This window comes from Ichthyophthirius multifiliis (assembly GCF_000220395.1).
Source record: "Ichthyophthirius multifiliis unplaced genomic scaffold scaff_1120509251429, whole genome shotgun sequence".
In the NCBI taxonomy this organism is placed as follows: domain Eukaryota; phylum Ciliophora; class Oligohymenophorea; order Hymenostomatida; genus Ichthyophthirius; species Ichthyophthirius multifiliis.
The window spans coordinates 1-121,512 of NW_004085882.1; the positions used below are offsets into that span (position 1 = coordinate 1).

Consider the following 121,512-nt stretch of genomic DNA (forward strand, 5'->3'; position numbering starts at 1 on the left):
TCTAATTATAAATATAGAAGTATTTTAATATAATAATTTTCTTAAAAAAATTAATTAAATATTATTAATAACAATATATTGCATATTTTATTTAATATTAAAATATAACTCTTAAATTTTATTTTATTATATATATATATATATATATATATATATATTCTTATATTTTAAATATTATATACATTTGATATTTTTTTATCATAATAGTGTTTTTATTTATATTTTTATATTTTTTATTATTAATAAATATTTATATCTTGATAAAAAACTATTGTTGAATAAAATATATAACAATTTTTAATTTTTTTTTATTTATATATATAATTTCTAAATATATTTTTTCTTAAATATAAATTTTATAATTTTATATTAAACTATAATTTTATTTTTTAAAATATTTAATTTTTTTTTAAAAAAAATCAATAATAATTATTATTTTTATTTATAAATTTAAATAAATAATATTTTTTTTATTTTATTTAATAAATTATAAAATAAATATTTAATTTAAATAATTATTATATTTACTTATTGAAATTATTTTTGAAATTTTAAAACTTTTAATTTTCTAATTTTTTTATTTTATTATCATTAATACCTTTTTTATATAATATTATTTTAAAAAATTTATATCAAATACTTATTATCTTTATTGTTTAATAAAATATAATTTTATTTATTTTATATTGCTAATTTTTCTTTTAGATTTTATAATTTCATTACTTTTTTTTAGAGTAATTTTTCTTTTTCAATTAAAATATCATTTAGTTACTAAATTCTATGTTTATTATTATAAGCTATTTTTTTATTTTCTTGTTTTTCTATATTTAATTTATTTTTAAATTCTTAAATTATATTAAAAATATTCTATCTTTCTTATCTTAATGATAATGCGAATTATTTCTCTATCTTTTATTTTTTTTAATCACATTCAAATGCAATTTTTTCTACATTTTTATAATTTTTTTATTTTAAAGATTATATTTTATGTTCTAAGATAATTATTGAAATCAGTCTTTCTTCAACTAATTATAATTAATTTTTTTTCTACTTAATTCTTATTTTAATACATCCATATCTTATTCTCTTTATTTTAACTAATATATTATATTATTAAATTCTTTTTTAATATTCTTTTTTTATTTTTATATTAAATAAGTCATATACATATATTTTTTGTTACTTCCATTTCTTATTATGCATTCTTAGTTAGTAATTTTGCTTAATTTTCACTATTTTTTAATTTTTCAGAATACAATTACAGTTAAAATCTATATTATTAATTTTCCTTTTTTATTAATTTAATATGAAAAAAATTAAAAAAATAATATAAAATTACTCTATTTATTTATCGAAAATCTGCTTCGTATTTTTACAAAATAAATAAAGAATCTTTTTCTTAATTATCTATTTGAAAATAACTTTTTAAGTCAAATATATATTCTTATTATTAAGTATTCTATTTAATTAAGCAGTTTATAATTATTTCAATTTAATTTAATAATTCTTTCGCTTCTTTTTAATTATCTTAATTAACATCCCATTAATTTTCCAAAAACTATTAAATTTCTTGAGATCCCTATTATTATTATTATTTTATTTATAATTATTTAAATTTAGCTTTTACAATGGATTTTAATGACATAGAAACTTTATTATAAAGCTTTTTTACGAATTGATTAATGTCGTCTAATTAAGAATAATCTTAAATATTTATATTTTTTTATTTTGCTATATTTTAGATATCTTATAAATGTTTTGGTTTTAAAGGAGACTCGCAATTATTTAATGTTTTAGATGAAATTCTACTAGTCTTAAAAATAGATTTTGATGTGTTGTCAGTACATGTGCTTTAATCAGTATTCAAATATGTGTTTACCTTTTGTTTTTATGCAATTTATTAATTTTTGTCTTTTATTAAAAATATGAGACTTTATTTTTTTAGTTTCATGTATTTTTATTTAAATATAAATAATTTTATTTTAAATAAAAAAGAAGAATATATTAATAAAAAACTAATAATTTTTTTTTTATAAATATAAAAATGTAATAATAATTTTATAATTTTTAATATTTTATATAATAACGCATATTAATTAACAAGTATATTTTTATTTTAAAAAAAAAAAACTACAAACGATTTAATACATTTTAATTTGAAATATTTTTATTAATATATTTATAGAAAAGCTACATATATTTAATTGCTTATATATAAAATAGTATATTTTAATTTATATATGCAAAATAAATAATTTCTTATATAAATATAATATAAAAATATATGCAATAGAAATTTAATATAAATTAATTAAAATATTTGCTACAATAAAATTAAATAAAAATTTTTAATTTAATAATTTACATTATTAAAAAATCAATATAGACAATTAAAAAAGTGTTACAAATATTTTTTGATAATCTATATATTTATTTAAATATTAAAATTAAAACTAAAACTAAATACAAACATAATTTAAAAAAAAAATAACAAATGGATTAAAATAAAAACGTTCAATAATGGATACAAATGGAAAAAAATGCCGATTCTATTGATATTAAATCATAAGAATATCAATTAGAAATATCCGAAAAATAAACACAAATTACAAGTCTTACCGGTTCAGAAGAATAATAGCCATTTCGTTTTTCTTTCAGAGAATTATTATCATATTTAGGCCCAGGTTTATTAGTATCAGTGGCCTATTTAGACCCCGGTAATTTATCTGGAAATATAGATGCTGGAGTATCAAGTAGATATAGTTTAATTTGGGTACTATTATTAGCTACAATATTAGGATATTTATTCTAAATAAGATCTATGATGATTGGATTGGCTACAAAAAAAGACATGGCAAAATTATGTCGGATATATTATCCTCCAAAAATATCGAAATTTTTATGGGCAATGTTTGAAATTGCAATTATAGGTGCTGATATATAAGAAGTATTAGGAAGTGCATTTGCTTTGAATATTTTGTTCGGAATCAAAGTTTGGGTGGGGGTCTTATTAACTATTTTTGCAGCTTTTTTAATACTATTATTTGCTAAAAAATTAGAAATTTTATTCGGAATTATGATCTCGATTATGGCCATAAGCTTTTTTGTGGAATTCATGGTTGTAAAACCGAATTATTTAGAGCTTTTATAAGGTATATTTATCCCTTCAATCCCTTATGAAAGCTCTTTTGATCCTCTGGTGGGCTTAATAGGGGCTGTTTTAATGCCACATAATTTATTTTTACATTCCTCTTTGGTTATGGATAAGAAAATAGAAAAAAAGAAATTAAAAAGTCTATTTTCTATTTAAAGGCAGAAGCAGGTCTTACACTTGCTTTAACTTTCTTTATTTCGATTACTGTTATTGGAACTTTTGCTTTTTGGTAAGGATCGGAAGATGGCAGTGGAATGGACTTGACTAATGCAGGGGATTTTATATATTAGAAGTTTGGAAGTTTCGCAAAATATATTTGGGGAGTTGGTTTGTTGGCTTCGGGTTCTTCCTCAACTTTAACTGGGACTATTGCTGGATAGTATATAATGAGTGGGTTTATTAAAATTAAAGTTAGTAAATTTAAAAGAGCGTTCTTTACAAGGGCGGTGGCTATTATTCCGAGTGTAATTATTGTGTTTGTGAACTTTTAGGATAATTTTAATAATTATTTGAATATTCTTTAGGCTATTTAGTTGCCGTTTGCCCTTATTCCACTTATTAGATTTTCGGCAAATAAATAAATTATGAATGAGTATGTTATTTCTAAAAATGAATTATTTTTTTTAAGCTCTTCTTCTATTTTAATTGTTATTGTTAATTTTTATTAGTCATTTAAAGATAACTTTTATATGAACTCCTTTTGGAATTATGCGATTTTTGCATTAATGCTTATCTATTTTTCGTTTATGTCTATTGTTTTATTAGTTAAAATTGAAAAAGATGAGGAATAAAATAGCATTATATAATGAAATATGTTTATTATTATTTTTTATTTTTAAAAAAATATTATATGTATAGTAAAAAATAATTCTTTTTATGTCATTGTTTTATAACAAGAAAAATATATATAGAATAGATTTTATTAAATATGAATTATATATTTTATATATATATATATATATATATATATATATATATATATATAAAAAAAAACATTTTTTGACTTTTTTTATATATAAGAAAATATAATAACAAATTATTTTTATGAATTTTAATTTAATTAAATATTTTTAACATTATTTATTTTAAAAAAAAAATTAATATAAAATTATTTATGCAAATAATATAAATAAGAATAAATAATATTTAATTATTAAAAATATGATTATATTTTACAATTTTATTGTTTTTTTTTTTAAAAATCAATTATTTTATATTAAATTAATTTTATTTTACAGATTTTTATGAAATTAATTTAAATCATTATTTTGGAAATCTTAATATTCTATAAAAACTACTTTATAGCCTTCCGTTTGTAAATAGAATAAATTATTTTAGTAATATCCTTATAAAACATTATAAACTCCATCAACAGTCAAATTATTATCTTTTACTTATATAACCACTTATAGTTCAGGGATTATAAAATCTGCATAATATGGGTAAAATAAAACAACATTTTTTTATAAATATTAATATTTTTATAATAAATAATCTTGTGTTGATTTTTTTAATTAAGATTCGTTTATAAAATTATAAAATATATCAGAATTAATTATTTTTCTTAATAAATTTTATTCATTATAAGCATATCTTTAGTTAAGTTGATTTGAATTTTCGATTTCTTATGAAATCTAGTCTTCTAAATAAAATTTTCTATCTTTAATCTTTTATTAGAAAAGCAATATATTATCATATGATTTATCTTTATTATTGATTTTTATATATGCTTATTTATATATTAAAAAAAATACCTATTTCAAGCTTTTAATTTGGTAGTTATTTTATTTTATCTTCAATTTTTTTAATATAGTAGGATGGGTTTTTAATTGATTAATCATCTGTATTAAAGAATTAATGAATATCATTTTAAATTTAATATAAATAAATTTATATTTCATTTGAGAATATTTTTAATATATAATCTATAGTTAATATGCTTTCTAAAATATTCGGAAACATAGAAAATATATAAAAAAATTAATGAAAGCTTTAATTTTCTAGGTAAATTTTTGTATTTATTGTAAATCTAATTTTTTATTTAAAAACTATATTTTACTTAAAAAAAAATAAAAATTACTCATTCTTCTATTAATCCTTAGTATATAAAATATTAAAACTAATAGTTTCTAGTAAAGAGCCTATTTATTAAATAAAATTAAGTTATTTTTTGAATTAGACATATTCATAATTAATAAAATTTTTGAATTCAAAAGATTCTAATTATTATTTCAATTTTAGATAGTATTTTTATTATTCTTAACTTGTAATAATTTATTACTATTTATTATTGTTTTAATTTTTAATATTTTTTAAATTTTCTTAATTATTTTAAATTTATTCCGATTTCAATTTTGTAATAATTTTGCTTACTCTTTTTTAATTAATTTTATCGAATCTTTTATTTTAATTGTCGAAAATTTATAATTTTTCTTTATTTTTATAATTTTCAATTTTAAAATTATTCTTCTGATTTTCTTAAGTTTATATTTGAATTTCATTAAGAAAGTAATCAAATTAAAAATAAATATTTTATTATTTTATAAAAAAAGAAAGCAATTATTATTATTTAAAATTATCTATTTTATTAACTCCTTATTATCTGCTATTTCTTAAAAGTTTATTTTATATAAAGACTTAAACACATCAATTAATAAATGAGCATCTTGATTTTCTTTATTATTAATAAAATATTATTTTAATAATTAATTTAATATGTTTATTAAATTATTTATAATGTAATTCAAAAACAATTTATTTGTGTAGTTAAATCTAGATAATTAAGAAAACATTTTTAATATTAAAAATAAATCCTCCTCTTTATAACTTGTTATTCCGTTAATTATTTAATCAAACAAATCAATTGTATATTTTTTTTCTCTTTTGGTAAATATGAATGATATTGCTGTTAGTTATTTTAACATTAAAATAGTCTATTTTTTTAAAAAAATATTAATATGAATATTAATTGATATTTATTTTTTACAAATTTTTATTATTCTTATTTATTATTTGTTTAAATATTATTTCTTTATATTATTTTTTAGATACTATATTTTTATTTTTTAATAATTTATTTAAAATTTATAATAATTGATACATTTAGGCTGTAATTCTTTTATATTTTTCTGGATAAAATTCCTCAATAAATAAAAATGTAGTAGTGTTTATCAAATCAGATTCTATATTTTGTTTTTTAATTTAGGAATCTATATTTTCGTATTAATTAATAAACTGTATTTATTTAATTAATAAATTATATAAAATAAGTATTGATATTATACCTCTTAAGATATCATATTTAAATATTTTTTTGAAAGATTTTTTTATGTTAGTCCTGAATCATATAACTAATTAATTTTTCTTATTACAGCAATATATCTATTTAATTAAAAAATAGATAGCTTTTAATAAAATTGTTAAATTTATTAATCTTCTTAATTATCATAATATTCAAAAAATTATTCTAATAACTTTTCTGAAACTAAACTATTGCTAATTCCAATCAAAATAATTTAAGCTTGTTAATAATGGGTTAATTCTTAAAAGTTTTAGCATAATTAATTAAAAAGAAATAAAAAAATAAGTTATTAATTTACTTTATTATTTATCAAAAAACTAATTAATTTAATTGCTTGTTAATTTTGTATGTTAAAGTTATTTTATAATAATAATACTTTTAAATTATTAAAATATTCCTTTTAATGAAAATTCATTTTACCTTATGGAATTATATTTACTAATTCATCATCGGATAGACCTTAGAATTTTCTTTATAGTGCAAGTTTAAAAACGAGATCTTAATTTTCAGTTTTTAATGAACGTGAAATGTCTATTTTTTATTGGTATTATTATTCCATTAGAATCTGCCATTTAAATTTGGGTTGTTTTGAGGCTTGTTATGTTTCACAAAAACTATATTTTATTAATTTAGTTAGCATTTTTTTTTATTTTATTTTTTAGGTTTATTTTGTTAAAATTTACATTATATTTAATTTTATATTTAATTTATTTTATTAGCATAAAATAAATATATTTAATTTTATATTAAATACTTAGTAAATTAGATTAGTTCTTAAATTTTTATAATGTATTGACGAAAAAAGTATTTTTTTATTTTTAAATTTAATTTTACTTTCTAATATGGGTTTAAATGTAATATATTCATTTTTAATTTTTTTAATATATATATTTTCATAACTATAAAAAATTATATATTTGTTCTTTTTTGATTTTTTTTAAAGAATATTTAATTATAAAGTTATTTATTTATATATTAGTAAAATAGTCTATAACATTTTAATAAAAAGTTATAAATAAATTATATTTTAAAAAAATGGGAGCAGGATGTACATCAAAACAAGTATATTTTTTAAATAAAAAAGAAAAAGAAATTTATTTATTACATAAAATAAATTTAAAAAGAAAAAACCTAATAAAGATGAACATATAAATTAACCTTAATAGGTATAACAAATTCGAATAAATTAAAACTAATCAAATTAACCAATCAATGCACAATAACAAAATATATAAACTAATATAAACTAATAAATTAACCATCAATAAAATGTAAATTAATAAATTCATTAAGGTTAATAAATTCTTAATCATTAAGGTTAATAAATTATAAATCGTTAAGGTTAATAAATTCTAAATAATTAAGGTTAATAAGTTATAAATAATTAAGGTTAATATAATCCTAATCAATAAATACTATAATAATAAAATATTTAATAAAACATACCATTGAATATTTAAGTAAAAACAAATAAATATTTTATTATATATTTAAATATAATATATTAATTTTTAGCAACAAGGGTCTTTAATAGTTATGTAAAACGATATAATGATATTTAAAAAAAGTTTATAATTTATAATAAATTAATAATAAAATGATTAAATATAAATTAATTTTACTACATTAATTCCTGTAGAAATAACCTTTTATTATGAAGTAGTTTAAAATAAAACTTTTTTTACAGAAATACACTAATCATTTACTAATTTTTCAAAAAAATAAACATTTACCTTTTAAGAAAAATAAATAAATTAAACTTTAATTTCAGAACTTCCTTTTTAAATTTCTAGTTATCCTGTCGAAAAACATATTCTAGCTAACAATTAATGGCCTATAATTATACATTATGTATACTTTTTTTAAAAATAAAATAAAATATATATATATATATTTAATATTTAATAGCAAGCATTAAATGGTTTCGATAATAAATAGATTTTTTGTTATTTAACTATTGAAAAAGAAAGCAATGGCTTTAAACCGAAATTAGTTAAATAAAAAATTCAAGTATTTTTTTTCTTTTTTATAAAAAAATTATTAGAATTTTAATTAATTCATTATTTATTAAATTTAGTTTTTAAATGAAACTTATGAAATTTAAGAAATATATGGAATCGAAAATACTGATTTAGCTCCCAATTAATTTGGTGAAAAGCTAGCATAGTATGTTTTTTTTTTAAAAAAAAAAAGTAATTAACAAATATAAATAAAGTGTTGAAGATTATCAAAAAGAATGCGTTATTTGTTTTACTGATCTAATAGATACAATTATAATGCCTTGTAGGCATATGTGTATATGTATATAATGTGCTAAAGATTTTTAAAAATAAAAAAAGAATAAATTATGTCCTATTTGTAGAAAAGGTTATAATACATTTTATTTATTTAATATTTATTAAATTACCTTTTTTAGAAATTTTGTCATTTTTAAGAATTAAAAAACTAGAAAAATAATAAAAAGAAGTTCAAGAACTAGAAAAACAATAAAAGGAAGTTTAAGAACTAGAAGAATAATAAAAAGAAATTTAAAATGAATAATTAATAGAACTAGATTGATAATTAAATAATATGATTAATAATAATAATTATAGTTATAAAGTTTATAAAAATAAAATATATATATATATAAATATATATGATAAAATACATTTTTTAAATATTTTTTTTTTTTTTTTTTTTTTGAAATAAAAAAAAATATAATTAAATCAATTAGTTTTCAATAATATTTTTTTTAGTTTATATTTTTTTAGAAATTTTATATTTAAGATTACAAATTAGAAATAGTACTTCCAGCATCTTTACTGAATTTATTTAATTAAAGTTATGTTTAATTAAGTCTTTAATTAATATTTTAGGTAGTAGAGAAATTATTATTTTTAAAATCATTACTATCATCTTCAACTTTCAACCCTTTTTTATGATATTTTGGAATCGTTTTTTTACCTGATTATATATCTTTAATTAAATTATCTATATTTTCCATTGATGTATCATCAAAGCCCGATTTATTCTTTTTTTTGCAATATTAAAAAAAAAAGAAGGCTATTAAAACTACTGCAATTACTGGCATTTTAAAGTTTTCTGTAAAACTCCAAGAAGGACTTTAAGAATAAACTTAAAAAACTGAAATTTCTGTATGATTTTAATCTTTTTTTTAAAAAAATATATAAATAAATAATTATTTAAATTTATAAATGTTTTTTTTTTTTTTAACACAATTTACTTTATTCATAATATGCTAATAAACCTAAATTATTACTATGCTTATATACTTAATATTAAAATACTCCTGAAGTGTCTCTATAATCTTTTTAATATTAATTATTTCCTAATCCAGGTAAATAGAAACCTAAATCTAACATAATATCAAGGTTTCTAGATTTAAAATTCGTAACATTTAGTACTTTAGAAATTGGAGTTTCAATATTTTAAACGAAAATGTAATTATGTAAAAACAAAATAGATGTTTTTGATGTATCGATATTTTAACTTTCATTAATATCACCAGAATTAAGTTTTAAGAAGACTTATTTTATTTAAATTTTTGTTTTGTTTTTTTTTTTAAAAAAATACCAGAACATTAACTTTTTTAAGATTTAATTTCATATATTGCTATTTCCATATTTTTTTAAAGTACAAATATATTTTAACTATGCTATCCATCAACTGTGACATATTATATTTCTTCGAAAGTCTTAAATATATTTTAATATTATTATTTTTTATATTTTTATACAGGCTCGCATAATGGGTAAGCTGTTTATAAACTAATTTAATTGAAAAATCCGATTTATTTTTTAGCTTTATTTTTATATAAAATCGAATTTATATTTATTATATTATACATGCATATACAGGAAAAGGATAATGCTTTTAAATATAAATAATAGGGTCTTTACTAAGAGCACTTTTTCCTACAAAAGTTCCATTTTTAAAGTAAACACTTTTTTTTTTTATAGAAAATAATATATAAATATATGTATATATAATTATAAATAAATACTGAATATGTCCTAAATAATCTCCAATTAATACATATTGATTAGTTTTTTAAATATATATTTCAAAAGCTGTATATGTATTTTTAATATTACTATCTTATTATAAGTTAATGATAGAAAATTATAATTAGAATGAGAAATTGTATAAATATTAAACATGCTTTTAATCATTATTTTTTTATTATTTATGATCTTCTTCTTTTTTATAATTTATTGTGGTATTGAATTCTGTAGAATTAAATTATTAATTGTTTTATATTTAAACTTTTGTAGTTTTTATTTCATGAAATTTTATTTAAAAATCATATCCCAGTGTTGCTATTATAAGTTCATCATTTTATTAAAGTAATGAATATTTATAAATCTTTTATTTTAAATAAAAATAAATACTTTATTTTATTATTTATACTTAATGGCCTGTTTATATTTCGTCTAGTTTCTTTCCTGTATTATCGTATAATATTAATAAATTATCTTCTGTAAAACATAACATTCCATAAAGTTAAGAAAAATCATTTGTTGAACTATATGATACATATCCTCTGCTTGATTTTAATTGCATAAATTCTATTTTTAATATCTTATTGTTTTCCTTTTTTTTATTAGTTTTGGTTTAATTTAGATTTTTAGTTTAGGTTTTTTACTTTAATTGTGAATTTATGAGTTATACTATCTTTAAATATTATATAATTATCAATATATTCTTATGGCAAATCTTGTGCTAATGAATATTTTTATAATATCTATTTTTTTATATTAATATTAATATGATATTTTTATATTTAAAATACTTTTTCGTCATAATTGTTTTTCAAATTATTAAAAAATCCTATTTTATCTAACCTTTTTATTTATAAATATTTTAATTCCTTTTCTTTTTAAAATAAATCTTGGTCAAGAAGCCTTAATTATTCAGCTAAATCATTATTTTAATTAATAATTTAATTCATAATAAATTAAAACATTAATAAAAAATAACAAAATTCAATCATTTATTTGTTTAATAATAGATTTTTTAAAATATTTTGGTTTTAAAAATATTGAATATAAAAAAAATATTTTTTTTAAAAAATTAAAGATATTTTAAAAAATATAAAAAAATTTCAAAATCTATATGAATTAAAATAAACCAGAACAGAATAAATAATATATATATACAAATATATATATATATATATATATATATATAAATATAATTCAATTAGTAACACGCGACATGTTACTTAGTCCTGCACCATAACAAGAAAATATCATATGTTGTATATTATATAAGCTTAAGTCAAACTCTTCTTTATTTTCTTAATTAGAATTACTCTAATTATCTTAAATATCCATATTATCTTCATTTTAATTTTCACCATTTTATTCTTTTTCATTTTCTTCTTCTTCTTCTTCTTCTAATTCTTTGTTTTAAGTATCTTCCGGTAATATTTTAAAAGTTACTCCAAAAAATTCTCTAATAATCCTTAGATTTTCAACTGTAAAAGGTGTAATTCTTCCTAATCTAATACTGCTAATTTTCTTTTCACTTAAACTCATTAAAGTTAGGAACATAGACTAAGAATTACTATCTACAAAGCCACAATATAGTATTTCGTCAAGAAGACTTAAAGCGGCTTCTTTTCCAATTTTTTCGGCTAGATTTTATTCTGGGCTTCCATTTTCAATTGAGCATTAATCAATACTTATTAGTTGCCCGTTATTATATTCTGCTACTAAAGAAACTGAGTATCCTGGAGATGTTTTTTATTTTTCTTGATTATTTCCTTTTTAGAAATCGGAATAAATCCAAACATCAGGAAGGTAATCATTTAGTATTTCTCGAGAAGAACTTATTATACGATTTAATATTGAGGGATTTATTTAAGCACCTGCACATATGCCTCTTATTCTTTTTATTTTTCCGCGTTCTTTTAGGTTTATGGCCTTTAAATGCCTCACTATGGGGCATTTGAATAATATTTCACCTTATCCTTCTGGTTTGTAACCTCTTTTTAATACTTTTACAAGTAACTCACCTTCTATGCCGAATTTCTTTATTTAAGGTAATATTGAGTTTGAAAACATGTCAACTGATATGTCTTGAGTGTCGTTAGTTATTCCTTTTAATTTTGCATTTAATCTGTTTTTGCCGAAAAGGGCTAATATTAATAAAGGGTATAAAAAGTATGATATATTTCGCTCGTTTCCACAGTCATATTCGAATTGATTTGAATCATTATTTGTTATTATTCCAGGGTAATATTTTATTGTAGAACCGTTTTTGCTTATTAAAAATTTGGCTCCAGTTGATATAAGTTCTACTAGTCGTAAAAATTTTAATTCAGAAGAGGATAGACCACCTTCGAATGCTTTATAATTTTCAATTACTACTGGACGCTCAGATAATGTTGAACATATTATTATTTAACGAATATTTGTTGGATTGTTTAATTTTAACATTCTTTGTTTTTATACTTTTTAATTATTAATTTAATTTTAGTTTTTATAAATAATTTAAATATTTTTATATATATATATGTGTGTTTTTTTTTATTATTAAATTTTTTAGTTTTAATATACTTTTATTTGATTTAGTAAAAAAATTTACCATTATTTTTATAAATTACTATGTTTAATATGTTAGTGTAATTGACAAACATTTTATTTTTAGTTTATATTTTTATTTTCTATTTTAAGAAAAAAAAAAAAAAACATATAAAATAAAAAACTTTAGTAAAAATAAAATATAATACTTTAAATTTTTATTTTTTTTTTAAAAAAAAAATAATTTATATTTTTATGAACATTAATAACTTTTTATTTAATGTTGTTAAAAATGTATAAACACATAATAGAATTTTAGAAGAAAACTAAATGTGGAACTAAAAAGTTAAAAAAGAAAGTAATTTATTATATAGTTTTAATTGTTTAGTTCAATAACTGTTTTTTTTTTTTAGGTTTGTAAAATAATAAAATAGTTGATTAGAAAAAGTTTTTTAAATATTTTGAAAGATCTATAAAATAAAATTATATTAAATTATTTATTTATTTATTATTTTAAGCGATTATTTGAGCAAAATAAAAAAATATAATAATTTAGATGAGTGCAATAGTAATAGTTATAATAATAATAAAGATATAAAGCATAAAGAAAAAAAATTGAATGATAAAAAAATAAAAAAAAATAAAAAAAAAGACAATCATAAATAAAAGAAGGATAAAAAAAAAAGAAAGAGAAATGATTATATTATATATTTTATTATATTTAAAAAAATAAATAAAATTAATGTTTTTAATAGAATTCAAACTTTTAATATAAGATTTTTATTTAATTTTTTTATTCAAATTATTATAAATAATCAATCTGTAAAGTTAAAAAGTTAAATAAATTATATTAATTAGAATATTATATAAAAATTTTTTAAGAAAATAAAATAAAATATATATTTTTAATAATATATAAAATATAACTTTTATTATATTTATAAATCAAAAATAATTTTTAATATTAAATTTTATAAATATTTTTTCACTATTTTTTTTTATTTTAAAAATATATAATTAATTCTTTATTTTTTTTCTCAATAAAAAAAAAAATACAAATAAAAATTTAAATATTATTTATATATTAAAAAAATATTCTTACTATTAGTGAAATTGCTAAATAAAATATTTTATTTAATTTTTATGTAAATAAATTTAATTTTTTTTTTTTTTTTAATTATCGAATAAATTTTTATTAAAAAAAAAATATTTCTATTTTATTAAAAAAGTTAAAAGAAATGAATGATTAATAAGATTTTTATAAGTTATATAATGAATAATAATAGAAATATGAAAAATTATAAAAAGAGTTTTAAAGTTATAAAAGTAAATCTATTTATTTTATATAAAATATATTTTATAAAATTAATAAAGTAACAAGTGAAGAAGTGTAAAATGAATTGGAAAAAGAAATAAATTATTTGGATGAATCAAATGCTAAATTATTAGAACAAATAGAAGACTATTAATAAAAAATAAAAAACAATAAAGTAATATTATATATACTAAATATAAAAATAATTATATTTTTTAATTTATATTTTAAAAATATAATTTTTTTATTTTATTTTTTAAATAATTTTAGTTATAAAATGATGACTATATAAATAAATTAGAAAAAGAATTAGAAAGATATAAAAAAGATATAAATGAAAGTTAAGAAAAATGTATATATTTATAAAAAAAAACTATTGAACTTGAAAATGAAAATGATATTTTAACACAATAAAATAGGTTTTTTATTTTATTATTTTTTTAAAAAATAAAATAAAAATATATTTACTATAAAAATAAAATATATTAAATTTAAATAAACAACAAATAAATCACCATATATATTAAAATTAATAGAAATTTTGAATCTATTGTTAATGATTTAGAAGTAAAAATCGATTTATATTTAGAAGAATTAGCAATGGTATAAACTGAATTAGAAGTAAATAAAAATAATTCTTAAGAACACATTGAAAGATTAAAATAAAAATTATCAGGTTATTTATATATATATATATTTTAAGAAATCAATTATTTAAATATAAATTCATTTTTTAGAAGCTGAACAAGATTTGTTTGCTTTTTAAATTAAACATTAAAAAAAAAGCGAAAGTTAAGATTATAATGATAATTTAAATATAATTTCTTTAAATAAAACTTATTCTAATTAAGGAAAAAGAGTTTCAATTTAATAAAGACTTAAAAATTGCAATAATAATATATAATAATTAAGATTAAATAATTAAGGATTTAAAAAATCAATTTGTTTAGTAAAAGATATTATTGCTGATTTAGATAATAAAATGAATGAGATTAATGATTTTAGATAATAAAAAATAATATTTTATTAATAAAATAATAATGGAAATATACCTAATAATAATAAATTAACTAACTGTAATAAAGAAGAATTAAATCCAATTTTTTAGAAGATATGAAAATTTTTAATATAATAAATACTTTTATATAATTAATTTAAAAATATTGTTTTAATTTTAATAATGAACATTAGAAATAAAATAATGTTGATATAAAATATTAAATATATTAATATACAAATATATATATATATATATATTTAATATATATATTTATATAAATTTATATGTATTTTAATATTTTTTTATATATATATCTAAATATTTTTTTTTATTTTTATATTTATATATTTGTTTCTTTTATTTTTTTCTTTTTTTTTTTTTTAATTTTAAATTAATATTTTAAAAATATATTTATAAAATACTAATAGTTTTAATAATAAAAAACAATATTTATTATATTTTTTAAAGTTATATTTAAATTTCAGTGAGCAAGTTAAATAATAAAATTAAATAAAGAAATAATTTATTTTCCTTAAGCTTATTTTTAAAGTTAATAATATTCTTTAAAAATAAGATAAACTTAATCTGTATATTTATCTTTTAGAATTTCGTAAATTTCATTTGTTCTAAATTCCTAATCTTTATCATTATAAGTACAAAAAATCATATCTCTTTAACTCAGCGAAGCACAAATCCATTAAATCATAAATTTTAATTCTTTATCTCCTTTAAAATATCCACATCCCCAATTTCCAGTAACGATACTTTTTTTTTAGTTTGCAAAATTGTTTTATTCTTCGATTTTGATTCCTTCGAATCCAGCTAAAGCTTTAATTATTTCTCTATTTCTAAAAAATTCATTATATTATAGATTAATTTATTCTTGTTAAAAATGTATGGCATCAATTGCTACTAAAACAGTATCAATAATGTTTTTTTCTCCTTAAATTACATTATATTTTTCAGTAAAATCCCCATTAAATTGGAATGATTTTCCATATCCTTTATATTAAGAAAATTATTCAGCTCCATAAATTATAGCAGCTTCATTATCTTCTAGTTTTTCGAAAAAAATCATTGAAACAATGCATTCTGGGAATGTAATAAATCTTATTTCTTCTTATATTAGTCCTGATGATAAAACTCCTCCTCCTAAAAAGGGATTGGCGAAATCTACGTGTATATGTTCTTTAAAATGTTCAATTGGTAATTGGGATTATATGTGGACTTTTTTCATTGGTTTTTTTTTGAGAAAATCTTAGATTTTTTCTTAAGGAAGATTTAGCTGTTTTCTTTCAAAATAAAGGAAAAGATTCGGATTTATTTTATTTTGTTAAAATTTAGAAAAATAATGGAAAATACATTTAAGTTTTTCCTTTTTTAAATTATTTATATCCTCGTTTGTGGTCTTCATGTATAATTTACTGAATGTAAATTCCGGATGAAAGTTTTCGTCAAATATCTATTTATGTAGAGTGCAAAAAAACATATTTGAAAGGATATTTAGAACTTAGTTTTTTGATATTTATATTTTACTTTGGGTATATTTTAATAATAGATTAATTGAAACTGTCCCTAATGTAGTTTCGATTTCTAGAGCTTTTTTGGCTATAAAAGGAAAAAGTTGAGTTTCTAAATAATACTGATTTTCTTTAGGTTGACTATGGAAATATTCCTGTAAAATCTGTGTATTGAAATTCTTCTTTTATTTTAAGTAATGGAGAGATAAAAATTCGACTATTACTTATATTAAACTGTTGATTGAAATTCGACCTTCTTTTAACAAAATAGTTAATCTTGATTGGACTGTGTTCCATATGTAGGGAATTTAGCATGAAAAAATATAAAAATATTGCTTGGGTTTTGTATCTATTGATGTGCCTATTATGAACGCATTTTCTTCTTCCTAATCATCTTAGTCTTCGTGTTTTTGCTTTTCTTAATAGGTTTATTCAATATCATTTTCTAATTTTCGCTGTTTTATGTAATTTTCGTATTTGTTTTGTTCGAATTATAATTAGGACTTTTTAGTACTGTTACTAAGAAACTAAGTTATTTATTATTACATTTTTTTTTATTTTTATTTTTTTGATATTTTAATTATTTATTATTATTTTTTTTTAAGTTTTTTTATTTTTTTATGCTTGCGCTTGCAAAAAGATTTGCAGATAATAATAATTTTTAAATTTTTAAGAAAGTTTTTTTTATTGATAATTTATTCTAATTTTTAATAAGTGAGAAAATAGCATTATTTTAAAATAAAAATTAACAAAATATATATTTGAAAATTTTAATTTATAGAATATATAATTTATTTTAAAAATAACTATCTTAAATAAATAAACGATTAGTACAATAAAAAGCAAATATTTAAAATATAAACAATATTAAGGAATGCATATGAATGAAAATATATAATATTTATTATTTTAAGAACAAAAACAATCCAAAAAAAAAATAAAAAATTATTGAATTATCAAAATATTAAAAATAAAATTAAAAAAAAATAACAATAATAAATAATACAAAAAAATCATATACAAAAAAATCGAAAAAAAAAAATCAAAATCAAAAAAAAAAATCAAAAAAAAAAATGATAGAAAAAATCTAAATGTTTGGAGACACTCCACTTTGCCGTTTTGGTCATACAATGACCTACATGAACCAGAAAACAATAATTTTATTTGGAGGAGCAACAGGGGATACAGGAAAATATAATATAACAGGTGATGTTTATTAATGCGATATAATACTCAAATAATGGAAACGTATAAATCCTTAGGGAGTTCCTCCATAAAATCGAGCCGCGCACGCAGCTGCGGCAATAGATAATAATAATAAAATGGTGATATTTGGGGGTGCAATTGGCGGTTTATTGTTTTTTTTTTAATTATATATGTAAAAAAAAAAACTAAAAAAGGTGGAGGAATGGCAGATGATAATTTATATTTATTAGATTTATCTTAAGGGTAGGATAAAGAATAATGGATAACAATTCCTGTATATGGAAGTACTCCTGGTAGAAGATACGGACATACAATGATTTTTGTAAAACCTTTTATTGTAGTATATGGGGGAAATACCGGAACAGAATCTGTAAGTGATGCTTGGGTTTTAAATATTGAAAAAGCGCCCTATAGTTGGCAAAAATTAGATTGTTAAGGGGATAGTCCTGTTGTACGAGTTTATCATTCAGCTGCTTTATGTAGTTCAGGAGCAGCGAATGGCATGATGGTAGTTTTTGGGGGAAGAACATAAGATTAATCTGCTTTGAATGATAGTTGGGGTTTAAGAAAACATAGGGATGGGAGATGGGATTGGGTAAAAGCTCCTTATAAGATAAATTCTGAATTACCTATACATAGATATTAAGTTATTTTTTTTTTTTGATTATTATTCTTTTTTGTTAATTTTTTTAGCATAGTACTATTTTTAAGGAGCTTTGATGCTAGTTGTAGGGGGAAGAAGTAATTTAATTAATGATAATATACCTTTGGAAATATATGATACGGAAACTAGTGATTGGTATAAGTTTTCGTCTATTTAAAGGTTTAGACATTGCATTTGGATTATATAAAATAACTTATTTATTCATGGAGGATTTGAGTCATAATAACCGAATGTTCCCACAGACAGTATTCTTAAATTTGATTTGTAGAAATTAGTGTTAAATTATCCTAATTTATATAAATAAATATTAAGATTTTGTGATAAGGATGAAATTAATAGTATGGAGTAATAGTATAATATCTAAAGGTAATAATAACAAATTTAAACAAAAATTCCTTTTGATGATAAAGATGGGAGTATTCAAATGTAATAGGTTAAAAATAATAACTAGAATCTTTATAATTAAAAGGTTATTAGATTAGCTTAAGAAGCAGTCGTGGGAGTTGCTTATGATCCTAATAGTGAGACGGATAATTTAACAAAGAAAGTTTCTATTTAAAAATTATAAAAATAAGGAATTAAATTAAGTATTTTTAATTATATATATATATATATATATATATATATATATTTATTTATCATTTAAATTAAACATTTAGATGCTAATTCAAGATACGGAACTGATATTTAGGGAATTGCAAGTAAAAAATTATATTACGAATCAATTTATTAAATATTTTTGGATAATTTACTTTTACCAAATTAATATGAGAATTCTACTCAAAAAGATTATCTTTCTTATATAAAAAAAGAGAATATAATAAAACTATGCGATGAAGTATAAAAAATATTCGAAAAAGAACCTATGGTATTACGTTTGAGATGTCCAATTAAAATTTTTGGCAACTTAAATGGATAATACGAAGATTTAATGAGATTTTTTAATCATTTCGGATCACCTTGTGATAATTAATAGAATGATGAAGATATTGATTTTAATGATTATTTATTTTTGGGAAATTATTTGGGAAGAGGTACGATGTAAATAGAGACAATTTTATTATTATTTGCTTTAAAATTAAAATATTTTGATTAAATATTTATGTTAAGGGGAAATATGGAAGATAAGAAAATTAATAAAGCAACTGGATTTGCAGATGAATGTGCATTGAAATTTTAAGAAGATTAGAATGATCCATATTCGGTATTTTAAAGAATTAATAAAGTGTTCGAATATATGCCTATAGCATGTGTTTTAGAAGATTCGATTTTCTGTGTACATAGTGGAATAGGTAGTACATTGAGAATTATTGATGAAATAGAAGGGATACCACGTCCTTTTGAAATTATTTAGGACCCAAAGACTTATTAGCATAAAATTGCTTTGGAATTATTATGGAGTGACCCTAATTTAGATGAGAATGTGGTAGAAAATATTCCGAATAATGAACATGATATTTTTAATACAAAAAATGTTATAAGATTTGGATAAGGGAGAATTCGAAAATTCATGTAGGATAATGGAGTCTGTATGATTATTAGAAGCAATGAACCAGTTATGAAAGGGATTTAAAAAAGTAATAATAATGTAATTACGCTTTTTTCAAATACTAATTATGCGGGTAAATTTTAAAATAATGCGGCTATATTGTAAATTGGAAAACAAAGAAAAATTTAACCTAAATTAATTTAGTGTAATATTAATTTTAATAGTAGCTAAGCGTGGTTTGATCTGGAGTTAATGCTTGAGTAAAAAAATTAAATGAAATATAATTTGGTTGATTAGGAAGAAGTTATTATTAGAAAAAAACAGGCTACTCCACCTAGAGATATTAATTAGTGAAAAATTTTTGTATTATTATTTGTTTTTTTTGTTTTTAATATTTTGGGTTTTTTCTTTTTATTGTTAATAAATATTTTTTTTTTTATTTTTTTAATACGTTTTTAATGTTTTTTTTTTATTTTATATTTTTTTATTGTATTTATCAATAACTATTATATGTTATTTAAAATTAAAATTTTGATACTTTTATATTGATCCACATGTTTTTATATTTTGAAAGTAACTTATAAATTAATATTATTTGAAACAAAAAAAAAAATGTTTTTTTATTTCTTAAATAAAATACAAAAATACAATAAAAATTATATCTTAGATAAATTAAATATTTTAATAAAAAATAATTTAGGAGGAAAAAATAAAATAAAATAAGTAAATAAAAAAATCAAATTAAATGGATTCTAAATAATTACCTCAAGTTCCAATTAACTTAAAGTAATTCAATTCTAAAAAGGCTAAATGGAACTATTACTAAGACTAATAAAATGAAGAAAACGAGAACAATAACAAAAAGGAAGACTTAGAATATGAAGACCCTCAAAACAATAGAACATGCCATAGGATAAGTACTAAGACAAGAATGTTCGAAAAAATCGAATAAATAGCTTAAGAAATATTTACGAAATAACAATCTGAACCAAAGGCAAGAATTACAATTGTAACTTTAGGAAAGGCTGTATTGAATGCTATCATAATAAAGAATATAATAATGAATAAGATCGAGAACTTGAACTGTATAATTGCTTTTAAAAACGAAGTAATTACATAAAAATATTTACCTAAAATTGAAGGATTGAAAGAGGTTACAGAATAAAAGAATGTAGGTAAAATGTATGTAACTTTTACTTTCGAAAACAGTGAAGATGTGAAGAATAAGCCAGGCTTCCATGCTAGTATTTAAAGTGAAGGAAAATACAGCAACTATTAAGCATTTAAAGAATAATAGGAAAAAATGAAAAAAGAAAGAACTTCTAAGAAAAGATAATGGTAAGATAATAAATAAGAAAGATAATCTAAAGGAAGAAATTATGGAGGTAATTCAAGTTAATAACAATAATAAGATAATAGAGGTTAATAATAAGTTTAAAAAGATAGATAGAGTAAAGGAAGAAACTTCTAAAATAATGACAGAAATGATAATAATAGAAATAATAATGAAAGATATAATAATAATGATAGAGGTGGTCACATATAAAGAAGTCAATATGATATACGTGGAAGATATTATAAAAAAAGAAATGACAATGAAAGAACTTATAATCCTAACAGTAATAGAGATAGAGATGATTACAATAGAGGATATCATCAAAGGGATGATTACAGGAATGATAATTAATATCATAGAGATGATTAATAACATCATAGAGGTGATTAATAATAATATCATAGAGGAGATTAATAATAATATCATAGAGGGGATTAATAACATCACAGAGGTGAATAATAGTAACATAGAAATGATAATTATCATAGAGATGATTAATAGCATCATAGAGAAAGTAGAGATTAATAAAAATATTAATAATAAGGTTAGGGAAGAGGAAATAATTAATAATATAATAATAACAACTAAAATAATTAGAATTACAATACTAAAGGTAATGAGGAAAGAAGAGAATATAAAGGTGGTTAACATAAGTCTAGAGGTGCTTAAAGAAGAAATTGATATTTTTTTTATAAAAATGATAATTTTTTATTAAATATTAAAAATAAAATTATTTTTAAAATACGAAAAATCAATATATTATTAGATATTTTTATTTTTTATTTTTTATTTTTTTAATGATTTGTAAATCTGATTTTTCAATATTAAAATATTAAAAATTTTAATTTAGGTTATTAATAATTTTAAATATTTATTCCTTGAAATTAATTAATTAATGATAATTATTTAAATAATAAAGAAATATTAATATATAAAATAAATATAAATATATATAATAATAAATAAATTTAAACATTTATATAAACTATATATGTATAATAATTTTTATATATAAAAGAAGAAAAATTATTATAAAATAAATAAAATTATACATTATTATAATTATTAATAATGAAATATAAAATAAATATATACTTACAAGATTATTTAAACATTTTAACAAAATAAAAAATCAACAAAAATAAAATAAAGAAAAGAAATAATAATTAATTAATAAAAATAAAAACCAAAAAAATAAGTAAAAAAATGCATGGTCATATAAAAAATAACGGATAAAATAGTTAAATAGTATACAGTTATCCATTATAATAAAAGCTGATATAACCATAATAGCCTAAAACAATAGTATAATTTTCGCGCACATTAAGTTATAATGATATAAAATTAATATAATAAGTATCAAATTCATCAAGAGATAAAGTGTAATTATTAGGTAATTGCGCAGGAGGAAGTTATGCAGAAGAAGGAATAATAAGTTCTTAAATTAATAAACAAATAACACATTTAGAACCAATAATGATAGGGGATATAAATATAAATAATTCATTGAGAGATCAAAGACCATATAATAATAGCAGCAAAAGTCCTTATAATAATGGTATGTAAAGCAATTCTTCTCCAAGTAATTCTTCAACTGATTCTTCTGTGATATTTTCTTATATAAGTTAGGGATAAAGAAATAGATTGTAGGAATATTTTGAAAATACTCGATAGGATATAACCAGAATATAATAATAAGAAAATAAAAATAATTTAATTATTGTAGCAGTTTAGAATGGGTAATTAGAAATAATTTATTAATTAGTAGAATTCGCATCCAATTATTTTAAAAAACAGGAAAAATTAACAGAAAATTAAATAGAAAATAATATTAAAAATTGGATAAATTAATAAAATAATTGTGGTTATTCTGCTATTAGTTATGCTTGCTATATTGGTAATATACAAATTTTGAAATATTTGCATTAATTAGGAGCTGATTTGACAACTGTGAATAATGAAGGACAGTCATGCTTGCATATAACGGCTTAGAGTGATAAGATTTAATCTTTAGTTTTTTTAATTAAAAATAATGTCCAATTAAACGTAAAAGATTATAAATTATCCACAGCTCTTCATTGGGCTAGTTATTTGGGATTCGACTAAACTGTTCATTATTTACTTGCATGGAAAGCTGATGTTAATGTAGTCGATTCGGAAGGGATGACACCATTAATTTTGAGTGCTATAAATGGAAATATGAGAAGTGTGAGATTATTATTATTTGCTGGAGCAGATAAAAATATGAAAGACTTTAAAGGAAAAACAGCACTAGATTATGTATTAGAAGAGGAAAATTATAATGAGGAAATTGCAGAAATTTTAAAGAGAAATAATGGGGTTTTTGAATGTTTTAATATAAGACCAGTTTTTAAACCTACAGGGAAAAATGTTAAATAAGTAGTATATTTTTTAGTGATGTATTTTTACTCATAAATAGCTTTTTTAATTTTTAATTATGATTTGGTTTTGAGTGAAAAAAAAGATTATTTTTTTGGAATTTTAGGAATTTTGTTTGTTTTTACCTTTTCTTCATTTGTTATTTGCTGGAATATTAATCCGGGATATATTCAGAAACCTAGTGAGAAGGATAAAATTAATTAGTTATATGTACTTGTGTAGAAATATGAGCCCTATGATGTCTGTCCAATTTGTTGTATCAAAAAAATTACGAGAAGTAGACATTGCGAAGTGTGTAAATAATGCGTTTCCGTTTATGATCATCATTGTCCATGGATAAATAATTGCGTAGGGTGTGGAAATCATGGTTTTTTTTTAGTTTTTATTATTTTTATTTGGTTAAGTATTATTTTTGTTTTGACTTTAAATGGATTATTTATTTGGAAAGAAAATGTGAGCAATTTTTTAATTGTTTTTTTTGAATATAATGGCATAAAGAGCCTGTTTTTTATTTTAAAGTCAATTTTTATGGGTATTTCAATGTTTTTTTGCTTGTTTTTTGGATTTCCTTTGACTTGTTTATTTAAAATTTAAATTGAAAATTTTTGTTAAAATTAAACGACGTTTGAAAAATTTAGTTCTTATGCAAGGCATGATTAAAATAATAGTTAAAATATGCAAAATCGAGAAGTTTAACTTGGAAGTATTGCTACTTAGCCGTTGGTTGAAGATTAAAATAATTTATAGGATTAATAAAAAAGTAATTATTTAAAAAATTGCTTGAATATGTGCTATTATAATAAAAATAATCCTAATTTAATATGCCCCATATCTAGGACAAATACACTTGTTTGAAGTTTTTTTTTTCTAAATAAATTATTTCAAATATTAAAAACTAAATATTAATTTTAAGATAAAATAATTATTGATTTAATTTTTTTTTAAAAAAATTTATATATAAAAATAAAGTTTATTAAAAGTTTCATATCATAATATAGCAAAATTTTCTTAAGTTTAAAAAATAAATTTTATAAAAAAAATTTAAAAATATTATATATTTAAATTAAATTTAATATTAAAAAATGAATTTAAAATAAAGAAAAAAAATTATTCAAAAAAATATATAAAATAAATATATATATATATATAATATATATATATAATTTATATATATATATTATATTTATATATTTAATTTATTATTATCTATCATTTTTATAATAATTTAAACTTTAATTTTGTTATTTTGCTTATTTATATTTTTATTATTTTTAATTTATAAATATCTTTTTCCTAAAATTTTTGTCAAAATTACTTTAATTTGATTACATTTAAATTAAAAGTATTAATAAAATAGTAAATTATGATTTTAATTATTATTTATGTTTTCTGTTATATTATACAATTTTTTATACTCAATTATAAGAATAAAATCTATAAAATATTATTATTTTTAATAATACATATTATTTCATCATGAATATTTTAAAGCTTAAAGTTAAATTTATGTTAATTAATTCATATTTTAATTTTAAAAAATAATTTTCTATATATAAGCAATGATTATATAAATATCATGAGATGAAATTTATATTATTATTTTATTTAAACACTCATATTTTTTTTGTCTATCCTGATTTTTTATTGATTACAGGCTTATAAGATCATTAAGTTTTATTTCTAAATGCATTTAAATAATGTTATTTTATGAATTTTCGGTTTTTTTTAAATTCTTTATATAACTTTCTTATTTATCATTATATTAAATAATAATTCATAATTTCTAATAATTAGCCTAAAATTTTGGTTTTAGCGACATAAAAAGTTAAATATTTATTTGTAATATCATCTAAGGGAAGTAATATATTTTCTTTATTTTAATAGATTTTATTCTTTATCTAATTTATTTTTTGCAATGTTTTTAATAAATATTCTTATTTTTTAATTTAATGAATATAATTAATATTACTTTTAATTGTATTATAGGTTTTTTAATTCTAGAGTAAATATATGTTAATAATGTCATAAATAAAGTAAGACATTTTATAGACATAATTATAATAACAGTAATTATTGTAAATAATTAAAGTTTTATATATTTAATTATTTTTTTTAAAAAAAATTAAATAAATAATTTTAGTGTTTTCAGTAAAAGATAAAGCCTTTAAATATTATAAAAATAAGTTGATAGTATTCAAAATAATATAATTGATTATATATTCTATTAAATAGCTAATGTTACATAAATTTAAAAATAAGAGCTAGATCATAATATCTTATATATAAATATATCAACATCTAATATATATAATTATTATAATATTAAATTTAGTTTTTCAATAAATATATAAAACTAAAATTAAAAAAAACAAAAAAATGGTTAAAAAAAATAAATAAACGGACAAAAAAAATAACTAAAAATTTGAAAAAAAATAACAAGTATAAGAATAAGAATTAGAATAAGTATAAATACAATAAGAAGAATAATAATTTTAAGAATAAAATTAAAATTCAGTCTTTGTTTCAGGATTACCATATTCAGCAACTGAAGATGTATTAAGGGAATATTTTAAAGCTTGTGGAAATATATAGTTATTATAAAAATAAGATATAATTTAATAAAAAAATATATTAAAATATATATAGAAATATAAAATTACCAAAATACTAAGATACTGGTAGAAACATAGGTTATTGCCATATTTAATTTGAAACGAATGAAGAAGCATAAAATGTTTAAAAAAAAAATATTTTTTTTAAAAAAATTTATATATAAATAGGCTTTAAAATTAAACAAGTAAACTATGGAAGGAAGATATTTAGATATTGCTTTATCTAAAGGCGAAAAAACACATATTAATGCAAGTAAATATATAATAAATTACCTTTTTTTATATATTTTAATAATAATAAAGACGATGGTAAACCTCCTAGTGATTGTAAAACAATTTTTGTTAAAAATTTACCTTTTGATTGTAAAGAAGATGAAGTAGGTAGTTTTTTTGAGAAATGTGGAAAAATTATAAATGTCAGATTCATATATAATCCATTTGTTAAACATTTCAAAGGGTTTTTTTATTTTAAATTATATTTTTTTTCTAAAAATTAAATTATAATACTGTTTTTTATAAAGATTTGCTTATATTGATTTTAAAATGTCGAGTTCAGTAAACGCAGCATTAAAATTGAATCAAGTTAATTTTAAAGGAAGAAAATTGATAATTGTATATAATTAATTATTGTTATTTTTTGTTTTAAAAAAAAAGGATTATGAAACCGGATAAATGAAAAAAGGATTTAGATTTCAAAAAGTAAATGATGGAAATACCAAATTTAATAAATAGTATAAAAATGTTTTATTTATTTTAATAAAAATATATTATTTTAATAGATACGAAGATCTTTAGAGGTCATTAGAATATAAAAAAAATAGATAAAATAAACATTTAAGATTAAAAAACTTTTCTACTTAAAATAATCCGAGAAATAATAATAATAATAATAAAAAGAATCTTAAATTATTTTCTTGATAATTATAATATACATAAATAATTTTTTTATTATTAAAAATAATTTTGGTTTTTTATTTTATTTTTAATTTTAATTTGTTTATTAAAAATTTTTAATAAGCTCTTTTTGCTAAAAAATTATTTTATATTAAGTAAAATATAATATATTAATTTATAAAAAAAAAAAATCATTAGTAAAAATTGTACAATTAAAAGAAATATTTTATTTAATTAATTTTTTAAAAAATGCTTATTATTTATTTATAAATTAATATTTTATTTTTGTTAGTGAATTTCTAAAATTTTTCTGCTATTTATAAATAAAAATAATATAATTGGATATTTACTTTAAAAAAACTATTTATTTATAAAGACAAATATAATTATTTAAATTTTTTTATTTATTTTTTTTTAAAAAAAAAGAAAATAGTTTTTATTCTATTTTTCTTTTTTCTTTTTTCTTCTTTTTATTTTATAATATATAAAATATTCGAGAAGTATTAAAAAATTAAGTATTTAATTTAATTAAAATTACAAAAAATAATAAACAAATTTGAAATCAAAAAAAAAAAAAAAATCAAATCATAAATAATTATAAAAAAATCAATTTTCTTAAATTAAAAAAAGATTCATTAAAAAAAAAAAAAAAAAAAGAGCTAAAAAAAAAAAATGTCAAAGTAATTTTAAATAAATAATATTAAATTAACTTATATTTATTTAATAATTTTTTATTTTTTTTTTAAAAAAATTCTAATAATATCCATTCCAATTCCTGCATTATTTAAAAATAACCAATTTTTTTTTTTTAAACAAAAAAAAATAGAACAGCACCTTTTGTATGGGCCCAAAGAAGAGATAGAGTTCTTTTAACAATTCATTTACGTGACGTAACAAATGAAAAAATTGAGCTTACACCTGATCATTTAACATTTGAAGGAACTTCTGATAAAAATACTTATACTGGTTAAGTTAATTTCTATAAAGAAATTGATGTCGAAGTAATTTTATTTTATTAGAAAAAATATAATAAATTATTAATTAAAAAAGGCTTCTAAAAAAACTATCCTTGGGTATGGAATTAGATTTGTTTTATTCAAAAAAGAAAAAGAAGAATCATATTGGCCTCGTTTAACTAAAGAAGGAGGAAAACACAATAATATCTAAAGTGATTGGGAAAAATATATTGATTCAGATGAAGAAAATGAAAAAGGTGATAAAGGATTAGACTAAAACTGGAACCCTGATATGATGTAAAACTTTGGTGGAAATTACGGAGGTCAAGGAGGTGAAGGTGCTGATGATTCTGATGATGAAGGTTTACATTATATATATAATTTTTATATATATATTTATTAATATTATAGAACCTTAAGTTAATGATTTAGATGGAGAAGAAGAATTATAAGGAGGAGATAAAAAAGAAGAAAAATAAGATGAAGAAGTTAAATAAGAAAATTGATGAGAAAATAAAATAATAATTGAAAGAAAAAGATATAATAAATAAATATAATTAATAGTTAAAATAGTTTATTTTATTTTCTATTCTTATCTTTTCTTTATTTTCTTTTTTTTATATTTTTTCGTATATAAATTAGTTTTTTTTCTAGGTTATTTTTATTTTATTTTAAAAAAAGATTTATATTATATATAATTTAAAAATACATATATGATATAAAAATTTAAAATAAAAATATTTTTTTTTTAAAAAAAAAATATTATTTGTTTATATAATATTAAGAAAATAAAAGATATTATTATTTTATTTATAATTTTTCTTTTTTTAAAAATATTAAGAATGTATTTTTTTTTTAATTTCCCTTAAGTATACATTTACAATTTAAAATATATATATAAAAATACTTTTTGATTTTTTTTTTTTAAATATTAAATTTTTATTAAAAATACAACCAAAATTTAAAAATAATTAAAAAAATAAAAAAAACAAAAAAAAATAAAAACAAAAAAATATAAATTATAATAATTAATAATAAAAAATGGATATTACTGCATAAAAAGTGGCTGAAGTAAAAGATATTACAAGAAATGAAAGAATTGGAGCTCATTCACATATTAGAGGTTTAGGTTTAGATGATTCATTAGACCCAAGGTTAAACAAATAAAATAAAATAAGAAATATATATATATATAATTTTAAAAAAATAAATATATAGAAACATTGGATAAGGTATGGTTGGATAGGTAAAACATTATAAATAAATAATATAACATATAAATAAATAATTATATATAAAAAATAAATAGAAAGAAGCTAGAAAAGCTGCTGGTATAATACTTACTATGATAAAAGAAGGTAAAATAGCCGGAAGAGGAATATTAATAGGAGGATAACCAGGTACAGGTAAAACCGCGATAGCAATGGGTATGGCTAAATCATTAGGTGATGACGTTCCTTTTACCATGTTAGCTGGTTCTGAGATATTTTCTTTAGAAATGTCGAAATCTGAATCTCTTACATAAGCTTTCAGAAGATCCATAGGCGTAAGAATAAAGGAAGAAGCAGAAATCGTTGAAGGAGAAGTTGTAGAAATAGAAATCGAAAAATCAGTAAATAGTGGAGTAAAAACAGGAAAAATAACCCTAAAAACAACCGAAATGGAAACTGTATATGACTTAGGTAATAAAATGATTGAAGCAATATAAAAAGAGAAGATTATAGCAGGAGATGTAATAACAATAGACAAAGCATCTGGAAGAATATCGAAAACAGGACGTTCTTTTGCAAGAGCAAGCGAATTTGATGCAATGGGTCCTTAAACAAGATTCGTATAATGTCCAGAAGGAGAAATTGAGAAAAGAAAAGAAGTAGTACATACAGTAACCTTACATGAAATAGATGTCATAAATTCAAGATCTTAGGGTTTCTTAGCTTTATTTTCAGGAGACACAGGTGAAATAAAATAAGAAGTTAGAGATTAAATGGATTAAAAAGTAGCTGAATGGAGAGAAGAAGGAAAAGCTGAAATTGTACCAGGAGTACTATTTATAGATGAAGTTCATATGTTAGATATGGAATGCTTTTCATTTTTGAATAGAGCTTTAGAAAGCGAAACTGCACCTATTATTATTCTAGCTACTAATAGAGGTATTACTAATATTAGAGGAACTAATTATAAAGGACCTCATGGAATGCCATTGGATCTTTTAGACAGATTGTTGATTATAAATACTGTTCCTTACACTGAAAAAGAAATTAGGTAAATTATCGAAATAAGATGTGAAGAAGAAGATGTTGAAATGACTGAAGAGGCTAAAGAAGCTTTGACTACAATAGGTATTATTTATATATATTTATTTATATATTTATATATTAGGCAATGAAACTACTCTTAGATATTCTATTTAATTGATTACTACTTCTTCTTTGGTTGCTGCTAAAAGAAAATCTTAAGAAGTTGATATTGTTGATATTAGAAAAGTAATATATACAATTATTATTATTATTTTCTAAAATAAAAATATATTTTATTTTATTTATTTATATATATTTTTTTTTTAAGGTTTATTCTATGTTTATGGATTTGAAAAGATCAACTGAATATTTAATGGAACATTAAAGAGATTATTTATATTCCGAAGAAACTAATGTAACTAAATAAGTAGAAAAAATGCATATAGAATGAAAATATAATTATATAATTAATACATTTAATATTTATAAAACTTATATTGTTATTATTATTTTTTTTTTTTTTTTTTTCTTTAAATAATTAAATAAAAAGAAATCAATTTAATCAAAATAAAATTTTTGAATAAAATAAATAAATACATATTTTATAATAAATAATTCATATTTTTATTATTATAAAATATATAATTTATATATTTTTAATAGTTCAATTTTACTAAAAAATTAGCAATATTAATAATTTAATATATTATAATTTGAATTAAATAAATAAATAAATATTTTTTTTCTTTTTTAATAAATAAATATAATTTAATATAAAAAAATATAACTAATAATTAATTAATTTATAAATAATAATAAAAATATTGATATTTTTTTCAAAATAAAAAATATGTTTGTTCCTCCAAAATTCGATACTATATTTTAAACAAACTCCAAATTAAATGATTTAGGTTATGTTTCTGAATTACAATCGAATTTAATATATAAAGAAAATTCATAATTTGAAAATTATAGTGATAAAAAAATAAACATATTTTAAACACAAAGTAAATCTCCTATATAATCAAATTTATAAAAATTCGAATTCAATGGTTGTCCAAACAAATAAAATACAAATGATAGTAATTATTATTTATTAAAATAATAAATGAGTTAAATTAAATAATTATAAACTGAAAACCTATAAAGAAAATAAGAAAATGAATAATTAAAAATTTAAAATAATGAGTTTGAAAATACAAATATAAATTACAAAAACTAAATTGATATTTTAGAAAAGAAAATTATTTTATATGAAAAGGAGACAAATACAAAAGTTTCGGCTTTAAAAGATAAAATGTAATCTTATGAATAATTTAATAAGGAATTATTTAATAAATTGGCTTTTTATGAACAAGCAATTCTTAGATATGAAGAAGAAATAACAAATATAAATTTTTAATTTTAATAATAGAAATAATCACTAAATTAAGAAAAAGAATTTTATATAGAAAAATTAAATAGTTTAAATGAAGAAATGAATTAGATTGAAGAAAAATATAAAAATAAATTGGAAGAAAAAAATAATAAATTAAAATAATATAAATAAGAACTATCCACTAAAAGGCATTTAATTGAAAGTTTTGAAACGGAACTAATTTAAATTTAAAATGAAAATAAATAATTAAAAGATGATTTGTATTTATAATAATAATAAATTAATAATTTAAACGAAGATTTGGAATTTAATAATTAAAAAATAAATGTAAAAATTATTTTTTTCATATATTAAAATAAATAATATATTTATATATATATATATATATATATAGGAATTAGAAAATTAAATAAATTTAAGTAATAAATTAAATGAGGAATTAAAAGATAAAAATTAAACATTAAAAGAACAAGAAGAATCAAATAAAAGTCAAATCGAATAATTGCTTTTTTAATAAGAATAATATATATAATAATAACATTAAAATGAAAACTAAAATAATGAAATAAAAGTAAATCATAATTAAGAATTAATAAAAATATAAAAGTTAATTTCTAATTTGATAATATATATAGATAATAAAGGAAAATAAGAAAGCATTTAAAATTTTAAACATAATTTTTTAAATTTAGATGAATTATAAAGTAGGGTTATTAAACTTTTAAATAAACACCATTCGCTTAAAAAATAGAAAAAAAACTTATTTAAGAAAAGGAGGATTTGTAAGATAGAATTGAAGCTTTTACATAAACTTTTAATTAAGTTTTGGAAGAAAGATAAAACGATTTTTCTCTTATAGAATAATTGTAATAATAACAATAAAATACAACATTATAATAAAATAATATTCAAAATAATTAAGTTTAAGATAATTTTAACTCGTTTTAACACTATAGGAATCAAATTTAAATATAAGAAATTATTAATATTAAAGATAATTAGTTTAAGTAAATGATTTAGTCTATTAATGAATAAAATTAGTAAAATATGGGAAATTTAGTGTATTTTTTGTATATTTTTATTAAAGGTTTTTAAGATTAAATAACAAGAATTAAGTATATGAAAAATATAAATTTATAATTATAAAATTTAGTTAAATATAGAAAATTTTAAATAAAAAATAAGTTTAAAATTTATGCTTTATAAATAGTATTTATCATAAAACTAAAATATTTATAAAAACCTAAACCATAATTAGAATTATTCAATATAAACTGGTCATAAGTAAATTAAAATAATATTTTTATAGAAAAATTGTAAAAAATAAATGATTTATAAAGTGATTTTGGATTATTTAATAAAATAAAAATGGTTACTAATACGAATTTTAATGTTTCGAGTTTTAATAATTAACTATTTTCGTAAATTTTGAATTTGGTTTAGGAAGAATATAGTGACTTTTTGAAAATTAATTAAATTTAAATTTTTAAAATTAATAATTAAAATGATTCGTTTTATGAATAGGAGATTTAATAATAGTTGAATGAATTATAATAAGAAAAAATGTTAATTGAAAAGGAAAATATTGAATTAAAATAAATTATAGTTAATTTAAATGAACTTATGGATAAATAATAAATTGATAATGAACATTTATTATTTAATATTGATTAACTTAATTACAATTTAGAGATTCAAAAAAATAATTAATTAAAAAATGCTTATTAAAATGATTATTTACAAGAAAAAGGTTAAATGTTAACTATTAATGATTTAAAAACTTAGTAAATTAATCCTTAATAATAGAATTTCGATGGAGATTAAAATAATAAAAATAATTATTAAATGAAATATAATAATGAAAATGTAGATTTTAAGTTTTGATAAAAATAAATTACATTTTATTTTATTTATATTAATTATACATATATATTAAATATATGAAAAATAAATATATATTTTTATACAAAAAAAGTTTAGAATTTTTTAAAAATAAATACAATATTTATTAAATATAAATTTAAATATTATAAAACAGTATTTAATTTATTTTTGTTTATTTATGTAATAAATTATAATAACATTTAGTAAAAAAAAAAAAATATTAAAAATAATGTCATATCTTTAAATTCTTTAAATTTGATATATATATAATATTGAAATTTATAAAAAAATATTATTAAAAAAAAAAAAATACTTATTTTTTTTGTAAATTTAAAATTTATTAAACTAAATCAAATGGAATTAATTGATTTCTCTTACGTTATTATTATCGTAATTTTAGTATGGCAAGTATATGAATTTTTTTATCCAACAAAACCTAAACCAAACGCATAACCAGAAATATATTAAAGATTAGAAGAAAGTAAATAAGATAATTATATCATTAATTATTTATTTATTTTTTTTTAAAAAAAAGAAATAAAAATTAAATTAAATATAATTTTTTGTTTTTTAAAAAAAAATCTATAGTTAAAAGATAAAGAAGAGAAAGAAATTCAAGAGGAGAATTTAATGATAAAGATTTGACTAAATATGATGGATTTTCAAATCCAGAATATTATATTGGAGTTAAAGGGACTGTATTTGATGTTAGCAATTCAAGTTAATATTCTTTTTTTTATTTTTATATAAAAAAAATAAATTATTTTTAAAATCAAAAAAAAATAGAGGATTTTGTAAAAGGTGGATAATATGAAATTTTAGCTGGATAAGAATGTTCTGTGAATTTTGCGAAAATGATTGTTGATCCTTAATATTTTTTTTAATATGGAAAAGTTAAATTAACTGAAGAAGAAGAAGAATAATTAGAAGCTGCTTATTAAACATTTTGTGCAAATTATAAAATTATTGGAAGTTTGTAAAGTATAAAAAAACAAAATTGATATTTTTTTTTTTAGAAAATTAAACAATTTTTTATTTTGATATTATTTTTCCATTCTAATTTTTTTATTTTTTTATTATTTTTTTATATTAAAAAATAAAATTATAAATTAAAATAATATATTAGAAAAATTAATTTTTTTAACCTTGATACTATAAAAATAAAATAAATTATAAAATATTACTTAAATAATAATTAATTTTGTGTATTTTTGCTTTTTTAAAAATTAATATATTATATTATAAATAATTAAAATAATAATTTTTTTCATATAAAAAAAAATAAAAAATAATAATTAAAGGACTTTTATAAAATTTATATGATAAATTATTTATATATGAGTAATCTTGATTTATCTTCAATTAATAATGATGATAATAATTTATCGGAAATAATATATAAAATAATATAAGATTTAATTACTTTCCATGGATCAAATAATATCGCATTTTCTAAACTAGATATAAATAAAAATAATTGCATATAATTTAACGATTTCTAATAAGAAATGACTGAATTAGGCTATAATGATTTCGAGTAAGTTCAAAGCATTTTTAATTAATTAGATATAGACAAAGATGGGGTGATAAATGATTTAGATTGGCAATAATCAATAAATAATTTTTAAAAATAAATAAATTAAAATTGCTCAATATCAGATATTACAGATATTAACGAAATAATATTTTAAGAATCACCTAAAAAAAATACGAATAATAAACATGTTTTAAATGATATTTAATAAAATTATTAAAACCTAAATAATTTCAAATAAGATAATTAAAAATAATTTAAGGAGTAGAAAAAAAACATGATTAATAATTTTTAAAGCTATTTAGCATTAATTGGATTTGGTTAATAAGAACAGCAATAAAATCAAATTATTTAAGAAGAACAAAATCAGTTTCTAAATAGAAGGTAATTAAATTCTCCTGATAAAACTAAGGTTTTATTAAACATAAAAGCTACTTTTCCTTAATAACAATATGAAAGGAAATAAAAATTCATTAATTAATTTAGTAAGAGAGGAGGTTTAGATGAAATTATAAATAAGATAAATATTTAAAAAAATAATCTTCATAAAAAAGCTTAAAATTCATAACCTATATTTTATAAATAAACTAATATTGAAAATAATATAAATGAATATAAGGCTGATCTTTTTAGTGTTAAAATGAAGATAAATGAAAATAAATAATAAATTGTTTAATAAAACTAATATAATTATTAAAAATATTTCGGGCCTTATAATATTTAAAATAATTATTGTTCAATATTAAAAAATGATAAAAATATAAAAGATATTGTGAATAGAAATGAAGATAAAATATGAAAATAATAAATTAACTTAAAATTTAATTTATAAATCAATTAAATAGTATAATTTTTAATAAAATTAACGATTTAATATAATATTTTTATTTTATTTTTAAAAAAAAAACATTTTAAAATTTTTATTTATATATAATTGTTTTTTTTAGTTCATTTATTAACAAAAATAAGATTTTGTAAAAAATATTATAAATACAAATTATATATATAAAGATATCTGTTAATTTAATGTCAAAAAAAAAATATATTGAAATAAATTATAAGAAGATATAAAAATTTATTTAAAAATAAAAAATAATTATATAATTAAGTTAAAAAAATATATATGTGTATAAAAAAAAATATAAAAAAAAAGTTAAAATATAAAAAAATAATTATGATATAATAAATAAAAAAAAATTAATGAAAAATATAAAATAGTTGCAATGTTAAATAACTTAAAAAAAAAAGTAATTTATAATACAAAAAAAATATAAATTTATGAAAAATTATATATTTATAAAATTTATATAAATATTTATATATATATATTATAAATTTATTTAATAACATATTTATTATAAAAAAAATATATTTATTATATATATTTTTAAATACAAAATTATATTTAAATATTAATATCTTAAAATTAAAGATGTAATTAATTTTATTCTTTATATTTATTTATAGTTTTTATATTAAATAAAATATTAAATTCATTTTATAAAATATTCTTTTGAATCTAAGTTATTTAAAAAAAAAAAAATATAAAATTTTAAAATTAATTAAAAAATTAATAAATTTAATAATTTAAATATAAAAATATAATAAAAAGAATAATAATAATATTATTATTAAAATAAAAATATAAATAATATTAATAATATAAAAATAATAATAATAATATTAATAATAATAATATTAATAATAATAATATTAATAAATTTAATAATTTCGATTTTAATTATTTTAATACCTTTATAATAACTTTTTTAATAATATTAATAATAAATAAATGTATATTTATTTTATTTAATTTAATTTATTTAAATTATATTTTTATTATAAATATAGTACCTTATAATTCAATTTATATTAAACTTTTATATTTTATATACTATTTTAAGAATTTATTTTTTTAATTAATTATTTAAACATTTATCAATAAGTATTGATTAGATTAAATTTAATATATTACTTGATTTTATTCAATATATAGTTTTTTAAATTATATAATTAAATTTATTTTAGTTTAAATATAATTATATTAATAAACTAATATTTTTTTTGTTAAATTTCAATAAACTTTTTAAATTAAAAAAAAAATTATTTATATCTGTATTCAAATTTTAAATTTATTCTATTTATTTGATATAAATTAAATAATTGTAAATATTTAATATAATTATTATGAGTTATTATTTTAAATTATAAATTACTAAATATTTAATAAACTATTTATAAAATCCTTATTTTAATATTTTAATATAATTTTTTAAATAAATTTATTAAATTATTTTATTCGATTTACCAACTTATTTTTCCTTTTGAAGTGCTAATTAAAAAAGCTGTTAAAAAAACATAATAAATATTTTAATTAATTTTTTTTATTTAATCTTTTTTTTTTTATATATATACTTATATAAAAATTAATATTTTTTTTGTTTCTCATGCTTAATCTTTTATTTCTTTATTTTCTATCAATTAAATATTATCTATAGTAGACAAAAAATATTTCCAATTTATTTTGCATTATTTTAATTGATCTAACCAATTTATTACTTTTTCTAAAGAATCTATTTAAACTTATAAATTTTTTAATAATATTGCAGTGAATTTTAAATTTGATATTAAGCCTAAAAATTAATATAATATTTTTATTTTATAAAAAAATAAAATAACCTTTTCCATCTTAGCTATCTTCTAAATGCTATTTAATATCAAATTTTTCTTAAATTATAGCATTTTTTATTTCTTTTAATTCTTCTTCTGGAAACTAAATTTATTTTTCTGTTCTTAATAATTCTAATTATTATTAATTATATGGTTTTCCAAAATAATGTCTTTTGTTTCCAAAATTTTTAACTTTTGGTTATTCTATAGTAAATCCAACAACTAATATAATTAGTTTTTTTTTTTTTTTTAAAGTAATATATATATAATTATAAATCAATTACATGAAGGATTATACGGATTTTTATTTTCTGAACAAGATTTATTAACATTTTTTTCTTCTAAATTTTTATTACAAAAAGAGCAAACTAATTAAAATTTTTATAATTTTTCAGTTTAAACTTCAGCTAATCTGATAAAAAACAAAAAAACAAAATAAAACAATGAATTTTTTTTTTTTTAATTATAAAAAATAGAAAATTATTACTTGGCCCATTCTTAAATTTCGTTATTCATTTATTCTTCAAATTCCTAAACACTTTTAAAACTTTCTTTTTCATTTCCTTCTTAAATAAGTTTCCATATAATTTCATCTTTTAAATTAATCAAAGCATCATTAGCGTCAATTTATTTAAGTTAAGCTTTTATTTCTTAAAATTCTTTAGGTAAATCATAAGGATAAACATTAATTTAAGTCTATATAGGTTTTTAAATATATTGATTGCAATCTTCCCATATTTTCCTAGCTTGTCTTAAAAATGGGATATAATTAACTGGTTCTTTAGTTAAATCATAAAAAGATTAACCTAATTCATTTATTTTATTAAGAAATCTTTATAATTATTCAATATCATATAAAAGTAAAGATAATTTAGTCCCTTCGGCATTATTTAAACGCTCTAAAATTCCACCAAATTCAACTCTTGAGTCTCTTTCTATTATAGATGTTATATATTAAATTTCTTCCATTCTATATTCAACTCTATGAAGTTAGGCTTTTAATAATTTGCTTTTTTCTACTAAATTGTTTTCGATTGCGTAACTTATTTTTGAGGCTCTTCTATTAAATGCGTCTTATAAAGTACTTATTCTATGTAACTATTATATATATATTTTATTATTTATTTTTTATTTTATAACTTGAGTATTATGTGGACCTTATATTGTACATTAATCACAAATTAATTCTTCGTAAGTTTCACAATAATATTTTAAAGGTAAATTATGTCTTAAACATAATCTTAATCTTTTTTTTATTTTATTTTTTAAATTTAAAATATATTTGATCATTTTGTTTATTAAACTCTATTTTTTGCATTTATTGTGGAGGAATATTTTCAATTTGTTTTTTTTCTGAAACTGAGGCTTATTTATTTTAATATTTAAACTTTTTTGTTTTTTATATTTTTGTTGTTTACATGTTTTTGATATTTCGTCGTCTTATGGCTTTTTTTTTAATTCTTTTTCTTTTATAGGCTTTTTATCTTTTATTTTTTCTGTTGATTTATCTATGGATTTATCTGATTTTTTATTAGGTTTTTCTTTTTTATCAGCCATTTTAATAATATATTTTTTTTTTTTAATATTTTTTTTTTTTTAAAAAAAAAATCAAATAAATTAAAATTATTTTTATTTATTTTGTTTTTTTTATAAATGTTTAAAAAAATATATTTATAAAATAACAAGATTTAATTGTTATTTTAAATTTAATTTAAAAAAAAATATATAAATATTCAATAAAAGAATATTTTAAATGTTTTTATATAACAAAAACTTATATAAATTTGTTAAAATGTTAAATAAATTCATTAAAAATAATATAAAATTCTGAAATTAAGATTAAAATAAATGTAAAAATAAAAATAAAATATAAAATAATAAAGTATATATTATTTTTTAAAAATTTAATTAATTATATATTATAATTAAAAATTAATAAAAAATAACTTTTTCTAAAATAATAAATAAAAAAAAAACAATAAAAAGAAATAAATGGGCTGTTGTGCATCATAAGAATAGAGAACTTAAGAAATTCCATATATGGTAATATCTAGAAACGCGAATAATTTATATATTTTAATATATTTATATTATTTAAATAAAGGATATACATTATATTTATTTTTTAAATATTGATACAATTTATATTATCTTTTATTTTTTTACAAAAAAAAAGGATGCAAATTTAGAAGAATAAGTTATCATTTATAAATAAATTATGAAATAAAAAAATAAAATATATTCAGAAAGTAAAAAAATCTTAATATTAAAGCAAGCATTAGAATGATCCCTCAAACTAAAGCGGAACAGCTAATAATACATAAGAAGAATCTGCATTTTAATTATAGAAAAGTCTTAAAATAGTAATATTTTTTTAATATTATTATTTTAATTTATTTTTTTATATATTTAAAAAAAAAAAGACTGACAATGAAAAAGTAATTAAAAATTGACTAAATATATGATTTTCATATATTTAAATTAGCAAAATGAGAATGAAGAGGGAAGTTTTGTCGAGATCGAGGACGAATACGATAATTTAGTTATAGATATAATATAATAAATGATTTAGTAAAATTTAACTATAATTTATTATTTACTTTTTTAATTTAAAGATAAAATTAACAAAGTATGTAATAATGAGTTTAGATTGTAAATTAAAAAAATTTATATTTATTATATTAAATATAAATTTAAATAAAATAAATTATGTATTTAGATTCAAATAAAAAAAAAAAAAACCTGTTTTTTTTTTTAATATATAAATAAAAAAAAAAATATTTTATATATAAAAAATATAAAATTATATAATATATAAATAAAAATATTTTATTTAGAAAAAAAATATAAATAAAAGTAAATTTTATCACAATATTTTTTTCTGTTTTTTTTTTTTTTTTTAATTAAATTTCTTTTAATATACATAAAATATTTTTTTTTTTTTATGTATTAATTTATACTAGAAATAAATTTTACTAAAATTAATTTGAGTGAGAACAATTCTAATTAATATTAAGCTTGCTTCTATCCTTATAATTAATTTGTTGAATATTTTCATATTTATTTAAGATTTTTAATTTATATAATATTCATATCTTAATTTAATTTACTATCATTTTAAATTTAAGATTAGTATGTGAATTTTATATAGCTATAATTAGTATTTTTTATAAATTTTTTTCTTTTTTTTCTAAAATAATTAATTTCTTGTTTTGAAACTTTATCATTATTATTTTATAGAAGTTATTGTTTATTTTCTATTGAAAAAATTTTTGGGTTATATTTATTTTCATTTTTCTCTGAATTCGGGGAATTAAGTTTTTAATCATTGCACAATTGTATTTAATTTTACGGAACGTTTTATATTTTAATTTTATTCTATCTAAATACAAACAATAAGACCCTTAAAAAAACCATATAAATAAATTTCAATAATTTATATACATAACAAATTATATCTTATAAAAGAGTTAGTATATGTAAAAATAAAATAGTCGAAAATATTGTTATTAAAATGTATCCAATATTTATTCTTTCGGTTTCTTCCTATTCTTTTGGGTCATATAATAATATAAAAATCATCACATGGATAATAATTAAAAGAATTTCAGTTATTGCATTTCTGTAATTATCTAATCTTGTAATATTTGGTTTTATGATACAATAAAAAAGAAACATAATAACATTTAATAAACATATGATACTTAAGAAAATATATGGGTATTCTTATAAATAAATAAGTAAAAATATAAATATTAATTTTCTTGTATAAAGGATTGTATTACATTATTTCGTCAATATAATTTAGTAATATAAAACTTTAGAAATATATTATTTTGCCTATTGGTTATTATTATTAATACCAAAACTACTTAAATTATCATTTTATTTTATAGAACGAGAAACATGCGATTAATCTTATCCAATCATGGCTTATTAATTTTATATTTAGCTATAATACTCTAAGTCGTTAAAAAGCATTATACCACCCACTAATGAGCCAAATTGTCTTTAAAATACAATATCGTCTTTAATATTTCTACGTTTATGTATTATTATTCCAAAAATAACAGGAATAATAAGCGATGCTATAGTGCAATATGCCCACATGCTATAATTTACGAAAGCTGTATCATCTTCAAAATCAAACATATAAAATTAATGAAAAGCTGAAAATGCTATATACATATAAACACAACATATAAGATCTATAAAGCCACAATATTCCCATGTATTTTCAATTTTTTAAATAAAATATTTCTATATAGGCTTTATATTTACAAAAGACATTATTTTATAAAAACAATAAACTGTTAAAACTAATGTAATTATAGTAAAACCTTAACCGGCGTTTTTGAAAAAATAATAATCGCTTTATTAATCCATAAAAACTTCCGAAGATGTCTATACATAGTTTTCGTTTACGAGGAATAAATACATATTAGGAATAAAAGCATATTAGAAATTCTTAAAAAGATTATAAAAGGCCAATACGTTAAATGGGAATCTTACTTTTACATATAAAAGGAAATAAATAAATGCAGTTATATCTATAGTTGAAAATATCACGTATATATTTCTAAATAAAGATACTATTATCATTGATCCTACTAGTGTTTGGGATATAGATTGGCCCATTTCATTTACTTATTAGGAAGTTTTTTTTTATTCTTCGGTTAATATTACGAAAGTTTTCAAGTTTTCTATCATTTTGTTATTTTCTATATTATTTACTAGTATAAATTAACTGCTTTTTATAAATACTATAAGTTATTATTGCTTTATATTTTCTTATACTTCGATATTTATTTTAAATTGATAATAATTTACTTTTTTAATGTCCCACTATTTAATAGTTGCTCCAGGGATATTTAAATTAAATAAATTTAGTAAGCTATCTTCTTTTTCATCTATAATTATTTTTTCATCAAATTAAAGATATACAGAGTACCCTTTATCCGAAACATTGTGCGAAACGGAAAAGTTATTCTTTCTTTTTTAAGAAACTTCACATTTTCCATTTACGTTTAAAAAAAAGCCATTTTTACATTAAATGCATTCAGTATAATTTTTTTTATTTTAGCACAAAATACAATTATCAAATAAACATTCAATTTTAAAAACACTACAATCAGTAGAGTTTGGGCCTTTACATTCTATGCACTAATGATTACATAATTTACATTCAGTTTAAAAAAACAGATCATCACCATAAAAACCTTGTGGACATTAACATTTCCCATTTTTGAAAAAATATCCTTTTTAAAATGGACATTATATGCAAGGCATATTTTTGATACATTTTTGGCATATTAAGTCTCCTGTTTCGTTATAATTTTAATTACAAACACAAGATCCGGTTTAAATTATTCTATTTTAGGAAACAAAGCATTTCGTGCAGTCTTATTCTGATTTACCAGTACATTCTTCACATAAAGGGTTACATTATATGCATTCGCTATTTAAAATAGAGAAAAAAAAACCAGATTTACATACACATTTATTTTGGCTATTTAGACTGCTGTCCGTGGGACATTTAGTACATTAGTTTAGGTTTGGGCCGGTACATTTTTCACAAGTAGGGTGACATTTTTCACATATTTGGTCTTTGTTGTTATCGAAGAATCTATTTTGGCATAAACATTTGCCTTTTATGGTTTATAATTTGACCCTATAGGTTAATAATGTGGACGGGCATTAAGTACAAGAATCCTCAGTGTTCGCGTTTATGCAATTATTGCATGAGAAATGACATTTTAAGCATATAGTATTTGTAGGAGTTTCAAAAAAACCATCCGGACATACACATTAGTTGCTGCTATTGATTATACGGAGTGTATTAGTAACACAAGAAGTACATTTTTAATTACTGTCTATACACTCTAGACATAAAGGTGAACATTTTTCACATTTAAGACTTATTTAATCCAAATAAAAAGACTAAAGACATATACATTAATTATTTTAAATATTGTTCCTTAATCAATGAAGCATTCGGTGCATTTTGTGGCTGTTTGAATACATTTTGACATGAAAAATGGCATTTATCGCATTAATTGTTATTTTAGGAATTTTGGAAAAAATTATCTTTACAAATGCATTAATTTAATTGAAGGTTACGGTTTTTATCTATATCACAGGCTAGGCAATTGTTTTAGTCTGCACCATTACATTAAAGACACGAAAAATGACATTATAAGCAAATAAAATCGGTTTAAAATGTTTTAATCATAAAAGTATTGAGACGTACATATACATTGCTAATTTTATAATTCCCGATTTTAATATAAATGACATTCAGTACATATATCCGCTGTACCTTTACATAAAGATATATAAATTTATAATCATACATAAATTTATATACATTTTAATTTATTTATATTTATTATTATTTTTTATTTTTTTTAATACCTTAACATTATTTACATGTAGAATTACAAGGGAAGACATTAATTATTAATTTCATAAATCCTGGTTTACATATACAATAGAAATTATTTATATTTTTAATTCTATTTAATTATTCATCACAAAATGTACATTTATCTATAGAATCACACATTAAACAAGAATAATGACATTTTTCGCAAATAAAGTCTGTTTAGATAACATTATTATAAAAAAACCCTTTTTTACACAAGCAACTATTATTTTTTAACACCCTGTTTTGTTCCAAAAAGCAGTCTGTGCATAAATCCTATTATAAATTGCATGTTTTACAAACATGAGAACATTCCTAACATTTATCATTAATTTCAAAAAAATGAGACTTACAAATGCAATCATTAGAATTTAACGATTTTATTCTATTCTAGACACTATCGCATAATAAACACTGATTTTTGGCTAAACCAGAACACGAAAGGCATGTAGAATGGCATTTTTCGCAAATTTGATTGACTTCAAAGTAACCTTGGGTACAATTACATTCATTTTTTGTATTATCAAAAGTCCTTTTATTTAAAGGGTCACATTAAGTGCATTTATTTGGTTAACTTTCGGTACATTATAGGCATGAATAGTGACATTTCTTACATATTAAGTCTGAATAAATTATGGTATTATAATAATAACTCGTCAAGCAATCACACTTCTATGTTTTTTAATTATATATACGATTCTATTCTGGATAACAAGTTAAACAATTAGAATTTTATAAAACACACTCTTAACACGTACTATCGCATTTTTCACATATTTAACTATTATTTTCGAAAAAACCTTTTAAGCATAAACATTGTTTTGTCTAACTATTAAAAATACGATTTTTGGAAATATCACAACTTAAGCAATTATTCTATTGAGTCCCATCACAAGTTTAACATGATGCATGACAAAGGATACATTCTTACCCGACTTCCACAAAGCCAAGTTTACATAAGCACTTTCCTTTGTCTATTTGCCTATTTTTACTATTATCGCACCCAGTGCAGTTATTATAAGTAGTTTCATTGCACGAAAAGCATGAATAATGGCATTTAATGCAGATTAGATCTGTCATAGTATTCTTATCATAATAATATTAAGGCTTACATACGCAAGTATTACTGATTATATCTAATTCCCTATTCTATTCGTCTTTACATAAAGTACAAAAGCCAGCCAAATTTTTACATTCTTTACAAATACTATCACAAGGGTAACATGTATCATTAAATATATATAGACCATGTACACAAGAAGTACATAAATTCACTTTTCCAGCACATTCTAGGCAAGGTAATTTACAAGGAATACAAACAGAACTTTCTTCAATATAACCGCTCATACAATTGCATTAATTAAATTCATTTAATATTCTTTTTAAACTGGACTCACATTTAGTACAATTATTAGCTAAATTACCAGTGCATTAAATACATGAATAATGACATTTTTAACAAATAAAATCATTCATAGTAACAGGATTATAATAATAATAATTATCACAATAGCATGTATTATTTACAGAATCGAAAATCCTATTTGTATTTGATAAGCATAAATTGCATTTTGTGGAAGATTAACAGGTTTAGCAACCGTTTGTACATTAATAACATATATTATCTAGCAAATAATAACCAGAATTACATATGCATTTACCATCAAAAAGTATTTTATTAAGTATTGGATCACATTAAGTACAATTAGTCTCATGAATATCAGAACATTTTTAACAGGATTAATGACATTTTATACAGTTTTAATTAAAAAGAAAAAAACCAAGGAAACATTCGCATAAGTTAGTAGAAGTATTTTTAACAAAATTTTTATCAATATCACATGTTATACAGTTGGTTTCAAGATCACCATCACATGATGAACAGGTAAAATAACAAGTATAAAAATACAATTTAAATCTATAATATATAAATATATAAATATATAAATATATAAATATATAAATATATAAATATATGATAATATATATAATTTATATTTTTATTTATATAGTTATTTTTTATTAATTTATTTATTATTTTTTTTATATTTTACTCATTAAATGCCCATGATTCATCATCTGCTGAATTATTTAAGTTTGTACTTATATATATTTTTAGTGTTGGTGTATTTATTCTTTTAGTAATATGTATATTATATTCACCGTCCCAACTTAATGATGATCCACATTAACTTCCTAACATAGAAAATTTCTTTACATGATATTATGCCTTCACTCTTTCATCATTTATATTTATATAAAAATAATCTCCTCCATTTGATGTATCATCATCTTCCCATTTTGAATTACTATCCCAGCTATTTTTTTAAATATTTTTATATGCATAGTTTTAATTTATAATAATTAAATAAAATAAACAAATTGCTCTTTATAATTTATTTTTATTTATTTATATATCATCATTTTAATTACTCATCAATACATAAAAAGAATAAATATAATTCTATTTAATAATATGGTTTTGGAAAATTTACAACTCTTTATGCCCAATCAACTTATCCCCATATATTATATCCTCCAAAAAAATTTTTATTTAAACAATAATATCTTCCAGTTTTACTTTTTTGCCATAAATCAATATCAGTTTAAAAATTATTACCATCTTATTAAAGTTCATACAGAAAGAGTGTTTTATCTGTAATAATAATGTAAGGAAAATATAATAACAAAAATAAAAATAGCATATTAATCTAAATTTTTGCTTTAGCTTTTTTTTATTATTAAAGTAAATTTATCGTCGTTTAAAAATGAATTATTTATACTTATAATTACAAAATTAATTTTTATAAATTTTAAAAAATATTATTTGACATAATTTGGTATTAAAAAAATTTAAATATTAATATATATATTTTTATATTTAAATTAACAAATAGTTTTTAAAAAATTGAAATGTATATAATTTAAATATTAAAAATAAATTATGTATATATTTTAATATCAAAAAAAAAACTTTAGATATATATATTTATAATAAATATATGAACAATTTATTTACAAATTATTTAATTTAGAAAAATATAAAAATAAATGTAATTTTATAAAATATATTTTGTATTATTAACGTCTCTTAAAAAAAAACAATAAATTAAAATAAAAATACATATATTAATTATGTAAATTAAAAAATAAAAATAAAAATACAATTATTATGTAAATTAAATTAAATTAAATTAAATTAAATTAAATTATTATATATACAATATTAAAGTAATGTATTATTTTTAAATTTTTACTTAGATAAAAGGCTAATTATTATATTATAAAACCTATATCTTTAAATATTTTATCATAAGAAAAATTTGATTCTAATATATATTTAACACTTGATTTTATATATATGAAAGGTGAATATGATTTATATTATTAAATTTCAAATAAAAATATTCTTAATAAATAATTAATTGATAAGATTTTAATTATTGAAAACTTACTCAATAAATGTAAATTTTTAAAAGAATAAAAATTATTTTAATTATATAAATAAATATAATAAAGTAATTTAATTATTAAAATAAAATAAAAGTTTCCAATAATCATTTAATTGCAAATTTTATATAATTATCCGTTATTTAATTTTAAATTCATAATTAAAAAGAAACTATGATTTTATATAATTAATTTTTCTTGATTAGAAAGTCAATTTTTATTGGATATATAAATAAAAATCCTTAAATTGCTGAAATTTATTAATATATAAGGCATTATAAACAAAAATTATTTTAAATAAAAAAAAATTTACAAATATTAAAAATCATTTCTTTAATTCTCAGTGTTGTCAAGAAAATTTTTTAAGAAGTCATAAATTATTATACAAAGAACTTTTTTTAAGGAAAAAAATTGTATATTTTATTTCATGTGAAAGTATTTATAATTTGTTTCAAAAATAAATATAATACATATTAATATATAGGTTAAAATAATATTTAATTGTATAAGATGTTTATAGAAAATAAACTTAAATAAATTAGATGAAGTAATAGAATATCATAAAAAAGCTTATTAACTTAGAATATAATTACAAAAATAAACTGACTTAGAAATAATAAGTTCATTAATGTATTTCATTTGTATATACTATATATCAAAATACAAGCAATCAATAGAGATATATGAATATGAATTAAAATTAAATACAAGCTAATCAAAAAAAAAACAAAAAATACATATATTATATAATAAAAAAAACCAATATATAGTGCTTAAAACTTAAAAATAGCTAGAATAATATATAATATTAAAAAATTAAGTGTAATCGAAATAGCCTTAAAAACACACTAATAATTATTATAAATAAAACAACAATTATCGCTTTAGACCATCTTCATTTTTAGATAATATTGCTTTTTATAATATACTATTAAGGAAATTGTTGATAAGTACTTATTTTATACCATAAAGCATTAAGAATACGAATAATCAAACTAAAAGGAAAATAATTAAGATAGGCAAATTGCAGTTACTGTACATAATTTAGCCTGTACAGTAGCCTTAAAACTGTAAAAATAAGTTCTTTATATAAGGAGAAATATAAGTATTTTTTCGAAAGATATTATTAACTCCCTTGATAACATTGCCTTGAATTTATATTATAATGGATGTTTCAAACAGATAATCCACTAATTTAACTAATATAAGCAGTAATTTGGAGAGAAATATCAGGAAAACATCCTCTTATTAAATAATATTGCATCATATTTATCTAACATTTTGGAAAAGTGAAACAGAATTTGGAAATATTTATTGAGATTTTAAATATTTGTAATAAAATAATGTCTGTTAGATAAAAATAGACTTAGTTAAGATTTCGAAAATTTGGGTTCAACTTATTTTTATTTGCTAGAATATGAAAAGGTGTTCGTCCGAGTTTTTTGATTAGAAAATTTTTATTATAAATAATGAAATTAAATTTTATCAAAATTTAATTGAATTAAAAAAACAAAAACAGATTTTATAAATTTAAAATATTAGAGAATTAAAATAACTTAAATTTTAAAAATAATAAAATTTAAATAAAGAGAGAGTATTTGCTTGTTTATTTAGAGAAATTTAATGAAATATAGTAAAATTAGGTTTTAAATTGTGGACATTTTTTTAATTAATTATTTGGAGAAATATGTGTTAAAATAAGGAATTTAATTAAGAATTTTTCGCTTTAACTTAATAATATTATACCTTTTTTTGTGTGTGTGTGTGTGTTTTTTTCTAAACAAGTTTCTTTTTATTATAAATTTAATTTTATAGATTTTTAACTATTAGCTTATATAAACTAATTGAAAAAAATTATATATTATTATTATAATTTATTATTTTTACTTATAATAAATAATAAATTTAACAATCATACAATAAAATATATTTTAATATAAAAATTTTAATTTTATTTTTTATAAATAAAAATAAGTTTTTATAGAATTATAAAAAATATAGTTATATATATATATACATAAATATAAATGTAAATAACCTTAAAAATTGTAACAAAATTAATGACAATGATTAATTGCATCCTTCTAATAATAGTTTCAGTTTAATAGTTTACAATTTTATAACATGATGATATACAAGATATATTTATAATAATTTATTATTTGTAATTAATTAAAAAAAATATAATTTCATAAATAAATAAGTAAAAAAAAAATAATATTATTGATTAGAACTTTTGGGGCGATTTTATTATGTGCAGAATTTGATGTTGTTTATTTATTTGATAATTTCAAGTTATTAGAAAATTATTTTGGAAGAGGCTTATATACAATATTGTTAAATTATAAAATAAAAAATATATTAAATATTTTTATTAATTAAAATTAAAATAAATAGCATAGGAACATTATGCATAACAAACTCAAATACGTAAAATTTAATATCTAAATATAAAAAATATAAATCAAAATCAAATTTTATATTCTATTAAAAAAAGAAAGATTTAGATCGGTAGTTGGAGGAATATTTATTTGTTCAGGGATATGCTATATAGGTTTGTATTTTAATGTTGGTTAGTAAATAATGTATTTAAAATTGAATAAAAAAAATATATATTATTTTTAATATAATAAAAAATAAAAAATAGATATAACTTACAAAAAAAGTATAATAAGAACAATAAGAGCAATAAGAAAATTAAGAAAAAAAAGGGATGAGAGACAGTATTAAATTGAAAACATGCAATAATAATAATAAATTTATTTAGAAAAATAATAATAATATTATTAAAAATAATAAATATAAATATAAAAACAACAACAAAAACAACAGCAACAATAATAATAATAATAATAATAATAATAATAATAATAATAATAATAATAATAATAATAATAATAATAATAATAATAATAATTATAATAATAATAATAATATTTATAATAGCAATAATTTTAATAAAATTAATAAAAGTTACTATAATATCATGGTAAATTTATAAATTTATATTTTTTTTTTCATTCATTTTATTATTTATTTAAAACTAAAGATAATTTATAGAATTGATAAAACTGAATAGTATCAAATATATATAAAATATTATTTTATTATTTTATTAATTTATATTTAAATTTTTTTGATTAATTTTTATTCTTTTATAAAAATAAAATTATAATTAAATAATTTTTTATATTATTTTAATAATAATATTTATATTATTATATATTATATATAATATGTTTTTTTATTTAAATTTAAATATATTTAATAAATTATTTTTTATCTCTAAACTTATTTTTCTTTAATAAATTATAGACCTCTATATTAGTTTTAATAATAAAAGTTTCTTATTAAACAAATATTAATGTTATTAATATTAAAATTGATTAGATAATAAAATTATTTTTATAAATTTTTGTATATTTATAATTTCTTTTATATTTTATTTAAAATAAAACATAAATTTATCTTAAATTAATATATGTTTAAAAATTTTTTTTTTCCTTAAACCTAATAAAGAAAAAAAAATACAAAAATTTTTAATATTTTTGGAAAATCAAAAAATAATTTTTTTGTTAACCTTTTATATATAAATAATCAAAATATTTTATTAATAGATTTATTTTGAGATGTTTATACTTTAAATCACTATATTTTGTTAATAATAAGTATTTATGTTTCATATTAATTATTTTAATATCTTTTCATTATAAAAAAATATATTTAAAAAAGATATATAAATAAAAATAAATTAAAATTAGCAAATTTTTAATAGATATATAAAAATATTTTATTTAGTTAATTTAATATTTTTTTAGTAAAAATAAAAAAAATAGGTTAAATTATTACTATTTTAATTTTATTTATCTAATTTTTATTTTATATAAATATATAAAATTAAAAAATAATAATAAAAAAAAAATTATTATATATAAATAAAAAATGTAATTATTGATACTAATATTTATTATTAAATATTATTTAAACTTTTTATTTCTTTAATATAAATTAAATATATGAGAATTAAAAATAAATAAATAATTTATTAATAAAATAAAAATAAAAATTTTTTTTTAATGTATAATATTTAAAAATTAATTTTATTATATATTATATATTAAAAGATATATAATTATAATAATGATATCAATTTTATTATTAATAAAATAAAAAAGATTTTAAATATATTTTTATTTAAAAAATATAATGGAATAAAAAAATATTATATATATGAATAAAAAAAATATAAAAGAAAATAATATATATAATAATATATTTAAAAAATAAAATATGTATATATACTACATTTAAATAAAATATATATAAAATAATATATATATATATATAGATATAAATATATATATATATATATTAAAATTATAATTATAAAAAATTTATTAAAAAAATGAAATATTATATTTTTTATTTTTGATTTAATATAAAAACAAAATAATCATAATCATTTTTTTATATATTAATGATGATAATAATAATAATAATAAAAATAATAATAATAATAATAATAATAATAATAATAATATTAATTTTTTTTTTTATTTATAAAAATACAATAAATTACTTTGTATATAGTTTTTTATAATAATTTATTTTTTTCTTACATATATTTTTTTTATATAAATTTTATTATCTATAATTTTAGAATATTAATTTTTTATATCCTTTTATTTTCTTCTATTCGTTCATTTAGTCTAATATTATATTATATATAATATAACATTTAAGTATTTGTTTTTCATATTGTTTAAAGCAAATTATCATATTTAAATTTATTTAATTATAGTCTTGTATAAACAAAATAATTATTCTTTTATTAATTTTAATTTATTAATTAATTTAGAAATTATTTACAAAATAATTACCTCAAATATTATCAATATAATTTACTTTTAATATATTTAAATATTTTAAATAAATTATTTTTATTATTTTTTGTAAATATAAATTAATTTTTTTGTTATTATATAAATTCAAATAAATGTATTTTTAATAATATTATAAATTGTTAAACTATATTTTATTATACTTATATTGTTTAATGAATTTTTTTAAAAAATATAAATTAAGAAATAATTATTTAACTTTTTAAATAATATTTACATTATTATTAAAGCTTTTTTAATTTATTTCGAAATAAATAGTAATTATTTTAGTTAATTTGATTAAATTTTCAATTAAAAAATTATAATTTGTATAAATGACAAGTAATTATTATATATATATTTATTTATCTTTTTAGAAATAATATTTTGAATTAAAAAAAAAAAAAAATTTTTTTTTTTAATAAACTTTATTTTAAATTTTTTGAAATAATAAAAAATTAATAAAACATAAAATAAATTTTATTTTATTTTTTAATTTTATTTATAAAATAAACTAAAAAAAAAAAAAAAAATCATCATAATAAAATCTCCGACTCAACAAATAATAATTATAAAGATAACTAAATAAAAGTTCCCCAACTACAAGCTTAATAATCATTTATGTAGCTTACAAAGTTTTTATTATTCGAAGATTTAGCGCATTCTAATAAAATTTTTAATCTAGTATTTTTCATATTTTATATTCTTGTAGAGCATAATTCATTTTATTCCATTTTAAAGTCTTTTGTAGTCCAATCTGCCTTATCTTAAGCATTTGTACAAGTATATATTCCTATTATGTCGGCTTAAGTAAATTTAGACACATAATTTTCTGTTACTTACTAATTACATTTTATTTAATATTCTAAATTTATATCTGGATTATAAGGAATACCGTAACATTTAATATAACCTAAATAATGTTAAGCATTTAAGGCAAGAACATCATCTGAAACAAAATCAGAAAAATAAACTGAAGGATAAATATTTAAATCAAAAATTTTACTAAGAGATTAAGTAGTAGCAGGATTATCTGCAGTAGAGATAAATTAAAAAAACAATAATATAGTTAATAGTAAAATTAAGGTTTTCATAATTTTAATTTATTATATTTTTATTTTTTTAATTAATAATTATTAGATAATTTTTTATTAATTGTAATTTATATATAAAATATAAGAATATAATAAGAAAACAATATAAAATATTATTTTTTTTAATAAATTTTTATTTATATATTAAAAATATATAAAAGGATATTAATGATTTAAAAATAAAATAAAAATTGTATAAAAAAAATAGTAAAATTAATATATAATCATAAAAAACAAATAAATAATTGAAAAAAATTCAAATAAAATTAAATATAATGATTTGTAAGAAAAACAAAATATAAAATTAATAAAATTTTAAAATTAAAAGTAATATATATAAAAAAAAAAAAATTATATATAATTTTTAAAAAAATAAATAAATTTAAACAATTATATATATATTATATATATATATATATACATTTAATTAATATTTATATTAATTTTTTTCTGTATATATTTTTTTTTATATTTTTGTTTAACCTTTTTTAAATTTTATTTTTGATTAAATATTTAATGATTTTTGCATTTTATAATAATCAATATTTTTTTTTTTTAATTATATCAGAAATTTTTTCTATAATTTTTATTATCTTACTATTATATATAAAATAAATCAAAATGTATATAATTAACAATTAATAAAAAATAATAAAAAAAAATATTTTTTATTATAATAATTATAATTGAAAAATAATAAAATACAAAAATTAAAATCATGAATAATTAAATTCTAATATTAACAATATTATTATTATTCTCTATTATTTAATCTGCTCCATCTACTTATACTTAACTTTTGAGTATCCTTACATAAAATATTACTCCTTCATCATACTTTGTCTTATTTATTTAAGATGATTTAGTATCCTCAACTCCTTCTGTATATTAAGGTTATATAAAATGTTACGGTAATCCTTACACTCCTAATTTAGATATAGATTAAAAATCAAAATGCATATAAAAGCTAACAGAAGACAGTATATCCTAATTTACTGATATTGATATTAATACATTTATTACATGTGTAAATGCTTATCATAATACAGATTGGACTTAATTAGGTTTTAAAATGGTAGCAAATGAATTATGCTCTACAAGAAAAAGTAATTCGATATATGCATTTTCAAAAATATTAAATCAATGTGCTAAATCTTCAAGTAATACTAACTTTGCAAGCTACATAAGTGGCATTTAAAATTGTTTGGGATCTTTTATTAATTATTCTTTATTATTATTATTTATTTTATTTATTATATTTTGATTAAAGTTTAGTTATTTTTATGAATAAAATAGAAAATATATAATTTGTTAAGCTTTATATCTATTATTTATGTATGGTTTTATTTTATGTAAATATTTTATTTTAGATAACTAATAAAATAAACTATTTACGATTAATTTTTATTTTTATATTTAGTTAATTATACTTTTTTGATATTAATCGAGAAATATAAAATATATATTTATTATTAAAAAATAAAATAAAATATTAAATTTTTATTTAAATTATTTATAATATCTAAAATAAAATTAAAAGTTTATATATAATTAATATATAATTATTAATATTTAATTATTTTTATATTTTATTAAAATTGCAATTAGTTTTATAAAAATTATTTTATAGAATTCATTTTTTAAAGATTCTTTTCATAATAACAATATAATGTTTTTTATAAGACTAAAGCTATTAATTATTTTTTGGATTTTTTAATTATATTTAAAAAAAAATTGTTATTCCATTAATCAAATAATAATTGTTTTTTAAATTATAAAAATTTATATATATATATGTATATATATATATATATATATGATAATTTTTATGTTTAACATTTATAATTTTAAATTTGTTTAAAATATGAGTAATTTAATAAATAAAATATATATTTTTTTGTTGAAGTTTTTGATATTGATACTGAATATATAAAAGAAATTTTTTTTATTTTTTTAAAAAAATATATAAATTAATATTTAAAATAATATATATATATATATTATATTTGTCAATTTTAGTTTTTATTCGTCTTTTTTGAGTAGTTTATGTATGAAAAAATATAAAAAATATATTAATTTTTTTATATATAATCTATTAACAAAAAAAAAGTGCGAACAAAAACTAATTTTGCATATAACAATATATTAATTATCAAATCATATTCAATTTATTATTTATTATTTTTCCCAAACTATATTTAACCAATCTTCTGAATATCCTGCTTATTCTCTTGCTTATCTATTGTATGGTGTTCTTATTACAACGTTATTTTGTTTACATATTTCGATAAATTTTTAAATCGGATTAATTTTTTAGTTTTGGCATATTATTTCTAACCATTTTCTTCCTATTCCTATATGATTAACCTCATCATTAAGTATTATTTTTAATATTTATAAACTTTCTCTAATTAAAATTATGTATATTTTTATTAAAAATAATATATAATACTGATCTTAAAAAGAACTTAATTTTGACAGAAGTCTATCACCAGCATCTACCCCTTTTCCTTCTTAAATAATTGAAATCAAAGATAATCTAGTCAAAACACAATTCATTGAATCTAATACATTTTATAAAAGTCCTGTATGTACAGGTAAATCTCCATATTTAATATTTACTTTTGAAATTCTTTCTTAAAGCAAAAGAAAATGTTTAGCTTCATCGGCAGAAACATTTATTAAATCTTAAAAATATTCCATTTAATTTTATTTTGGAATATTATGTAAAAACCTAAAAGCAGTATCTAAATAGCTTTTCATAGCATTAAATTCGATGTGCGCCAAATAATGAATTAAAGAAATATTTTTTGGAATTTTTGTTTTTTCTAAAAAATCATTTATAGTTTTTACATTTCCACATTTTATAAATAATGGTATGGAATATGTTTATGAATTAAAAATTGAAATATTTTATTATAAAAGTAATTCTTATTGAATTTCTTTAATGTTATTTTGTAAAATATTTTTTAAATTTATTATTTGGAGAGCTGATTGGTTTGGATCATAATTTTATAAAATTTATTTGCATTCATTTTATAAATTGATTAGTTGCTTTAACGATGAAAAGTTTTAAATTCTTTTAAATATCATATTATATATATTTATTTTTTTTATATAAATTTATATTTTTTTATTAATTAATTTAATGTTTTTTTTTTATTAAAGAAAAAAATAATAATTAAATTTTAACTATTTAATTTTTTTGTTTTGTTTAATATTTATATAAGAATATATGTTTTTTATTATTTTATTAATTCTTTCAATTATAATAATTAGAAAAAATAAAAAATTTAATTTAAACTTATTTTTATATTGCAATTTTTTTTAAAAAAGAAAATTTAAAAATTTTTATTTTAAAATTTTTGTTTTTAATTTTTATTATAATTTTTTAATATTTCCAGAGAATTACTTTAAATTCAAATAAGTTTTAAATTAAAAATATTAGATTTTTGGATAATATTTATTAATAATAGATTTTAGTTATAATTATCATTATTAAAAATATTTTTTAAATGATTATATAATTGAAATATGAAAATATTCGCTAATCTTATATGATTATTATTTCTATAATTTTAAAAAAGGTATAATGATAAAAAAAATATTAATCATCCAAAAAATACATTTTCTTAGTATTAATAATAAAATAAAGATATATATTAATTAATATATAGTTTTTAATACAATTTATAAAATATTAAATTTTTCTTTTATTTATAAAAGATATTTAATGAATTTTCATATAGAAAATGAATTAAAGAATTCTTTAAAATATGCAAATTCATTGAAATAAATAACCTTAAAATAATTAAAATAAATATAGTAAATGAAAATTTTATTTATAAATTTTTTCCTTAAAAATTAATATTGGTATTAATTTATTTTTTATTTTAAAAATTCTTTATTTAATATGTTATCTAATGTATTTTATATATAAAATTTTTAAATTATATTATTTTTATTTAATCAAAATTTTTAGTTTAAGATGTAAAAATTTGAGTTTGGATTTTAGTTTTTTTGATTATATTTGTTATATATATATGTTTTTTAAATTTTTCTCAATTTTTTAAATGTCTTTAGAAAAATACAGAAACAAAACAGTTTTTTTTAATTTTTTTTTTTTTTAAATTTGATTGACAAAAAATAATTCAGACTACTTTGGAATTTCAACATAAATATTCTTTCTTTATATTCAAGATGAAAACCTTAAATTTATCGAAAGAATCGCAAACTGTTACTTTAGAATTTTTTTACTTATTATAAATTATTAAAATAAACATTTAATCTATAAATATAAAGTATAAAAAACAATGATAAAATTAATAAAAATTAATTTTCAAATATTTTCTTTGATTTTCATAATTAATTTTTAAATTTTTAATAATTTGATATTTTCCTCTAATTTAATTTTGATTTTTTTGTTTTTTATTAAAATTATAAATACACAAAAAAATTTATATATATATATATATATATAATATTTAGTTATATTATTTTAACAATAAATAAAATTTAATATAATATAATAAAATTCCTTTTTATATATTATAATTATTTTTTAATCATATAAAATTAAAAAGCAAAATCATGAAAAATTAAATTTTATTATTAATAATATGGTTTTTCACAACTATATACTCTGCTGCAGCTCCAGCTCCAGTTCCAGCAAATTATGCACAAGCTAAAAGTGTTTTTACTCAAACAATAAGGCCTTTAAAATATGTGTAATTTTAATTATATATAGATGATGATTAAGTAGAAAAAAACCCAGCTATTTATGATGGGTATAAAAAATGCTACGGTACTATTTATAATTTCGATTAAGATCTAGATTTAATAGCCAAATGCTAATAATAGGTTATAGAAAAAAATCTATCGAAATTCAGTGATGTCGAAATAAATGATATGATTAAATGTTAATAGGCTTATAATAATTAAGATTGGTCTGCTAAAGGATTTAAAATAGAAGAAAAAGAATTATGCTCAACAAGATATAACAATATGAAAATTGCTTTGGAAAAAATTATAGATGAATGTGCTAAATCTTCGACTAATACTAATTTTAAAAGCTTTGTAAGTGAATATTAAGCATGTATGACCTGGGGAGCTTTTATTTAATATTCTATATAATTATTATTTGTTTTATTTTATTTATTTTGATGATGTTTATTGTTTTGTTTAGTTAATAAATAAAATAAATAATAATTAATTTTTTATTATGTATTTTATTTTGTAGAAAATTAATAAGTAAAATATATTGATTACTTTAAATTATTTTAATAAGATATTTAAATATTAAGTAACTTAAATTTTGTAAAAGTTTTGTTTATTAATTATTACTTTTGTATTAAATATTAATATTTTTATAAATATTAAATTCACAAGTAAAAAAAAGTNTATTAAGTAAAAGACTAAATTTATTAATATTTTTTATTATATATATATATATATATATATATATATATATATATATATATTTATTAATAATTAAAAATAAAGATAATCATATTTATGTCTTTATTTTTTAATAAAGAACTAATATATATAAATATATTAACTTTTAATTTAAAAAAAATATTTGTTATCTTTTTTTTAATTATATTAAACCTAATCTTAATATTATAAAAATAATAATTTAGTTAAATTTAAAAAATAATTTTTAATCATTTCATTCATATTTAAGTTTTATATATTTTTATATTTACTTAATAAAAATTTTTATATAATATTATTAATTTAATAAAATTTTAATTATTAGATTAAATGTTTTTTTTTTAAAACTTTATATTTTGTTTCAAACTTTAATAAAATTTTATAACTAATTAATAAAATAAATTTTTAATTTATGTAAATAATTATATTAACAATTTCCCTTCAATCTAAAATTTATATCATAATAAAATAATTCAAAAAGCTTATAATATTATATTAAATTATTTAAAAATTAAAACTAAATAAATATATTAAATTCGATAATTATTTTTAAAAAAACAAATAAAATATACAAATAAAAGTAAAGATTAAGTATTAATTAATTATATATAAATAATAAAAATAATATATTTAATAATCAAAAAGTATTAAAAAATTAAATTAAAATTAAAAATATAAATACTCATTTATTTTAAAATTAAATAAACTTAAAAAAAATTAATTCAATTGATTTTTTATTTTTTTAAATATTATTATTATTATTATTATTATTATTATTATTGTTATTATTAAAATTTAATGTAATTTTCAATTCATTTTTATCGTCTTAAAAGCTCACTTTTTTTTAATTAGTAAGTGTAATTTATTCATTTTTAATAATTTTCTAAATAGAATTACTTTTATTTAAAATAATTTTATTTAAATCCGCATTATTAGTATGTATTTAAGCAGTTTCTTTTTAAGGAGAACTTTTCATATTATTTTTGTTTTAATTTTTTAAATGCTAATTTAAAATATCTTTCGCAGTTTAAAAATAATCTTCTATTAGTTAATCTAATTAAACTTTTTTTTACTCATCAATGGCATTTAAATGTAAATATTCATTTGGAACTTTCAAGGCGGCAGCCTTAACTTCCTCAAAAGAAGCACAAACAGTTCTTTTTAAACTTTTTTTTACTTATTTAAAATTACTGAACTAAACTTTTAATGTAATATTATTATTATCTATTGATGTTATATTTTAATTTGGTCCTTCCTAATTAATTTTTTTATCCACATCAGTCATATATTTAATTAATCGGTCCAATATACATTTAGAAAGTCCTATAATGTTCAGCTTTTCCTTATTATTAGAACAAAAAGCTAATAATTAATCTTTAATATTGAATTCTTAATTAATTCTTTTTCTTTTTTTTTATTTTATAATTTTATTGTATCTCTATTCATCAGTTTAATCTCTTTTTAAAATTCAGACTTTTGCCAAGTAACCCATTCTTTGTCAATTAAAAATCCTTAATTAGTTTCATTTTAAATTAGTCCTTTTTTAATACAACAAACAGGTGCCCAATGAAAATATATTTCTCTTTTTTTTAAAAAAAATAATATATCTTTATATTTATTATATTAATAAATATAAAAAAAATAAAAAAAATATGAAAAATAAATGGATATATATATATAAATAAATAAATATATATATATATATATATATATATATATATGTATTTATATTTATATTTATTAGAAACTTAAAAAAAAAAAATCAATTTTTTTAATTTTAAATGACTTTTCTTTTTTGATATTAAGTTTTTAAGAAAATACATAAATAAAATTATAAAGAAATGTAACATATATATTCGAATAATACCTGTATATTTTTAACCAATATAATCTTATAACTGGATTTAATAAAGAAGGAGACTTAATTAATTAATCCCATATTAATTAACTTATTTTGACATTTTAATCTATTGATAATTTAAATTACATATCCTATACAAAAGAATTTATGTTTACATGTATATATTATTTAATAACAGCCAAAAAGTTAATATATTCCTAAGATTAACTCAAATTAAGTCTACTTTTTTCCATTTTTTTAAAAACATAAAGAAGTATTTAGTGAGGTTAATAACCTGAAATTTCTTTTTAAAGAATTTTATTATATAGATTTATTCCTTTTAGATTTATAGAGTTTTTTGTTTTTGAGAAATAAATAAATTGCTTATAAATTTGTTTTATTAATAATTCAATACTTCCGTTATGTGTTTTTTAAAATAAATCAGTATTTTTTTTATTTAAATTATTATTATTAATATTATTATGTGTTTTTTAGGCTCTATTAAATTCATTAATGAGATCATTTTTAATTAAAAAAGTAAAAAAATTCATTATTATTGCTTTATATATAATATCATTAGTAGATTTTTCGATATATTCATATTCCAAGCATCTAAAAAAAAAATCTTTAATATATAAATATATATTTATATATAAATAAAAATAAAATTAAATATTTATAGATATGTATGTATTTTATATTTATATAAATAAATATTATATATATAATATATATATATATATATATATATATATATATATATAATTATATACATATATATATATATTATTTTATATACTAACCTTATAACTTCTTTAATTATTTCAACTTTATAATCTGGATGATTAGTTAACAGTAAATTACAAATAATATTTGCTCTATAGGTTGAATCATCATATTTATTAATTGAATTATCATTTTCTCTTAGAAGTTTTAATAAATATTTAATAGCGTTTTCTGGAGGATATTACTCGCTTAATATTGTAGTTTCAGAATTTGTTAATTGTGTGTCTTTTAGAGCAGAAACACACCTCATAATTGTAAGAATAATTTAGTATTTTTTCGTATTTTCGAAGTTGTTTGGAAGAAGAGATTTATATGGACTTATAAGATGCGTTTTCAGGACGTTTTCTAAATATTTAAAACAATCTGTCCTTTAACTTTTTCCATTTACAGAATTTCTCACTAATAAATCTAATAATTCAATAAATGTATCTGGTTCTACTTCTTCTTTTTCTAATATGTGCTTTATATTATAAAAGCAATTTTGCGAATCTTCCGGTTCAAGATTTCTTAATTATCTTAATACAAATAAAAAAATATATACTTAGTATGAATTTTTATCTTTTATTAATTATTTTAATAAATTAGTAGTTTCTTAGTTTAATATTTCATGTGAAAGCAAATATTATTTATTAGGATCAATTTTAACCCATACACATTAACTTTAATTATTTTCTCTTATTTTTTTTTAAACTATATAAAAAAAATATAAATATTTTAAATAAATAAAATATAATAAAATTTTAATTATAAATATAAATAAATAATAATGTATATTTCTATAATATTTATTAGAAAAAATATATATATATATATATATATATATATATATATATAAAAAATATATATATATTTATATATATATATTTATATTTTTTTATATATATTTACTTTTTTTTCTATCATCTTCTTTAGTTTATTAATTTTCATCTTCTTATTATTTTTTTCCACTATTTTTTCTTAGTTCAGATCTATATTGTACTTTTTTTTAGAATTTATATTTAGCAGATAATTCTATTTCTTCAATTTATTAAGAATCGTCTGTTTTTCTTTAATCTTTTGTTTCTGTTACTATAAGTTCCAATTTCCCTTTAAAATATCTCATTGATTTTAAAATTTGTGGCACAATTAATTTACCATTTCCTATATTTTCTTATCGAATTTCTTTTATTCTTTTATTGAATTTAATTGCTTTTTGATTCTTCTTATATTTTCATCTTCTGAGCCTTCTTCGATTTCACTTAGAGTTTCTTCTTCAATAAATTTCATATATTCATTTTATATATCAAGCTATTTTTCTAATTCGTTTCTTACAAAATTATGATATCTAAAAAATTCTTCTTATAATGTGTGTTGAGTAATATTTATTGTAATCTTTTATTTAAATTAAAATTATAAATTATATATATATTAAATATATATTTAAATAAATATATATATATATATATATATATATATATATATTTACCATATTTTCCTTTCTAGAATCTTAATAAGTAAATTAAAAATGAGGAACTCCTGTACCTTCTATAAAATATTTTCGAATATGTTTATATTCACTTATTCCGTATTTTTTTTTTATAATTCTAAATAGACAATCATATGTTAATTTTTATTCTTTTTCTAACATTTAGATTATTGAAATTATATACTCTCCTCCTTTTTTACATTTTGAAGCTAGAATATGGAAAATTAATCGAGACTTAAGTGCAAATACTTCATCAGTAAATTTTTCAAACCCAAAAGAAAAAGCTTCTTTAGTTGATAAAGGTGATAATTCCTCACCTTATTCTACTAAATAATTAAGTTTTTCGAATTATTTTGCTATATGTAGTCTAAATTCTTTATCAAAATGTTTTGGACTTTACTAATTTTTTTTAATAAAAATATAATAAAATTAATAATAATATATTTATTTTATATTTAAGAAATAATACATGATTAAGTAGTTATCTATAAAATTAATCTGTCATATAACCTATATGTAAATATAAATATTTTTATAAATCTATAAAAATACCATTAATTCCAGGTAAAATCCAATAATCTATATGATATTTAGTACCGCAATTAATTTTAAACTAACATAAAGACATATTTATAGTTTTAAAAATAAACAAACTCCTTACACAATCTTCATCAATAGTTTATTAAATACTCGGGAAGAGATATTTTTCATCTACAAATCCTAAATTCTGAAATGAAAAAGGCAAAAAATCTTAATTCGAATCAAATTCATTACATATACTATGATTATAATTTAAAGAGGAATTAGCTATTTTTTTTTCAGTAAAAAAATGTGTTTAATAAGTATCTTCCTCTTCAAAAATATTAATACTAGTCCAACTTTATGTAAAAAGATTAGGAATAAAAACAATTTTATAATTGTTTATTTATTCCGAAAAATCTGTAATTTGACACTTCTATATATAAGAGAAAATCTACTCACAGCAATTAAAAGTATTATCAAATCTTTTCGCTGAATCCTCAATTCCGAAACTACTTAAAATAAAAACTTGTTTTCCTTTACTAATTTACCTGTTTTCGCATTTAAATTTACCTATACAAATTCCTATATGATCCGCTTTAATTTTCTTATTAATTTCATATTTAAAAAGCATATTATTTTCTTCATCTATTATTTATTCTTTTAATTCTCCACTACATAATACTACCCAATCATATTCTTGATTTCTTATATTTAATTCTACATCGCTTTTTATTTATACACTAAAATCCGTAAAAAAAACTTCCCTGTCTAAACATGGTAACCAATTCTAAGCAGACCTAACATAATATTCACTTATTAAATATTTTTCTTCATTCTATATATTTTCAATTTCCCCGAAAATCTCTTTTTATATTCTTTAATTTCTTTTAAACTATAAAAATCTTAATCCGGCTATAGGATCTTTTAGTGTATATTTTATAGTCAAAATACCTTTATATTATAAAAAATCGCCTATTTAATCCTATATGTGATCCTCGTTTATATTTTCGTCTTAACTGTCGATTGCTTTTTACATATTTTCAACGTTTACATTAAAAAAAAGCTATATGCCTGAAATTTCTTTAAATTCGAAAAATTTTCGGTGCATATTTATATATTAATCAATTGAAGATGGGTGAGGCAAATAATGTGATAGAGACTCGGCTTGAATTTTCGGGTTTAAATATTTATAATTTTCAAATTGTAAAATGTCCTCGCCTTCAGTTTTTTTATAATCTACGAATAGTATTTAGAATTATGAACCGTGTAAATGTAAAGATAATTTTTCTGGGATTATTTCTTGTTTTTCAATGTTTATATTTGCTTCTTTTTTTTGGTCCATTTAGTTTATTTATGATTGTAATTGGATAATCTTTGGTAATTCGGAAGAAGGTTGGGATTATTATTTTTCTAAGTTTAAATTATTTGTGTTTTCTATGTTTTAATTATTTGTGGAAGGATTTAATTATTTTTTATTGTTTTCTTTATTTTCAAAACTTTTTATTATTGTTATAAGATATTTCGATTAGCCATTTATTGTTCGGGTTCGGGGATCTACTTTTAAATATACTGATTGCTTTTCTATATATAATCTATATGGCATTTTTTTATTATTTTATTTTTATTTTGTATATATATATATATTTTGTTTTTGTATTATAGATTTTCCTATTTATTTATAATTATAAAATATATAATATTTTTGTTTTTTTTTTTATGAAATTAATTATTTATATTTTTTGTTTTGTTTGTTTTTTTTTTTTTAATAAAAAAAATTTTAGAAATTAATTAAAAAGAGGTTAAAAAATAATATTATAAAAACAAAAATTAACTAAGTTAAGAAATTATTAACAATACTATATAATTTATAATAAAAAATAACATATAATTATTTATTTTATTATAAATAGAAATATTATATAAATAATTATAATAAAGATTCTTTTTTTTATAAGAAAATGCTAAATATTTTTATTATTTTTATCAACTTAATAAACTTATAAAAGTTAGCAATATTTTTTTTTTAATTTTTAATAGAAATAATTTTAAAAATTTGTATATATTTTAATACAAAATAATATATATATTATCAATAGAATACTTTTATATTGAATTTTTTAAATTTATTCTTATATTTTTATACAATATTTACTTCTATTTTTTAAGAAGTACTAATTAGATAATATTATGTACGTATAATAAATAATTAAATATTTTATTTTATATTTTCAAGTTATATTATTTAATATTAAAATTATTATTATCAATAAATATATTTTCTTTAAATTTAATTATTTAATTTATCTTTGATTATTTTTTATATAAAGAACTTTTATTGTCTGTATTATATATATTTTTATTTCGAGGTTTCAGCTTTTTTAGGCGCATCTTTTATTAATTATTCTAAAATTTAATTTATGTATGTTAATCACATTTAGTTTTTCTTTCATTAATTTTTTTGATTCAATTCAATTGCATATAATAAAATTTTAATTTTATGAATTCACATCATTTTTTTTATTTATCTAATTATTCAGAAGAAAAAACTAAAATGACTTTTATTAATATTATATTATTTAAATTTTATTTAATAATTTCAAACTTAAATATGGAACATATTGATTCAAAAAAATAAAAATACAAACTTATTGAGAATAGATAATTTCTTATTTAAATTTTAAATTGATAATTATTTTTTTTTTTAATAATATTTATTATTTTGAAAATATAAATATGTAAATCTTTTTTTTAATTAATTATTTTATTCTATATTAATTTTAGTATATTTTTGAAATATTTTATTAAATATATATATATTTATATATATATATACATAAATATATTTTTATACGAATTTATTTTAGATTAATATTTTTTTTAAAAATAAATAAATAACAATTTCTTTTAAAAAAAATTAGTAATAATAAAATGGTAATAAAATATTTTATAAATTAATTATATTTATATAAATAAATAATTAAATTTAAAAATTATTTTACTAATTAAGAATAATATAATTTATATATATATATAATATAAATTAAAAAAAACATTAATTTTTTTTTAAAAAATTAGAAAATGAATAGCTAAACAAATAATTTTAATACTTTATTTCCTTAAACAATATAATAAGCTAGTTAAGTACGATAGCCTTAATTTTTTTCTTAAATTCCCTAATAAAGCTAAAGAGAATAATAATTAAACTATCAATCAGTTGTAACTCAATAAATTCCTTAATAAATTCCTCAATAAATTCCTCAATAGATTCCTCAATAAATTTCTCAATAAATTCCTCAATAAATCCAATAATCAATGTTTTCTTAATAATAATAATCATAACCAATATTTAATCAATAATAATAATAATAATAATTTTAATAACAGTAGTAATCATAATAATTATAATAGTAATAATAATAATAATAATAATAATAATAATAATAATAATAATAATAATATTAATAATAATCATATTTAAAAAGCACTTCTCAACAATAATTTTATTCATAACCTAATAATAAATAATATAATCATATATAATAAAAAATTCGAAATGTTGGTGATATATCATAAACATAATAAACAATATTTACAAAAATGTCCGATGAGGAATCCTCAGATGGCGAAGAGTAAATTAATTTAGAATAAATAAAATACAATAGTTTAATAATTGAAGCATATAATTCTTTCCAAAAAAGGGATTTAAAACAAGCCATTGAATATTATAATAAGGCTTTACTAGATTTAGAACATTATTAAGATTTTGATAGAATAGCACTTGTATAGGCTAATTTGGCAGTAATTTATTTCCATAGTTGTTAATATAAATAATCTGAATAACTTTTAAAAAAATCACTATAAACACTAGAAAAGGTAAATTAAATATCTGAACATAGAAATGCATTATATGTAAAGATTTATGCTAATTTATGTGTTGTGTATATTATTTTGAATAGATATGATGAGGCTTAATAATCTAATGAATAAGCTATTAATATTATAATAAATAGGTATTTTTTTTTTGTTTATATTTTTTATATATAATTATTGTTACATATATAAATATTTTTATTTTTAGTTAAGATAAATAAAAAAAAGATCTTCTTGAAGAATTAGTTTATTTATATTTTAGATTTATTTCATTTAAAAATATGGGTGATGGTTAATTTGATAATTTAGAATCAAAATGTAATAAAATTTATTAAATTATTTATATATAAAATATCTTCGTATATATTAATTGATTTTGTGTTTTTTTATTTAGATCAAGGTGCTACTTTAGCTTGTTTTTATTCTAGTATGGCATTAAATAGAGAATTATGTAATGATTTAGTAGGAGCTGTAAATTATCATTAAAAAGCTTTGAAAGTATGGGAATAAGTTAATGATTAGGGATTTATTATTATATCTTTAAAACATTTAATTTATTTACTTTAAAATCTTAATGAATCTTAAAATAATATAATTTAATATTAAAATATGTTGAATTATTATTTATAAACTGATGAATTTAAAGGAATTAATCCTGAAACACTATTTAAAGATTTTGAAAATAAAATTAATTGTGCGAAATAAGTTAATATTAAAAAAATATTTATATAAATTAATATATATTATGTTTATTTTAAAAAAAAAAAAAAATAGATAACAAATAGTGTAAAAAGATTAGAAAATGGATTAAATGATTAAATTTTAAATATATCATCTAATAGTTTATTAAAATAAAATAATGCAGAGGTTTTAAATGATTTCGGAGAAAATTTTTGGAAATAAGGTAATTATATTAAAAAAAAATAGTTAATAAAGAATAATAAAAAATTAATATTTAATATTAAATTTTTATATTATAAATATATTTTAAAAATAGTATTTATAAATATAAATATATATTTATATATTTATATATTTATTTATATATTTATATATTTATATATATGCATACTTATTTTATTTATATATATAATTTTTAATTATTATTTTTTATAAATTCTTATTTTTATTTTATAGCTTTAAGATTAAGATTAACTAGTTCTATAAGATATAGTTAATAAATTATTTAAGGAAAGAAATTAGATTAAGAACAAAAATAAGCTCTTTAAATTGTATTTTATTTAAATTTTTTATTATTTTAGATTTATTTATTCTTTAAAAAAGGGATTAGATTAAATGAAATAAACTATAATAATGCTAAAATAAGAAAAACATCCATTAGTAGAAAAATAATTAATAAATATGCCTTTTACATAATAAGCAGTCAGTAATTTAAAGGCATCCATAAGTAAATTAAATAAAATGATTTTAAAATTTATTTTTTTGGATGCCTTTGATAAATTATAAATGAATGCTGTTAATAAATCTAGATTATCTGCAGTTAATAGACAATAAAAAAAAATTAACAATATAATTGAAAATGTATAGTTTTATTAAATAAAATAAAAATAAAATAATAAAAAAAGGCTTATAAATATACCATGGTAGGAGATTATTTATTAAAATGCAATAAGACTTCTAACGGTAGATTATAAAAATTCTTTAAATTAGCTCAAGACTGTACTTTAAGATGGACTGCAAGAGAAAAAAATATAAATAATAAATCTAAAGTTTAATTTTGTAAAAATATATAAGTTTAAAAACATATATTAATAAACATTCATATATATATTTATTATATTTATATCATAATAAAGATCATATGTAAGAAGTTAGAGGTGTTGTTTATGGAAAAGTAACTGACGTAATGTGTAAACCTTATAATAAAAAATTATAATCTTGGCTCTGCTTTTCTCTTATATTAAAAAGTAGATCTTTAGATTTTTTCTGTGAACCAGATTAAATTAATAAATGGCTAATTGCTTTAGGATCCGAAACTAAGAAGTTTAATCCTGGTTCATATGCACTTAGGCCTGCGTAGGTTTATTGGAGAAAAATGAAACTTATATTATATTATTACTTTGTCGAACCTCATTTGTAGAAAGGGAAAACTTTCTATCATTCGTTTGTTAAGGTTATTATTGCTTTTGGAAGAAATTAATATAAACTACCGATAATTAATAATACAAAATGAAAAATTTATATTATTATTATTATTTTTTACTAAAAAGTATGATATATTTTATTTTTAAAACAATTTTAATTATATAATTGAATGTTAAAAAACAATTATAATACTATAATATAATTAAAATAATATTTTGTATATTTAAATAATAATATTTAATTTTTAAAAAATTAATTTTGAAAATTCGCAAAGATAATATAAATATTTTAAAATATTTAAAAAATACTAAATTTTTTTTTTTAGTAAATAAAAAATATTTATAAATAAAAATTTTATATTAAAATATCTTTTAAATTATTTAAATAATTGATTTTTTTTTTTTTTTTTTTATAAAAATATAAAATCAAAATAACATAAAAATAATTTTTCTTTTTTTTTTAATTTCAAAACCTTTTTTTTCTTATGTTAAAAACCCTCATACTTAATAAAATTGAATAAATAGCATTTTTTTTTTAAAAAAAAAAAAATCAAAAAAAAAAAGTTTTATAGAAAAAAATCCAAAAAAAAACAAATCAAAGGAATATTCAGAAATAAAATAAAAAAGGTTTTTTTTTCAAAAATAAAAAAAAAAATACACCAATATTATTTATTTTTAAATATATATATATATTATAATAATATATAAAAAATCTAAAATAAAAAGATACTCAATTATAAATTTCAGAGACATCCAAAGGCATTTCAACAATTTAAGTTTGATAATATTTTTCAGTTTCTTTAAGGAACTTGGCATCAGAAGGTACTACGAAATTAATAGCTACTCCCTTTCTACCAAAACGTCCTGATCTACCAATTCTATGAATATAAGATTCTTTTTTAAGGGGCAAATCATAATTAATGACTAAATTAACTTAATAGACATCAATACCTCTAGATAGTAAATCTGTAGTTACCAAAACTCTGGAAGTACCAGTTCTAAATTCTTTCATAATTAAATCTCTTTCTTATTATTACATTTCACCATGCATGGAAGAAATAGTGAATTATTTTTCTTTCAATTTTTAGGAAAGATCATCTACTCTTTTTTTGTATTGCAATAAATTATACACTAGGCAATTTCAATATTATTATAAAGTTCAACAAGTGTATCAAACTTCCATTCTTCTTTATCCAGTGCTATATAATATTATTTAATACCATCCAATGTAAGTTCATCGTTTTTAACGAGAATTGTTGCAGGGTCTCTCATAAATTATTTAGTGATTTCAAGAATATCAGGAGGCATAGTGGCAGAAAACAAAGCTACTTAAATGTCTCCAGGAAGCTTTTAGAAAATTTTGTTAATTTAATCTTTAAATCCTCTTCCTAACATCTCATCTGCTTCATCTAATACAAACAATTTTAAGTGATCGGTAGTCAAAAAACCTTTTTGGATCATTTCTAATACTCTACCTGGGGTTCCTACTACTACTTAAACACCTTCACGGAGTCTTTTCTTATCTTCTTTTGGGTCAGTACCTCCTGTGCAGGCATATGCGGTTACTTTTAAGTATTCTCCAAGATACATTATAACCTATTTTTTTATTTTTATTATTATATATATAGTATATATATTTAATTATTACTGTAATTGTTTATTAAGCCAATTCTCTTGTCGGAGCTAATATTAAAGCTTGAGTATGGTTAGAACTTGTATCAATTACTTATAATGTTCCAATAGAAAATGTAGCAGTCTTTCCTGTACCGGATTAAGCTTGAGCAATAGTGTCTCTTCCTTTGACAATTGGAATAATACCAGTTTGTTGAATAAGTGAAGGTTTTTCAAAACCGTAACCTTTTTTGTTTTTGTTTTTTTAAGTTAAATATTTTTAATTTTTTTAGTTTTGTCTTTTTACCATAAATTCCTCTAAGGAGTTCTTCTTTAAGTCCTAATTTGTGGAAAGAATCAACTGATTCAAACCAATTGGTTTCAACCGTTGTTTATTCCACAGTTTGATCTTTTTTTTATTCGTCTTTTGTTTCGACTTGTGTTTGCATATGTTTTTTTTTTTTTTAAATTAATATATTTAATTATTTATATTATATGTATAATATATTTTTAATTTTTAATATAATATATATTTTTTTTTTTTAAAAAAAAAAAAATAATAAAATAAAAGAAAGATTATCAAAAAAATATAAAAATAGAAAAAATATATCCATCTTAATTATTATTTTTATATAATTTTATACCAAAATAAATTTAGAGATATTTGAATTAAAAATAAAAATTTTATATTAATATAATATAAAAATAATTATAGTTTATATAAAAAAATATTGAATTTTATATTATGTTTCTAAAAAAGTTATTTTAGTATAAATAAATGTATATTTTTCATATATTTTTTTTATATAGAAGTATAAAATAAAATTTCATTTATCCATTTATTTTTTTAGATGATATAGTATTAAATAGAATATTAGAATTTCTAATAATAATTTTATTAAAGTTTAATTAAACTATTTTAAAGTTGAAAAATAATTATTATATATAAATATATTTTAATGGTATTTATATTTTTAAAATATTTAATAATCATATTAAAATAAAATTATTATCAATATATTTTATACAAATTATATATTTTAATATTTTTTTTTTTAATAAAAATATAAATAAATTAACTTCTCATCTAAATATTTAAATTCTTTTTTATATAATTTTATGCCTGTATATTTTATATTATAAAAAAATTGATTCAATTAAAAAAAAAAAGAAGAAGAAAAATAATATTATTATTTTGTAATATAATATGTTATAATTTGTAATTATATATATTTATATTTATTAATATTTATTTATATATTTATTTTTTATTTAATATAGCCTTTATATAGATGCATTTCTAATTCATAATATCTAATTATATACTTAAATATTTATTTTTTATAAAATATATTATTGATTTATATCATCAATTAACTTTTTTTTATATTAATTTTTTTATTTTTTTTATTTTTTGTAATGTTTATTTTAAAATAATTTAAGTATAATTAAAAAAATGTTTTTTTTATATATTATTTAAAATAATAATAACTACCTTAAAAAATTTAAAATAATAAATAATTATTATATTGTTTAACATAAAAAGAAATATTATCATCTAAATTAAATTTCTATTTTTATAAAATATACAATACTATATTACTATATAAAATAAACTTTATTAAATTATAATGTATAGAAATAAAAAATTGAATTGAATTATTTCTAAGAATAAACATAATCTTTTAATAAACTAAATGCAAATTATATATACATAATTTTAAATATTATATTTTCATTAATAAATTTATTAAATTATTTTTAAATATTATTCTTATTTCAATATATTAATAAAATAAAATATATTAAAAATATTTAATTTACTTTTTTTATGAATATAAAAACATAATATGATTTATTTTTTTTAAAGAAAAGAAAATATATTTCATCTTATTTAAAATAAATTGTTTAAAGAATAATTCTAATTAATATTAAAACTAATAATAATACATAATAAACCCAATTAAACCAAAAATATTGATATAAAAGCTCAAAAAAAAAGAAAGAACTTATAAAGTTAAAATAACAAAAATATAAGTAAATAAAATAATGTTATAATAAAAAGGGACAAGGAAAAGTAAAAAAAAATCATTTTAAATATCTAGTTAATATTTACTAAAGGATTTTTTATTCTAAAGGTTTTGAAATAAACTCTTTCATTCCGACTTCAAAGCTCTATTTTTATCTTCTTAATCTACAAAAGCACTACAGGCACAAATATTTGTTTTTTTGACTTAATCTATACTTTTTAAAAACTAATAAATTTTTAAAGTAGTTTCATATCCATTCCATACTGGCATATCAATATCCATAAAAATCAATTTATAAAATTTACAGCATTTTGAATTATTATATTTATCTAAAATTGATGAAAAACCTTTCACTCCGCTATTACTTTAATCACATTCTACTCCAAAATGTTAAAGCATTTAATTAAAAACAAGTAAATTAAACTCATTATCATCTATAATCAAAACCTATTTACAATTACACATTTAATGTTAATGAAAAGATAGATTTTTTATTCTTTCTTTTTATATATCTTCTACATATTTAAAACTACCTACATTTTATTGGCAAATATTTTAATCTGATTTTATTATTTCATAATCATCTTATTAATTTGTGTAATCAAATCTTATTATTTTTTATTTTTATTATTATATTTCAGGTAAATTTATTGGACTAAGATCTTGGAAAGAATATGTTTAGAATTTTAAGTTTTCTTTTTCTTAAAAATTGTTTTTTAAATTTGTTTTCATTTCATTACTTAAATTTCTTCCATAATTATCTTAATAATCTATTATATTACATGATTCTAATTATGAACTATATATTTTTATTTTTTTTTGAATTAAATTTATTATATTTTTATTACTTATTATTTATTTTATATTAATATGATTAGGTTGATTATAATTAAATATTATCTCCATTTTATTAAAAAGTTAACATTTAACTTTTTTTATAACTCAAAGTACAAAAAAACTTACCAAGACATTCTCTTTAAACCATTTCACAACATATAACATCACTAGTATGATTTTTTATATAAAACTTAAAAATAGACCCTTTATTTTATTATGAAGATAATTCTATACTTTTATTACCACCGCTCAATCCTTTAGCCAAAATATTCGATATAGAAAGTCCAAATCCTAAACCAAAAACATCATCTTACTGTTATTATTATTATTATTCATCTTTATTTATATCGTTTTTCATATTTTAGATTTCATTAAGTGATTTTGACTTACCTTTTTTTAATACTGCTTTTTTTTGTTCATTTTAATTTGAATTTAAATTAATAAAAATCTAACTTTTTTATTCTTTTTTTTAATATTACATATCTGTTTTCATTTTATTTCTTATAATTTATTATTCACTTATTTTAAAAGTACTACTACCTACAAGAATATTATCATTATTATTTTTTAAAGCATCTATTATGTATTATTTTTAATGTTCTCTAAAACCTATTCCAGTATCAGAAACCTCCACACAAATAGTTTTTTATTCAGCTAAGTATATTTTTAATTTAATATGTCCTTCATGAGTAAATTTTATTGAATTTGAAAGTAAATTCAAAACTACTTATTTAATTCTTTTTTCATCTGATCGTATATATGCTATATTGGCATTTATTTCTAAAAGTAAATTTATTTGTTTTAATTAAGCTTGAAATTATATTAAACTCATACATTCTTTTAGAATTCCCGACAAGTCGAAATCACTGAACTCAAAAAGTAATTTTCCTTTATCTATTTATACCATATCAAGTAAATCATTTATTACATTTAATAAAAATTAATTACTATATAAAGCCGGAGTTAAGTATTGATTCCTTAGATTTAAGGGTAAAGCAGGCTCTTAAAAAAGGAGTTAAATTAAAGTAATTGAGCAATTTAAAGGAGTCCTAAGTTCATGTGATATACTTCTCAAAACTCTACTTTTATATTAATTTAATTATTATATTTATTAGTCGTGGTTAATTTTAGTTACATCTTCTATTAATAATAATATAACTGGTTCACTTTCTTAATTTTATTTTTTATTTTGGTTTTAGTATGTGAATTCACATAGTATTAATTTAATTTTTAATATATAGATTTCGTTTTTTTTCTTATTGTAATAATTTAGGGTTAAAAAAATTTCGCTTTTTTAAAAATCAAGTCTTATTTCTTTATCACTATATGTTTTATTTATGAAAAAATCATTGCCTTTAATTTCTGTTAGTCTACGTATTATTTATAAAGACTCACTTTTTTTAAAACATTGTCTTTTTTTCCTAAAGCTAATAAATCTTATATTAATTCTGATATATAATTATAATTATTCATTGTTTTTTTCTTATTTCTATAGTTTTAATTATTTATATTAACATTCTATATAGAATAAGATTAATTAATGTCAAATTTTTAAGGCGAAAATTAATATGAGAAAAAATCTGGATTATTATTTATATCCAAATACGATATTCCAGACTAAAGTCCAATTGTTTTGCTTTTATAATATTCTTTATATAGATCATTTTAGACAATAATACTTGACTATTTTTTTTAATTAGTTTCGTTATTTTTTTATTTAAAATTGTTAGTACTTATCTACATTATCTCATTTATTAAATTTTCAGACTTACAACCTATTATTTTGCATATACTTTTATTGCAAAAAACTAAATCTTTTTCAGCATCTATTATTGCGATTCCTAATTGGAATAAATCAATCAGGTTTTCGTAGAAATTTTTTAAGTATTGAAGCCTTTTTTCGTTATTTTTTTTATTAGAATTAGTATTTTTTAGATTTTTTTTATAAAATATTTTATTGATTAAGCTTATTAAGAAAGATGTGTAATATAGGATATTATTTAATCTTTTGTAGAGGTAAATTTATTAAATAAAAGAAACTAATGCTAAAAATGGAATATATATTTATATAAATAGTGGTTTTTTTAAAAATTTAAATATGCTTTTATTGAAAATTATTATAAGAAATACTACACAATCACTATTTTCATTATAAAAATTCATTATTATTATTGTTATGTCTTTTAATAAAATTAAAAACAATAAAAATTAATTTTTATTTTTATTATTTAAATCCTATAAGTTGTAAAATAAATATATTAAAAATACCGAAATAAATAAAAAACAAAGATTAAAAATCAATAAAAAATAGTCAATTTAAATATCTTTGCTTATATATATAATTATTTATTAAAGGAAAATTAATGAAGTTATATTTAAATTCTATATATTTTTAAATTTTCTTATTATATTTTTAGGACTTTTTATATTTATTAAGTTAATTTTTTTATAAGATAATATGTTAGATTTGTGATTTCTTTGGTTTATATAAAATGGACTTTTCTCTTTTTCATTCATATTTGTTTTATTTTATTTTATTTTTTTCTTTTATTTTATATTTGTAAACTAAAATTATTATTATTTTTTTAAATTAATTTTTTTAATAAAAAAATAATATTTCAGTATTTTTTTTATTAATTATTATTAGAATAATATTATTTTAATATTTTAAAAATTATTAGAAAATTGCTTTATGATAATAATTAAAAATTATTATTATTATTAAATTCAATTATAATAAAAATTCATAATTTAAAAATTTTTAGAATAAATTAAATAACTAACTTGAAAAATAATTATATGTATGAATATTAATTTTTTATGTTTTTTTTTTAATTTAATTTTAAATAATTAAATATAATTTTTAATTATAAATAATATATTTAATATTTTTTATAAAAATTATTATAAATAATTTTTTTATTATTTAATAAAAATTAATTTTATAAAATTGATTTATTTAATTTATTAAATATTAATTATATTTTTATTTTTATATATTTCATAATAATAAATATAATAATTTCAATTTACAATATTAATATATATAATTTTATTTATTTTTATAATATATAAAATTATTTTTTTATTTTTCAAAAATAATTAAATTTTATAATAAGTTTAATTAATATAATTTATAGTAAAAATAAAAAAATAAAAACACATTTATATTATATATTAAAATAGAAATAAAACCTAACTCGTTAAAATTATTTCTATGTTTTTAAAAAATATCATATATTAATTTAAACCCTAATATATAATATATAGTCTCTAAAATAGTTGTCAGAAAAATGTAATTAAAATTTAATTATTAAATACACATAAGCATGACAATTATTTTAAATATTATTATTGATTATTTTTATCATTAATGTATTAATATTTTTATTTTAAATTTTATTAATATAATAATTTAATTCTTTATTAGATAATTATTTTCAAATATATTTATTTCTTTGGTTTAAATATATTTTTTATAACATATTACTTACTTTATCCAAGCCTACCCAAGTTAAATAAAATTAACTTTTCTTTTGTATAAGATGTGAGATGCTAAATATTTAGATTATCACTTTATACATAATTTTTTACAAAATTAGCTTTCTGTTTTGTATCATTACATTGCAAAATTGCGAAATTTTATTCCTAAAGCAGCTTTATTTGTTAAACTTTGGTTTAAAGAATATTTAAATTAATTTTGATATCATATTTTTTTTCAATAAAATATAAATATATAGTTTCCTTCATATAAATTGTTATTTTTATAAGAATGAATATTTGATCTGCTAAAAGTTCTCGTCTATTCACATTGTATTTCATGTTATAATTTTGCCAACCAACTAAAAATCCTGGTCTATTTTTGTTAATACAGAAAAATATTTTGTTAACTAAAATAATTTTTATCAAATCTTAAATTTCTTTTAACTAAATTTTATAATATATAATTTTTACAGTCAAATTAACTATTTTTAAGTCTTTCATATTTAAATTATTTTACTTCACTATTTTTATAATTTATATTTTTCATATATTGCATTATTTATAAACAAAAAATTAATGTTAATTAGCTTTTTAATATTCATAGTTTTGGAAATTACTTTATCTTTAATAATAAGTATTATTTTTTGTTTCAATACTTAGAATTCTTTCTTTATAGATTAGAGCCGTTCTTTAGAAAAGAGCAATATTTTTTCACAGCTTCTTAAAGGGTATTCTAGTTATATTGATTATTTGCTTTGACGTTTTTACTCTACTTTATAAATTACTTAAACGCGAATTATATTTTAGATTTTTGAGCAAAATATTCATTATTTTAAATTTTTATTTATTTAAATAACTAATAAAAAATAAGTATATTTGATAATATCTATATATATATTTAGAGAAAGATAATATTTTGTATTTTTGTTACTATATATATACCTATATATAAAAATAATTAAAACATAAAATTTTCGTGTAATTAATTTTTAGTGCGAATAATAAAATAAAAAATAGTTATTTATACATATAATCTGTATTTCATCGTTTTTATTAACTTATTTATTTGACATTACTTTAGCCTTTAATTACTGGTTTAATAACATTATTTGAGTTTCCAAACCAATATGTACCTTTAAACTTTAAAGCATGTGAGCAATTATTTTTTTCTAAAATTCTAAATAACACAACTTATTATTCATTAGGATTAAGTTTAACTAGCTTTTTGTTTTATTAGTTTTTTTTATCAAAATCATATAAATCTATATTTTCGTTACTTATAATATTAATATCTTCGTTAAAAATTTAAGAGCTTTAATTTCTATAACTAATAAAAGAAAATCCAAATAAACTTCCGAAATCTCTAATAACTTTTCCATTTCCATTTTTTTCATCATAAATTACACTATTCCACTCTTAGCTACTATTAATTTTACTAATGTATTCCTAAAAAATTATTTAAATAAGATTTCCAGCACTCACATTTAACTAAAAATCATTCTAAACAGAAACTGGAAATTAACAATATTAAGAAAATACGAAATCTCCTTATATTTTATCAACTTCTACAAATACTAAAAAGTCTCCTTTTTTCATATTTTCGAATTCAAAAAAAGTACTCTATTTATTAGAAAAGGAACCTCCTTTTACATCTATAATTTTTCCATTTGAAATTTCACAGACTATAATTTTTGCCGTTTTATAATAATAATTATTATCTTTTAAATCTTATTTAAAGTACTTTTCGTGTTTTTAGTGTATCGAAAAGTAACAATGATTACCTTCTTTTATATTAATAATTCTAATAAACTCAAAGCTTTTATTCTAAACTTTAAATGAACTATAACAATATCCTTCATGTATTTTACAAGAAGTAACTACTTCGAAATTACCCAAAAAGTCTTTTTCAGACATCCACCAAATCCCATTTTTTTAATTAGTTGGTTCTCCTAGATTCTACTCTAAAATTTCATCATTTTATTATGTATTATTCTATTAAAACCCAAACCCTAAAGGATTTTTTATTTTCAACATTTTAACCATTTTCCCTTATTTATTCAATACTTCCTTTAAATCAAAAATAGTATAAGAATGCTTTGAAATTAAATCCTAAGCTTCTATTTTCGAACTAACAGTTAAAATAAAGCCCTTTTTGAGTACATTTTTCATCTAAATAAAGGCATTTTCAAATTTTTAGTTTTTAATGTCTATATATTCAGTTGGACAACCTGTTAAATCCTTTAAACTATCACAAGAATATCCTACTTCTATTTTTTAATATCCTCCATAACATTTAGCGTAGGCTTTTTCTAATAATTGTACCCAGATTCCATTCCTGATGGATTTTGCGAAACATGGAGAATTATTTTAACAGACTAGAAAATCATCGATAATTATTTAAGTCCATTCTCCACTTTCACAAATCCAAAGTCCATATATTGCTTTATTATTTTTATTTTTATTTATGAATAATTTTATGCACATTTCAGGTTTTTCAGATAACGATATTATAGAAGAAATCAAATAGCAATCTCCTAGAATTCCTTATTGAATTTAATTAGGTTCAATACTTAAATCGAAAATGTCAAATTATTCGTATATTTCAGAAGCTCGCTTAAATTAAAATTGACCAGGTTTATTATTTAAGACTTCTATAGAAGGCTTAAATTATGGATCTGTGAATTTTTAATTTTCGGGAATTTAATTGAATGTGTTTTCGTATTCATTTAATTTTTATTTAGTGAAGTTAAAAAATACGTTAATTGGGCATTATACTAATATTTTTGTTTAAAAAAATAAATATAATGTATATAAGTAATTTTTTATTAACTTGAATTTAATATTATTGACCAAAATTATTAATTTTCTTAAGAATTAAAAGGATATTTTGATTAGAATTCTTTGGGTTGTTTTTAATACAATAATTTATTTTAATCTAAAAGTTTTTAGTTCTCGTTTTCGAATACTTTAAATGTGAATAAATTATTGTTTTATATTGGGTTTTTAACAAATTTTTAATTATTAATAGGTTGATTTTGTATGATATTATAGGTTTATTATTATGCTTGTATTACAGGTTATTTTATTTATTGAGTAGTTTATTAGTTTTTTACAATTAAAGGTTTTTATGCTTAAGATTTTATTTTATTCGAAGATTGTTTTTAAGGATTTTATGCTTTTTAAGGGATATTTTATTGTTAAACTGGACTTAAACCAAACAATTATTCATTATTGTAAAAAGCATTTAAATTCCCTATACCTTCTTATGCTTGATGGAAATTCGGTTGCTAAAAATGCATTCCAAAAGGTTGTTAATTATTAAAATTTTTAATAGTTTTTTTATTCATTTAATTATAATTTAGGTTTATTCTAATATTAATTAATTATTTTTATTTTTATAAAAATATGAAAAATTTATATATAGTTATAATTTTTTTTGTAATAATTAAGAATAAAGAATTTCTGATATATTTTTTGTTTATATATATATATTGAAATCAGTATTGATTAATTCTTTTTATTAATATATATTACAAATAATAAAAAATAAAATAAATAAAAGTAATATATATATATATATATATATATATATATATATATATATATATATATATATATATTATTTCTTAATACAATATTTATTTTATGTATATTGGATATATAAATATAACTTTTTTTTAATCTATTATTATTATTACTTTAATATTTATTAGTTTTTTTATTTTTTTTACTGTTAAAAATAAAATATTGTTGTTATTTTATAAGGTTTTTTTTTCAATATTTTTTTGTTTAAATTTTATTAAATTATTAAATTTATTTAAAAAAAAAAAGTAGAATTTATTCCAAAAAAGATTTTTGTTTTGTTAATTATTTTATTTATAACCTATATATTTTATTTTATGATTAATATTAATTATTTTGGTTTCTGAACATTCAAAACATTTTATAAATATTATTTTTATATATTATAAATAAATATTTTAAAATTAATTATCTACTATAAATTTAATATGCTAATTTATTAAAGATTAATTGAAAATAATTATTTTTTAATTTTTTATTAAAAATATTTATTAATTATAAATTATTTAAAATAATTTGATAATATATAAAATAATTAAAATAACAAAAAATACATTAATAAAGTATAAAATTCAATAAAAAATATAAAAATATAATATAAATTTATATATACAAAATTAAAATATATAAAAAAAAAATGAGCAAAAACGATAACCGTTTTGATAAAATAAAATATGACCCAAAATTTTAAATGATGTCTAAAAAAGACAGAAAAGTAAAAATAGACAATCGTTTTTCATCTATGCTTACAGATAAGAAATTTAAAATAGTCTCTAAAACTGATAAATATGGTCGCGAAATAAAAACAGATGACAAAATAAATAAGGAACTTTAAGATTTTTATTATTAATCAGATGATGATAAATAAAACTAATAAAAAAATTAAAAAAAGAACCTAAAAAAATAATAATAATAAGAATATGGTTTTATTTTTATTTTATTTTAAAATATATATATATATTTAAACAACTATAGATGAATCATAATAATCTGATTAAAGTTTTTAATGGTCAAAAGTAAGTTCTACTGATTCTGAAGAATTAGAAGAAATAAACGAAGATTTAACAGATGAACCTGAGTTTCATTATGGAATTTAAAAAGAGAATGTTCCATTATCGGAATAATCAAGTAGTAAACTTGCTTTAGTAAACTACGATTGGATGAATATTAAAGTTTAAGATTTAATTTTATTATTTAATTCATTTAAAGGAACCGATGGTGTTATTAATCGAGTTTCTTTATATATTTCTGATTTCGGAAAATAAAAATTAGAAGAAGAAAATTAAAAAGGGCCTTAAAATATTTGGAAAGAGGAAAAAAATGTTTCAATTGTTTAAAAAAATGAAAAAAATAAAGTAAAAAAATTGATGTTTATAACCATAATGTGATAGCTAATGTTATAGACGAAGACTGTGATTTGGACCCTGTAAAATTAAGGGAATACGAAAAATAGAGAATGAGATATTATTATGCAGTCATAGAATGCGATAGTATAAAAACAGCAGAAAGAATCTACGAAGAATGTGATGGTTAAGAATTCGAATTATCAAATATTCCAATTGATTTAAGGTTTGTGCCCGAAAATACTATTTTTCCTTACGAACCAATTGATATATGTGAATAAATTCCCGGAGATGCGGAAGTAAAGAATATTATATGTAAAAGTATTGGACATACTAATGTTAATTTAACTTGGGATTAACCGGTTTTGGATAGATTTAAATTCTTGGAAGGAAAAAAAGCGAAAGATTTAGATAAAATAGATTGGTCAAAATATGTTGGGAATGAAAATGAAGACGAAGAATGGGATAATATAGAAAAAGAAAAAACAATATAAAATAATAATTTAGGAGAAATCGAAGAATTAGAGAGATAAATTTTAGAATAGGAAGAGGATTTAAAAAGACTGAAAAAAGAAAAAAAAGAGAAAAATTAAATAGAAATTAAATTTAATTAAGGTTTTGAAGATTTAATGGGGAAAATTCAGGATAAAAAATTAAAGGAAAATGAAAACATTTTCGAAACTAAAGAAAGGAAAAGAAAAGAAAAATAAAATAAAAGGAAAACTTAAATGATGGAAGATAGAATTAATGAAAATAATAATAATAAAAACAATAATAAATTTTAAAAAGAGAATATATTAAATTAAGAAGAAATTAAAAAATAAAAAGCTTAATTAGAACTTTTAGTAGATGAAAACGAAAAAAATTAAGATATTCAAGTTAATCTTAAAGATCCAAGATTTAAAGCTGTTTTTGAATAAAAATAATACGCTATAGATCCTACTAATAAGAGTTTTAATCCGAAAACTTCGTCAAAGATTTTATAAGAGTAAATTAAGATGAGAAAAAAAAGAAAACTAGATTAATGATTTAATTTTTTGTATTTTTACATTTTAATAATTAATATATATATATATAATATTAAAATATGAAAAAAAAAAAAAAAAAATTTTTTTTTTTTTAGTATTTAAAAAATCAAAAATATTAATAAATAAAAAATTCATTTATTTTATAAAATTATAAAAAAAAAAAATCTAATATATAATAATTAAAAAATGGATTTAAATAAAATTTTATAGACATTTTAATAATATATAAATAGCGTAAAAGAAAATATTATTATTTCTTAATAAGATAAAGCACAATTAATATAAAAATTAACAGATATAAAAAATTAATCAAAAACATTTGAAGAATTCGAAGATGAAATATTAATGCTAAATGATCAAGAAATGAGGATTATATGCCCTCCAGTATAAAAAAAAATTGATTAATAAAATATTCCAAATTAAAAAAATTATATTTAGTAATAATAAATAGAATAACAATAATAAATAAAAGAAAACGAATAATAAAGATAATAAGATTAAGAGTAAAAAAAGGAATAAGAAAAAATTGAAAAACAAAAATTATAATAGGAAAAAAAAACAAAATAAAAAATATAGCAATAAAATTAAAACGAAAAACCACAACAATAATAACAATAGCAAATATAATAATAATAATAAAAATAATAAAAATAATAAAAATAATAATAATAATAATAATAATAATAATAATAATAATAATAATAATAATAGTCTTAAATATAATAATAAATACCAAAAACTATTTTAACATCATAAATAAGTATTCCATAATAATAAGCTAAAACAATTAAATAAAATTAATTATAATAGTTATTTGTTAATTAAATTTCTTTTTTAAATGAAAAACCTTTAGAAGAAAAAATTAAGATTTTTTGTTAATAAAAAGATATCTAAGTTTAAGATTAGTATCTTTTAATGATTTAAATAAATGAAATTTTCAAATAATATATCGGATAGCTAATATAGAAATTATTATAAAGTAGTGTTGTCGAAAACATTGATAATGAATTCAGGCTTTTTTGTTCTAAATAATTAGACTCGCATTTAATCCCATTTAAAGGTTAAAGTGTAGAGAAATATTAAACAAAATATAATTAAGAAAATAGATTAAAATATTATGCAATTTAATCTGAAAATAAATTTTATAAAAGAAATCTTATCGATAATTTGGATGATGATTAGGAAAAATAATGTTTGCATTTTTTAAATACTCAAAAACTTTTTCCGAGTGATTTAGTTGAAAATATGGCCAAAAAAAAATAAAGAAAAGGACCAAATGCATATGAAGAATTAGAAGCAAATTTAAAAAAATGTTACAAAGTTTCAAATGAGAAAAAAGAAATTAAATAAGATTCAGTTTATTAAAGTATTAATTTAGGTACTACTAATATTTAAAGAAAAAAAATAACTGTGAAAAATATTTAATTGCTCCTTGAAGCTGATCCTAATTATAAAAAATCTATTATTTTGTTTAAAAGTTATGTTGTTTGAATATATTTTTATTAATTTAACGTTAAACAAGAAAAAAAAATTAATATATTAAAATATATAAAATTTATGAATATTTAATAAAAAAATGATATTTATATTTATATATATATATATATATATATATATATATTATATATATATATATATATTTATATATATTTTTTTTTTATTAATATTTTTTTTATATATACATTATTTTATTAATAATCAATATAAATGCCAAGATATTATGATCCAGAAAGATCTGACCCAGTTTTAGTCGTATCAAAGCAATTAAAATTATTCTATTAAGATTTAAAATATTAATTAAAAGATGAAGAAATAACTTAATTTATAAAAGCAACATTAAAAAGAGATGTATATAAAAAAATGATTAATTAATATTTACATAATAAATCACCTTTTCCTGATATTATTATAAAAAGCAATTGTAGTAGAGGACATTATTATTTAAATCGTAAAGATTATCCAAATCGTTATTTTCCTTCTGATTTTGACCAAGAAAATAATCAAATTATCCTTTGTTAAAATTTAATGAAAAACTTTGTGGAAGTCAAGGAAAATTTGGATAGAGAATTATCTATGGCTTATGTTAAAAATATTGAAAAGAAAAATTTGTTAATTGATGAAGATTATACTTGTTCGTAGATAAAAGCATGTAGAGTTTAACTTGATAATTATAAAATTAATGATAATATAAAAGATTAGCTCGCTTTAAGCTGTGCAAGAATATTAGTTAGGGTGATATTTAATTTTATATATATATATATTAATATTTTTTTTTTTAAAAAAAAAGTACAAAGGGCCAAATTAAGAATAATTACCTTATGATACATGGTTTAGATATACTGAAAAAATGTTAGAAAAATTTAAATATTGTAATAATTTATAAAGTCCATTTGATAATAATAAATGATTATTTACTTTTTATATTTATTATTTTTTTATAAATTAATTTTTTTTTATTTTCGTTTTTTATATTTTTTAAATTAGACTAATTAAATATAATATTTTATAAAATTAATTTAATTTTTTTTGTTTCGAATCTAAAAATGCTTTTACATAATTATCATAGCATTAACGAAGAAAGCTCTAGTAATAATATTATAAGACAGGTTTCATAATAACAGTAACCAGTCATATAATAAAATCAAGCAAATATAATAGAAGAAGAAAATCCATAATAAAAATAATAATTAACAGTATTAGAATAATAAAATAAAGAAGAATCATATCAAATAAATGAAGGTATGAAAATAAAAATTAAAATAATTAAAATATCTAAACAGAGAAATTAAAATAAGAAAGATTTTAATAATAGGAATAAGAATTTAAAGATGCATAATTAAAAGAGAAAAAAACTTTATAAAAAATACATTTTAAAAATAAATAAATATAAGAATTATAAAAAAATATTGAACATAGTAAATTAACATTAGAATATTATAAATAAAAAAAATGTAAAAAAAAATAAGCTTTTTTAAACATAAATATATATATTTATTTATTTTATAAAAGATTTATAGCCAACTGATATTAATTTTTCAAGAAGTTTACTTGAAGAATATTAAAGTCTGAGGGAAAAAATTTAAGCATGCAATAATAAATTAAAATAATTAGAAATTAAATCCTGGGATTTAAATGCTATAGCAATAAATTTAAAAGAGTTATCAAAGTAAGAAGATAGTATTAGTTCATATAAATTATAAGATTATAATAAGGAATAAATTTAATAAGTAAAAAAAAAATTGATGAATATAAAGATTAAATTAGAAAACTTAATGATGAAACTGAAAAGTTAAAAGAAAAGCATATCCAAAATATTGATAACTATTCTACAATTAGGCTTTAATTAAAAGAATAGAATTAATAAAATGAATAATTGTAAACCGAATTGGAATAGTTTTAATAGAAATAATAATAATAGCAATGATAATATATATATATATATATATATATTTATATATATTTACATAATGTTTATTTAATAGATATAATATAAAAATTTATAATTTATAAATAAATAAAAAATTCTAAATAAATTTAAATAGAAAATATCTTATTATATTTTTATTTTTTTTGTTAAATAAATCAAAATAAAAAATATATTTTAATAAAAAAATAAATAAAAAGACAAATAATATATAAAATGAGATTTTTCGCAAGATTTTAATTATTCTAATAAAAAATAAGATCTAGATAATAAGTATTTTAAAAGCCATAATAAAAGACAGAACAAGGAAAAACATACAATCAATAAATGAGTTTTAATAAAGTAGCAAGAGATCGCGTATTACAAATGCAAGAAAACATATAAAAATACACGCCTAGAATTTTCGGAGGGATTTTCATGTTTATGACTATTCCTTAATTTTATTATTTTTATTAATCTATTTGGTTTGATTATTAAGAAGTTTAATTTTTGGAATATATTAAAAAAAGTATTGATTATACAAACCTTAAAAATACTTTTATTTGTGGAATTTATTTAGGGTTATAGGTTATTAGATATTTTGATATAAAATAAAAAAATAAAATGATACCATAATAAGGAAATTTATATTTTAGTTTACTAATACCTTTGTTTTTGTTTTTCACTACTCTTTCTTTTTATGAATCATATTCGCCTTATGTAGTTAGTGGCAATGTATGTGCAGATATTTCTTTACTTTTAATTGAGACTAGAATGGTTAATGAATTATTTATGCCTTTTTGGCTTTATAATTTAAGATATCCAATGCACTTCCTTGATATTATTTATTTCGTTTGTATATTTAAAACACTAAGAAATTTCTAATATGATATTTAATAAAAACCACATGTTTACTTATAAAACTTAAACGAAAGTACATAATAGTAATACAAAAAAATTTCAGAATTATAAAAGGCTATATGATATATTTTTTTTAATACAAATTTATTTGTTTAATGTTTTACTAATTTAATATATATGTATTTTTTAATTTGTATTTTTTTATAATTTTAAGCATTAAATTATTAAATATGTTATATATTAAAAAATTAAATAAGGCTATTTTAAATAAAAATAAATATTAATTGTATATGTAATTTTTTAATTTTTTAATAATTAAAGATAAAAAAAGATATTATCTATTAATTCTGGACTTTTTCTATGATCATGTTTTAAAATAACAAAAAAAAACTAAATGATGAATTATAAATAAATAGAATTATTAAAATAATAAGATTATAAATATAAAATTAAATAATTTTTTATAATATGAATTTAAAATTTATATTTAAAATTAATTTAGTTTAAAAAAAATATTTAAATATAATAGATTTAAATATTTTATTTAAATCAAAATAAAAATAGGCATTTTTATTTATATGAATTATTATAAATTTTAATAAAAATAAAATAAAAAAATAAATATATAATATTATTAAATTTATTATAAATCTTAAAGTTTGGTTTAATTTTTTTTTAATTTTAAAATCGATAAAATTAATTTATTTCATATTTTTATATATGTTTATTGAAGTTATATTTATTATATATAGCTTATATGATATATTTACTTATTTTAATAAAATTTTAATAAAAATTAATTTTATTTATATAATGTTTAAAATTTTAAATTAAACAAAAAAATTAATTATATTTTAATTTAAAAAATTTATTAATTTTAAACCGATAAAATTTTAATTATTTAAAAAAATATTTTTTTAATTAAAGATAAATTAATTATTTATATTTATAAATTCAATTGAATTTAAAAAATATTTAAATTATGAATAATAAAAAATAAGTTTAAATGAATTCTTTAAAAAAAAAAAATATAAAATTTATATATAGCTGCAATAAATATAAATTTATAATTTAAATAAATTAAGAATTACATTATTTAAAAATAAATAAAATAAATAAAATATAATTTAATTTATATATTAATATATAAAGTTATTTTATAGTAATTTATTTTTTAGAAACTTTAAATATATTTAAAAAATCATAAAATATAAATTATTTTTATGTAAAAAAGAAATAACATTAATTATTAATAATATTTTTTTTTTTAAATATATAAAATATATATATTATTAATTTTATATTTAGTAAAATTTTTTATTTTTTTATTTTAAGAAGAAAAATTATATCACTTAAAATTAAAATATTTTTTAATGCTATTTTTTTTTTAAAAAATGAGTATTTTTAATAAAATATACACAATTAAAAAAAAAATTAAAAAAAAAAAAAATATTTAAATCAATTTTATTGATAAAATATTTTTTGATTTTATAATTTATTATAAATTGTTAATTTATATTAAATAGTAAATAAAAATGTACGATAATTTAAAAATTTATATTATTTAATAAATTAGAACTATGATAAAAAATATATATAAATAAAGTAAATAAAGATATTTAATATTTTTTACAAAAGATATTACATTTTATATGAATAGGATGTTATATATATATAAAATTACATTTTATATGAATAAATAATATAACTAATATAAATATATTAATATGAAATATATAAAATAAAAAGAAATTAATATTTATTTAATATAAATAAATAATTAAGTAAAAATTAGATTATTAAAATAAATAATAAATTAAAATTATCTAGTATATAAATTTTTATTTTTAAATTAATTAATAAAATTTAATATAATAATTTTTTATTTTTTTTACGATAAATACGTACTATCATAAAAATAAATGATAATAATTTAATATATAGAAAAAAAAAAATTATTAAAAGAAAAGAATCGATAATATATTAAAAAAATAAATATTAAAGAAAAATATTAACAAAAAAAATAGAAAAATAAAAATTATCTATTTAAATATATTTAGATAAAAAAAATACAAAAAAACTTTAAAAATACAAGTTTTTAATTATAAAAATAAAATATTTAATTAATTTATTAATAATATTATTAATTATTTATCAATTTCTATTATTTTTTTTATTTTTTTAAACAAGTTTAGATATCTTCCCATTTTTTTAGAAATTAATTAAAAAAATATATATAAAAATAAAATAATATATAAATATTAAAAAAAAATATATATATATATAAATTTAACAATTATAACATTAAAAATGAGTGATATTTCAGAATAAAATGACAATAATGAATGCGATTTATCATATAATAAAAATAAAGAATTTATATATGAGCATGAAAAAAATTGGGAGTGGATTCCTTGCGTATATGATATAAAAAAAATAACTTAAGAGTCGGAAATAACATGGAATTTATCCCCTTCTATAATATTAACTTTACCGTCTGAAGTAAAAAAAAAAACAAAAAATAATATAAAATCATATAAAAAGTAAAATGTTTAACCAAAACTTGACTTAATTATCAGAAATTAAAGGCATTTCTTATTTAATTAAGAACTTGGATGGAATTGGCATAAATCATGGAATATTCCTGATATAAATTGTACTTTAGATGTAAAAAAACAGTTTATTTTAATATAGTAATTTATAAAAAAAAAATTAGATAAAAGATCCAACTAATGGAGACAAATTATAACCGCCTTCTAAAATATATGCATGACTTAATTATAATTTTTTTTATTATATTATAAATATTAGTTTTTTATTATTTTTAAAATAAAAAAGGCTGAATTATACATAGTCAAGGCAATTTTAAATTAAATACACACATTTCATTTAGTCGATGTAGGAAATGCAAGATATATATGTGATTTCGATAATTCTAATTGTGTTTTTTCAGGAATAAAATTTAATACAACTTCTTATAATCATGAAGTAAAAAAAAACACAAAAAAAAAAAATTAAAGAATTTAAATAAATAATTAATTAATTAATAATTAATTTAAAATATAAGCTTAACTTAAAAATAAAAATAAGATATATTTTATAAATAAATAGTGAAAAAACATAAATATATATTTTTTTAGAAATATATTTTATTATATATTTTTTAATTTATTTAAAAAGTTTTTTTATATTTTAATTTTGATTTTTTATTTAAGGGATCAAAATTTCATTTAGTAATCGTAGTTTATTTGCATTAAAATAAATTTGAACATCCAAAAATATTGGAATCTAAAATATCTCCACCTATATTTGTTGATTCAAGGAGATCAGCTAGAGATACATAAGGACAAAAAGTAAAAAATTATTATATATATATAAATAAATAAATATATAAATATATATATATATATATATATTTTATATATATATATATTTTAATAGGAAAAAAAATTATTACTTTTTTAGATTTATTTTTACCTGAATGTATTGAAAAGAAATATGTTAAAAGAGAAAGTAAAAAGAAAGTAGGAGCTTAAGATAAAGATATAGATAATAGTTTGAAAGGGTTAATACTATTTTTTTACTGCACCAAATATAAGAAACAAAGTAAAACATCCTTTATTTTTGGCAATTAAATTTACTTCATGTGTGAAATTATATTACAATACAAATTTTATTCCTTATAATAATGTAATATATAATAATATATAAAAAAAAAAAACAAAAATAGTACCCAAAAATTTTCCTTTAAAGTTTACTTTCTACTTTAATTGAAGTATATAATAAATCAAGAAGTGTTTAAATTCATAAGAATATTGAAAATAAACCAATAATTTTAGTTATTGAAAACGAATTTGATTAAGAAGATCATAATTTAAAAAAAGTAAAAATATATATTTATTAATTAAAAATATACATAAATAATAATAATATAAAAAAGAGATTAATGAATTTATAGATCCTATTAAAGGTGATGTTTTAGAAGTTATGATGAACTCAGATTAAATTCCAAACAATTTTATAAAATTAACAAATATTGAACAAATTAAATAAGTTTATATTGAAAATTATTAGTTTTATAAGGAAGTTTTAGAATAATAAGATGCTTTGAGAATAAGCTGTAGCAATACAGGTAATAATAATTAAATAACTAATATTTTAAGTGACGATGATAATTCATAGAAGAGATATTAAACGATTTAAAATCCTAAAAAAAAAATAAAATAAAATAATTAATCTCAAAATTTTGAATATAAATAATTTATTAAAGAACCTGTTTAATAAAGTGAAATAATATTGTAATAAAATAATTAAATAAACGTTATTTCAGAATAAAATATAACTAATTAGTATTTTATAAATTAGGAAACATAAAATAATAAATAAATCAATTTAAATAATAGTAAGATTAATTTAAATAATAATACAGCTAATACTAATATTAGTAATAATGTAAATAATAATAAAAAGTAAGCTAAAAAATAAGAAAAATAAAAAGAACCGAATATATAAATATAATAATAATAATAATAATAATAATAATAATAATAATAATAATAATAATAATAATAATAATAATAATAGTAAATATAATAATTATAATAACTGTAACCAAATAATAATATCCCCTAAAAAAATTTAAACAATTAAATTAATTTTTAAAATTTTTAAAATAATACTTAAACTAATTTATTTAATACATATAATTTTTAAAATTAATAATTTAATAAATAACAAGATAATAATTTCAACTTTTAATAAGTACCCTTAAATGAGTAAATATATAATTAAGATGATTATATGTAAAATAGTAATTTCCCTATTGTCAATAATGATTAAATTTAAAAATAATAAATTCATGATTAATAAAATAATATGATAAATTAAGAATAATGCACCAACTATTAAAATATTGTTAATAATGCCAATATATTAAAAAAAAAGATTTATATAAAAAATATAATTAAATTCAAAATATTAATAATAATAACGACTAATTTATATTAGAAAATTAATAAATCATGACTAATTAAAAATATTTAAATAATATTCCTGAATAATAATAGAGTAATAATTCAAACTTATATGATTTACCAAATAATAATATTTATAACATAATTTAAGCTTAATAATAATAATTTAAGCTTTAGAATTTAAATGTTCACTAATAGATTACAGAAAATAACGATCAATAATTTATGGAATATTAAATACCTTCTTATTCGAAACTTTAAAATTAAAATTAAATTATTAATTAATCTTAATACGGAGGAGATAAAAACAAATAGTATTAATTTCAATAGTAATAATAAATTTAATAATAAAGTTAATAAATAGACAAAAATTAACATATTTAATAAAAATTATAATAGGTTTAATAATAATAATAATTATAATAGTAATAATAATACTAAAATAGCATGTTTTACTTTGGTAACTAAAATAATAATAATAATTAATAATGTAATAGTATTTATTAGCCTTTCTAACCAATAATTGAATCATAGTCTAATTGGTATGATAAATAATGAAATATGCTTTTAACTTTGGATATTTTATTACTAAATAAAAATTTAAAAATAAGGTTATTGAGTAATTTTTTATTATTTTATATATAAATTACCTTTATTATTATTTTATTAAAAAAATTTTTATTAAATTTATGTTTTTAATAATTATATAAATATATAAATATATATATATATATATATATATATATATATATATTTAAATTTTTTTTTAAACATTTTTTTAACTAATATTATTTTTTGCATTTTAGATTTAATGGGATATATAAATAAAAAAATATATAGTTTATTATAAATATTAAATTAAAATATTAAATAATATTTTTATTTAAAAAAATATTTATATATATTTTTTTGTTTTTTTAAGAAATTATCATTTATTTTATTTTTTAAAATATTATTAATAAATAGATATTTTTCGATTTATTATTTTATATAAAAAAAATTATCAAATTTAAAAATATTTAATAATATTATAGATTTTTATATATATATTTTTAAAGAATTTAATTTTCTTATTATAAAAAAGTAAAAATTAAATTAATATTTATAATCATTAAATTATATATATAAAAATTTAATAAATATGAAATAAAATTATTATTTATATTAATAATATAATTAATATGTTGTAGCTATGAATAAGAGTGAAAAATTTTCGAACTAAAGTTAAAGTCATTAAGATCTTAAAAGAATTCAAACATTAAAAGATAGAAGTCTTTCTATTAATAACCAAGAACTTAGCAAAATGCAAATCAATAAATGTTAAATTAGAAGAAAAAGTGCATAAGGTTAAATTTTCGGATTTTAAAATAAAAGAATTTAATATTTGGATTACATAGCTTGCAAATTTCCAAATTAATATACATTTATGAATTAAGAAAACAAGAAGCATGCATTAACTGTAATAGATATATAAAAAAGTAAAAAAATATAGTTGTTAATTTTTGTTAATATTAAAAAAAAAAAATTCTATTATTTAAAAATATAACTAAAATAGTTAAAAATGATTAATTTAAAAGGTCAAAAACTGTTAAAATATAAAAAGCCAATTCAATAAGTTATAATTAACTTGAATAAATAAAAATAAAAGAAATTATTTAAAAACAATAGCAAAAGTTAATAAAATACTAAACATAATGTTCTTAAATAATTAATTTAAATAATAAAATTGATTAAAAAAATAATGAGAACATTTAAATGAGTGACTAAAATATATAAAAGAATAATGAAAATGTATTAATAATTAATTAAAATAATGTATAAAAAAATAGCTTAAAAGAAACTTAATGTTTAAATAGTAATTTAGAAAATCTATTGTAAAATAATAAAAATTTATAATTTATTTAACAAAAAAAAACAACAAAGAAATTAAAAATTAGGAGTTGAATCAAATAGATAATAGAAATCTTAAACATAGAATTGTATTTACAATTAAAATCTATATAATAGATAGCAAATAAATAAAAGCTATTAACTTTCTAGTAGTAAATTAGTTTTCTTTTAAAACAATTATTATATAGAAAAAAGTAAACAAATAAATCAATACAAGTCACATTCTAAAGAAAATTAAAATAAGAATAATTATACGGATATTTATTAATAAAATTTTAATAGAACTAGAAAAAATATATCATAAACATGTAAAAAAGATATTAGTTCTTAATTAATAGACTAAAATAAAATAAATTAAAAAAAAAATATATTAAAAAATTATTTTTAAAATAATTAAAATATAATAAAAGAAAGATTATAAAATCTTAAAACTGGACAAATTAGTTTAAAAAAAAACTTATAATAAAAAAAATTAAGTATTAAATTACCTTATATAGATTAAATTTATAAAAATAATAAATGATATATATTAAATTAGTTGTTATATATTTAATTTTAATATATAATAAATTAGATTAAAAATAAATTTGTATGGTAAATTTTAAATTAAAAGATATGAAAGAATATAAAAAATATTATATAATAATATTTTATAAAATATTATTATATTTATATAAAAATATTATAGAAAAAAATATATAGTTATATATATAATTATATAAAATAATAAATATTTATATATATATATATATATATTTATATTTAATTTAATAATTTTGCTTTTATTATAATATTTATAATTAATAATTAATAATGAAATGAATTCTAAATTTTTTTTTTTTTAAACTATTTTTTTAATTTCTTTTACCATTTTTTAATAAATAATAACCTTAAATAACTATATTTTAACTATATATAAATATTTAAAAATTATATATATCAATAATTAATTTATAATTAAATAATAATTTTATATATATATATATATATAATTATTTTTTCAAAAAATAAAAAAATTATAAATCAAAATATTTTTTTTTAAAAATATTATATTTTATTTCCATCATATTTTATATAAGTAAATATATTAATGAAAAACAGAAGAATAAAAATTTTATTATTAGGAGATAGTATATCTTAATAAAAATAAATAAATCAATTTTTTTAATATAATAAATTTATTATTAAAATTAAAATTTAGAATAAGTTGGTAAAACATAATGGATTTCTGCTTTAACAAAACAAAATTATCCTGAAAGTGTAATTTTTTTATATAAAATAAAAAATTAATTAATATTTATTTCATATCTAATTTACTTTATAAAACTTGATAAATAAAATAAAAAAAAGTATTAAATAATTTCAAGGCTATTTTATATTTGTTTTAGTATATTTTTAATATTATAAAAAAAATATCATGATAATAGATATATAAATAAAAAAAATAATTATAAATAAAATAAAAAAAAATATTAAATAAATATATATAAATATTATAATTTATATAAATAAATTTAAATATTATTATAAATATTTGTTTTTATAGGAATCATCAGTTTTAGATCCAGTTGTTTTTACAGATTAATAAGTAAATTAATATTTAGTATCAACAATTTTAATTGATACTAATGGTAAAAAAATAAACTAAAAATATTTTTTTTTTAATTTTTTTTTATTTCCAATAAAAAGGAGATATTTTAACTATTATAGATGATTGGAAATCTCAATATTTAATAAATTAAATAAAAACTTCTGAAATAATTCTTTTGTTTTATGATTTATAAAATAATTAATCAATACAATCATTATCTAATAAGTGGATCCCATTTATAAATTTACATTCTTAAGATGTACCAATAATAATTATAGGTAATAAATGTGATTTAGCTTAAGAAATATGCTCATAAATTCCTGAAAATAATCGTATTGAGAAAGTGATAATTCCATTAATTAAATAATGTAAATAGGTATAAATGGGATTTGAATGTTCAGCTCTTACTTTTTAACATATTTCTGAAGTAATATATAGTGCCCATAGAGCAGTATTATATCCTTTATCTCCTTTATATGATATTAGTCAAAAATAAATCACTGAAGCATTTAAATAAGCACTTACAAGAATTTTTTGGATTTGTGATAAAGATTTAGATAATAAATGGAGTAATGAAGAATTAAGAGAATTTTAAATGGAAGTTTTTTAAGGCGATTTAAGCGAAAACGATATAATTGGAATCAAAAATTTAATAAAAAAAGATATTTTATATTAAGAAAATAGAGTTTATATAAATTAATAAAGTGATTATATTGATTAGTTCATAAGTCAAGAAGGATTCTATATTTTATAAAAAAAATGTGTTGAATTAATGAAAATGTAAATATGTTGGGTAATTTATTATTTATTTATCATGTTATATATTATAATATAAATAAATATTTATATATATATATATATATATATATATATATATATATATATATATTTTATAGTATATTTTACGACATTTTAATTATAATGATAAATTAGAAATTAATGATTAGTTTTTTAATGATTAGTATTTTTTTTGAAGTATTTATTATTTATTTTTGTTTTTAAAAAAATCAAAGATTAATAATTGAATATGGTAGTGGAAGAACAGTAGAATTAAGCCTATAAACAAAAAATTTTATTGTAAATAAATGCTTTAAAAGATTTTCAAATAATTAATAAACTATATAAATAAGTAAATTAAATGAAATATTCTATCCATATAAATAAAATCCTTTCAGAAATTTTCTACATATAATAGACAAATAATATGATGAATAATAATTAATAACTGAATAAGATTTTTTAAAATTATTTATTTACTAAACTAATTTTGATTATAAATAAACATTTAAAATTTTAATTTATATTGGTTTTTAAGGATCTTTATGCGATGCTTTTAATATCACTAATAGTACTAATATGTATAGCTAATTGATAAAAATGCATACTAGATAAGTTATTAATATTTATTTTGTTGGAAATTAATAATGTTTGTTAGAAATATTTAGATAAATAAAAAATTAATAAAATATAGATTAATTATCTGATATTATAATATAACATGAATTAAAAAATAAAAAAAGTCGATATTTTATTTTAAATTTTGTTAATATTAATAATATTTAGAGTCTTTTTGAAGATTCTAATAAAATGTATTTTTTTTTTTAATTTTTTTTTTTTTTTAATTTTTTTTTTAGTGTTAATTTCCTTTGTATTGTTTTTGAAAATAAAGATCAATTGAAATATTTACTTGAAAACTAATCTTAATTATATCAATAAATATTAGATTCTACTAAAATGTATATTTAAATTCGAAATTTTTAAGAAAAAGAAATTAAATAATACTTAAGTTAATTTTCTTAAGAAAATATTATTTATAGTCTTAGCAATTAAAATAATGCTAATACTTTGCAAAATTTGAAAAACTGTTTTGAAGATTTAATAGATAAACCGTAGATTTATATATTATATATAATCCTATATTTTATATATATATATATATATATAAATTTTTTAATTAGAATATGTGGTTTATAGGTTAATAAAATTTAAAATTTAAAAGAAAGAGATGGATTTTTTAAAAATAATATGGGAAGTATTATGTTATGTTCTAGTATTTTAGCTATTTTAGGATATATTATAGTTACGAAAAAAAAATAGAATTTAATTGATTGTTTTTGTAATATAAAAAGTAAAATATTTAAATGAACACAATTTTTCTAAAATATTTAATATATTTTTAAATTTCGATGTCATCAAAAATATATTTAATTTATTTAAATATTAGTTTATATATTTAAACTTTAATAATAAATCTAAAATTATTTTATATTTAGTTTTAAATTTTTTATTTAAATAAAAAAATTATTTTAATATTCAGTTAAAATTTTTAAATTTCAAAATAATTTTTCTTTAAAATATTTAATAGAAAAAAATAACAAGAACATCTTTTTTTTTATAAATAACTTAAACATATAAAATTAATATTAATTTAAGTATATATGAAAAATATATAAAAATATGTTAAAATTAAATATTAATTCATTATATATCTAATTAAAAAAATAGTATATTTTTATATTTAATAATTTATCTTTTTTATAATATAAGATATAGTATTATGTCTAATTTTTTTTTTTATTAAATATATTATTTTCTAAAATAAAAGATTTAATATAATATTTATATTTAAGAGCTATTTATTTAATTATTTGAAAATAAAATTCTATTTTTTGTATTATATAATATTAATAATATATAATCTAAATTTTAGTTATAATTTATAAAAATGACAAAATGTATTTTTTTTTGTTATAATCGTAAATTATATATATATTTTATTTTAAAAAAATTAAAATATAAATAAAAAGTTAGTAAAAGTTTATATTTATTTATTAATTATTTTTACAAATGAATAAAACTCATAAAAAAAAAAAAAATATATTAAAATAATCTATTTTCATAAAAAATTATTATATATTAAAAAAATTCATAAAAATATAAAATCGGAATTTGATCTTGTTTTTATTCTATGATTTATTGCCAAAAGATCATAATAAGTTTAAACATACATGATAAAAAAAAAAATACGATTAGGATTGGCATTTATTTACTGTATAATATTTTTTTAATTCAATATTAAATAATAAATAAATCTAATATAAGAAATATCAGAACATGCATTTTTTTTATTAAATTTAAGAGTTTTTTACATATAGACTTCTTATTTGAAAAATACGTTAAAAAAAAAGGTAAATACTAACAAAAATATTAGTTAGTATAAAAATTTATATTAATATTAAAATAATATTATATTAATATTTTTATTATAAAAAATAAAAACATATTAAAAATTAATAATTAATAATTATATGTATATAGATTATTTTTTATTATTAAAATATTTTGATTTTTGCTTTCATTCTTATCCGAAAATTTATAAATATAAATCTGAATTATCTTATAATTATTATATTTAAGAATTTTATGTTTTTTTTTTAATTCTATTTAGTATTTATGTTTCTATTCTTCCTTTTCTTTTTCAATTTATATATTTTGAAATTCAGCTCTATTTAATTTATATAAATATGTAAACATTTTTTAAAAAAATACCTTATTTATTTATTAAATAATATTTATCCATTAATAAATTTTTTAAATTTATAAGCTTATTTTTCGTTTTCGAATTCCATTATACAAAAGCCTTTATTTTTACTACCATCTTTTATTAAAGGCATTTTTATTACTTTTAAATGCCCAAAATCTTTTGCTAAAGAAATTAGTTCTTATTAATCTAATATTTCATGTATATTAAATAAAAATACTTTGTTAAAATTCTTATCTTATATATTTTCGAAACCAAATTACTTTATTTTTATATTATCTTCGTCGTTATTTTATATATTTATTTAAGATTTTAATTCTATAATTGCCCTTCCTGTATACTTACCTATTCTATCTTTTAATATATTTATAGAAATTATTTTTTATTTTGGAATTCCTTTTTTATTTAAATAATCTTCCAAAATATTATCATTATAATCTAAAGGAACATTCTAACAATATAATGTCATATGTTGATTTGTACTAAAGTAATTAAAAGTTTATTTAGAAATTATTTTAAATTAATGCAAATATAAAAATTTATGCAACATATTTATTTATAATTAATTAAATAAATTTGTATATGACAAAAAAACAAAAAATATTATTATTTAACTTTGCATATATAGTTTTAATCTATATAAAATTATGTTTTATTTGTTTTTAAAATAAAAATGTTTAAAAATTAAATAATAATAAAATAAATATAAAAAAGTTTATTAAATATATATATATATATGTATAAATATAAGTATTTTATATATGTATTAAATATTAATTTATATATATTAAGATTATTTTTATTTTAATATTAAATTTAGTAAAATAATAATATTATTTTCTTTTTTAAATTAATATAAACAAATTTTAATTTATAAGAAATATGTATTTACATAAATGAAAATGAAAAGAAAAAGAAAAAAAAAAATTGTTGAATTTTTTTTTTTATATTTATATTATTTGTTTTATATTAATTTTTTTTTTAAAAAAAAATAAAATTATTAATTTAAGAAATAAAAAAGAAAAATAATTATATACTGAAAATATAAATAAAAATTAAATGCTATATAACAAATAAAATATAAAATAAGAAGAAGAAGAAGAAAACAATATGTCTGATGAAATTTTTAATGAAAATATTTCCGGAATAGAATAAAAAAGTGATAATTCATTTAAATAAAACAATTATTTGATAAATGAAGACGATAAAAATTTTTCTTTGCATTACAATAAGTTATAGAAAGAATAATCAAATGATTTAGAAAGATCTTTTTTACAAGATTCATCTGAAAATGAGTAAAAGTAAGATTGTTAAGCATATTAATAAGAGTATTCCTTTTTAAAAGATTTAGAAAAAATAAAACTTTATCGTTTGAAACAATTTCATATGATGTATATAATCCTTAGTTTAGTATAGAAGTAGATGATAAACTTAAAAAAGATATATATTTATAAAATATATAAGAATAATTTAATTAATGTGATGATAATTACATTATTAATAAATATATAATTGATTTAGAAGAGAAATAAAATGAAAGTATAAATATAAATAATATTATTAATTTTGATAAAAATGAAAATAATAAGTAAATTATTTCAGAAAAAAATAAAGATTAATTATAAAATTAAACTTAATAATAAAATGAGTAAATATAACCAAGAAATAATTAACAAAATCAGTATAAATAATAACTGAATAATACTTAATCTATAAGTAATTAAACTGTAAATAATTAAATTATAAGTTATTAAATTATAAATAATAATCAAAGTAAAAAAAATAATGGAAAAATAGATCAGAAATAAATTACTAATGAATAAAAAATAAATGGATTGTTTAATTATTATGCAAAAAATTTATGGAAAAATAATAATAATAATAATAATAATAATAATAATAATAAAAATAATAATAACAATAATAATAATATTTCTTAATAAGGTAAAAAATTAATATCAAAAAATTATTTAATAAAAAATAAAAATAGATTTTAAGGAAGGAAAAAAAAGAGATATTATTAGTGTTAATTTTGATGAAAAATAGAAGTATTTTATTAATAATAAATAATAATTAAATAGTTAATAGTTTAATTAATAATTAAGTTTTTCGAAAAGTATTAATAATTCTAAAGAAAAACCTACTTATAAAGTTTCTTAAGATAAAAAATAAATGTAATAAAATAATTTTTAAAAAAATAATAATTTTTAATAACTATCAAGTCAATTACTTAAAATAAATCAAATAAAATAAAATAATACATAAAAAAATCATTAGTATTTACTTAATAATTATTAATAATATTAAAAAAAATATTCATAAATTTCTGATTAAGATAGTAATATATTTCCTTAAGAATAATAAATTAGAAGTTAATATATTTCAGAGTTTGATTTGTATAATTAAAATATTTATATTCAATAGTAATAATAATAAAAAAAAAGTGGATAAATTATTAAAAGAAAAAGTAGTAATGAATTTAATTATAAATAAAAATAATTTCAATAAGATGAAAAACCTTTGTCTTAAAAAAAGATAGGGTTTTATAATGATTAAAAAAATAATTTTTTAAGCAAAAATTTTATATAAGCTTTTTAAAAAAAATGAATTTATAAAGTTAATATATTATTGTGAGTCTGTGTTTTTTTTTTTTTTTTTTTAATATATAGTTATATATAATGTAAATATAAAAATTCTCATATATAATTTAAATTTAACATATATATTAAATACTTTTTATTTATGTTTTTTTATTTTTTTTATATATATTAAAATGAAAACATATATATACTTTTTTTAAAAAAAATAAAAAATATAAAATGTATTTTTTCTTTTAAAAAATAAAAAAAAATTATGCTTTATTTATTATAAAAAGTTATGTTTTATTTATTATAAAATTAGGGAAATAAAATAAAAAAATATTTTAATAAAATTTAGCATTGAGATTATATTTAGAAAAAAATAACTTTTAATTCAAATTTAAATTTATTATTATTAATAAATATAATTAATTTCAAATATTTATTAAAGATATATATAATAATTACAAAAATACCAATTTTTATAAATAAAATACAGTAATTAAAATGTTAGCAATTTCTAAATAATTATATAGTAATTATATAATAATAAAAAAATGATTTAATTATTCAAAGAGAAAATATAAAAAACCTTAAAAAAATAATCTAAGTAATACTTACAAAAATTAATTAAAAAAAGTAATTTAACTAATGAAAAATTATAAAAAGTAACTACTTAACATTTTTTCTAAATTTTATCAATTATATATTAGAATAATTAATCTAAAGAAATTATATAGGAGTCTAATCTATAATTTATTGAGATAATAAATTAAAAATAAAGATGAATAATATATTCAATAAAAATATATATAAATATATTCATAAATTTATAATAGATATAGAAGATAGCTTTTGTAATTAATATATGGGGAATAAAATTCCTAATTCGAAAATGAAGAAAAATATAAATAAATGAATTAATAAGAATATTAAATATTTGAAAAAATAATTCTAACTTATGAAAAAAATATATAGAAATTATATGATAATTAATAATTATATAAAATTTGTATAAAAGTATTTATAAAATTAAAAAAATATGTATAAATTAATATATATATATATATATATTATATATATATATATAGGATAGATAATTACCTTTTAATAATAATTAACTGAATTATTAAAAATTAAATTTTATTTATCTTTTTAAATATTGAATATTTTAGTATAAATTCTTAATTTATCTACTCAATTTAAATATATATGGAATGAGTTCTTCTTTTATGAATTTTTTCAAGATACTCCAATATTTTTTTTTATGATAGCGTTAAGTTTTACGATGTTTTGTGTTTTGAAGTTAAAAACTTAATTGACCAATATTCACTTTTACCTTATTTAATATTTGTAATTTTATAAAGATTTAATATAGATAACTTTTTAAGTATGGAAAATTTTATTAAACCAAATATATATTGATTTTGATGAGTTTTTAAACGAGCCTGAATGGTTTTTTTTAGATAATAAAATTAATAAAGAAATAATATAATATGCCAAAAAAATAGAAACTTTAAATAATTCGGCTCAAAAAATGAGATAAATTTCAAAAATTATAAATAATACATAATCTTAAATGATCTCGTAAATTAACTTTACATAAATATATAATTTTTAAGATAATATAAAGTCTTATACTATATTTTTAGATAATGCAATGTCATAAAATTATTATTATAATATAGGATAATATTAATATTAATAAAAAGAAGAAAATAAAGAAACAACTTTACATAATTATAATAAAAATATTAAAAACTCTAAAGAAATTTAATAGAATTTAATATATAAAGAAACATTTCATTAATATGTTAATAATAAATTTAATAATGATTTAAAATTACTTCTAAATGAAAATGATATAAAAGAGTTAGAATTATATGACTAAATTTTAAAAGTTTAAAAAAATATAAAATAAGAATCTTGATGAATTATTTTTTATTTTTTTAAATATAAAAAACAGATATTTATATTTAATTTTATATATATTTATACATATTTTATTTATATATTTAATTATATATATATATATATATATATATATATATATATATATATATAAATCATTATTATTATAAAATATTTTATATATAATTCTTTGCTTTCATTTAATTTTCTCTTTATTTAATTTTATTTTATCCGTTTGTTTGTTGTTTTTTATTTTCTTTTTAAACATTTTATAAGTAGACTTCTGAAAATGTTTATTTTTTTTAGATTTTCTTTTTTTATTTTTTATTTTCTAGAATTTAATACAATTAAGGTTACGAAAAATTAAAATATCTTTTATTATTTTATTAAATCTATTTATTATCACATTTTTAGAAATTTTATTCCTCTTATAATTAATTATTGTAAATAACACTTTAATTATTTAAAACCTTTTATTCAATGCTATTTTCTATATTACTATTTTAAGAAGTTTCATTTTAAAGATTTTCTTATTCAACTAAAATATCTTATTCCAATTAAATATCTTATTATTTTTCTATTTTTGCCACATCTTAATTATTATTTTATTAAACTGTAATAAGCTCATTATCTAAAAAAGATTATTAATTTATATAATTGTCTTATTTTATATTTTACTAGCATTATAACTATTATTTATATTTTTTTAAAAAATTTTATTAGAATTCTTGTTATAATTCTTGTTAAATTTCTTACTAATATTCTTATTCTTATTAATATTAATCTATTTATTTTTATTCTTATTATGTTTACTATTATTATTTATTTTCAGTTAATTAAAAATCTAAAGAGTTTAAATTATATAATTAATATTATAGTAATTTATGTTTTCTTTAGGACGTTTCTATAATTCTTATTTATTTTTAAATTTCTTAATTTAAGCATTTATACTTTTCTTTATATTAATTTTAATTATCTTCTTTTATTGTTTTCTCTGGAGTATTTGTTTTAATATTTTAAACAATAGATATATAGTTATTTTTTTAATATAAATCATTTTAGGTTTTATTAATTTATTTCCTATAATATTAATTTACTATAGGTTGAATAGGTTAAATTATTTATTATGGTTTTATTTTATTTTGTTATTATTATATTATAGATTATATCTATTATTATGTTAAGGCTTATTAAAAAAAACTTATACTTTTATATTATCTTTGGGCTATTATATTTGTATTTTATATACATTAAGGGTGCTTTGATTTATTTATAAAATCAAATTAATTACTATAATTTATATTATTTATATTAATTATTCTTTTATTCTAATTACTTTTTTTATATTTGATATATTAAATATTATATATATATATATTTATATATATGTATATATCATATACTTTCCGATTTGTTTTCGTATTAATGAATAGTTATTTTAATTAAAATTTAAGGGGAATCGATTTTATTATTTTATACATTAAGCATTTTAAAAAAACTAATTTTAATAATTTTATTATATCATATTTTTTTATTTGTTTAGTAATTTTATATTTAAAATTTTCTACTTTTTATAATAATTGTAATAAATATTAATTTAATTAAAATTATTTAACGAATATAATATATTAATTAATAATTAAAAAATAAAATATTTTTATTACATTTTTATATTATATTAGCTAAATATTTAAATTAAAATTTTAAAATATTTTTAAAATAAACTATTTTATTTATATAATTTGTAACAATTAAGAATAATAATTATTGTTTTTCGTATGAATAATTTTATTTATTAATTCAAATATATTAAATATATAAAATTTAATAAATTTAAAAGATATTTTTAATTAATATTATAAATCAACATAAATTAATATAAATAATAATTAATATATATAAAAAATCTTTAAATAAAATAAAATATTTATAAAAAAAAAAAATATTAAAAACAAAGCATTATCATTCTATCAATCAAATTAATGCACACACATAAATGTGATTATGATTTCTTTGTAATAGGAGGAGGTTGTGGTGGACTATCTTTCGCATAAGAAGCATGCTAATTTGGTGCAAAAGGTGCAATAGCAGATTTTGTATATCCTTCTCCATAAGGAAATAAATGGGGATTAGGAGGTAATAATTATAAAAATTATATATAAATATATATATAAATATAAATATAAATATATATATATATATAATATTTAAATATTTATATTTTTATATATTTTTATTTCAAAAGGAACAAATTTAAATGTAGGAAGCATTGCTAAAAAATTCATGCATATAGCTGCTTAAAATGGGGAATTACATAATTAATATGTAAACATGGGATATGGTGATGTTGATTAAAAATCAAATCATGAATGGAAAAAGTTGATATCTAGAATTTAAAATTATATTAAAAATACAAGCTGGTAATATAAAATTGATTTATAAAATTAAGAAGTTAAATATTATAATGCTTTTGCAAGTATTATTGAAAAAAATAAAATTGAAGTATATATTATAAATTTGTAAATTTTAAAAAATATAATAAAATTTAAATATATTTAATATTTATAAAAGTTAAAATATAAAAATGGAGATATAGAAAAAGTTACAGCTAAATTTATTATTATTGCAGTTGGATCAAGGCCAAAATATTTAGATGTAGAAGGTTCTCCTCAGCATGTAATTACATCTGATGATTTGTTTTAATAAGAAAATCCTCCTAATAAAACACTTATTGTAGGTGCTTCTTATGTAGCTTTAGAAACGGCTGGATTTTTGAATTCTTTTGGTTATAATGTTAGTGTAATGGTACGTTCAAAAATATTGAGAGGATTTGATTAAGTAATATTTTATATATATAAATTTTAATTATAATTATATATATATATATATATATATATATATTTATATATATATTTTTTTTTTTATTTCTTTACTTTTTATTTATATTACAATTTTATTTTTTATTTGTATGTTTTTCAATTGAAATTTAATAAAAAATAAATGAAATTAATACCTATTATTAATTATAAATAACAAAAGGAAATAGCATCTAAAATCGAAACACATTACAAAAATCATGGAATCAGATTTATAAAATATTCCACAATTAATAAAATAGTATTATAAATAGGAAGTGATAAGAAAGTATATTATAAAAAATAAGAATAAAGTTATTTGAATGAGGAATCATTTGACACAATAATTCTTGCTATAGGTAGAGAAGCCTAAACTAAAAGATTGAATTTAGATAAAATCAATTTGAAAATAAAAAATAATGGAAAAATAATTTGTAATGAAGATGACGTATTTTATTATATATCGTTATTTATATATTTTTATATTTTTATTAGTCTACTAGTGTTGATGGTATATTTGCAATAGGTGATTGCGTCTATAAAAGACCTATGTTAGGTTCAACAGCAAAAAAACAGGTTAATTGTTAGCAAGAAGACTTTTTAATGGGAAATCGAAACTTATGTAATATATTAATATTCCGACTATTATTTTTAGTAGTTTAGAATATGCTACAATAGGATTTTCAGAAGAGGATGCTATTGATATTTTGGAGAGGAAAATGTTAAGGTTTTTTATTCTATTTTTAGACCTTTGGAGTGGACTTTTTCGGATACTAATGAAGAAGATAAAGGATATTGCAAACTTATTGTTAATGTAAAGAAAAATAATAAAGTAGTTGGACTTCATTATTTAGGTCCACATGCTGGGGAAGTTGTTTAAGGTTATGCTTTAGCTTTTTTATTAAATGGGACAAAAGAAGATTTTGATAAAGCGGCTGGTATTCATCCTACTTCATCTGAGGTATTTAAATATATAATTTTTGATTTTTTGTTTAAATTAAAAAAAAAGGAATTTATTGGTATGAAGTAATTTAAGGGATCAGGAAAAATGGCAAAGGAAAGTGGATGCTGAGGTTGAAGCTACCAACTTTTCGAAAATTTAATTTTTTTTTTTTCAGGAAAGGAGTTGGTAGTATATTTTAATACTTTCCATTTTGTTTATTTTAAGTTTAAATTTTTTCTTTTTTTTTTTTTTTTTTTTTTCTTCTTCTAAAAAAGAATAAATATTTTGGTTTTTATTCTATAATGAAAAATATGATTTGAGAAAAAAAAAATATATATATGAAAAGAAATTCTTTAAATCTAAATGTTTTAGAAGAGAATTTTTCTTTGAAAATAAAAACGAAAAAATTAAACTGAAAATATTTATTTATTTGTATTTTTAATTTTATAAACTTTATACATTATATTTTAATAAAATATTTAAAAAAATAATATGATTTATATAAAAATTATATTATATAGATTTAATATTATATATATAGATTAAAAATATAAAATAGAACTATTAATTTAAATCATATATATATTTATCTATTTCTTATTTATTTTTTATTAAAAAAAAAAAAAAAATTTAAAAATTATAAATATACTAATTAAATATAAAACAGTTAACAATTATTATTATAATATATTTATTAATTTTTTAAGGTTATTTATATTAATAAATTATAACTTAGTTATTTTTATTTATTGTGGGATTTTTATAATTATTTTATTATTTTAACATTTAATATTTATATTAGAAAAGAAAAATATTATATAGGCAATTTGATTTATATTAATGTTCAGGTAAATAAATTAAAAAACAAAAAAATTAATCAAATAAAAATATATCTAAATATTGCTAGTATGTAAAATATATAATATAATTATTTATATTTCGATATCTAGGTAGTTTTTTTTATTATAGGAATTATAAGTATAATAAAAATCATTATTTTTAAAATCAACTAAGTATATTATCATGATAATCAAATAATAAAATAAATTAAAACAATTTCTTTATTTAATATTAGTATTTTTTTTATTTATAAATTCAAAAATCAATTTTAAAATAAATAATAGATTTTTTATAAGATATAAAAAAATATTTAATTATTTTTAATTTTTTAATATGATTTATTAATATGTAAATATTTAATAAGTTGAAAATTTTTGAGTTAGAAATAAAAAAAAGAAAGAAAATAAAAAAATAATTATAAATTTTATATAATTATATATATAAATATATAAAAAAAGAAAAAAATAAATAAAAATAAATAATAATAAAAAAAAAATGCATATTAATATATAAATATATTAGATTATATATTTTATATCATTTTTTTATTTATATTATTATATATATATTTTTATTATTTTTTTTAAAACATTCAAAACAAAAAATAAAAAAAACAAACGAAAAACAAAAAATGTTATAAAGTTTTTAAAATCAGATAAATCAATTATTTAATTATAGAATAATATTCACTTTAAAATAAAAAGACATTTTTAAAAAAATTAAAATAAATTTAGATCTATTTATGAATGCTTTAAATTTAAAATAGATTTCATTATTTTTCTATAAATTAATTGAATTATTATTTAATACCTACTTAATATATTATTAAATATGCTAATAACAAATATAATTTCGATACAATTTAACTTAGAATTAATAAAATTATTTATCAATATTTCTAGTAGTAGATTTTTTATAATATATTTTTTAAAAAATGTATTATAAAGATTATAACATAAATATATTTTTAAGCTTAATAATAAACTTTTTAGATTTTTCATTTATTAATCATATGAATATTTTCACAAATTATGGTAAAATTAGTACATATGAATTTTTATAAAGTCATACTTCTGCATAAGTATAGAAATATTTAGATTTAAAAGATGCAGAAAAGAATTATTTATTAACTTAAAAAATAAAAATTATTTAATTTAATTTATTGAAAGTTGCTGTTTTACGGCTATTTTATGTAATAGAATGTTATAATTATTTAATTTAAATGCTTATCTATTTAAGATATTATAAAATTATTTTAAATATTTTAAAAAAATTAGAAATATATTATTTATTTATAATAATAATAATTTCTATAATAATAAAATCTTTTAAATAAATAGGACGTATTTTAAGATAAAAAATATACAAAAAAACACGATAAAAAATCTAATTCAAAAATAAAATAAACATAATAATAAAAATAATAATAACAATAACTTGAACAAGAATTATAATAATAATATAAATAGCATTCAAATAAATAAGAATAACATAGTTAATAGAAACTAAAGTAAAATTAATAAATATAATTATAATAATATTAATAAAAATAAATAATATAATAGCAATAATAAGTATAATTAAAATAATAAGAATAAAAATAAAATTTATAAGAATAAATTATATGATTAAAAATAATAACAATAATAAAAATAATAAGAAAAATAAAAATGTTAAGAATAATAAAATTAACTAGAATAATAAAATATATTTTAATTGGAAAAAAAAATATAAAATTATTAAAAATAAAATTAAAAAAAAACTAGTAATAAAAAAATAAAGGAACCTAAAAATATAAATAATAAAAAATAGTCTTAAGTCCTAAAATTTTACTTCTTTAAACTAATGATCTAAATAAATCATTTGAAAATAATAATATTAAAAATGAAAGTTCATTTTAAACAAGTAAAGAACTAGATTTAATAACTAATGATTTATTAGAAAGTTAAGAAGAGAATAGTCACAATTAAATTTTGTCTTCGTAAAATGATGATTTAAATTATAATAATATTTGTTATAAATAATCTTTAGATTTGACAAAAGCACCTTTAGTATTAAATATTTGTGCTCATAATTAATAATAATTTTAGATAATTATAAATTCTTTTGAAAGTTTTGATTAAATATTTGATCAAAAATTCTTTTAATATGGATTTAGCTTTGAATAAGCTATTGAAATAAAAATTTTAATAATATAAGATTTAATAAATTAATATATTGATGATAGTAAATGGTATAATTATTTATTTAATAAAATATAATTATATATATAAATTTATTTCTAAATAACTAAAAATTATAATAATTTATAACAATAATAATAACAGTAAAAGTAATAATAAAAGTAATAATAGTAATAATAATAGTAATAATAGTAATAATAATAATAAAATAATAATAAAATAATAATAATAATAATAATAATAATAATAATAATATATTTATAAATAATAAATTTGTAATATCTTTTTTTTTAAAAAAATATATTTAATTCTCCTTAATGTAATAATACGATTAAAATTTGAAAATTGAAATTAAAAATAAAGTTTTAAACTTTTACTATTAATTTTTTTGTATCATTATGAATTTATTTTTTATTTATTTTATATTTATTTTATTAAATTTTTTTTTTTTATTTATTTTTTAATATATATAAGTTATTAAAATAAAATATTAAAAAAAATATATTATATTTTTTTTATAACTAACTAATAACTTTAAGTTAAATATATATATGTATTAATTTAAATTAAAAATAAACTTAATTTAAAAATAAAACTATTTAATATAAATAAAAATATATAAATATAAAAGATATATTAAAAGAAAAACTAAAAAATATTTAATAAAAAAAATGTCAACATTAAGTAGAAAGCAAGAAGATATGTTAAGACTTTTGGCATCAAAAGTAAAAAAAATAAAATATAAAGAATAAGAAAAGTTAACTAAAAATATAAAAAAGTGTCATTTAGGTACAACAAACCTAAACAACTAAATGAAAAGATATATTTCACATAAATCTGCTAATGGAATACATATAATAAATATAGAAGAAACATGGTAGAAAATTAAGCTAGCCGCAAGACTTATTGCTGCTGTAGGACATTAATCTGATGTTATGGTAAATAAATAAATAAATAAATAAATAAATAAATAAATAAATAAATAAATAAAAAAATAAATATATATATATATATATAAACATATATATATAAACATATATTATATTTTTATAATAAATTTATGTTATATTTATATTTTTATTTATTTATGTTTTTATATTTATATTGAAATAAATTTAAAGGTAGTATGTTCCAGAATTTATGGATAAAGAGCTGCTATTAAATTCTCTGGATATGTATAATGCAAATCAACATCATCTTCTAGATGGACACCAGGTATATATTTTTATTACTTTTTTAAATATTTTTATTTAGGTACTTTAACTAATTATTAAACTTTGAAGTATGAAGAACCAAGAGTTCTTATTGTTACTGATCCCAGAAGTGATTATTAAGCTATTTAAGAAGCTAGTTATGTCGGTATTCCAGTTATTGGTTTATGTGATAGTGATTCACCATTGCATTATGTTGATGTTGCTATTCCTTGTAATAATAGATCAACTGAATCTATTTCTATGATCTATTGGTTACTTGCTAGAGAAGTTAAAATTTTAAGAGGAGAATTAGATAAGAATTAATAATGGGAAGTTATGGTTGATTTGTTTTATCATAAGACTTTAATTAATACTGCTGATTTAAAGACTGAAGGTTAAGATATAGAAGGAGCTGAAAAAATAGAAGAAGTTTAAGAAGTTTAAACTGAATAAGGTATTTATTTATTATAGTTTTTTAATTTGTTTTAAGCATATTTTTTTATTTAGCTGTTGAAGGTTTCTGAGATATTTATTTGTAATATTTTGATTTTTTATAAAATACATTTTTTTTAGTTATAAAATTACATTTTTTTATAGTAAAATTTGTTATTTAAATAAAGAGATTGTTTTTAATTTTTTTTAAATGGAAAAATTTATAAATAAAAATTAAAGATTTATAGATTTTTTTATTATTATAAGAATGTGTTTTATTTTAAAAATATGTATTTTTTTTTTTTTTTTATGGAATAGTATATTTAAATGTTTTTGTTTTTTTTTGGTTTTTTTTTGTTTTTTATTAAAAATATAATTTATTTATTTAAATTTTTTTATTTTAATAAATGAAAAAAATTTTTTTTTTGTTCATAAAATAAATTTAATATTTTTATATATTTTATTCAAAAAATGTAATTTACTTTAAATTTATTTACTAGAATAGTTGCCATTTTTTGCGGAATACTTCTTATTTTACTTTCAGTTTAATCTTTTGCTATATTATAGCCTATAAATATATAAGATATTTTTATTACAATATATTATTTGTAATTTATTTTTAAAAAAAATTAATATTTTCATCATTTTTATTTATAACTAAACAAAAAAAATGATTTATAAAATAATTTTTTAAAAAAATTATTTTAAATTAATATATATTTTTTATACATACATTACATTTTTTATATAAATAAAAGAATTTTCGGAGCGATTTTAGTGTGTGCAGAATTTAATATTGTATATGTATTTGATAATTTGAAATTATTAGAAAATTATTTTGGTAGAGGATTATTTACATTATTGTATGAAAAAATAATATATTTATTAAAAAATTTTTTTTTTGAATTTATTGTTTTATAAAAAGTATTGGAACATTATGTTTGACAAACTAAAATGTGTATCTAAACATTAATATTTTTATTTATAATTTACAAAAAAATAGATATTAATTAATTGTCGGAATATTATTAATTGTGGCAGGAGCAGGATATTTATTTTTACATTTTAGTGTATTTTACTTATTAAGAAAATATTTTAAAAATTATATTAATTATAAAAAGGGAAAAAGACCGAATATTAAGAGCAAAAACTAAGAAAATTAAAATATAAAAAAAGAAAATGAATAAGCTTAAATAAATGACAAAGGTTAAGTAATATAAATAAATATAAATCATATAATAATAAATAAAAATTAAATAAAATATGAATATAATATTAATAAAATATTTAAATTTTTATAAATTTTTTACATTAATATTTAATAATAATAATAATAAAAATATATATATAAATATATAATCTTTATGTTTATTAAATATATTATAAAATAATTTTTTTTATACTTTGAATAGAAGGAGTTGTCACAAAATAAAATTGAATAAAAATAAAATATATACATATATATATATATTATAATTTTTTATGTCTTTATTATTAGCTAATATTTTTTTTTTCTTTTTCTTTTTTTATAAATAAAAATAAATATAATTACTATTTAATATAATTATTTATTTAAAAAAAAAAATACTTAAAAATATAATTATAATTATTAATAAAAAAAAATATAAACAAAAATAAAAAAAATGAACAACTTTTAATCAGAATTAGATAATTTAATAGTATTTTAATGAAAAATAAATATTATATTTATATTTTTATAACTTATGAAAAAATATATATTGATTTTAATTTATTTTTTTAACATATAGACTTTAATGAATAATTTTAATTTTTCAGAAATTGGAAAAATAAAAGCCATTCTTAGTTAATTAAAAAAATAAATTTAAAATTAGGATAGAGATAATTTAGCAGAAAAGATTCTTTTATAATTTAAAAAATTATTAATCAAAATCATGGTAAATATAAAATAAAAATATTATGCTCAATATATATAAATCTTTTTTTAAAAAAGTACATATATATATATTTATATATTAAATTTTAACTTTTTTCTAGAAATAATGGACTCAAAAAGATAGTGAAGAACAAAGTAAAAATATTTAAGAAATGGTTCGATTATTATTTTGGTGTGCAAGAAAAGAAATAATAGAAATAAAGGATGTATTAAGTAAGAAAATATAAAATAAAAGATTTTCTTTTTATAATAATATATATAAATATAACATATATATACATATATATTTAAATAATAATTAATATAAAATTTCAATAAAATAAATAATAAAGAAAAAAAGAAAAAAAAAAAAAGGAAATTAAAAAAAGTATTATTTTTTTTAAAAAAATAAATAAAATAAAATAAAATAAAAAAAAATAAAATAATAAAAATAAAAAAATATTAATTTTATTAATACACTTTTAAATTAATAAAAATATAAATATATATTAAAAAATATAATAAATAAATATATATATATATAAATATATATATATATAATATAATATATAATTATATTTTATTTACATAAAAAATAGTTTATTTAGAAGACTTTTGCGATACTCTATCAGTAAATGATCTACGTCTATTCATAGATCCTATAGAAGAAGGAATATTATCAATAAAAAACGTAACTATACATTAAAAAAGTAGAATATCTTCTTTAATAAGTTATCTGATCAAGAAATCAACTATCCTCTAAAAATATGTAATGGAGTGTTTAAAAAACTGTCGAAAACACAAGATATATAATTGAGGGGGAAAGTACATATTTTTTTATCGAAAATATTACCTTTATGTCATGCTTCGGGTATTTTTTTTTTTTTTTTTTATATATATATATTATTTTTAAGGTTTGAAATCAAAAATATGTACAGAAATTTCGACTTAAATTGAAAACGAAAAAGAGGCATTATTGTAAATGGAAAATAATATGGATATTGAAGAATAAAAAGGAAATTTTCCATTCTTGAATTATAGTTTTTATAGTAAATTTTGGAGTTTATAAAAATATTTATAGAATCCATTAAATGTAAATTTTATTTATATTATTATAATTTTTATTTTTTTATTTAATAGTTAAGTAAGTCTAATAACGGAGAAATGGAAATCGAAGGTATAAATGATGAAGATGTTGAAGAAGGAGAAGAAAAACCAGATTAAGAAGGTATAAAAACATTAGAATCTAAAAAAATAAAAGGTTTGTGTGCAGCAATATGTGAAGTTGTAGAGATTTTTAATTAAAATCCAATTTTAGAAAAAGGTGAAACAAGTATTAAACCATATATTAAATATCTTACTGCATATTCACTAATGAAAATATAGGTAAAAAGAAAATACTTTTTATAAAAAATATTAAGATATAAAATAATAATGATTACAATAAGTGAATATAATTAATTATATTTTATTAAAAAAACTTATGCTTGCCTTTAAAATATAAATTTGAAAAAAAAAAAAAAAAATTAATATATTATATTGAAAAAAAAAAAAAAAATATTGCAAATTTTAATATATTTTTTAGTTTAATGATTAATTCTTTAGAAAAATATGGTTAATTTAGGCACTTTTGTTTTTTTATACATTATAAAATTTAAATAAAGAATATGATATAAAAAATATAGAAAATGAAAAAAATACAATTAAAAATGCAGAAGATAAAGTTAAAAAAGCATTCAAATTGTTACATTAAAATTTAAAAGAAGATATTTCTTACGAATAATTCGATTAATTTTTTATGGATGAGAAAAATTGGGTTAATATATATAAATATATATATTTATTTATATCAAAGATAAATATAGATTGAAAGAAAAGATATATTACCTCGTTAAAAAAAAGATTAAAATTTAGTCTTTAAACCTAATTGTGATACAATTAAAGGATTTATATAATATTATAAAGATTTTGTTTATAAAAAGTAGCCAAATTAATAATTTAAAGTCGATAAATACGGATCTTTAATAAATAATAACTGTTGCTTGTTTGAAGAATTAAAATAAAAAAATATAAAAGAAATTAGATAAAGTGGAAATAATACAGCAACTGAAAACAGCAAAATAAAATAAATTATAGAAGATTAATTTAAATTTCCTTTGTCAAAAAAACCTTTATAGAAATCAGTAGGTTATTATTTTAGATAAATTTGTAAAGATATGATCGAAGATAATAGCGAACGAAATATAGACAGTCAAGTATATAATTTATATCTATATATATAAATATTTATAATATAATATATATATATATATATATATATATATATATATATATATATATCTTTTAATTATAGACTTTCTGTTTAAAATCATTAAGAACTTTAGCTAAATATGATTTAAATTTGATAGAAAAAGATAGTGAAAAAATAAAGGAAATGGAAGAATTGGCAAAAGATCTTTGCGAAATTGAAGGTGAGAAATAACTTCTTATGTAAAAAATTTAAAAAGAAAAGAATAGAAGAAATAAAAAATTGAATAATTAGAATTCGAAGAAAATAATAATTCAAATAATATTAATAATAATAACATTTCCGTTATCGAAGAAAAACAAATATAAAGAAATATTTAAATAGAAGATGATAAAAAAAAGACTTAAAAAACTGAAGAAAATTAATTAAAATAAGATAAAAAAAAAAATGAATAAAATTAAGAATTATAATAAGAATGTAAAAGTACTAAAAAAATCGAAAACGAAGAAAAAACTAAAGATGAAAGACATTCTTCAAGCAGAAATTAGGAAAGATCTTTAAAAAACACAGAAAAAAATACAGACGAAAGATTATAAAAAAACACAGATAAAAATACAGAAAAAAATATAGAAGAGAAATCTTCACAAAAAAATATAGAAGAAAAGCCATTTAAAAATATAGAAGATAGACAAACCAAAGAAGAAAGAAGTTCGAGAAATTAATTAGAAGAAAAATAGGGAAAAAATGAAGAAAAAAAAGATGATGAAAAGTATAATTAGGAAGATAGAAATAAATCAAATCATAGTACTAGGTAGGAAGGAAATAGAAAAGAAAAATAGTAATAATAGAATGATGAAAAATAATAGAAAGAAGAAAATGGAGATAAAAAAGATAGTAGTTAAGCTTAATAAATTAATGATAAAAGATAAAAACCATCACTTGTAGTATAAAATAAAGATAATAAAAAAGAAAACAGAAATGCAGGAAATAATACTTAAGGAGAAGGAAATTAAAGTATTGATAGTAATAATAATAAAAGAGATTTCTAAAATCATTATAATGGAAATAATAGTAATAATAATAATAATAATAATAATAATAATAATAACAATAATAATAATAATAATATTAATAATAATAATGGAAATTCTAAAAATAGTAGCAATTCTGGAAATAACAATAATAATTAGAACAACGGAAATAATGCAAGTAGTAGAAGTAACTAATATAAAAAAGAATAGGGAAAAGACTATAATGATAAAAAAATATCAATTATAGAAATAATGACTATGATAACTATGAATAAAACACTTACAAAAAATAAAAACATTGATTTTATTTTATTATTATATTTTAATTATATAAATATATAATATATATATATATAAATATATTTATATATATTTATCATTTAGATATTTTATATTTAATAAATATTCTTTTATATATATGTTTTGTTTTTTTATCTATATATATTTTATTTTTTATTTTTTTAAAAAATAAAATTTAAAATTTAAAAATGTATTCAAATATTCCGATAAAAGTTGTTTATGATAATACTGCATTAGTTACTAAAAATTTATAAATAGAAATCTCAAATTAAATTAAGTCAAACAAATATTTGCAATTAATTGATTTATATGATTTATAAATATAATAGTATCGTTTATAAGAAACATATGAATAAAAAGTTAAAGAAACAATATCAAAATTTAAAACATAAGCAAAAGAAATATTTTAAGAGGTTAAAATTATAATAATTATTAAAATAAATATATTAATTATTTTATTATATTAGTAAAATGCTATTATTAGTGGATCTAAAAGGGAAAAAGATTTCACTCTTTAAGAAATAAAGAATACTGATTTATATTTTGATAATTCGAATGCAGAAGAAAATATGATAAAAAATGAAAGATTTGCAAGCACTAATTTACTTCCAATTGATGATTATTGGTTTTTGGCTTTGACTTAATGTGAATTAATATCAAATTAAGTAAAAATAAATGATAAGATAATATTAAAGTCGTTAAAATAAATTTATTATGACTAACCTGACGAAAATTAATTTACTTTAAATTTCGAATTTAATGTATTTTTATAATTAAATATTAAAAATTAAAATAAAAGGATAATGAATATTTTTCTAATAAAATTTTAAAAAAATATTTTTATTTAAATAATAATAAAGAACCTACAAGAAGTAAATTATAAATCAATATAAATTCATAAATATATATATTAAAATATTTAAATATATATAAATATATATATATATATATATATATATATATATATATATATATTTTAAAATAATTTTTAAGCTGAATCTACAATAATAGATTGGTATGAAGGGAAAGATTTAACAAGAAAAACAGTTAAAAAAATAAAAAAACAGACGCACAGGTGTTATAAGAATAGTTACTCATGAAATAGAAAATGAAAGCTTTTTTAATTATTTTAATACTTTAAATTTTGAAAATGAAAAGGCAAATATAGATAATGTATAAAATTTAATTTAAAATTTAAAGCTTTAGGATCGATTATGTATAGATTATAATATTTCAAGGGCTATTATAGATGAAGTATTACCTTATAGTTTAGAATATTATTTAAAGGTGAGAAAATTAAAATTATAAGTACAACATAGATCAATTTTTGAAAATGAAGATGATGATGAAGATCAGTATGATTAAGATAAAATCAATGATAAAATTGATAATAATTAAGAATTTTAAGAAGAATAGAAAAAAAATAAAAATTAAAAAGGAGGAAAAAAAAAAACCACAATTTTATAAAATGATAAAAAAGAATAAGTATTTTTTAATTTAAATTAATAACTTTTATAAATATAAATATAAATATAAATAGATTTATTTAAAAGTATATAATTAATATTTTAAATAATATATTATATATATATATATATATATATATATATTTTCATATATAAATTTATTTTTATTTATATTTTTTATAAAAATATAATTATTTTTAAATATTTTTTTTTTATTATTTTCATAGAAAAAGAATTAAAATTATATTAATGATAATTTTTATGATAACAATAATTGCCAATAATAATGATATTTTTTATATATTTTATTCTTATAATTTTATTTTCAATTATATAATTAATATTTCTTATAAAATATATTATATTTTATATATATTATCTTATTTTTAAAAAAATTGTTATATAATTTTATTTTTATATATATTATATCATTATATTTATTTTTGTTTTTTATAATGTATTTTTTGAAATTACTATTATTTAATTTAATAAGAAATTTTATCTTTTTTCAAATAATATGATATAAAATAATATATACATATTTGTCTCTATTTATTTTAAAAAGAAATATAATTAATAATCATATATTTTAAAAATTAAAGAAAAAAATAAATAGCATTAACTATAAACTTTAAAAAAAAATGTAATAAAGTACTTAACTTGTATAATAAAGAAGTGGATCAATTAAACCAGAATTTTAAACTTAGAAAAAGAGATAATCTTTAATAACAGTTGCACTTTAAGCAATTCCTCATTATAGAAAAATAGAAGAAATGCTAAAAAGAGAAATCAATTTATAAAATTAAGATGATGTTGAGGTAAATATATATCTTAATCTTAATTATTTTCCTTTTTTTACTTTAATATTTTACAATATTATTATATTTGTAAAATTTTTTTAAAATGTATATAAAAAAAATAAATATTAATGAAAAATAAAAAGATATTCTATTAAAATTATTATATATATATATATTTATTTTTTTTATAAAAAAAGATTTTAACAAAATTATTATCTAATACTGAAAAATCAAAAAAAGAAATAATAATATTAAGAAAAGCATTCAAAAATTTAACTTTTTTTTAAGAGGTATAAGAAAACATACCATAATAAGAGTATGATTAATTGATAAAAGAATTAAAATGTGAAAAATTTAAATAATGTGAAACTGTTTTTAAATACGGTTATTTTAATATAAAAAAATAAATATTAAATAAAAATACTATTAAACAAATATGGATTTTTTAGTAATATTTTTAAAAAAAGAAATATAAATATATTAAAAATACAAAAATAAAAAATTTTGATTTTTTAAAAAATAAATTAATAAAAAATTAATATAAAAAAATAATTTTAAAACAAATGTAGAATAATATAAAAAATAATAATAATAAAAAATATATAATAATATGAAATTAAATAAATATAAAAATAAAAAATTATATTAAAAATATATAAAAGATTTTTTATTTATTTCTAAATATTCAAATATGTGCAATATAATAAAAGAA

At 16.0% G+C, this 121,512-nt stretch overlaps 24 protein-coding genes across 24 annotated transcripts, besides 240 other annotated features; 15 read left to right on the forward strand and 9 right to left on the reverse strand. All coding sequences in view use genetic code 6, as the record gives it.

The window, feature by feature from the left end:
* The first annotated feature begins 127 nt into the window (after window positions 1-127).
* Window positions 128-158: a microsatellite.
* Window positions 145-194: a microsatellite.
* A 122-nt stretch (window positions 195-316) lies between these two features.
* Window positions 317-357: a microsatellite.
* Window positions 333-391: a microsatellite.
* A 33-nt stretch (window positions 392-424) lies between these two features.
* Window positions 425-488: a microsatellite.
* A 2,006-nt stretch (window positions 489-2,494) lies between these two features.
* Window positions 2,495-3,418, forward strand: IMG5_202610 (Nramp family mn2+ fe2+ transporter, putative; the record flags this gene model as incomplete). Its single annotated transcript, XM_004023858.1, has 1 exon — window positions 2,495-3,418. One exon carries the CDS (start codon window positions 2,495-2,497, stop codon window positions 3,416-3,418), a length of 924 nt encoding a protein of 307 aa, XP_004023907.1.
* A 670-nt stretch (window positions 3,419-4,088) lies between these two features.
* Window positions 4,089-4,139: a microsatellite.
* Window positions 4,140-5,437: 1,298 nt separating this feature from the next.
* Window positions 5,438-5,493: a microsatellite.
* Window positions 5,494-6,147: 654 nt separating this feature from the next.
* Window positions 6,148-6,200: a microsatellite.
* Window positions 6,161-6,216: a microsatellite.
* Window positions 6,191-6,233: a microsatellite.
* A 906-nt stretch (window positions 6,234-7,139) lies between these two features.
* Window positions 7,140-7,164: a microsatellite.
* Window positions 7,165-7,727: 563 nt separating this feature from the next.
* Window positions 7,728-7,851: a microsatellite.
* Window positions 7,728-7,860: a microsatellite.
* Window positions 7,861-8,898: 1,038 nt separating this feature from the next.
* Window positions 8,899-8,987: a microsatellite.
* Window positions 8,988-11,521: 2,534 nt separating this feature from the next.
* Window positions 11,522-11,568: a microsatellite.
* Window positions 11,569-11,598: 30 nt separating this feature from the next.
* Window positions 11,599-11,654: a microsatellite.
* Window positions 11,606-11,654: a microsatellite.
* Window positions 11,655-11,656: 2 nt separating this feature from the next.
* Window positions 11,657-12,901, reverse strand: IMG5_202620 (RNA 3-terminal phosphate cyclase family protein, putative; the record flags this gene model as incomplete). Its single annotated transcript, XM_004023859.1, has 1 exon — window positions 11,657-12,901. One exon carries the CDS (start codon window positions 12,899-12,901, stop codon window positions 11,657-11,659), a length of 1,245 nt encoding a protein of 414 aa, XP_004023908.1.
* Window positions 12,902-13,240: 339 nt separating this feature from the next.
* On the forward strand, window positions 13,241-15,107 carry IMG5_202630 (hypothetical protein; the record flags this gene model as incomplete). The annotated part of the gene is made up of 5 exons (XM_004023860.1): window positions 13,241-13,343; window positions 14,360-14,475; window positions 14,571-14,719; window positions 14,837-14,921; window positions 15,087-15,107. The coding sequence occupies 5 exons, from the start codon at window positions 13,241-13,243 to the stop codon at window positions 15,105-15,107; spliced, it is 474 nt and encodes a 157-aa protein (XP_004023909.1).
* Window positions 13,610-13,636: a microsatellite.
* Window positions 14,498-14,561: a microsatellite.
* Window positions 14,750-14,796: a microsatellite.
* Window positions 15,108-15,293: 186 nt separating the features above from the next.
* Window positions 15,294-15,343: a microsatellite.
* Window positions 15,334-15,374: a microsatellite.
* Window positions 15,375-15,537: 163 nt separating this feature from the next.
* Window positions 15,538-15,577: a microsatellite.
* Window positions 15,539-15,648: a microsatellite.
* Window positions 15,598-15,650: a microsatellite.
* Window positions 15,622-15,688: a microsatellite.
* A 93-nt stretch (window positions 15,689-15,781) lies between these two features.
* On the reverse strand, window positions 15,782-16,537 carry IMG5_202640 (poly adp-ribose glycohydrolase, putative; the record flags this gene model as incomplete). The annotated part of the gene is made up of 1 exon (XM_004023861.1): window positions 15,782-16,537. One exon carries the CDS (start codon window positions 16,535-16,537, stop codon window positions 15,782-15,784), a length of 756 nt encoding a protein of 251 aa, XP_004023910.1.
* Window positions 16,538-17,367: 830 nt separating this feature from the next.
* Window positions 17,368-17,440: a microsatellite.
* A 358-nt stretch (window positions 17,441-17,798) lies between these two features.
* Window positions 17,799-17,849: a microsatellite.
* Window positions 17,845-17,887: a microsatellite.
* Window positions 17,852-17,894: a microsatellite.
* Window positions 17,855-17,895: a microsatellite.
* Window positions 17,865-17,895: a microsatellite.
* Window positions 17,894-20,533, forward strand: IMG5_202650 (ser thr protein phosphatase family protein, putative; the record flags this gene model as incomplete). The annotated part of the gene is made up of 4 exons (XM_004023862.1): window positions 17,894-18,170; window positions 18,221-18,672; window positions 19,160-19,277; window positions 19,350-20,533. The coding sequence occupies 4 exons, from the start codon at window positions 17,894-17,896 to the stop codon at window positions 20,531-20,533; spliced, it is 2,031 nt and encodes a 676-aa protein (XP_004023911.1).
* Window positions 19,289-19,321: a microsatellite.
* A 348-nt stretch (window positions 20,534-20,881) lies between the features above and the next one.
* Window positions 20,882-22,341, forward strand: IMG5_202660 (hypothetical protein). Its single transcript, XM_004023863.1, has one exon. The coding sequence runs from the start codon at window positions 20,925-20,927 to the stop codon at window positions 22,194-22,196; it is 1,272 nt and encodes a 423-aa protein (XP_004023912.1). The 5' UTR covers window positions 20,882-20,924; the 3' UTR covers window positions 22,197-22,341.
* Window positions 21,660-21,704: a microsatellite.
* Window positions 21,859-21,956: a microsatellite.
* Window positions 21,864-22,027: a microsatellite.
* Window positions 22,285-22,310: a microsatellite.
* An 81-nt stretch (window positions 22,342-22,422) lies between the features above and the next one.
* Window positions 22,423-22,474: a microsatellite.
* Window positions 22,437-22,488: a microsatellite.
* A 32-nt stretch (window positions 22,489-22,520) lies between these two features.
* Window positions 22,521-22,566: a microsatellite.
* Window positions 22,567-25,034: 2,468 nt separating this feature from the next.
* Window positions 25,035-25,092: a microsatellite.
* Window positions 25,035-25,105: a microsatellite.
* Window positions 25,035-25,106: a microsatellite.
* Window positions 25,048-25,106: a microsatellite.
* Window positions 25,048-25,107: a microsatellite.
* Window positions 25,049-25,144: a microsatellite.
* A 1,353-nt stretch (window positions 25,145-26,497) lies between these two features.
* Window positions 26,498-26,547: a microsatellite.
* Window positions 26,548-28,064: 1,517 nt separating this feature from the next.
* Window positions 28,065-29,024, forward strand: IMG5_202670 (prostaglandin e, putative). The gene is made up of 4 exons (XM_004023864.1): window positions 28,065-28,101; window positions 28,248-28,422; window positions 28,472-28,739; window positions 28,789-29,024. Exons 1-4 carry the CDS (start codon window positions 28,094-28,096, stop codon window positions 28,881-28,883), a joined length of 546 nt encoding a protein of 181 aa, XP_004023913.1. The 5' UTR covers window positions 28,065-28,093; the 3' UTR covers window positions 28,884-29,024.
* A 78-nt stretch (window positions 29,025-29,102) lies between these two features.
* Window positions 29,103-29,150: a microsatellite.
* Window positions 29,151-29,339: 189 nt separating this feature from the next.
* Window positions 29,340-29,382: a microsatellite.
* Window positions 29,351-29,396: a microsatellite.
* IMG5_202680 (hypothetical protein) lies at window positions 29,388-31,065 on the forward strand (the record flags this gene model as incomplete). Its single annotated transcript, XM_004023865.1, has 5 exons — window positions 29,388-29,531; window positions 29,596-29,623; window positions 29,687-30,716; window positions 30,757-30,860; window positions 30,943-31,065. Exons 1-5 carry the CDS (start codon window positions 29,419-29,421, stop codon window positions 31,063-31,065), a joined length of 1,398 nt encoding a protein of 465 aa, XP_004023914.1. The 5' UTR covers window positions 29,388-29,418.
* Window positions 29,628-29,682: a microsatellite.
* Window positions 31,066-31,198: 133 nt separating the features above from the next.
* Window positions 31,199-31,239: a microsatellite.
* Window positions 31,240-32,094: 855 nt separating this feature from the next.
* Window positions 32,095-32,150: a microsatellite.
* A 66-nt stretch (window positions 32,151-32,216) lies between these two features.
* Window positions 32,217-32,319: a microsatellite.
* A 35-nt stretch (window positions 32,320-32,354) lies between these two features.
* Window positions 32,355-32,385: a microsatellite.
* Window positions 32,386-36,570: 4,185 nt separating this feature from the next.
* Window positions 36,571-36,620: a microsatellite.
* Window positions 36,621-36,673: 53 nt separating this feature from the next.
* Window positions 36,674-36,720: a microsatellite.
* Window positions 36,679-36,738: a microsatellite.
* Window positions 36,706-36,772: a microsatellite.
* Window positions 36,743-36,819: a microsatellite.
* Window positions 36,820-37,011: 192 nt separating this feature from the next.
* Window positions 37,012-37,130: a microsatellite.
* Window positions 37,023-37,130: a microsatellite.
* Window positions 37,131-37,778: 648 nt separating this feature from the next.
* Window positions 37,779-37,816: a microsatellite.
* Window positions 37,780-37,817: a microsatellite.
* A 539-nt stretch (window positions 37,818-38,356) lies between these two features.
* On the reverse strand, window positions 38,357-39,370 carry IMG5_202690 (hypothetical protein; the record flags this gene model as incomplete). The annotated part of the gene is made up of 2 exons (XM_004023866.1): window positions 38,357-38,492; window positions 38,568-39,370. 2 exons carry the CDS (start codon window positions 39,368-39,370, stop codon window positions 38,357-38,359), a joined length of 939 nt encoding a protein of 312 aa, XP_004023915.1.
* Window positions 39,371-39,642: 272 nt separating this feature from the next.
* Window positions 39,643-39,680: a microsatellite.
* Window positions 39,647-39,677: a microsatellite.
* A 461-nt stretch (window positions 39,681-40,141) lies between the features above and the next one.
* Window positions 40,142-40,182: a microsatellite.
* Window positions 40,183-40,289: 107 nt separating this feature from the next.
* Window positions 40,290-40,339: a microsatellite.
* A 108-nt stretch (window positions 40,340-40,447) lies between these two features.
* Window positions 40,448-40,490: a microsatellite.
* Window positions 40,491-40,838: 348 nt separating this feature from the next.
* Window positions 40,839-40,932: a microsatellite.
* Window positions 40,850-40,928: a microsatellite.
* A 1,574-nt stretch (window positions 40,933-42,506) lies between the features above and the next one.
* Window positions 42,507-42,542: a microsatellite.
* A 1,419-nt stretch (window positions 42,543-43,961) lies between these two features.
* IMG5_202700 (hypothetical protein) lies at window positions 43,962-48,593 on the reverse strand (the record flags this gene model as incomplete). The annotated part of the gene is made up of 5 exons (XM_004023867.1): window positions 43,962-44,399; window positions 45,436-46,422; window positions 46,559-46,822; window positions 48,268-48,346; window positions 48,548-48,593. 5 exons carry the CDS (start codon window positions 48,591-48,593, stop codon window positions 44,378-44,380), a joined length of 1,398 nt encoding a protein of 465 aa, XP_004023916.1. The 3' UTR covers window positions 43,962-44,377.
* Window positions 44,403-44,455: a microsatellite.
* Window positions 46,418-46,492: a microsatellite.
* Window positions 46,418-46,501: a microsatellite.
* Window positions 46,487-46,555: a microsatellite.
* Window positions 46,489-46,557: a microsatellite.
* Window positions 46,495-46,556: a microsatellite.
* Window positions 46,517-46,564: a microsatellite.
* Window positions 47,611-47,688: a microsatellite.
* Window positions 47,680-47,716: a microsatellite.
* A 2,107-nt stretch (window positions 48,594-50,700) lies between the features above and the next one.
* Window positions 50,701-50,753: a microsatellite.
* Window positions 50,754-50,790: 37 nt separating this feature from the next.
* Window positions 50,791-50,890: a microsatellite.
* A 468-nt stretch (window positions 50,891-51,358) lies between these two features.
* Window positions 51,359-51,397: a microsatellite.
* Window positions 51,398-52,206: 809 nt separating this feature from the next.
* Window positions 52,207-52,290: a microsatellite.
* Window positions 52,215-52,336: a microsatellite.
* Window positions 52,271-52,326: a microsatellite.
* Window positions 52,337-52,431: 95 nt separating the features above from the next.
* Window positions 52,432-53,280, forward strand: IMG5_202710 (hypothetical protein; the record flags this gene model as incomplete). Its single annotated transcript, XM_004023868.1, has 1 exon — window positions 52,432-53,280. The coding sequence occupies one exon, from the start codon at window positions 52,432-52,434 to the stop codon at window positions 53,278-53,280; it is 849 nt and encodes a 282-aa protein (XP_004023917.1).
* Window positions 52,438-52,499: a microsatellite.
* Window positions 52,574-52,632: a microsatellite.
* A 1,039-nt stretch (window positions 53,281-54,319) lies between the features above and the next one.
* Window positions 54,320-54,348: a microsatellite.
* Window positions 54,349-55,068: 720 nt separating this feature from the next.
* Window positions 55,069-56,631, reverse strand: IMG5_202720 (hypothetical protein; the record flags this gene model as incomplete). The annotated part of the gene is made up of 2 exons (XM_004023869.1): window positions 55,069-55,139; window positions 56,421-56,631. The coding sequence occupies 2 exons, from the start codon at window positions 56,629-56,631 to the stop codon at window positions 55,069-55,071; spliced, it is 282 nt and encodes a 93-aa protein (XP_004023918.1).
* Window positions 55,479-55,509: a microsatellite.
* Window positions 55,712-55,746: a microsatellite.
* A 389-nt stretch (window positions 56,632-57,020) lies between the features above and the next one.
* Window positions 57,021-57,094: a microsatellite.
* Window positions 57,023-57,065: a microsatellite.
* Window positions 57,095-57,267: 173 nt separating the features above from the next.
* Window positions 57,268-57,311: a microsatellite.
* Window positions 57,312-59,365: 2,054 nt separating this feature from the next.
* Window positions 59,366-59,408: a microsatellite.
* Window positions 59,409-60,111: 703 nt separating this feature from the next.
* Window positions 60,112-60,155: a microsatellite.
* Window positions 60,156-61,021: 866 nt separating this feature from the next.
* Window positions 61,022-61,084: a microsatellite.
* Window positions 61,032-61,101: a microsatellite.
* Window positions 61,102-61,714: 613 nt separating this feature from the next.
* On the reverse strand, window positions 61,715-64,083 carry IMG5_202730 (hypothetical protein; the record flags this gene model as incomplete). Its single annotated transcript, XM_004023870.1, has 6 exons — window positions 61,715-61,816; window positions 62,008-62,680; window positions 62,879-63,361; window positions 63,456-63,854; window positions 63,925-63,965; window positions 64,008-64,083. The coding sequence occupies 4 exons, from the start codon at window positions 64,081-64,083 to the stop codon at window positions 63,089-63,091; spliced, it is 789 nt and encodes a 262-aa protein (XP_004023919.1). The 3' UTR covers window positions 61,715-61,816; window positions 62,008-62,680; window positions 62,879-63,088.
* Window positions 61,835-61,991: a microsatellite.
* Window positions 62,674-62,754: a microsatellite.
* Window positions 62,788-62,874: a microsatellite.
* Window positions 62,829-62,886: a microsatellite.
* Window positions 63,369-63,440: a microsatellite.
* Window positions 63,388-63,451: a microsatellite.
* A 1,300-nt stretch (window positions 64,084-65,383) lies between the features above and the next one.
* Window positions 65,384-65,431: a microsatellite.
* Window positions 65,432-67,197: 1,766 nt separating this feature from the next.
* Window positions 67,198-67,279: a microsatellite.
* A 19-nt stretch (window positions 67,280-67,298) lies between these two features.
* Window positions 67,299-67,446: a microsatellite.
* A 128-nt stretch (window positions 67,447-67,574) lies between these two features.
* On the forward strand, window positions 67,575-70,041 carry IMG5_202740 (hypothetical protein; the record flags this gene model as incomplete). Its single annotated transcript, XM_004023871.1, has 7 exons — window positions 67,575-67,987; window positions 68,056-68,165; window positions 68,242-68,751; window positions 68,985-69,079; window positions 69,132-69,389; window positions 69,434-69,587; window positions 69,665-70,041. 7 exons carry the CDS (start codon window positions 67,575-67,577, stop codon window positions 70,039-70,041), a joined length of 1,917 nt encoding a protein of 638 aa, XP_004023920.1.
* Window positions 68,845-68,913: a microsatellite.
* Window positions 68,861-68,911: a microsatellite.
* Window positions 68,919-68,980: a microsatellite.
* Window positions 69,072-69,127: a microsatellite.
* A 109-nt stretch (window positions 70,042-70,150) lies between the features above and the next one.
* Window positions 70,151-70,192: a microsatellite.
* Window positions 70,193-70,272: 80 nt separating this feature from the next.
* Window positions 70,273-70,312: a microsatellite.
* Window positions 70,313-70,403: 91 nt separating this feature from the next.
* Window positions 70,404-70,449: a microsatellite.
* A 140-nt stretch (window positions 70,450-70,589) lies between these two features.
* IMG5_202750 (hypothetical protein) lies at window positions 70,590-72,043 on the reverse strand. Its single transcript, XM_004023872.1, has 3 exons — window positions 71,871-72,043; window positions 71,601-71,809; window positions 70,590-71,548 (listed from the first exon to the last, which is right to left on the reverse strand). The coding sequence occupies exons 1-3, from the start codon at window positions 72,010-72,012 to the stop codon at window positions 71,030-71,032; spliced, it is 870 nt and encodes a 289-aa protein (XP_004023921.1). The 5' UTR covers window positions 72,013-72,043; the 3' UTR covers window positions 70,590-71,029.
* Window positions 72,044-72,753: 710 nt separating this feature from the next.
* Window positions 72,754-72,804: a microsatellite.
* Window positions 72,758-72,801: a microsatellite.
* Window positions 72,798-72,830: a microsatellite.
* A 1,491-nt stretch (window positions 72,831-74,321) lies between these two features.
* On the reverse strand, window positions 74,322-75,337 carry IMG5_202760 (hypothetical protein; the record flags this gene model as incomplete). Its single annotated transcript, XM_004023873.1, has 3 exons — window positions 74,322-74,392; window positions 74,557-74,739; window positions 74,971-75,337. 3 exons carry the CDS (start codon window positions 75,335-75,337, stop codon window positions 74,322-74,324), a joined length of 621 nt encoding a protein of 206 aa, XP_004023922.1.
* A 1,609-nt stretch (window positions 75,338-76,946) lies between these two features.
* Window positions 76,947-76,986: a microsatellite.
* Window positions 76,987-77,265: 279 nt separating this feature from the next.
* Window positions 77,266-77,336: a microsatellite.
* Window positions 77,297-77,346: a microsatellite.
* Window positions 77,297-77,369: a microsatellite.
* Window positions 77,298-77,350: a microsatellite.
* Window positions 77,367-77,416: a microsatellite.
* Window positions 77,417-77,468: 52 nt separating this feature from the next.
* Window positions 77,469-77,523: a microsatellite.
* Window positions 77,524-78,954: 1,431 nt separating this feature from the next.
* Window positions 78,955-81,260, reverse strand: IMG5_202770 (hypothetical protein; the record flags this gene model as incomplete). The annotated part of the gene is made up of 2 exons (XM_004023874.1): window positions 78,955-80,687; window positions 80,744-81,260. 2 exons carry the CDS (start codon window positions 81,258-81,260, stop codon window positions 78,955-78,957), a joined length of 2,250 nt encoding a protein of 749 aa, XP_004023923.1.
* A 217-nt stretch (window positions 81,261-81,477) lies between these two features.
* Window positions 81,478-81,533: a microsatellite.
* A 437-nt stretch (window positions 81,534-81,970) lies between these two features.
* Window positions 81,971-82,036: a microsatellite.
* Window positions 81,988-82,127: a microsatellite.
* A 5-nt stretch (window positions 82,128-82,132) lies between these two features.
* Window positions 82,133-83,588, forward strand: IMG5_202780 (nucleolar pre-rRNA processing protein, putative; the record flags this gene model as incomplete). Its single annotated transcript, XM_004023875.1, has 2 exons — window positions 82,133-82,418; window positions 82,471-83,588. 2 exons carry the CDS (start codon window positions 82,133-82,135, stop codon window positions 82,881-82,883), a joined length of 699 nt encoding a protein of 232 aa, XP_004023924.1. The 3' UTR covers window positions 82,884-83,588.
* Window positions 83,589-84,304: 716 nt separating this feature from the next.
* Window positions 84,305-84,353: a microsatellite.
* Window positions 84,354-84,470: 117 nt separating this feature from the next.
* Window positions 84,471-84,576: a microsatellite.
* Window positions 84,490-84,576: a microsatellite.
* Window positions 84,577-85,445: 869 nt separating this feature from the next.
* Window positions 85,446-85,516: a microsatellite.
* Window positions 85,517-87,292: 1,776 nt separating this feature from the next.
* Window positions 87,293-87,326: a microsatellite.
* Window positions 87,327-88,529: 1,203 nt separating this feature from the next.
* Window positions 88,530-88,577: a microsatellite.
* A 383-nt stretch (window positions 88,578-88,960) lies between these two features.
* Window positions 88,961-89,013: a microsatellite.
* A 537-nt stretch (window positions 89,014-89,550) lies between these two features.
* Window positions 89,551-89,576: a microsatellite.
* Window positions 89,577-90,105: 529 nt separating this feature from the next.
* Window positions 90,106-90,142: a microsatellite.
* Window positions 90,106-90,171: a microsatellite.
* Window positions 90,111-90,169: a microsatellite.
* Window positions 90,172-90,213: 42 nt separating the features above from the next.
* Window positions 90,214-90,256: a microsatellite.
* Window positions 90,257-90,353: 97 nt separating this feature from the next.
* Window positions 90,354-90,391: a microsatellite.
* Window positions 90,363-90,412: a microsatellite.
* Window positions 90,369-90,423: a microsatellite.
* A 17-nt stretch (window positions 90,424-90,440) lies between these two features.
* Window positions 90,441-93,155, forward strand: IMG5_202790 (zinc finger transcription factor sma, putative; the record flags this gene model as incomplete). Its single annotated transcript, XM_004023876.1, has 7 exons — window positions 90,441-90,632; window positions 90,675-90,797; window positions 90,847-90,897; window positions 90,969-91,118; window positions 91,346-91,483; window positions 92,073-92,262; window positions 92,461-93,155. The coding sequence occupies 7 exons, from the start codon at window positions 90,441-90,443 to the stop codon at window positions 93,153-93,155; spliced, it is 1,539 nt and encodes a 512-aa protein (XP_004023925.1).
* Window positions 91,496-91,563: a microsatellite.
* Window positions 92,504-92,554: a microsatellite.
* Window positions 92,520-92,564: a microsatellite.
* Window positions 92,645-92,735: a microsatellite.
* A 278-nt stretch (window positions 93,156-93,433) lies between the features above and the next one.
* Window positions 93,434-93,463: a microsatellite.
* Window positions 93,464-93,484: 21 nt separating this feature from the next.
* Window positions 93,485-93,540: a microsatellite.
* Window positions 93,506-93,540: a microsatellite.
* A 266-nt stretch (window positions 93,541-93,806) lies between these two features.
* Window positions 93,807-93,857: a microsatellite.
* An 89-nt stretch (window positions 93,858-93,946) lies between these two features.
* Window positions 93,947-93,975: a microsatellite.
* Window positions 93,976-94,187: 212 nt separating this feature from the next.
* Window positions 94,188-94,255: a microsatellite.
* A 1,079-nt stretch (window positions 94,256-95,334) lies between these two features.
* Window positions 95,335-95,371: a microsatellite.
* A 257-nt stretch (window positions 95,372-95,628) lies between these two features.
* Window positions 95,629-95,749: a microsatellite.
* Window positions 95,639-95,679: a microsatellite.
* Window positions 95,639-95,680: a microsatellite.
* Window positions 95,675-95,738: a microsatellite.
* Window positions 95,688-95,755: a microsatellite.
* Window positions 95,699-95,769: a microsatellite.
* A 152-nt stretch (window positions 95,770-95,921) lies between these two features.
* Window positions 95,922-95,972: a microsatellite.
* A 438-nt stretch (window positions 95,973-96,410) lies between these two features.
* Window positions 96,411-98,729, forward strand: IMG5_202800 (hypothetical protein; the record flags this gene model as incomplete). Its single annotated transcript, XM_004023877.1, has 4 exons — window positions 96,411-96,624; window positions 96,683-97,377; window positions 97,481-97,545; window positions 97,598-98,729. The coding sequence occupies 4 exons, from the start codon at window positions 96,411-96,413 to the stop codon at window positions 98,727-98,729; spliced, it is 2,106 nt and encodes a 701-aa protein (XP_004023926.1).
* Window positions 96,414-96,462: a microsatellite.
* Window positions 96,422-96,491: a microsatellite.
* Window positions 96,461-96,526: a microsatellite.
* Window positions 96,470-96,527: a microsatellite.
* Window positions 97,403-97,473: a microsatellite.
* Window positions 97,521-97,553: a microsatellite.
* Window positions 98,176-98,200: a microsatellite.
* Window positions 98,177-98,216: a microsatellite.
* Window positions 98,177-98,227: a microsatellite.
* Window positions 98,181-98,213: a microsatellite.
* Window positions 98,481-98,528: a microsatellite.
* Window positions 98,730-100,876: 2,147 nt separating the features above from the next.
* Window positions 100,877-100,928: a microsatellite.
* Window positions 100,929-101,836: 908 nt separating this feature from the next.
* Window positions 101,837-101,891: a microsatellite.
* A 102-nt stretch (window positions 101,892-101,993) lies between these two features.
* Window positions 101,994-102,057: a microsatellite.
* Window positions 102,058-102,970: 913 nt separating this feature from the next.
* Window positions 102,971-103,022: a microsatellite.
* A 736-nt stretch (window positions 103,023-103,758) lies between these two features.
* Window positions 103,759-103,794: a microsatellite.
* Window positions 103,762-103,794: a microsatellite.
* Window positions 103,795-104,687: 893 nt separating this feature from the next.
* Window positions 104,688-104,768: a microsatellite.
* Window positions 104,759-104,801: a microsatellite.
* Window positions 104,802-105,143: 342 nt separating this feature from the next.
* Window positions 105,144-105,186: a microsatellite.
* A 779-nt stretch (window positions 105,187-105,965) lies between these two features.
* Window positions 105,966-106,017: a microsatellite.
* Window positions 106,018-106,462: 445 nt separating this feature from the next.
* Window positions 106,463-106,518: a microsatellite.
* Window positions 106,487-106,517: a microsatellite.
* Window positions 106,516-106,562: a microsatellite.
* Window positions 106,516-106,567: a microsatellite.
* A 30-nt stretch (window positions 106,568-106,597) lies between these two features.
* IMG5_202810 (thioredoxin and glutathione reductase family protein, putative) lies at window positions 106,598-108,657 on the forward strand (the record flags this gene model as incomplete). Its single annotated transcript, XM_004023878.1, has 7 exons — window positions 106,598-106,751; window positions 106,861-107,117; window positions 107,187-107,453; window positions 107,655-107,918; window positions 107,966-108,092; window positions 108,304-108,431; window positions 108,480-108,657. The coding sequence occupies 7 exons, from the start codon at window positions 106,598-106,600 to the stop codon at window positions 108,540-108,542; spliced, it is 1,260 nt and encodes a 419-aa protein (XP_004023927.1). The 3' UTR covers window positions 108,543-108,657.
* Window positions 106,760-106,836: a microsatellite.
* Window positions 106,769-106,846: a microsatellite.
* Window positions 106,769-106,848: a microsatellite.
* Window positions 107,488-107,528: a microsatellite.
* Window positions 108,658-109,695: 1,038 nt separating the features above from the next.
* Window positions 109,696-109,747: a microsatellite.
* A 29-nt stretch (window positions 109,748-109,776) lies between these two features.
* Window positions 109,777-109,829: a microsatellite.
* Window positions 109,830-110,646: 817 nt separating this feature from the next.
* Window positions 110,647-110,689: a microsatellite.
* A 79-nt stretch (window positions 110,690-110,768) lies between these two features.
* Window positions 110,769-110,844: a microsatellite.
* Window positions 110,785-110,959: a microsatellite.
* Window positions 110,883-110,959: a microsatellite.
* Window positions 110,960-110,975: 16 nt separating this feature from the next.
* Window positions 110,976-111,014: a microsatellite.
* A 523-nt stretch (window positions 111,015-111,537) lies between these two features.
* Window positions 111,538-111,691: a microsatellite.
* Window positions 111,692-111,838: 147 nt separating this feature from the next.
* Window positions 111,839-111,899: a microsatellite.
* A 91-nt stretch (window positions 111,900-111,990) lies between these two features.
* Window positions 111,991-112,066: a microsatellite.
* Window positions 111,998-112,030: a microsatellite.
* Window positions 112,039-112,072: a microsatellite.
* Window positions 112,062-112,108: a microsatellite.
* IMG5_202820 (hypothetical protein) lies at window positions 112,086-113,270 on the forward strand. Its single transcript, XM_004023879.1, has 5 exons — window positions 112,086-112,161; window positions 112,216-112,374; window positions 112,558-112,651; window positions 112,691-113,083; window positions 113,137-113,270. Exons 1-5 carry the CDS (start codon window positions 112,108-112,110, stop codon window positions 113,151-113,153), a joined length of 717 nt encoding a protein of 238 aa, XP_004023928.1. The 5' UTR covers window positions 112,086-112,107; the 3' UTR covers window positions 113,154-113,270.
* Window positions 112,376-112,437: a microsatellite.
* Window positions 112,435-112,481: a microsatellite.
* Window positions 112,443-112,480: a microsatellite.
* Window positions 112,460-112,507: a microsatellite.
* Window positions 112,493-112,539: a microsatellite.
* Window positions 112,500-112,542: a microsatellite.
* Window positions 113,181-113,227: a microsatellite.
* Window positions 113,271-113,391: 121 nt separating the features above from the next.
* Window positions 113,392-113,424: a microsatellite.
* A 301-nt stretch (window positions 113,425-113,725) lies between these two features.
* Window positions 113,726-113,770: a microsatellite.
* Window positions 113,771-114,274: 504 nt separating this feature from the next.
* Window positions 114,275-114,325: a microsatellite.
* Window positions 114,282-114,348: a microsatellite.
* Window positions 114,306-114,349: a microsatellite.
* A 355-nt stretch (window positions 114,350-114,704) lies between these two features.
* On the forward strand, window positions 114,705-118,031 carry IMG5_202830 (Tho complex protein, putative; the record flags this gene model as incomplete). The annotated part of the gene is made up of 9 exons (XM_004023880.1): window positions 114,705-114,740; window positions 114,831-114,977; window positions 115,078-115,189; window positions 115,555-115,646; window positions 115,688-115,826; window positions 115,870-116,048; window positions 116,096-116,341; window positions 116,541-117,210; window positions 117,309-118,031. The coding sequence occupies 8 exons, from the start codon at window positions 114,705-114,707 to the stop codon at window positions 116,823-116,825; spliced, it is 1,236 nt and encodes a 411-aa protein (XP_004023929.1). The 3' UTR covers window positions 116,826-117,210; window positions 117,309-118,031.
* Window positions 115,262-115,307: a microsatellite.
* Window positions 115,358-115,412: a microsatellite.
* Window positions 115,361-115,412: a microsatellite.
* Window positions 115,442-115,528: a microsatellite.
* Window positions 115,448-115,527: a microsatellite.
* Window positions 115,451-115,527: a microsatellite.
* Window positions 115,452-115,527: a microsatellite.
* Window positions 115,454-115,520: a microsatellite.
* Window positions 115,460-115,535: a microsatellite.
* Window positions 115,472-115,527: a microsatellite.
* Window positions 117,212-117,295: a microsatellite.
* Window positions 118,032-118,043: 12 nt separating the features above from the next.
* Window positions 118,044-118,080: a microsatellite.
* A 187-nt stretch (window positions 118,081-118,267) lies between these two features.
* Window positions 118,268-118,345: a microsatellite.
* Window positions 118,346-118,561: 216 nt separating this feature from the next.
* Window positions 118,562-118,607: a microsatellite.
* Window positions 118,593-118,632: a microsatellite.
* A 5-nt stretch (window positions 118,633-118,637) lies between these two features.
* Window positions 118,638-118,689: a microsatellite.
* A 4-nt stretch (window positions 118,690-118,693) lies between these two features.
* Window positions 118,694-120,290, forward strand: IMG5_202840 (hypothetical protein; the record flags this gene model as incomplete). Its single annotated transcript, XM_004023881.1, has 7 exons — window positions 118,694-118,947; window positions 119,002-119,295; window positions 119,395-119,406; window positions 119,528-119,707; window positions 119,735-120,019; window positions 120,075-120,086; window positions 120,228-120,290. Exons 1-7 carry the CDS (start codon window positions 118,723-118,725, stop codon window positions 120,288-120,290), a joined length of 1,071 nt encoding a protein of 356 aa, XP_004023930.1. The 5' UTR covers window positions 118,694-118,722.
* Window positions 119,408-119,506: a microsatellite.
* Window positions 119,413-119,506: a microsatellite.
* Window positions 119,436-119,509: a microsatellite.
* Window positions 120,048-120,073: a microsatellite.
* Window positions 120,098-120,160: a microsatellite.
* Window positions 120,110-120,144: a microsatellite.
* Window positions 120,291-121,313: 1,023 nt separating the features above from the next.
* Window positions 121,314-121,412: a microsatellite.
* Window positions 121,315-121,437: a microsatellite.
* Window positions 121,376-121,454: a microsatellite.
* Window positions 121,455-121,512: the final 58 nt, after the last annotated feature.